This window comes from Megascapheus bottae, chromosome 2, assembly GCF_031878675.1.
Source record: "Megascapheus bottae isolate mThoBot1 chromosome 2, mThoBot2.hap1, whole genome shotgun sequence".
NCBI classification, from domain to species: Eukaryota; Metazoa; Chordata; class Mammalia; order Rodentia; family Geomyidae; genus Megascapheus; species Megascapheus bottae.
This window is the reverse complement of record NC_143510.1, coordinates 49,089,152-49,233,330: the sequence shown is the minus strand read 5'-3', so window position 1 is coordinate 49,233,330 and position 144,179 is coordinate 49,089,152. Positions and strand designations below refer to the sequence as shown.

General features: G+C 45.7%; 1 protein-coding gene, 4 long non-coding RNA genes and 1 pseudogene across 7 annotated transcripts; 2 read left to right on the top strand and 4 right to left on the bottom strand.

The window, feature by feature from the left end:
• The first annotated feature begins 11,938 nt into the window (after positions 1-11,938).
• On the top strand, positions 11,939-36,548 carry Krt80 (keratin 80). The gene is made up of 9 exons (XM_090355947.1): positions 11,939-12,304; positions 19,586-19,794; positions 24,230-24,290; positions 24,576-24,671; positions 32,495-32,659; positions 33,033-33,158; positions 33,680-33,900; positions 34,556-34,611; positions 34,726-36,548. Exons 1-9 carry the CDS (start codon positions 12,005-12,007, stop codon positions 34,848-34,850), a joined length of 1,359 nt encoding a protein of 452 aa, XP_090212073.1. The 5' UTR covers positions 11,939-12,004; the 3' UTR covers positions 34,851-36,548.
• A 22,945-nt stretch (positions 36,549-59,493) lies between these two features.
• Positions 59,494-60,134, top strand: LOC150066862 (transcription factor E2F6 pseudogene; annotated as a pseudogene).
• A 2,557-nt stretch (positions 60,135-62,691) lies between these two features.
• On the bottom strand, positions 62,692-71,397 carry LOC150066861 (uncharacterized). 2 transcript variants are annotated; one of them, XR_016539310.1, is made up of 6 exons: positions 71,170-71,397; positions 70,184-70,473; positions 69,940-70,046; positions 69,727-69,857; positions 63,145-63,332; positions 62,692-63,037 (listed from the first exon to the last, which is right to left on the bottom strand). It is a non-coding gene; the product is annotated as an uncharacterized LOC150066861 (long non-coding RNA). The 2 variants fall into 2 exon arrangements; XR_016539309.1 differs by lacking the exon at positions 71,170-71,397 and having other exon boundaries at positions 70,184-71,009.
• A 2,119-nt stretch (positions 71,398-73,516) lies between these two features.
• Positions 73,517-81,411, bottom strand: LOC150066860 (uncharacterized). 2 transcript variants are annotated; one of them, XR_016533764.1, is made up of 4 exons: positions 81,091-81,411; positions 80,640-81,000; positions 77,304-79,469; positions 73,517-77,108 (listed from the first exon to the last, which is right to left on the bottom strand). It is a non-coding gene; the product is annotated as an uncharacterized LOC150066860 (long non-coding RNA). The 2 variants fall into 2 exon arrangements; XR_016533763.1 differs by having other exon boundaries at positions 80,640-81,411.
• A 12,928-nt stretch (positions 81,412-94,339) lies between these two features.
• LOC150066859 (uncharacterized) lies at positions 94,340-102,135 on the bottom strand. Its single transcript, XR_016533759.1, has 5 exons — positions 100,067-102,135; positions 97,439-99,973; positions 97,220-97,350; positions 94,766-94,940; positions 94,340-94,663 (listed from the first exon to the last, which is right to left on the bottom strand). It is a non-coding gene; the product is annotated as an uncharacterized LOC150066859 (long non-coding RNA).
• A 9-nt stretch (positions 102,136-102,144) lies between these two features.
• Positions 102,145-110,317, bottom strand: LOC150066858 (uncharacterized). The gene is made up of 4 exons (XR_016533761.1): positions 107,061-110,317; positions 105,710-106,964; positions 105,452-105,619; positions 102,145-102,671 (listed from the first exon to the last, which is right to left on the bottom strand). It is a non-coding gene; the product is annotated as an uncharacterized LOC150066858 (long non-coding RNA).
• Positions 110,318-144,179: the final 33,862 nt, after the last annotated feature.

Below are 144,179 nucleotides of genomic sequence, written 5' to 3'. Positions count from 1 at the left end.
CAAAATCCAGGTCACCACCAGCCTTCTCATGTCACAGACACACAGTAAAGGACCAAGAAGACTTTGAAAAGATGGATGGCAGGCTTGCTCTGAGCCCAGACACATTCTGAGTGTTTCCTTGGTGTCCAGAACAACCCTAGCAGCAAACGTCCTCACTCTGCAGCGAACACTGCAGGCCACTTGCTCAAGGACTTACAGCTAGCTCCAAGTGGTTCCTCCACCCATCCAGCTACACCACCATAGAAGGAGGCCTAGAGACTGGGGACAGGTAGGGGATGGGGCAGGACAAAGCTGTAAGAGAGTAAGAATGAAGGTCTGTGAGCTCACAGCGAGGCAATGACCCCTCCCCAACTAGTCCTTCACAGTCCAGCAGCCTTTGTAACCAAACTTTAGCACTGGGGTACAAGTGAGGCTTTCCCAGAGGCCTGTACGTAGGGGCCATGAATTCTGGCAGTTCTAGACCCCCTTAGCGTTTCCAGAGCATCTCAGACACAGAGAGTCTTTTCAAAAAGCAACTCTCAGCTCACAGTGGTCAGAGGACCTGAGGGTGTGGTGAGGGAAAGGCAGAGCCCTGTCTGAGGTGCCCATATCTGTCTGTATTGCCTGCCAGGGCCCAGGGACCTTGCAAGCAAGGGCAGCTGGGAGACTCCTCAGCTGCCATCTAGCCCTGCTGAGACAGGGCAGGGCCCAGAGCTGGGGCTTCCCACCCAGGAATGCCTCCTGCCAGCTGAAATTCCTGCCCACGCGGGCACCCCAAGGGGAGTGGGGGAGGGGTCAGATGGTGCTTCCCCCACCCCCACTGACAGCCAGCAGGAAATGTGTTGAGCTCGTCAACATCTCTCTGGCCAAGGGGGCTCCCAAATGACGGGGCAGAAGCCAGGTCATTAGGCAAGGAGACTGTCATTAGAACAGGTGAGGCCACCACGCAGAGACAATGGCAAACAGTCATTAGCGGCTGTGTCACAGGGTGAGGCAGTGCCAGCTGGGGGCAGGGATGGCACTGGGGCAGAGAGCCTGAGGATCCTCACACCCACCCTCCAGTCTCACACACATGGGAGGATGTAGATGCATTCCAACACTCACATTCACACACTCACGAAATGCATGAGCAGACACACATCGCTCTACAGCTGGAGATGTGAGTGGGTGTGTTTGGCCATGATATGTGCACACATTCACACACCAGGGTAGGAGTAGACACACATGTTCACACTCTCACCCTCACATATTAATTCACACAGAGTATGAGTGGACACACACGCACGTGCCACTTATGAACACAGGTGAGGATAGATGCACACACAGGGACATGAAAGTCACTTTTGTCCACACTTAGCTACCCGCATGGAGTAAGAGTTGGGCACATACCAAAGCAATGATCAAACACGAATGCATGTTCTTCCTCTGACTGTTTCTCTTTCTGCCTGTCTCTGTCTCTCTGTCTCTGTCTGCCTCTCTCTTCTCTCTCTCTCCCCCCCCCCTCTCTCTCTCACACACACACACACACACACACACACACACACACGGGCTGAACAGATACCATGTCCAAGAAGTACATGGAATCTGAGACCCAATGTGCCCGCCATAATGACCCTTGAATCCTTCTACAACCAGGCAATTCAACATACATCTCTTCCCTTACCATGAGCTAGACACTGAGAACCTTCACGCACTCCATCCCTTCACTCCTGCTTCAAGCCAGCAACCAAGCCAGAAAAACACAGCAAAGCACAGAAGTAACCAAGGCTATTAGGACCTTGGGGGCAGAGCCCCTGTCAGGTTTAACACCGCAGCCCCTTCACATTGGCAGCTCAAACAATAGCTCCAACCTTGCCTCTCTTGAAACCGCACAAAATGGGCTGTCATAGTGTGGAGGCTTCTTGACCTCTACAGTGGGGAGGCTGGGATTAGGGGAAGCTGGGGATTGAAGGTTGAGAGGCAACTGACCCTCATACTCTGCCCAAGTTTGGGGTCTTTTCTCCTCCCCTCCTCCCCCATAGGCCGGGGGAGCTGCAGCTGGCAAGCTGCAGGCTGAGGGTGGGAAGTCAGGCAAACAAGGAGAGGGCAGAGCTTATCACCAGGTTGGGAAGGTGGCTGGCAGCCACTGGAGGCCGAGTCCCCTAGGTCAATCGCTTGCTTTTGTTCATCGACTGGGTCTATTTGTCTCCTGATGATGCAGTAACAAATCATCATGAAATCAGAGGCTTTCAAACCGCATTGTTTTGCTGCACACTGGTGAATCACATCTGTAATCCTTGCTACTCAGAAGGCTGAGATCTGAGGATCACCGTTCAGAGCCAGCTTGGGCAGAAAGATAAAAGTGGAAATATGGCTCAAGCAATAGAACACCAGCTTGTGTAAAGTAATTAGGCAAAAATACCAGGCTCTGAATTCAAGCCCAAACACCCCCCCCACACACACACAGAGTACCATTTTATTTACTTGCTTTTTATTTACATAAATTCTGTTTTTCACAACAGCTATAAAGGACAGAAGCTGGAAGCCAGGATCTCACTTGGATAAAATCAAAGGGTCTTCGGGCTGTGCTACCTGCTCCTTCCTGAGGCTCTAAGAGACAGTCTGTCTCCTTGCATTTTCTGGCTTCTCAAAGCTACCAGCTCTCCTTCCCTCTTCAAGGCCAGCATGGACCGCCAAATCTTTTTCCTGTCACATCAGTAAATGTAATAACATTGGGTCCACCCAGATAATCCAGGGTAATCCCCCCATCTCTAAATTCTCCCTCAATCAAATCTGCAAAGTGTCTTTTGCCATGGCTAGGCCTCTGACTTCTTTGGGAGCTATTATTCTGCCTAGCAACGAGTGCCATGGACAAGTTACAAGATACAGAGTTTTGCAGAGCACGCCTATAATCCAAGCACTCAGAAGGCAAAGGTAGGCAGATCACAAGTTTGCAATCTGCCACGGTTACACAGTGGAACCTCGTCACAAAAAAAAAAAAAAAAAAAAAAAAACCGCAAGCTGAACACCAGTGGCTCACACTCATAATCCTAGCTACTCAGGGAGGGCTGAGACCTGAGGATCGAAGTTTGAAGCCATCCCATGCAGGGAAGTTTGTGAGACTCTTATCTCCAGGCAATCAGCAAAAAGCCAGAAGTAGAAGTGTGCCTCAATGGTTAGGGCACAAAAAAAGAAAAAAGGTTAAGGGACAGCGCTTAGCCCTGAGTTCAAGACCTAATACCATCAAAAAAAAAAAAAGGAGGAAAAACAAACCCAACATACAGAACCTCAGCACCAATGGCTAACTGGAAATGACCGCAATGACACAAATGTTCCTGAGAGTTTCAAATGCCACATGAGTATGCAGCATGCTGGGCTTCACACACACCTGCCTCCATCCTCATCACCTCTGTTCCTTAGGCTTCCTGAGAATGGATGAGGAGCGGTGTGCAAAAGGAGATAGGAGCAAGGACCTCAGAGACTACTGAGAGGACCCACTGAGCTTAGGCAGGAAGTAAGGACTGTGACAAGGGGTTGCGGTTCCTTGGGTCTGGGCAGTGGCGAGGCCTGGCTGTAACAAAAGCTGTCTTGACAAGGACGTACATACCTGCAGTGACAGGAGACAGAGCGGTGGTGGTGTGCTCCTGTTTATTCTTGCCTTCCTCTCCTTCATCTACTACCATCAGTTTGGAGGGCCTGGGGAACCTAGGTGGGGAAGGAGGCCCAGATCAGCCTGCTATTACTTGGATAAGTGCAGAGTATGGAGCGATGACCTAGGAAGATATTCCCCACATAGAGGAATCACTTGCTAGAAAACAGTCATTAGTCCCAAGTCCTGCCCAGCTCTGTTTTCCCACTCAAGTGGCAGCCAGAGGCAACTTGGGGAGAAGCTGAGGTCATCAGATCCCCATCATTCAGTCCTGCTCCATGCAGCATAGCCATCTGGGATTGCCTGGCCTGAGTCCATCTGCACCCCTTGGCCAGGCCCCCCAGCCTACATCTGCTAGCTACTTGTTTTCCTGTGCCACTACTGGGCTTGATCTCAGGGCTCTTCTTTAGCTTTTTCACCCAAGGTTGGCATTCTATCACTTGAGTCACAACTCCACCTCCAGTTTTGGGATGGTTTATTGGAGACTTTTTAAAATCTCATAGACTTTTTTGCTCAGGCTGTCTTTGATCTTAGCTTCCTGCATAGCTCAGATTTCAGGTGTAAGCCTCAGCACCTAGCTCTACCCCCACTTTTCATTCCATCTTCTCTTACCACCTCTCCTGGCTCATACCAACTGCAGCTCCTCCCCTAAACTCCCTGCTTCCTCCAGAACTCAGAGCTCAACCCAGGGACAAAGCTCCTACACAGCACAGAGTGGGAATGCGATGTAGGGGTCTGGGGACCAAATGACGGGATGGATTGTGGTAGCATACAACAACAGAGCCTTGGCCTGCTTGGTGATGCCACTGAAACTACATCGACAGCACTGGGTACTTAGGTGAGTTATGGGGGCATAGCAAAAGTCTTCCCCCTCTTTCTCCATGAGATATGGTGGGCAGGGCTGGTCTCAAGCTGCCTTATGGTCTCCTCTATCTTGCTGCATTGGGGGAGACTCCCAGTAGTTTCTGAAGGAAGTCAAAAGACCCAGGGGCCCAGAGTTTGGCCTAGTGGTAGAGCGCTTGCCTAGCATGCATGAAGACCCCAGTTCTTCAGTACCACATACATAGAAAAAGCCAGAAGTGGTGCTGTGGCTAGCCTTGAGAAAACCCAAGGACAGTGCTCACGCACTGAGCTCAAGCCCAAGACTGGCAGGAAAAAAAAAAAAAAGACCCCATAGGTTTCCTGATAAGCAGGTACTGAATGCACAGAGTTCAACCATTGAGCTCCTACTGTATACCAGGCACTGTACTCAGTGCTGGGAATACGGAGCTGGGTGAAGCACGGGGCAGATGAACCTCTAACTCTCCAAATGTGTCCCAGGAGCTTTCCTTACCAGCACTGACAGCCCCTGGACAAGTGAAAGGTCCCTGCAAGAAGGCCCACTTGAAGGCTCCTAGCTCCTTGACTTCCCAGGACTGACGTGTCACCTAGAGCCTTGCAGTCTGCTGCCACCCTGGCAGGTGCATAGCTCTTTCAGCAACAAGTCAAATGTGGTTTCGGTCTATTATCAAGCCAGATAAAGGCAGTAGATGGATCTGAAGCAAGTGATTTGGACTCCCAAATAAACATCTGTATATGTCCTACCACTCCCCCAGCCTCCTTTGTCAGCTGCCTGGCTTCCAGTGGCTCTTGGTTCCTCTTTGAAAACAGCCTCAGGTTGGGGCGGGAGGACTGGGGGGAAGGACTCCTAAGTAGCTGTGTGCTGAGCCAGGAAGGAAGGGGTGAGGGGGCTGGAACCAGCTGGGCAGGGGTGGCTGGAGGCCAGGGCTGGATGAAGATTCCAGAGCTCAGAATTCTCTGGTGGCAGGAGCAGGGAGAAGCAGGCTCAGCCCTGAGACTGGTGGGTGAAACCTCTGTCACATCCCCACCTTCCTCATTCTTCGTATTTCTCCATTGCTTTGCACAAGGCTGGTGCTCAGGAGAGACCCTGACAGGTTTTCCTGCATGGATAATCAGAAGATAGGGTGGGTGAGGTTTATAGATTTTGCAGGGACCCCAGTTCCAGGCATGGAGGCTTGGGTGAGATGGGGGTGGGAAAGACAAGTTCTTCAGACTGTCTAATGGGAGAAGGCCGAGAGAGGTTAAGTAATAGAGTAATACTGTGTTAATTCAACAACTGTTTATTGCATCCTCACTCTGCCAGTGACAGTCGAACTATGACAAATCAAAGTACTTGTCATCATAGAGGTTGTTAGTGACAGCTTTCTCACTCAGATGGCGAGGGGAAGGGCTCCTGGGGACACTTCCTGTAGGGAGGAGCAGGGAGCCAGTATGGGCCATTGCTGTGGGTCAATGTGGAGGCTCAGAGATACTGAGCATTTGAAGTCTGAGCAATGAAGACTGTAGGAACCATCCTTACCATCTGATGGTGGACCTGAGTGGGCACAATGGGGTGGCAGAGCATGGGCACAGAGGGACCCTCTGGGGCCTGCATTGCCTCCTGGGAGAAGCAGCAGTAGGCTAGAGCATATGGTCTTTCCCCCAGGAAGCCAGTCTGCTTCAGGCCCTCCCTGGAGGAGCATCGACAGCCTGCCCCTTCCACTTCCCTTTGTGCAATCCTTCTTCCTGCCCTTCTCCACCCAGAGATAGGCCTGGCTAGTCACTGGCATGGGCCCAGCACCCACACAGCTAGCCATGGGCTGGGTTCCCTGGAGAGGCAGGGCTGGAGACAGCCTGGTCCAGGCTGAAGCAGGTGGGTCTTGCCTGGAAAGGACAGGGCCCTGGGGCCTCTGGCTTGGTCCCTTCCTTGATGCTTACCTCTCCACACCCTGGACCTGAGAGCCTTTGCCATTGTGAGGAGACTATGTCACTTTCTTTATCTCTTGCGGGAGGTAGGACTATGAAGGGACTTGCCAAACAGTGGAGGGAAACAAAGGTGTGCGATTCAGGAGTATACAGCTCTGAGAGTTGATTGATGATGCTCTACATGACACACCAAGTAGAAAAACCTCATACTTCCCCACCGCAAGATAGACACCCCACACCCTAACCCTCCACAGTATCGGAAAACCCTTGATAGGACACCCTTCTTACCTTCTGGTAAGAGTTTCAGAAGGAGCTAGTCACCACCACCACCCCTGTATACAAAGTACTAATCACCCCAGATCCCCAACGCCAACCCCAGCTCTGTCCTAGTGCTCACAGAGCTCAGCCAGAGAGGCAGACACAAACAATCAACAACCAACAATAAATAATTACAAATTGGGCTAAGTGCTCTGAAGATGGGAAAGTGTAATTAGCCTGTACACGCCTCCCCCGGCCCTCAAGGCCTGCCCTCATTACAGAACACCTTCACACTCGAGCGCCTCAGCTGCTTAGCTGAGTGCCGAAGGCGAGGGTTCAGACCAGGGCCAAGTACCTGACATAGTAAGGTGGGAGACAAACACTGAGGTTGCGATACCTCTGCTGACTCAAACTAGAAAAAAGGAAATGAACAAAAACAATGATTATCCAATATTACTTGAATGTGTGTGTGTGTGTGTGTGTGTGTGTGTGTGTGTGTGTGTGTGTGTGTGTGTTGGTACTGGGTCTTGAACTCAGGGCCTGGGTGCTCCCAGCTCAGGACTTGTCTTTTAGCTTTTATTTTTGCTCAAGGTTTGCACTCTATCACTTGAGCCATACCCCCAGTTCCAGTTTCTTGTTAATTAATTGGGAATAAGAGATTTGGGCATTTTTGCCTGAGCTGATTTCAAACTGGAATCCTCAGATCTCAGCCTCCGAAGTAGCTAAGATTATAGGCATAAGATACCAGCAACTGGCCAATGTCCTCTAATTTTAAATAACAAATATCACCCAGTGTAACCTCATTTTATTAGCTGTTGAGTCCTAGGGGCCAAGCACTTGGCCCCAAACCACACAGCTGGTGAGTGGCAAAGTCCTAGACCAGAAACCAAGTCTCACAACGTAAGGTCTAAAGCCCACTACTGTCCTATGATGCCTTCCAAGCCTGTTCTGAACCAAGTTCTAGCCTCCAGAGATCCACTGCCTCCTGATCTATCTCAGATGCCTCCCTCCTTTGCAGACAGAGCTATCCACAAAAGCCAGCCACACGTGATGATGACCACATTCCACATTTGTACTGTACAACACAGACGTGTCCCACACCACTGTCCAGGAAGTATGGCCATAAATACAGGGAGAGGAAAGCTAATGGGGCTTCAGAGCAGCAGTGAGGGCAGGGTAGAACTGGGACTGGACAGGAAAAAGCACAACAGGGGCACAGGAAAGAGTTTGACATTTTCAGAGATCTTCTGTCTCAAAAACCAAGGAACAATGAATGGCCTTTTGTGTTTTTTTTTAAATGCTGGTACTGGGACTTGAACTCAGGACCTGGAGGCTATCCCTTTGATCTTTTGCTCAAGGCGGTGATTGAGCTCTACTTCTGACTTTTCAGTGGTTATTGGGGAGAAGAGTTTCGTGGATTTTCCTGTCCAGTCTGGCTTCAAACTGTGATCCTCAGATCTTAGCCTCCTGGGTAAGTAGGATTATAGGTGTGAGCCACAAGTGCCCAACTCAAAAGGTTTCAGTGAAGCCTCTGTGGGCCACAAAGGAAGCCATGGTTCCCTGGGTGTTACAGCACCTCTGACACTTTAGCAATGCCATCTTTCCTCATTGTCACCATCCCACACAAACACGAGGCTACTCCGGGCTTGGAGCATGGCTCCCCCTCTCCTGGCCTGCCAGCTCTTCCTCCTCCCCAAGCCTCTGCCCTTTGTCCCCTCTGGCAAGGTGTCTCAGACACCTCCACCTGGGTTGGTGCCTCCTTCATGTGTTCAGAGCCTGTCTGGCCTGTTGTAAGGAGGATGCATCCTCTCCCTGTGATCACTGTGGCTGACAGTTTCCTCATTCTAAGCCTCAGCTTCCCCAGTCTATACTTAGCTCCCAGTTCCCAGCTCTGGATCCTCAGAAAGTCCTATCACCTAGCCACAGGAAAGGTGATAGGAAAGCTCTGCTCAAGGGAAGACCCAAGAGAAAGAGGCCAGACACAGACCAGCTAGTGATCAAAGATATGGACAACACAGACATGTTTAGGAAAAAGGAGTGAGAGGTGGACAGAACTTGAGCACATCTTCTGGGAGGAATTCCTGGAGAAGCAGCTCTTCTTCCCATAGTGCCCTAAAGTGAGGCTAAGATTCTCCCCTGCCAACTTCAAACCCAGCCCTGGCTCTCCATAACTCTATCCTGTCCAGAGCCAGATCAGGCTAGCAGGTTCTCACTGGAACATTCATCCAGCAGGCATGTCTTGCTGTCCTGCCTTATGAAGCCAGCCGCTCCACAGACCAGGCCTCAGGCCAGATGGGAGCAGGGCAGAGGAGGCAGTGAAACTATGACACAAGGATGCCATTGCCATCAGCCATCCAGGTGGGGGGTCCACCCAGATGCTTCTCTTCCCTCTGGGCTGAGGAACAGGACAGCCCCACCAGGCCTCTGAATAGCAAGAAGCTGAACAGCAGGGATCAGCAGACAGCATTGAGAACACAATCCCTAGGAACAAAGATGAATGAAAGCAAGGAGAGACAGATCCAGGGGCCCAGGAGTTGGGGGGTGGGGGAGAAGGACTATAGAGGAAGAAATGGGTGGACAAGGGAGAAAAGGAAAGGAGAAAGCCCCTTTGCTTGACCACTAAATCTAAGAGGCTCTAGGCATCTACCCAGGTCTCCTCTTCACTTCTGGCCTCACCTCTGACCAGTCTACCACTCTCCTCTGCCCTCTCTGTCTCCTGGGTGAACAGGATTGTATCTTGTACACACACACACACACACACACACACACACACACACACACACTCCATCTCCCATCCCCCATCTTTCTCTCCCACCAACTTCCTGCTTTAGGGGCAGTATCCTAGGGGTGTGACTCCTCGCTAAGGCCACCAGAGGGTTATACTTGGGGTGTCATCTGAGGGTGGAGGTCCCCACTAGTGGGCAAGAGGAGTTTCTTGTCAGAGACAGTAGCCTGGATCATAAGACACCCCAACCCCAAGGGGTAGAGGCAGGGATGGGAGGCTCTGGGGAAGGGAAGAGGATGTGGACAAATAAGGAGAAGGGAGATGGAGGCTGGGCTGGGCAGTCCACAGAGTTTTGTTTATTTTGGGCTTTTTTGCTGCTCTTCCTGTTTGGCAGCCAGAGCTTTGAAGGTCAAAGAAGTCTTTACAGCTGCACTGCTGGGCAGGAGAAGAGGCAGCAGGAAGGCCCCATGTCTCTGCGGGCCCAGGTTGACCCACCCACCCTCCATTCTTCCATGGAAACCATGACACCCCTCCTAAGGAGTCATTACATGTTCAAACCCCAGAAATAAGCCTCAAAATGCCAGCCTAGGATTTTGGTAGGTCACTAGCTAGAAGAAACCAGAAAGAAATGGCAAATGGTACAGAGCCTGGCAGAGGTACGAGTTAGGTGACTCAGCTAAGAGACAGAGGACCCCACACGTGAACTGCAACAATGAGAAGCTGGCAGCTTCTTATTCTGCCCCCTGTCTTTCCTGGGATCTCAGAACTCAGAGACAGAATAAGAATTCCTACTCTAGCGGTGGGTATCCAGGTCCATCTCTGATCAATGGTACCCTGAGATCACCCTCCTTCAGAGTCTCCCTTAAATAAGTGGTTGTAGTGGGGACAGGGGAACATTCAGGGCATTCCAGACATAGGTAGCTGTTTTGACACTGGCAGAGCCCAGATGCCATCGCCTGTCCCTCCTCTCCCCTCCTCATGAAACATTCAAGAGTGACCAGGGCAGAGGAGGGCTTGGTTGCTATATCTGACCACATGCCATTGAGGATACCAGGCCAGGGGAGAGGTGGTGGGCTGGCCATTGGGTGGCAGAGGCAGTTCATGGCAGAAGTGGAGGAAGCCGGTCACCCCAAAGGACCTGTCTACCCACCCCAGCAGCAGATCTTGGAATTCAGTATCAGGATAGACCATAGGACCCCAGAGTGCTGTGTCCTAGTGAACTAGAGGCATTCAAATATGGGAAACAAGGGTAGACTAAGGACTCAGGCCTAAGATGGGGGGAGTGAATGGAAAAGTGGACCCCTCTCAGGACTTTTGTCTCTCCAGGATAAGCTCCTCTCTCTGCTCAAGAGTGGCATGCGAGATACGGCAGGACATACTGAGTCAGCCACCCAGCCCATTAGGACTGGAAGAAGCCAAGCAGGGACTGTGGATAAGTGAGGTATACTCTCCAGACTAGGGGCCTTCTTCAGGCGATGAGGCTGTCTTCTACTTCCTCTGTGCATTTCATATATATATACATATATATTCAAATGAAAACTAGAGAAAGCAGGGGAGGAAGGTTGGGATAAGGGTGAGCCAGGTAGCAGAAGTATTCTTATACCTGAAGAGCAAAACTACATTTCATCAGCAAAATGCCATCTCCGTTCAGGCCCATGCCTTAGACCAAGTCAGGCTCCTTCCAGTGGGTTCCCAGCTCTGTGTAGTAACCTGCTCCAGATCACAGTGGTGGTGAGCCAAGCTGGATCTCAAACCCAATCTTGCTTTTCCAAAGTATGGCAAGGAGCAGGGAGGGCACTGTGCAAGAGCAGGACTCTTGGTTTTGACCATCTATTTCTATTCCTGAGACAGTGGGGTACCTATAGCCAGTCCCTAATAATGAGATAAGGCAGGCAGGCAGGCAGGCAGGCAAGCACGGAGGGAAGGAAGGAAGGAAGGAAGGAAGGAAGGAAGGAAGGAAGGAAGGAAGGAAGGAAGGAAGGAGGAAGGAAGGAAGAAGGAAGGAAGGAAGGAAGGAAGGAAGGAAGGAAGGAAGGAAGGAAGGAAGGAAGGAAGGAAGGAAGATAAGCCAAAGAGACTCCTTGGCTACAAGAAAATAAGTAATAAAAGTGTTGTTTTCCTGTGCCCAGCTGGCACTGTGCCCAGGACAGCTACCCTGCACTCAGGAGCTCAGAGCTACGCTTGCCTCATCTTTTCCAGAAGTATGTGAGCCTGATACGTCACCGGTCAGGTATGTGGTAAGGTCTGAAGACACAAGCTCTCTCTTTCCTTGCTTTGAAATCTGTTTTCTTGTTGCCTCCCATCCCAGATCCACTCAGCCAGCCAGCTTTGGTCCCCTTCTCTGAAATTCAGACATGGCTTGGCGGGGGGGGGGGGGTAGGGGGGGCTATAAACAGGCCTCTCTCAACAAGACAATTTACCCCCTCACCTGCCAGGGAGGCAGAAGGTGTGTGGTGCTGGGGGAGGGGCAGGAGCCTCTCGTCATCTAACAGGTTGGTCGGGCTGGGAGGCGTCCCCGCCCTCCTGCAGCTAATGAGCACTGTACAACAGGTGTTTGTGCCTCAGTCCCCAGCTTGTCCTGGCTGTGACAGGAGGTACTGCCTGCCATCTCTCCAAGGCTTGCTCGTTGAACCCCAGGGCCCTCCCGCTCCCAGGCCGGGGGGCCCACCATGGCCTGCCACTCCTGCGTCGTGGGCTTCAGCAGCTTCAGTGGCTGTGAGGTGACTCCTGCGGGCAGCCCCCGGCCTGGGACCTCAGGATGGGGCAGTTTCGGGACCCATGGACCCAGCTTCAGTTCCCGCAGTCTCACAGGCTGCCGGCCAGCTGGCACTATACCCAAGGTGACAGTCAACCCCAGCCTACTGGTACCCCTGGATCTCAAGGTGGACCCAGCCATCCAACATCAGAAGAACCAGGAGAAGGAAGAGATGAAGGTCCTCAATGATAAATTTGCCTCCCTAATTGGCAAGGTAAGCAAGGGGACAGAGAGGTGCCAAAACAGAAGGGATGCCAGTGCAGGACAGGTGGCTGAACTCTGTATTTCTCTGAGCATCCCTCAACAAGCCCCACCCCTGATGCCAGCCAATGGAGAGGCAGCATGACAAAGCCAGCAGGCTGACTCTGAATAGAGAGATGGAGAGGGATGTTCTGATACATCCCCTGGTATCTGGGGAGAAAGAGACCCCCAAATGGACTCCCAAGAGTGGTTAGCTACAAACCTGCTGCATGGCCCAGGGACACCCTACCCCCAAAGTGGACCCATGGAAGAAGCCAAGGGAATGCTTCCCACAGGAAGGGCTCAGGGGGCCTGGTCTGCTTTCCTATCTCCAGGGCAGTTGGATGGAGGAGATGACATGGAACCTTCTTCTCTGACTATTCCTCAGCTCCCCTGCCCCAGCTATATCTCAAGGAAGCCCTGGGAAGCTTCCCAGGCAGCAACCAGAGCAGGCAGGACCATGGAGAATGAGTTCAGGGCTGCCAGAAGGAGACTTGCTGAGTCTGTGGTGGGGAACGATGCAGTTTGGGCATCAGGAGATAGGAATGCAAGGGATGGAGGCTTCAAGGAAGAACCAAGCAGCCAACGGCCGCCTTGTATCCTGCCTGAGTAGATGAAGTCCTGGTCCCCTGGTCCTCATACTTCCTAGACTCTGCTACCCATAGATGGCAATTTGTCTGGGGCTCTTCTATCTTTAGCCTCAGGCAAGAGAGCTTCCAAGGAAGTCCTGATTTCCTCCCAAGCCTACTCTCCACTCACCTCCTCCAAGAAATTCCTTGGGTACAGTCCTCTCAAGGTCCCAGGTGGTATGCTCTGTCCTGCCCTGCCCAGCAATGATAATCAGGAGACTGTCCGCTGCAGATTCTTTGCTATTACCTCTACTTCTCTCAAGAACCTTATAAAAGAAGGCACTTGGGTGGCCGGGAGTTTGGCCTAGTGGTTAAAGTGCTTGCCTAGCATGCACAAAGACCCGGGTTCGATTCCTTGGTACCACATACATAGAAAAAACCCGGAAGTGGTGCTGAGGCTCAAGTGGTAGAGCTCTAGCCTTGAGAAAGGACAGTGCTCAAGCCCTGAGCTCAAGCCCAGGACTGGCAAAAAAAAAAGAAGGCACTTGGGTTAAGGAAGTATGGCTCAAGTGGTAGAGTGTCTGCATAACAAATGAGAAGCCCTGAGTTCAAACCCCAGTACCAGGAGGAAAAGGAAAACACAATTAGCACCCATTTTACAGATAAGGGAAACTTTACCTTTCTCACTCATCCCCTAAGCAGAAGTCCAGATTTACATCCTAACTCAGTCCTTGTATCTCCATCTCAGAGTCTACGTTCCTCTGGTTGTTGCTGGCCTATCCATGAGACAGGAGCTCAGAGGATGAGGGAAAAGCAGCATGCAGGCCACAGGTGGGAAGTGCCTTCCCAAGGCAGTCCCTAATTCCAAGCCAGGAGTTCTAGCTAAGGCTGCTCAGTTTGCCCTGCAACCCTGATTGGGCCGGGCCCCATGCCATGGCGCTCTGTGCCTCTGGGTCTCAGAAAGTTGGACGTGGGTAGCCCAGACAGCATTACTGTGGAGCTATTGTTTTCCAGAGTATGCAGATAGGAAAATGAAGGCCCAGAGAGTCTATGGGCCTTGCTCAAGGTCTCCCCCCCCCCCCCGTCTCTCTGTCTCTCTGTCTCTCTCTCTGTCTCTCTCTGTCTCTGTCTCTGTCTCTGTCTCTGTCTCTGTCTCTCTCTCTCTCTCTCTCTCTGTCTGTCTCTGTCTCTCTCTCTCTCCGTGTCTCTGTCTCTCTCTGTGTCTCTGTCTCTGTCTCTCTCTGTGTCTCTGTCTCTGTCTCTGTCTCTCTCTCTCTCTCTCTCACACACACACACACACACACACACACACACAGAAGCAGGATTCTTTGGTCTTGGGTCAGTTGTGGGCTTGAACTTGGGACCTGGCACTTTCCCTGAGCTCTTTTACTCAAGGCTAGCCTCTATCACTTGGACCCACTGCTCCGCTTCCAGTATTTGAGTGGTTAATTAGAGATTAGAGTCTCACTGGGACCTTTCTGCCCAGGCTGGCTTCAAACCTTGATCCTCAGATCTCAGCACCCTGCTAGCTAGGATTCCAGGTGTGAGCTACCAGTGTCCTGCCTGAAGCAGGAATCTTGTCTTTCCTCTACTATTTATGTGCTGAGACCTAAGCTTCCTGGCCCATAGCTGGGGTGCCCAGCTAGAGACTTTTAGAGAGCAGGGACAATGGTGACCCAAGCAGAGCATCTTTTCCCACAGTGGGTGGCACAGAGCCCCACTGCTAGGACACTTTTCCTACCCTGGGGGGGGGCAGGGCTCTGAAGAGGCACCTCCTCACCAGCCAAACCTGGTTAATCCCTTAAAAGGAGTGCTTCACTGAGCTATGCAATTTGGCTCAGATGGGTGGCTTTTCTCCCTCGAATGCCAGTGCTGATGTCACCCTGTGCCTCTGCCGTGGGCAAGGGGTGGCAGCCAGTGGGTGTGGGCAGGGAATGCTCAAAGATGGGGTCCTGTGCATGGGACCAGGTGATGCCCTAGAAGAACCTTAACAGAACTGGAGCCTCCGAACCCTCAGTTTTGGCCGTGAGATAGGGTGCCCTTTGCATTAAGTAGGAATGTCAAGGGGGTGTGTCTCTAATGGATGAGGGTCTGTCCCCAAGGAGCCCTGTCTCCTAGGGGGGGCTGGGAAGGCCAAGTAGACACAGACAGTTTTACAAGAATAAGTTCTGCAGCACCATTACTGAGCTTCAGTGCTGGCTCTGCCGCTGGTCGGCCATGGGATCTCAGGCAAATGACTTCACCGCTCTGTGCCTTAGTACACAGAGGTGTAATGGGCCCCTCAATCAAGTGGGGTGAATCTTAGAATGTAGCTAGAACACATCTAGCATGTAGTAAGGGCTTTATAACTGCACACACACACACACACACACACACACACACACACATACACACACACGAGCTTGGCCCAGGAAGCTACCAGAAACCAACTAGCCCTTTCCAGGCACAAATCTGGGAAGGAGAGAATGGGGGGACCTGACAGGGGAAGGGCAAAGGGAGAAGGGGAAAGGTACTTGGTAAGCAGGGGTGCCACCTGGAGGAAGGCTCAAGGACAAGATGCCATGACTTGTACAAGGGTGAGGTGCTGAGTAAAGGCGAGGGCAGAGTATGCTGTTCCCCATCCCTGTGGGTCCTCCATGGCTTAATTAGAGAGAAATCAGCTTGGGGGAAGAAGGGAAGAAAGATACAGGGGAAGCTGAGTGCCAGTGGCTCACCCCTGTAATTCTAGCTACTCAGGAGGCTGAGATCTGAGGATCACAGTTCAAAGCTAGCCTGGGCAGGAAAGTCCATGAGTCTTCTCTCCAATTAACCACTAGAAAACTGGATGTGGTGCTGTGGTTCTAAGTGCTAGAGTACCAGGCTTGAGTGAAAAAAAAAGTGCAAGGACAGGACCAAGGCCCTGAGTTCAAGCCCCACGACCAACAACAATAAGAAACTATTCCACATAATGCCTTCCTTAAGTTAGTAGATAGGCTCTAAAGTGTTGTTTCTCCTACATGTTTGCTATGTTTGCTTAGACACTAACCCCCTCTGTGCTGACTCCACGGCTGGGCTCTGTTCTGCAAGTGGCCTTGAACTCCTGACAATGGCCGGACTGTCAAAGCCATAGTCCTGAGAGAAGAGACTGAGGAGAAATGGCAACAGGAAAGGCAAGGGAGTCTGGAGTCACCTCATCCAGCTGGGGTGCTCATGGGTCCTCTCATCTACTCTCAGCAGAGACAAAGGAGCTGGACAGGAAGTGTCCAAGGCTGTGGAGTGGAGAGAAGAGAACAGTGGGAATGCCTGGGAACAGAGAGGTAGAGGCAACACCTTTCCCTGGGCCTGGATCACTTTTGGCCATCCCTCTAGTAGTCCCCTCTGGAACCCTTCAAGGGACTCAGAACCTTGGTTGAAGTCCTGCCCAAAGACTAGAACCTGCCTGTTTGGGGGCCAAAGCCTCCAGGTGGGAACCCACAAGAGGATACAGGGAAAGCCACATGCATGGAACAGCATCCAGGCCCTGGGTGGAGCATGCTTTCCCAAGGCAATTCCCCATTCCAGCCAGGAGTTTCAGCTCTGGCTGCTTAGTTTGCCCTACAACCTTCTGGAAACCTTCGGTTTCCTCAGCTGTGAAATGGGAAGCCCAATAGATCAGGTGTTTGATCTCCAAGTCCCTCCTAGAGCTGAAAGGCAGGGGTCAGCCAGACCAGAGAGGAGAGGTGGCAGGGGAGAGCTCAGCCACCCCCATGGGCCAAAGGCCACTGCCCGGCCCTCTTAGTGCAGGGATTAGGGGTCCTCCCTAGGTCTTTGTTCCGAGAAGGAGGAGCCTCTCTGCAGTAAGGGTACTGGGTAAGGAACAAGTTTCCATCGCCACCCACTGAGACAAGAGTCTTTCCCCAACTGCAGTGGGAGACAGGGGGCTACTTTTAGCCCTCCAGCACTCCAAGACCCCAAGTGCCCTCAGATTGAAGGAGCAAACCAAATGCACATCTCTTCCCAGCAGGCCAAGGCCAAATCACAGAAGGCTAAGGTTAGACTAAAGGAAGAACTTGTTGATGTGAAGGTTTTCCTGTTGTTCATGGGTGGAGAAAAGAGCCTTCCGTTTCTCCTCTCACCCCACCCTCAGTATAAACACAGAAGAGAACTCCTGCTTGTCAGAACAGAGGGAAGGTGGAGTGAGCAGATACCTGCCCCCCCTCTCATACACATACACACAAAAGCAGAGCAGAAACCCTCCTGAGCTCTGCCCCAGCTGAACCTGTTTGACAGTGACAACAGCAGACCCAGAGGTTTAAGGCAGCTTCAAGCAGAATGTGTAGAGATGAGAGCAACAAGGCACCAGTTGCACTGCCATCCACCACTCCTGTGGGTCTGGGTGTCCCTGGATGCCAAAGGGAAGCATGCCAAGGTCACCAGACTGTCTCAGAACAATAAGGAAACTGAGCCTGGTGCTGAGATCTGAAGACCATGGTTCAAGGCCAGCCCAGGCAGGAAAGTCCATGAAACTCATCTCCAATTAAATAGCAAAAGGCCAAGAATGGAGCTGTGACTCAAGTAATAGAGCTCCATCCTTGAGCTTAATAGCTAAGGGACAGCGACCAGGACCTATAACACTGAGTTCAAGCTCTAGTACTGACACAAAAATAAATAAATAAACACATAAAAATAAATGGTAAAAGGAGGAGGTGCCATGAGGGCACAGGGTACATGGTAGCCATAAGAGGGGCCTGCCTGGGAAGTGTGGGAGTTGCTGCATGAACTGGATGTCACCTGACCCCAAATTTTCATCCCACTCTCCATCACCCATTATAAAGGGAGCCAAAAGGCTGCAAGAAGCTGGCTGGGGATGGCCTGTCTATTTGTCTGGGACCATATGGAACATTACTGGCAGAAAATCACAGCATCCTCAGGAGAAGAACATCCTTGGCCATCCAGAAGCAGGAGCAGACCCAGCTACTCCTCTCAAGGGTCCCTCCATGTTCTGGGGAGAGGGGTAGATGGGCCCCTGTCTGATGAGGAGGGTGAAGGTCAGAACAAAACACATGAGAAGCAGGCCAGCCTCGAACTTCGGTATCAGAAGGAAGGGGGTGGCCCTCAGGCTGATTTGTGGGTGATGGTGGGGGGCGGTTCCTGCAGGAAGGAAGAAAACAGGACTAGATGGAAGGAAAGAGGGTGCCAAGGTAGGCTGGGCACAAAAGAAGAAGGGGGATAACCAGAGCTGGACTGGGATAGTTTGGGGAAGAATGGAACTAAAAGGGACCCTGGCTGTGCATTGGTGATTAGCATTCTAGCTACTCTGGAGACAGATCTGAGGCTCAGAGTTCAAAGCCAACCCAGGCAGGAGAATCTGTAAGACTTGTTTTTTGATGTTGGTTTTTGTTTTTTTTTTTACAGTCCTAGGGCTTGAACTCAGGGCTTGGACACTGAGCCTCTTATGCTCAAGGCTAGCTAAATGAGCCACAGCATCACTTCCTGCTCTTTCTGTGTATGTGGTACTGAGGAATGGAACCCAGGGCTTCATGCATGCTAGGCACGCATTCTACCACTAAGCCACATTCCCAGCCCTATAAGACTTTCATCTCCAATTAACCACCCAAAAGCCACAGTTCACGTGGTGGAGCAATAGTCTTTAGCACAAAAGCTTAGGGATAGTATACAAGCCATGAGTTCAAGCCCCAGGAATGTCACCAATACCAAAAACAACAACAAAAAGAGACCTTGACTGCCTGCTGGTGGCCAGTCTTTGGTTCAACAGGAGGCATGTAGGAAGCAACGTTTGAGAATGGAAGAATTGGGGCCCTCCCAATCCCAGCCCTGCCTGGAGGCAGAACCCCACTCAGAAAGGCCAGCTGGGTCCCAGGATCCCAGGAGCCTAGCAAAGGACCAGGAACACAGTGTTGTGTTAGTCCAAATAACCCAATGCAAACCGTGTAGATTCAGATCTGGACTGGGGACTTGCTAATTTTGTGTCCTTGGGCAGTTCTTTCACCTCTGTTCCCTGATCTGTAAAATGTGCTCAGGAGAACACTTAACCCTTGGGGCGCAGCCGGCATCTAATGAGTTAAAGACAAGCACTCAGAACCTGGCACGCAGTAGACACCACACAAGCTGTGGGCACTTAGCTATTTCAAGGCCAACTTAGCTTCTGCCCCCAACAGCCTTTGCAGTCAGGCAAGCAGGTGTTGTCACCCCCATTTTCTAGCTAGGGAAACTGAGGCGTTGAGAGGCTGCAAGTCTGGGATTGTCCAGAAGATTAACATTAAAATCCCAAGCAGGCTCCACCTGGCTAAGTTGCCAAGTGTTTGCTGAAACCAACATTGCTGTGGCGGGCGGGGCCGGCAGGCAGGCCTCCGACACCTTATGTTCAGAGTGGTCTCCCAGCCCAGCACCAGGCAGCTGGCTGTGCCTGGCTGCCACGTGTTTCACATCTGGCTCCCCCTCCCTCATAGGGTAGCCCCGCCCTCTCTTGGAAGCCTTTGCCCCTCCTCCATTCTCTCCTTATCTCAGCATCTCCAGCTTGATCAGTAACTGGAGGCAGGGCGCTGTGCACACTCAGCCCAGGTGGATGTACCTAGATGAGCCGCCCCATCCTGGAGACAGCCCCCTGGGGGTGCAGTAATCAGCCTGGGCCCCCTGATGATGTTGATGCTGGTGTTGCTGAGAACGGGGTCACCCCTGACCCACTCAGCACCCTCCTGCTTTCCCAGGTACAAGCCCTGGAGCAGCGCAACCAGCTACTGGAGACCCGCTGGAACTTCCTCCAGAGCCAGGACTCGGCCACCTTTGACCTGGGCCACCACTATGAGGCATTCCAGGGACAGCTACAGGACGAGCTGCGCAAAGTAAGCCAGGAGCGGGGACAGCTGGAGGCCAACCTGCTTCAGGTGCTGGAGAAGGTGGAGGAGTTTCGAATCCGGTAGGTTGTACCCTCTGGGTGCCGTGGGCAGAGACTCGCTCAGTCGAGACAGAGAAAAGGGGAATAAATCAGTCATGGGACATTTGTCATCCCGAAACGTATTTATTGAGGTGTCCCATAAATCAGATGCCATCCTAAATACCGAGGTATAGCTGCTCCCTTCCTGGGAGTAACCCCTACAGCAATGCCAGCCTCAGGCTGGCTGCCAGTGAAACCCTGTGATTGCTGGTCCTCAGGCACCATCAAGCCCACAGCCCTGAGATGAGTAGCCCCTTCTAAAGCCTAGAAGCAGCCTGCTTGTGGCCATGCTGGCTGGGATAGAACTTGGTGTCACTAGAAGAGCTACCGATAGGCTTCTGCTTTGCCTATGACTTTGAGTTTTGATCTCAGGTAACTGGGGAGAGAAGCACCCAGGTACAGGCTAGGAATGGACAGGGTGGGGTTTGTATGAATAAAGACGTCTAGAGTTCCTTATGAGGACTATGTACTAGGCGATGGAGACACCTGGAAACCCAGGAGATAAGGAAAGCACAGCCCCTGCTTGGAAGATGCTAAGCAGACAGCAGGTGGGCAGTGCTTCTCAGTGGTTATGGATCCTGTCCTGGGCATTGAGACCAGTAGTTCGTCTTCTATTCCACCCTCACTAGCTCTGCACACTGGGACAAGGGAGTTAGTTGCTTCCAAGCTGTACCTCAGTTTTTCCCTTTGTGAAATGGAATGATACACACCCCAGCTAGCAGGAGGAAACCGAGAGTCTGGCAACTGAGGCCTAGCAGCAGTAAATGGCAGTTTCTTGTCCCCTAGAAGGCTCATGTTGACAAAGGTTTGTTGAGCTGAACTGGTCAGTCTTGAGGGACAGAAAAGGCACTTGGGTAGCTCAGAGAAGAGGGTGAGCCTCTGTAGACAGGCAGCTGGCAGGACTTCTGGGACAAGGAGCCTGAGGCAGAGCAGAGAAGCTGTGCCCCTGTTTCCTCTTTGTGGATCTGGTTTTCTGAGGAGCCCCCAGCTAGGGTGAGGAAAGGATAACAGAGGTAGCCTGCCTGTCCTCTTCTGTGGTAGAGCCTCACCCCAAGCTCTAGCAATTGGAGGTGAGGCCTATATTCTGTAGTGCAGCCAGGCAGACCGGAGAATGGGGACAGCTTGTCTGGGAATCTGAAGACCTATCCCTAAGCCCTGCCCTGCCCTGCTGGGTTCAAGGACGCACACAGGGTGTCTGACTGCTTATTTGGGGGTGTCCAGCTGCCTACCAAAATCCCTAGCCCATTCACTAACTCTTAGTAGGATTGTGGCCATCTGAGGATTCAATAATGGCAGAACTGGGTGTGGGTGTGTGCTGAGGGCAGGGGAATGAGGGGTCTTGGGTCCTTTTATGGCAATAGACAGAAGGTGGGGCTTGTCTGCAGGCACACAGCCACGCATGCTAAACCCATCCCCACCAGGTAAGGCTGCTCACCAGCCCAGCTAGACGGCGTCCATGCAGGTGTTCAGCAAGAGCTCTGTGCAATCACAGTTGGTTGTTTTCACCTGGCCTGCTGCCTGGTTTCTGTCCACTCGCTGCCTGACTGGCTGGGCTAGGCTCTGGACTTCTCTTCCTTCCACACAGCAGAGGACTGAAATGAATAGCAGGATTTCTAAGTCTGCAGGCCAGAACCAGAGAGCTGCAGCCTGGTTGTGCTAAGCCTGAGGGAGCTGTAGACATGGGAGAAGTTCTGGTGGAGAGGAGCTCCGCCCCGTCCCTGCGTGGCGATGAAATCAGCCTTGCTCCCTGGAATAAACAAGTTGCCATGGAAGGGGTGCAGGAGCCACACTCTGAAAAGGGCCTGAGGACGGGTTTGGGAGCTGCAGAGGACCAGGCACTGAGGCTTCCAAAGGCATGGAGATAGAAAAGGCATGCATGGCCTGGCTGTTCCAATGCAGAGGCCCAGCAAGGGAAGCAGCTGGCCCAAGCCCACGCTTCGGAGGCTGCATGCATGTGGGAAGCTAGGTTGAGAGCACAGGGTGGAAGGGGGCTGAAATCCAATCCAGTGCTAAGCAACCAGGCTGTGCAGGCAGAGGAAGGGACTTTTCTAAGTCACACAAAAGGCTGTGGTGGATGAGCAGCAGTAAACAACCTTAGACCAGCCCAGACTGTAACCCAACATCAGGCCTCCGGCCTGCTGTGTGAGCTCAGGTAGAGACACCAGACCGAGCCAGGGTAGATCCCATCGTGGGAACAATGACATGAGGAGGCTCCCTTCAGTCCCCACACTCCTGGGTGGGCCTCCTGATTCCCTTTTCCACCCCAGCATTCTTCCTCAGGTCTCAGCCCAGGCCTGGTGCCTCTCCTAAAGCTTTTCAGAGGACCAAGCTAAACATACACCAGGGGACAGGCACCATGCAATTAGAAATAACTTAGTGGGCCAAATAACAGAGATATCTGAGGGAGAGGAAGGCATGGAAGGCCAGTGAGAAGATGTAGAAGGGCTGAGTACCTGGGGGTCTCCACATGGCCAACTCCCCTACTTCCTCCCCCGGGCTGGCCAGGACGATGCTATCCATGTGGGGAGGAGGGAGCAGGTGTACGCACCATCTATGCATGAAGGGCAGCCAGCATGGGGTCCCTAGCCCTGCTCCTCAGCCCCCAGAGTCCCATGGGAAGCCAATTCAGCTCTGCCCACCACTAAGGACTGGGGAGGGGTGTGGAAAGAGTTGCCCCCACTCTGTCCATAAGACTTCCTGAGGATCTGACTGCTATGGGCAGCAGCTCCCCAGGTATCACCATTGTCTGAGACACATCCATCAGTAACTTAACCCAAAGTCACAGGACTAGTTTCACAGGATGCCAAGACTCAAGCCCCCTCCTTCACCAGCATACCACAGGCACCCCAAGACTTTCTCTGAGCCCCCCATTTCCTCATTTGTGGAAAGGAACCCATAAAAACTGCCAAGCAGAGGACTATGGGGATCCCAGGAGAGAGTACAAGCAAGTACCCAGCACACTCCCTGTCACACTCCCCTCTGGTTGGGATGTTAGAGACATTTTGTTCACCCTGGCCCACCCCCTCTGTCCAGCCCATAGGATATGCACCTCATAGCACGTCTCACAAGCAAGAGTTAATCTGAGCAGCTGGCACCATGTGATTCAGGACCCTAGTGCCTCTAAGCCCTCACTGCCCCTAAGTCCCCTGCCTGTAGCCTCTTGGTGGGCTGAAGGACAAGAAGGCCTGAGGAGGTGTGTCCAGTCAGCTGACTAGACCACAGATGACAGGCTCTGCCTGGTCAGGGACTGGGCCAGGCAGGCAGGGGCTGTAATTAAATGTACCAGTGACTCAGACATTCCCTAGTAAGGAGGGAAGAGGCAAACCCCACGCTGGGAGAGCCACAGAGGGCTAGAGTAGGAAGCCTGAAGTTGGTAGATGCTCTCCTATCCAAGGATCCAAAATGCGTGTGAGTGTGTGTGTGTGTGTGTGTGTGTGTGTGTGTGTGTGTGTGTGTATTAGGGTCTAAACTCAGAGCCCCATACTCTCACTTGGCTTTTTTACTCAATACTGTCACTCTACCACTTGATCCACACCTCCACCATCAGCTTTTTGCTGATTAAATTGGAAATAAGAATCTCTTGTATTTTTCTGCCCAGGCTGGCCTGGAGCCTTGGTCCTCAGATCTCAGCCTCTTGAACAGCTAGGAATATAGGTGTGAGTCACCAGCACCTGCCCTGGCAGAACAAATATCTTGAGTGCAGGCAGGGACTCAAGGATCCTGTTCCCCTTCCATCGGGGGGCCTTGCGGGACTCTTAAGCCTAAATCCAGGAGGCCTTGATTAAGGAGGAGAGCAAGCTGAGAAGGAAGTGGTTCTTGAAGTGTTGACTACACATGGTGTGTCATATCTGCCGGCCACGAAGGTAGATACCCCTCCCTTATTCCAGGACACCCTTTAGAGACAAGGAAGCCAAAGGAAGAGGGGTGATCTTACTTGCTCTTCCTTTGTAGGGTGCATGATTGGATGGCTTCCCCCTATGTAGACAAGCAGAGGAAGTGGGTGGGTCTGTGAGGAAGGGGGCTGGGAAAAGGGAAGGTGTGAGCAGGATGCTCTGAGAGGATATGACCCATCCACACCTTGCCTGAACCTCAGATTCTCCAGGGAACAGGTAGGGAGAAGAGAACAGGGAGCCAGGATGAAAGGAAGGGTTGCCATCAGAGAGGCTTTGAAGAGGAGCTTGGAGCCTATAGGCTTGGAGCCAGGAAGTGGGTGGAGACTGCTGGGAGGAACTGTCAGTCATGGGAGAAAGGGAGAAAACATGAGCCAGTGTCATGGAGAGAGGGGATTTGTCATGGGAGATCAGTGTCTACCTGGCACAGACCCAAATGGGTAAGCGGTGGCCTGAGCCACACAGAGAACTAAACAAACCCCAGGCTCCTGCCGCCCCCACTAAACAATGCTTGCCCTCACCCCCAGGTATGAGGATGAGATCTCCAAGCGCACAGACCTGGAGTTTACCTTCGTCCAGCTGAAGAAGGTAGCGTGCCCCATGGCCCTTCTCCAAGGGCCTTCAGCCTCTTTCCCTTAGCAGTGCCCACTTCCCCGCTTGCACACAGTAAGCCCTCACAAGGCTTAAGGCTCAGGAACAAGAGAGGGGTACAGAGCTCTGCCTATCTCCAGCCTGCCCCTCTTCCCAGGCCCTGAGCCAGAACACCTCCAAGATCCACTCACCCGCCCCTCACTCTCATTCAGGAAGCTAAACCCGTCTACCCTGGGACTCTGCCATTCCCTGCCCCTCTCTCACCTCTGCTCTCAACCTCAGGATCTGGATGCTGAGTGTCTTCGACGGACTGAACTGGAAACCAAGCTAAAAGGGCTGCAAAGTTTTGTGGATCTGATGAAAACTATCTATGAGCAGGTGAGTTGGACAGGGTCCCAGGCTACTCTCTTTGGAAGAACTGTAGCTTTCTTAGGAGTCCTAAGTGGACACAGGAACAAAGGGCATCAGGCAAAAGTCAGGAGCTGGCACCCATCCAGGCTCCTGGAACCACCATTCCTCCTCCTCTTCTTCTTCTTCTTCTTCTTCTTCTTCTTCTTCTTCTTCTTCTTCTTCTTCTTCTTCTTCTTCTTCTTCTCCTCCTCCTCCTCCTCCTCCTCCTCCTCCTCTTCCTTTTTTTTGGGGGGGGGGTCAGTAATAGGGCTTAAACTCTGGGGCCTGGGCACTGTCACTGAGGCTTTTCATTCAAGGCTAGTGCTTACCATTTTGAGCCACAGTGTCACTTACAGTTTTCTGATGGTTAACTGAAGGAAAAAGTCTCATGAACTTCCCTGCTGTGCTGGCTTTGAACCTCAAATCCTCAAATCTCAGTTTCCTGAGTAGCTAGGATTTTAGGCATAGGCAACCAGCACCTGGCTTAAACCAACAAGCTTATTGAACTAATCTCCCTCTCTGTCCCAGCTCTGACAGGCATGCATTTTGCCCTACCCCATTGCAAGCTTAGGCAGAGAAGACTTCCAGCCCTTCTTCTGCCCCTGAAAGTGATCCAGTAAATGCAGACAGCAAAGCCCCAAAACATGTGTTCATTTAGTGCAGAATCCTCTGCAAGGCTGTGTGCACAATGGCCTGATCAGGTCTATGGTACAGCCATCAAGCCAGTTGTCAAGCTGGGCCCTGCTCTTGACTCCCCAACCCACTGCAGTAGCAGGGGCAGAAATGCTTAATTTCAATTAATCAGAGAAGAAGTCAGAAGTTGAGATGTGGCTCCAGGGATAGAACACTATCCTTGAGGAAAAAAAAAAAAAGCTAAGTGAGAATGAGAAGCCCTGATTTCAAGTCACACACACACACACACACACACACACACACACACACACACACCAAAGGACCCTTCCACAAATCCCAACCAAGGAGCAACATGACCACCACCATCAACATGTTCTGCAGTGACATTGCGGGCTGTTTTTCAGAGCTTTGTCCTGTGGAAACAGAGCCAAGGTTTTGTGGTTGTGTATGGGCCACGCATCTTTTGTCAGCCTGTATACTCCTGGCTTCCCTGTGTGGCAGACCTGCTTGTAGCCATGTGATATGGCACAGCAGAAAGAACAGTCCCACACCGGGCAGCGTCTTGCCATCTACACAAGCAGTCCTGCCAAGTTTCCTGTCCTGATGCAGCCAGACCAGGCTGGGTACTGCACAGGGCTTGGGAAGAAGCTAGGTGCTACTCTGCCTGAGTTCTCAGGGCACTGGTAGAAGCCAGGCAGGCAGGTATGAGGCCAGTGCTTCAGAGACTGTGCTTATGGAAACCTGAAGCTAGCAGAGCTGGCAGGGCCAGGACAGTGATGTGATCCTGTTGGAGGAAAAGGAAACTTTAAAGTGGTGGTCTAGGGACTTCTCCAAGAAGGTACAAGTGAGCAGAGGCCTAGCCAAAAGAGCTGCACAGAGCCTCCAAGGCAGGAGAGAGCTTGGTAGCAGAAGGGAAATGAGGACACCACTGTGGTGAGAGCAGACAGAACAGAGTAGGAGCTGTGTGTCAGGGAGACTCAGAGGGGCCTTGGGCTCTGACATAAGTTCAGCCCCAGCTAAAGGTGATAAGCAATACACAGGGGACTGAGACTACAATTTGTGCTGTTATGACACCTGGACAGAGATGACAATAAAGGAAGGCAGGGCCAGTGCTTCTGTCCCTGGGGATGGGTTCTGGGAGCCCTGTGGACACTCAGTCCACAGATGTGGAGCCCTGATGTGGAGCGAAATGGCATGGTTCTCACATGTGACCTATACACTGCCTCCAAATACGTGACGTCATCTCTAGATTGCAAGCAATACCTAGTGCATTGCAAATGCTGTAGAAGTAGTAGTGGTGACCCTGCATTGTCTAGGGTGATAATGACAAGGAAAAACATTCAGATGAGCAAGTGTCTGAACAGTGATTGATTTTGCAAGCAGCCATGTGAAAGTCCGTGGGATACTTGTTTTGTTTCTCTCCATTTCCCTCTTATGGCCAAGAAGGCAACTCTAGACTCTTTGCTATAAAGATTTACCACAAGCTACATACCAGTGTCTCATGCCTTGTAATCCTAGCTACTCAAGAGGCTGAGATCTGAAGGTCATGGTTCAAAGCCAATCCAGGCAGAACAGTCTATAATACTCTTAGCTTCAGTTAACTACCAGAAGCAGAAATGTGGCTCAAGTGTAAGAGTCCAGTCTTGAGAGAAAAAAAAAAAGAAAGAAAGCAAGCCCAGGAACATGAGTGCCCAGACCACAAGTTCAATCCCCAGTACCAACATATACGTACACACAAATCCACTTCAAATATCAGTCACCTATGTAACTTGTAGGTTTTCTAATAACCATATTTTACATCAGAAGCCGGGCGGGGTTTGTGGCTAAGTGATAGAGTACTTGCCTAGCATGCATGAGGCTCTGGGTTCTAACACTGAAACAAATATAATTAATTATATACATTTACAATGTGTAGATTTGTTATATATATATCTATATATATATATAATTTAACAACCTATTTAAAACCAATATACCCAAAATATGATTATCTCATTGTATAATCATTTAAATTTAATAGGCTGTTTTTTGGGGATCAGTCATGGGGCCTGGGTACTGTCCCTGAGCTTCTTTTTGCTCAAGGCTAGTGTGCTACCACTTTGAGCCACAGTGCCACTTCCAGTGGTTAACTGGAGATACAAGTCTCAGGGGGACTTTTCTGTCCAAGCTGGCTTCAAACTGCCCTTCTCAGATCTCAACCTTGTGAGTAGTTAGGATTACAGACGTGAGCCCCTGGCCTATGGCTTGCTATTTTACTTTTTCTTCATATTAAATCTTACAATCCACCACCCAAATTATAGCTCCCACTTCTGGCTTTTTGTGGGTGATTGATTGGAGATAGGAGCCTCAAGGAGGGACCGGGAGTTTGGCCTAGTGGTAGAGTGCTTGCCTAGCATGCACGAAGACCCGGGTTCAATTCCTCAGTACCACATACTTAGAGAAAGCCAGAAGTGGTGCTGAGGCTCAAGTGGTAGAGCTCTAGCCTTGAGAAAAATCCAAGGACAGTGCTCAGGCCCTGAGCTCAAGCCCAGGACTGGCAAAAAAAAAAAAAAAGAGTCTCAAGGACTTGCCTGCTTAGCAGACTTAGTTGAGACTAGTCACTTTCTCAGTGCTCAGTAGCCCCTTGTGCTGGCAGCCAGTCACTGGAGAGAGCAGCTCAGAGCCACCAACCACAGCTGCCTCAGGTAGAAGAAAAACATGGAGGAGCCTGGGGAGCTCCACAAAGAATGGACATAGGTTCAAATGTCAAAAGTGTAATTGTGTAAACCCACCCCATTTCCCAGAAAGCAGCCCCCTCTTCTCTCCCTAACACACACAGAGAGAGAGAGAGAGAGAGAGAGAGAGAGAGAGAGAGAGAGAGAGAGAGAGAGAGAGAGAGAGAGAGAGAGAGAGAGAGAGAGAGAACACGGGGCCTTCCTAGCACATAGCCCTTCCTAGCCAGCTGGGCAGAACCCCATGGCCATAAGCCAGGCCCCTGGGGGAATACGTGGTGCATCCATCCAGAACTCGGCCTGCCCCACCCATAAGCCCTGGTTGCAGGGATTAGCTGTGGAACTGGCTGATGACCTCCTGCAGCTGAGCCCACCCGCTGGGAGGCTGGTCCCACAAGAAGGGAAGCCCTGGCTGCCTAACAGCTTTGGCATGGAGATCATTCCAGAAATCAGCTGCTCTGACCTTACGTCCTGGTGTCATGTCATTACCATTTATGACAAGCATCTTTCATTACTATTTATTAAGTGTTTACTATAGTCCAGGCACTGTGTTAAAGGCTTTCTAAAACTAATCTCAATTAATCCCTACAACAACCCTGTGCATTAGGGGTAAGGATTAAGTTTAGGAGCACTGACTCGAGCAGGTTGGATCTGAGTCCTGGTTCAGTGTTATGTGACCTGGACAGATTATTTTCCTCTCTCCATGCCATGATTTCCCCAGCCTGTAAAAAGGGAAGAATAGTAACTCCACTTCATCCACCACTGCGAGGATTTATCTAGTAGGTCCTCCACTTAGAAGGGTCTCAGTGTTAAGCATTTAACAAGCATTAACTACTTTCAGTCCTGTAATTACTTCCCTCTTACAGATGAGAAAACTGAGGTTTTAAAAACTTGACCACAGTTGCCTAATGTGAGCAAGCTATATCAGAAACGTAGATGGACATGCTTGTGTCTTTGCGAATTGTCACAATTTATTGAATAGCAATAAATTCAGAGCCACACCAACTTTTTTGGACACTAAATACTAAGTACCACTTATTTCTAGTGATAATCATGACCTACTAGGATATTTTATTCCAATCTTAATTACTAATATTAGCTTCCAGATCACACATTTCACTCCCCAGTGATAGATTACAGAATGGCTAGTCTTTCTCATATGGGTTTGATATACCATGCATCCATGTTTTCTTGATGTCATTTGACAAGTTCATAAATGGTAATTTTATTTGCAGAATTAAGTTACTGAGCAGTGTGTCATGCTTTGTGCTGGACAGATAGTGGTTGTATACAAATAAGACAAAAGAGTCACTCTACTTCAGCATTTTTACTATTTATTGAAAAAAAAAAAGTAAAGCCAGACAGGGTGGCTCACGCCTATAATCCTAGCTACTCAGGAGTCTGAGATCTGAGAATCGTGGTTCAAAGCCAGCCAGGGCACTAAAGTCTGTGAGACTCTTATCTCCAGCTAACCACCAGAAAAATGGAAGTGGTGCTGTGGCTCAAGGGCTAGGGTGGTAGCCTTGAGCTGAATTGCTCAGGGACAGTACCCAGGCCCAGGGGTAGGATGGTAGCCTTGAGCTGAAGAGCTCAGGGACAGCGCCCAGGCTGAGTTTCAAGCCCCACAACAAGGGGTGGGGAGGAGGGGATGTGGGGGGAGTAGCAAATTGCTGATTTATAAAATGGAGTCAACCAGTGCAAGGCATCCAGCCCGAACACAGCTGTTCTAACGCTATGGAGATGCTCTGGAGCAGGGCTTTGCCTGATCTCACTTAACCAAACACAGTGGTGGTATTTGGAGTCCAGAAGTGCTGTTAACTAAGTTGCACTGAGATATTCCTGAGCAGGTGATGTCTGCCCAGCCAGCCGCACACACAGCAACCTCCTAGAGCCCTGGCTCCAAAAGAAGCTGGATTTGCAGTATAATTCTTGTCAGCTTTGGGGTGCCGAGGGCCCACCCCAACCAAGCTCCCCTACACCACACAGGCAAGCATTGTTATGTCCTCTGCTCCCAGCAGGGAAGGCGTGTCTGGACAGATATACAGATGTTCTGAATACCTCATTTCCTGCTTCTGTTCATTACACTCCTAGCTAGCCTGGGTCTTGAGCTCAGGACTGTTGCTGAGCTTTTTTCATTCAAGGCTAGTGCTCTACTACTTGAGCTACATCTCCATTTCTGGGTAATTGAAAGTAAGAGTCTTAGGGACTTTCCTGCTTCAATTGGCTTTGAACCATAATGCTCAGATCTCAGCCTCCTGAGTAGCTAGGATTACAGATGAGAGCCAAGAGTGTTCAGTTTATTGGAAAGCCACTGAGCTTGGGGTCCTGCCAGTTTCACAGCAGATGTAACTGCCCAAGAGGGGTTTTCAGAATGGCTGCCACTCCTCTCCTAGGAGGTACTGGTGGGCAAAGAGGGCCTGGCAGACCAGTGGTCAGGAAGGATGTCCTTCTCTGTCCATGCAGCCTATCTAATCCCACCTGAGTCTCATATTCTACAGCTCCAGAGCATAAGCCATGATCAAAGCTATAACAACACCCACTAGTGGAACTTTAGCAGGTTCCAAACTATGACTCCTCTAAGCCAGACAACCCTGTGCTTTCAATAAGGAAAAACAAATCTGTAAGGGAAAACACACTTCAAGACAGAAATAGAAGGTATAGACAAATGAAAAGAGCCATATGGAGTCGAGGACTGATGGTTCGCACCTGTAATCCTAGATACTCTGGAGGCTGAAATCTAAGGATAATTGTTCAGAGTCAACCCCCAGCAAGAAAGCCCTTGAGACACTTACCTTCCAATTAACAACCAAAAAGCCCAAAGTGGAGATGTAGCTCAAGTGGTAGAGCACTAGCTTTGGGTTAAAAACCCAAGGGACAGAGCCAGGCCCTGAGGTCAAGCCCCAGTACCAGCATGCATACACACACACACGCGCGCGCGCGCACGCACACACACACACACACACACACACACACACACACACACACACACATGTCATATGAGCCATTGCAATGCACAGACTCCATTTTGGATCCTGGCTCAGAGTTTGTTTTTCTTCCCCAAAATGGCTTTAATTTTTAAATATATTTTTAACTGACATAAAAATCTAAAAGCAATACACTCAATTGGGTTCTTTTATGTTTCAATACCTTATACAAACATGTCAACCATTCTAAACATATCTAGCCCCTTAAACATTTCTTTGCATTTTCTTATTTCTATGTTTTATTTTTAATTGTTATTATAAAGGTGATCTAGTTTCCAGTTACATAGGTCAGGTAAAGAGTGCATTTCTTTTGGGGCAGTGTCCCCTTTTCTTTTACTCTCTCCCAATTTTTCCCTCCTGTCCCCACCCACGAGTTGTATAGTTTATTTCCAAGGGAGTAGCCAGTGAGGACCAATGTTGTATTTACTCACGCTTTGTCCCGCCATTTCTGTGCCCACTTGTCCCCCCAAAGCCAGATGAAACAACAAACAAGACAAGAAAACAAAACAACCACAGGAAGAAAGGAAAGTGGAGTTTATTTCCATAAATATTATTTTATATGATCGGAACTAGTTCAGAGTTTTAAACAGTGGCAAGGCCATCTGCACCTGGGAATGGTGACTGACATGCACTGATTGAAACAGAAGCAAAGGTAGATTGTGAATGCCAGCAAGCACTATGCAGTTTACACCCGCAGAACAAGCCACAGCATCACCCCACCTCCTGCCTGCCTAGCACAGGGGCCCTGGCCAGCTCAATCACAATGCACACTGCTGGCAACACACACACACACACACACACACACACACACACACACACACACACACACACACACACGCACACACACGGGAAGCAGCCTAGGCTCAGAGCCACACAGTTTCCATGTCCCTCCCTTCACACCCCTTGGCCTTCCACCACTTTGAGAAGGTAGACAGGCCAGGAGGAGGCTCCCACAGAGAGCTGCCAGGATTTCAAGCAAGCTGACCCAGCCACAGAGCAGCAGGCCAGGAGCTTCTGCTTCGCACAGGCTGTACCCCATATTCAGTGAGGCCAGGCAGTGTCAGGGAGGGAGAGGGGCTAGCCAGCCTCTATTCACATCCTGCCATTCTTGGTGCTCCATTCCAACATTTACTGGTTACACTGAGCTAGCAAAGAGAGGGGCTGTCCACCAGGCCCTAGCTCTGGGCGCTCTCGTAGGTCTTTCCACCATGAACCAGGAAAGGAGGTGCCAGGCCTGGGAGGGACAGAGAACATGGTGGGTAAGTTGATGCCTACAGTACATCAGAGCCTCCCCGACCTTCTCCCCTCTCTCAGAGAGAGAGGTCATGGATAGGGAGGAGTTGGGGTTAAAGCAGAGACCACAACCCCTCTGCCAGGAGAGAGAGGGGAGCAACCTCATGTCTCACAGCCTGTGGGAAACGGTGAGGCTGTGCCCCTCCTCCCCACCACCCTGACCCTGTGTGTGCGTCTGTGTTTGGCCCAGGAGCTGAAGGACCTGGCAGCCCAAGTGAAGGACGTGTCGGTGACTCTTGACATGGACACCCGCTGCCACATCGACCTGAGCGGCATCGTGGAGGAGGTGAAGGCCCAGTACGATGCCATCGTGGCTCGCAGCCTGGAGGAGGCAGAGGCATACTCCCGGAGCCAGGTGTGCAGGTGTGGGGCTGGCTGAGAGCCTGGAAAGGAGAGCTGGAGCGATCGCAGCTCCCTGAGATTCATCAGAGCAGTGACCAGGGAGGTGCAGGGCCAGGGACAACAGCAATGGCTCTTTGGGTGACCTTGAGGAAAGTGAGCACCTGGTAGCCTCTGTGCCTTCCTGGAGATTTCCAGAGTGCTGTCACCCAGGCCAGATGTGGGCACATTTGTGGGGTTTCTTGAAGCTGCTAGCCGGAGGGACAGGGAGGGCAGTTGGGAGAAGGAAGAGGACCCCAGTGGGAAGAGGGGCCAGGAAGAAGGTCAGGAGCTGCTGGAAGGGCTGCCACGAGCCACCCCTCGCCGTAACCTCCTCCACAATCCTCCAGCTGGAGGAGCGGGCCGCCCGCTCTGCGGAGTGCGGGAGCAACCTCCAGAGCAGCCGCGGAGAGATCGCCGATCTCAACGTGCACATCCAGAAGCTGCGGTCCCAGATTCTCTCCATGAAGAGCCACGTGAGTGACCACGGCAGCCACGGGGGCAGGCAGAGCACTCACGCCTTCGCATACAGGACACACAACCCCTGGCCGCGGGGACTCAGCATACCAGGGCTGGTGGGCCTCAGCGTCCTAAAACCCGGCGTGGTAGGAAAGCACACACACCAGGCACACTCAGCGCCTTGGCCTCCAGTCTAATCTTCCCACACACCCCCATCCCTCTGCCCAGCCACAAGAGGCAAGAGAGTGGAGAACTCAGTCCCAACTCACAGCCAAGACTCCAGAGCGAGTGCTGCTTTACGAGCACAAGATGTCCCTCTCACCTTGGGAAAGTGTCTCTTCAGGTCTAACTCTTGCTGTGTGGCAATCCATTCCTACATCTAGGAATTCCATCGCTTTCCTCTCCACACCCAGCTCTTCTCCCCCCTCCCCTGCCACATGCACACACACACACACACACACACACACACACGCTCCTGACCGGGCCTCCTCCCTCCCACCCATCCATTACCTCCTTCCTTCTGACTTCCTGGCTACAGTGTCTGAAACTGGAAGAGAATATCAAGGCAGCAGAGGAGCAGGGGGAGCTGGCTTTCCAGGACGCCAAGGGCAAGCTGGCCGAGCTGGAAGACGCCCTGCAGCGGACCAAGCAGGACATGGCTCGGCTGCTTCGTGAGTACCAGGAGCTGATGAACGTCAAGCTGGCGCTGGACATCGAGATCGCCACCTACCGCAAGCTGGTGGAGGGCGAGGAGAGCCGGTGAGAGGGGTAGGAGGCAGGGAAGGGCTGGAAAAAGAGGGTTGGAGGGCCAAACTCACCCAGAGTCTGCCACCTGCCATCCATGTTGGGGGCACAGTACAATGAACCTAGCACAGTACAATGAATACCTCTCTGCCAGACGCAGCTCAGGCACTCGCTGATTATAGTCTCAGTTTCTCCATCTGAAAGATAGGCTGATCATAAATGCAGCTCCCTGGTGGTAGGTGAGCTGCCAGAAACAAGTCCTTAGTCATGTTAATTAATTTTTTTTTGCCAGTCCTGGGCTTAAGCTCAGGGCCTGAGCACTGTCCTTGGATTTTTCTCAAGATTAGAGCTCCACCACTTGAGCCTTAGCACCACTTCTGGCTTTTCTAAGTATGTGGTACCAAGGAATCAAACCCGGGTCTTCGTGCATGCTAGGCAAGCACTCTATCACTAGGCCAAACTCCCGGCCCCATGTTAATTAATTTGTGCAGAGAAAAGAAGGGACAGAGCCAAGGAGGGTTGGCTATAACCTTGGCCATACTGTACAACCACAGCAGGGCTAGAAATGACAACGAAGAATCACCTGTCACTTGCTAGACTCCCCAACCCCCCATCCCAAAGTTGCTAAAACCACCAGCTCCCTTTATATCAGCCACACCCCCCTCCCCAGGATGGACCTGCCCTCAGCCACCGTGGTCAGCGCCGTGCAGTCCAGATCCAGATCTGGTGAGTTACCTGCCCAGGAACTGTGCTAGGGAGGGGCATAGGGTTAATGGGGGTTCATGACCCCACAGCATCATTGAAGTCCCTTCCCTTCCCTGCCCCTTGTGTCCCCTGTAGCTGCCTCCAAGTCCAGCTTCACCAGGGCTCCTTCCAGGAAGAAGAAGACCCACAGAGGCCCAGTGATTCAAATTACAGAAATGTCAGAGAAGTACCTCTCACAGGAGTCGGAGGCTTCAGAATAATAAGGCAGCTGGACCTCCAGAAGCCCCAGTCACTCCTGCGGCATCAGAAGGGACTTAAGCTAGACTCTAGACAACAGCTTGGAGCTTTCATGTTGGGAGGGAAGATGGATACTGAACTAAAAGAAGGGTTCTAGCTGGAGACCCCTATTTACTGGTAGCCAGAAGCAAGGAGCACTGCTAACTCTACTCCCAATCAGTGTCTCTTTGTCTCTTGTCCATCTTCTGGCTTGGTAAATAGGGACTTGGGGTCAGTCTCTGTCCCCCTCCCCCTCCCACATTGACCCAGGTGCTTTGACTCTTTTGCCCAGTGCTTGCCCTGAACTCAAGCCTTACCTTGCCTCTGCCCAAGGGTCTGGGTCTCATGCCTTCACTTCTGGCCCAGGGCCTGGGCTGAGCCTATCCCATATCTGGAATTCTTGGGACCCTGGGGGCTTAGAACTCCCTAGTTTTCCTGAACATGGGCTCCCCCAGGCACCTGACAGTATTAGGGGGTCAGGTGAAAAGAGACCTGGGTATCTGAGACCTGAGCATAGATTTCAGCTCAACCCAGACACCCACCTGCACCCTGCTCTCTTTCTGTGGGCCCTCCCCAGGAGATCCCAGTCAGAACTGGAAAGACTGCCCCCCCCCCAAACCAGCTCCTCAGACCCCTCCAGATGTGACTCTGGCTTCCATCTGCTCATGAGCACCTGGAAGACAGGTGGCAGTCTGAGAACAAGCAGGCACATTGGGCTCTCCCCTCATGATCTTGCCATTCTGGGCTCTGGTCCCGGCTGGGGTTCTGGGAGCCATGTCTCCAGCCCAGGTCGCTCCCATCCTTGGCCTGGTATGGCAGGCCCTGGACAGCCCTTAACCCACCCTGCCAAGAAACCCCAGGCTCATTGCCCTTGAACCCCATTTTCCAGGGCCCTTCTTTGCATAGAGACCCAGGATATCTCCTGCTGTGGGCTCCCCTCTCTGGCCCTTTCTGCCCTCCCTGCCTCCAGGAAGCCATGAAGAAGGCACAGTCCAGTCAGATCTGGAGCTTCTGAGCCCTGCAGCTTGGCTAGGGAGCCCCAGGGACAGTCTTAAAGGACTCAACCCCACCAAGGAGAACTGTATTTAGCAAGAAAATCTGGCAGCAAGTTCCTGTTGTCTTTTTCCTCTTGACCCTTACCTCTGAACTTCTGAGTGCCCTCACAGTACCAGTTTCCCATTCCACTAGCCATCTTCTCTCCGTTCTCCTCCACTACTTGCCCCGGCCACTCCTCCTTTAATAGCCATTTATTCATTTTTTAGGACAGAGTGTCCTAACACCTTAGCCCTCCAGGCCTGCAGGGGGAACTAATGGGATGCTGACATTCTGAGTCATATAACTAACTCCATATGAATTATCCTTGAAGTCCCTGGCAGCGGATACTTACTGTTGCTTTCTCTCTCACTCGCCCCCCCTCTCTCTCCCACCTCTCCTATTTATTGGTTTCCATGGGAGCAAATCCTCAGTGGGAATATGAGATATAGAAAGTATATATTATTTTTTCATAACTTATGTGGCTTTTAACTTATTGCTTCCCTTCCTGTTTCTGCATGATCAATGCTGTATGTAGTATGTGGATTCTAGAGAACGCATACCCCAGCCATGTCATGCATGACAGGCTGACTCTCTCGGGGAAGTGCCGCTTCTCCCTGCCAGGGGGTGAATAAAGTATTGTGATTTGTCTCTGGATAAAGTTGAGTGTCTGTTTTCATCTCTCTTGGGGTGGATCCAGTCCAGTTGGTCACTGGGTATTATGTATTCTCCAGTTTGAGGGGAAAGAACAGGGACCTGGCTGTACCTTAAGATATCCCAGCTTACTGGGTTGTCTTACCATGCTACAGGCAGCTTCAAACAACTTTGATCCAGGTTGCCCGGGCCTCATGACAGGTCCAGGTTGCACAGGGGCCGCCCCAGCAGGCACACACACACGGGGGGGGAGGGGGGAAGGATTTCCCAGTTGGTGACAGGGCTTTTTTCCCCAGCCTTCTGCCAGACCTTGGGGTTGTTGAAGCTCAGGATATATTTGGATAGGTACAGGCCTAATCCTGTCAAATCAAACTCTGTATCAACAAATAAGGATCAAAGGCTTTCTGCAAGCTCCACCTGTGCCTACTACCCACACTTCAGGAGCCTAAAGTCAGGTTCTGAGACAAGAGCGCTCTCACTGGTGGATGGATGAAGGGAAACAACCTGATAGGGTTGGGTTTGGCATAGCTACGAGCACTATGTGACCTGGAGTCCAGGGAGCCTCCATTTCACCCTGGGGGCCATGGAGGGAGTATGAAGCCCCTCAAAGGTGTCTGAGGATCTGATGAGCGAGCTGTGGTCACCCTTATCAGGAATGCCTCATCCTGGCTACTGGCACCCTGCCCAGCTCAACCAATGTACAGGTGATGTCGTTATGGTTAGATGTTTAGGATTACAGACAACTGACTAGTCATGAGGTTCAAGTACAGGAGATAGCCCCGGGCTGGACTACTTGGGACACAGCACAGCCAAGCCCCACTCAAGTTCACAGCCTACCGTTTATCCCTTCTCCTGGGGACCCTGATAGACACGCTCTGTCCTCACCGTGCAGGACAGAAGGCCTGATAGCCCATAGACCTACCCGAGAGAGCCACACACACAGACGGAGGGTTACTGTTCTTTTCTATTTTATTAACTTCTGAGTATTTGAATTTCTGAAGCATATGAAGTTCACAGTGAAAACATTTTGTACTATGAATTCCTTCCTTCTGCTTTCCTTCAGTCTTTGAGTTGAAGAGGTTTCCAACTTCAGCATTTTTTTTCTTTTGCTGCACAGGAACTGACTCCAGGGCTTCGCCTATGTTAAGCAAGTGCTCTACCACTTGTACCACACGCCCAGTCCTTTCGTTTTTGTATTTTGTTCCTGAAAAGTGTCTTGTTGCCTGGGTTGGCCTTCTCACTCTCTTGTCTCCTCCTCTGGAGAACCTGGTTTGCAGGGCCGACACACTGGGCTCAGTGTTTCAGTTCTTGAGTCGAATCCTTCGATCTTGCTCTTCTTTTCCAATGTGAGTTTCTTTGGAGATCATAAATTCCTCTATAAGTATCATTTTGGCTGCTTTCTATCATTCTCATTTGTAGAATTTTTATTATGTGGTTAAAATGATGCTATTATTTGACTCATAGGTCTTTTCTTTTTTATTAGCATAAATTAAGTGTACAAAGGGGTTTTGCTATGACATTTCCATACATACATATAATCTACTTTGATCAAATTCATCCCCTCTATTACTCTTTTTTTATCCCTCTCCTCCCACTTTTGACTCATAAGCTCTTGAGAAATTTGTGACCCACATGTGGGTCATTCCTTTGACAAGCACTTATTGAACACATGCTTGCTCTTTCCTGACTCTGCTCCAGATGCTTAGAAGTACACCATACTCAGCTAGCCTCTCACTTTAGAGCTTGGCTCCCTGCTGAAGCGGGCCTTCCACTGGTTGGCTGTATGCCAAGACCCAGAGACTGGGCCCAGCAGGGCCCAGTGTGTGCCCAGCAGATGTTAGGTGCTGGATGGATACGCAAAAAGACGAAACCACCATAGAGCATGTGCTGAGCCTCTGCTCTATGCTGTTTCCTGGGATGGGTACAGCTGGGGGTGGGGGTGGGATGGGGGGAAATCAGGGCAAAATGAAACCTTCAAGGGGTGCTGGCCTAGTGCAATGTGGCCAGGGTCTCCTGGTCCTTGGTGTGCCTAAATCCCCTCATTATGGTGGGCCAGTGTACCTCTGAGGCTTCAGAGAGTTTGACTCACCTGTTAGGGACTTCCAGACCACACAAAGGAGGGCAAAGAGGCCAAGAACTCTCTGTATCCTTGAACAGAGTCTTCAGTTGAGTTCTGGAACCCCACTGGCCCAGGAAAATTATACAGGGAAATCACAGAGGTCTGGCTAGCTTCATACCTACAGCAGAATCCTCACAAGCAAGCAGGAACCAGCGCCGGTAGCTTACGCTTACAATCCTAGCTGTTCAGAAGACTGAGATTTAAGGATCGTAATTCAAATCCAGGGCAGAAAAGTCCCTGAGATTCTTATCTCCAATTAACCAGCAAAAATAATAAATAAAGGGCTGGGAGTTTGGCCTAGTGGTTAAAGTGCTTGCCTAGCATGCACGAAGACCCTGGTTCGATTCCTTGGTACCACATACATAGAAAAAAGCCGGAAGTGGTGCTGAGGTTCAAGTGGTAGAGCTCTAGCCTTGAGAAAGTCCAAGGACATTGCTCAGGCCCTGAGCTCAAGGCCAGGACTGGCAAAAAAAAAATTTTAAAAAAATAATAAATAAAGCCAGAAGTGGAGCTGAGGTACAAGTTGAAGAGCACTAGCCTTAAGTGAAAAAGCCAAGTGAGAACACAAGGCCCTGAGTTCAAGCCCTACTATCACCAAAGAGAGAGAGTGAGAGAGAGAGAGAGAGAGAGAGAGAGAGAGAGAGAGAGAGAGAGAGAGAGAGAGAGAGGCAGAGAGACAGAGACAGAAAGACAGAGAGACAGAGACAGAGACAGAGAGAGATGACAGAGACAGAGAGAGACAAAGAGGCAAGGAAGGGAAATGACAAAAGCAGAAAAACTTCTATACTTTTTAGACAAACAAGAAGACATGTTATGAAGACCTACTGAGACACAGGGTCTGGGCAGGACCAGAAAATATACAGAGGGCTACAAGCTAGTAGGAGGTGAGGGTGTGTTTGTCCGGACCCCTGTCCTGGCTCCAAGGAAGATGATACTTTGGAGTTTGCTAGAAACCAGGCAAGGGTAAGGTGGTTCCCAGAGCCCTTCCCAAGCTTGAATCTTCTCTTGCTTGAAATCCTTGGTGCTTCCTGTTGGGACAATGGGGAAAGAGGATGTCCTGAACTCTAGTCACCAGCGTGGTGTTCTGTCCCCACCCCTTGAATGCATTGGAGGCAGCAGAAATAGTGACTGAGACTCAAGGCAAATCCTGACTCTGACTGAGTGGCCTCAGGTGATCAAAATAAATAATATTAATCATATAAAATAATTTAACACCATGCCAGGCACAAAGCGAGTACTGAATGGAGATAACAGCAAACACACTGCCCATTAGCAGGAGGGCTGACAGCTTCCCACCTGGCTCAGGTAGCCTGACTTAGGGAGTGGTTATGCCTCACCTCTCAGTCCCACCTTCCCCTCCTCCCCTGCTAAAGCCCAAGCCTGAAAATCTGTGATAGATGGCTGAGGATTGGAGAAGGCGAGGATGTGGCCCAGCTTTTCCTCTTCTCTTCCAGGGCTGACTGACTGCCCAGACCCCACTGGGGAAAGGTCGGTGCGGCCCTACCAGCCTATACCACAGCCACCACTGCCCTCTGCTGGCCACAGGAGGACCAGCAATTCCCAGGAGCCCTAACCAAGTGGGGTGGGAGGGTGGGGACGGGGCATGTGGGAAGAGGAAAGGCAGGTGGAAGCTGTTCTTAGTTCTGAACTCAGGTCTTAAATATCCCCACAAACTTGGCTGAAATCTCAGGCCTCAGCTTTCAGAGACCCTCCCCCTCCCCGCCAGAGCTGAGCCTCAGTGCTGGGCCACAGGCTATGTGCTCCCTCTCCTCCCTTTGCCCCTTTGCCCCTTCCCTAGCAACCTTCCACTGAGTGGCCTCCAGCCTATGGGCCTCACCCCATCCTCACTCCCACTGCTCCTCCACCACGACCATTTTCTTCCTATCGTTCCAGTCTAGATCCACACCAGGACCCACAGAAGCCTTTCTGGATGTTCATTTAATGGGCATCACACTTCCATTAGTATATCCCTACCAGGGTACAGGCTGTGTAACCCCAGTTCTCCCTTCTCTGGTGTATGAGTGGACATGTAAGCAGGGAAAGAGAAACCAGGCTAGGGCTTTATTGCACAGGCAATCAGGCCAGTCTTCAGGCCAAAGGAGGCTGCCTCACCAGACCCGGGAGCCAGCCAGGACCCAGGGGCCTGGTCTTTGGACTTGAAGATAGAGGACAGGATGGAGGAGTGGGGGGGGTCTTTTCTTCCACTGGGAACAGTTGGGTGATTGTTCTAGCAGGTGGCCACACCCTCGTGGCCTCCAGAAGGTTGGCACAGGTGCCCAGACAGACATGTCACACTGCCAGTCCCCTGCCCAAGTCTCTGCTCAGAAAAAAATAGGAGGTGGAGAACCTGCCTAAAGGGCTCCAGGCTCAAACGAAACAAAAACAATAGATACCTTCCACTCATTTGGTAGCCTTCGTGTGTGTGTGTGTGTGTGTGTGTGTGTGTGTGTGTGTGCATGCCAGTCTTAGGGCTTGAACTCAGAACCTGGGTGCTGTCCATTTTTTCTCAAGGCTAGTGCTCTACCACTTGAGCCACAGCTCCACTTCTGACTTTTGGTGGTTAATTGGAGACAAGGATGTCATGGACTTTCCTGCCTGGGCTAGCCTCGAACTGCAATGGTCAGAGCTTAGCTTCCTAAGTAAGTAGGAGTACAGTGACATCTCACATTTTTATTTTTTCAAGGAGAAGCTGATCCTTCCCCATCCCTACTAGGGCACATTGATTTAGTGGATATTACCATAGCCACTCAGCTTCTGTCCTATTAGCAAAAATGGCGCTTGAACACTTCTCCCTCCCAGCAGGACATCCCAGCACCACACAGCTACACTGAAGTCGACACCCCATTTGGAGCTCCTACCGTGAAAGGAGGGGTGTCCCTCGTGCACACACCCCAGGCTCAGATGGTACACACTCAGTGGTGACTGCGATGTACTGGGGTCCCCAGGAGCAGTGAGCAAGTGAAGGAGGAAACACGAAGAACAATATTGGTGTAAAAGATGGAGCTGATGGAAGAAGTGCTGGGAAGAAGCCAGCTCTGCGATCACTGTTTGAAACCAGCCCTGGTAGGAAAATCTCCAGTTAATCACCAAGAAGCCTGAAGTGAAGCTGCCGTAGAGTGCCAACCTTGAGTGAAAAAGCACTCAGGCCCAGAGTTCAAGTCCCAGTTGTGGCAGGAACAAATAAACACAAGTGCTAGGAAAAAATGTATAGGGTGGAGGAGTCATGTCACTGGACGGGCAGGGGACAGGTCAGCAAAAAAAAAAAAAAAAAATAGCAGCAGGGAAAGAGCAAGCCCCACAGAGGAGAAGCAAAGGCCCAGAGGTAGGCAGGCCACCGCACAGGGTTGAGGGCTCTAAGGAGTGAAGAGGAAGAGGGAGGGGGTAGCGGTCAGGGCAGCTCCAGGCTGCTCCCCAGAGGCTGCACAGCTGGCTGTACCAGGCCTCCTAGAGACTTCATGGGCTTCATCTCTGACTGGATGGGGGTGGCGCGGGATCTTCCGCTATGCCAGCATAGCAGTATGCTTCTACAGCATCCAGAACTGTGCGGGAGCTAGAGCAGCAGTATCTAAGCCTTAGGACTCCCCGCTGCCCCCCTACACGCATATACATTAGAATGGTATATCCTTGACACCAGACAGGTGCCCTGACAAGAAAGTTGCTTCTACTTACACCCTCGCTCCCTCCCCACCCCCACCCCCGTACATTACACACCTGTGGAGGACACATATGCATCAGTGAAAGGCTCAGCTGTTATCAACCCCCACCTTTCTCTGCAGGTAGATAAAGTTTCATCCCTGCCCACGGCACAACAGCTCGTCATCTACAGGCCAAGAGCACCCCCTGCTGTCCCCTTCTCCATCTACACCTGCATGCATAACAGCCTGTGGCCTGGCCTCTGTCTGTGTTGCCAGGCAGAATCATCATAGTCTTTAAGACTTCAGCACTATAACCTGCCAAGTCCTGGGAAGTTCCTAGATCTGGACTCAGGAAGATGCATGCCTTACTGTCTAATTCTTTTGAACTACACAAGAGGCTTAGTATGTCCACCTTGGTCACCCTTCTGTTCCTTTGGGGGTCAGAAGATGACTGACTGGCATACAGAGAAGCAGGCATCACAGAGATATATCTTCTCAGCCCTGAGACACCCCTCCCTCACCTATACGAGCTATCTTGGGAACTAGAGACTGAGCCTTGAAAGAGGCAGGCGGCAGGGGTCAGGATTTGGGGCTCCCTGGTCCAGTCCAGAGTGGGCCCTTCACCCTCGTGTGGAAGCTGAAGAAATCCACATCTTTGTCCCCAGTCTTGATCTCTTTCCTCCCATAACTCCCCTTTTTGTGTGCCAGTATCAGAGCTTGAACTTGGGGTCTGGACATTGTCCCTGAGCTTTTTTGATCAAGGCTAGCCCTCTTCCATTTGAGCTCCACTTTTGTCTCTCTCTCTCCCCGCCCTCTCCCTTCCTCCCTCCCTCCCCCCCCCTCTCTCTCTCGTCATAGAGCCCGAACTCTTAGCCTGGTGCTGTCCCTGAGCTCTTCAGCTCAAGGCTAACACTCTACCATTTGACCACAGCACCACTTCCAATTTTCTGGTGGTTAAGTGAAGATAAGAGTCTCATGAACTTTCATACCCGGGCTAGCTTTGAACCGCTATCCTCAGACCTCAGCCTCCTAAGGAGCTAGGATTATAGGCATGAGCCACCAATGTCCAGCTGCTTCTGGCTTTTTCTTGGAAAATCACACAGACTTTTCTGCCTGGGCTGGCTTTAAACCTGAACCAAGATCCTCAGACCTCAGCCTCCTGAGTAGCTAGGATTACAGGCATGAGCCACCATCATCCAGCTCCATCGCCCCTTTTTTCCCCAACTCCTATTCCTACCAATCTCCCCCTCCCCAGTGTTCTTCTTCAGGCTCTCAGAAATCTCTGTGCAGTGCCCACAGCTGTTATATGTCCCTCGTGACACTAACCTGGTGGCCCTGACATGCAGATTTCACACACATGCTGGGAAAAGGAGAAGGGTGGGTGAGCCAGAAGGTAGCTATGGAGAGAAAGAACCATGTGGCATGTGGCATGGCTGTGTACGGCTCTGACTCTTGCATGCTCACACCCCGTGTACACATCTGCCCTGATGTGTTCTGTGTGCAGGTGCTTCTGTGTACACACACATGCACTGTGGTGGCGTAAGTGCCTGGACATCTATATGTACATCTGTGCAGTTGTCATGCAGACATGTGAAGATATAGGTCCCCTGCCACACACAACCCTTGGTCAGTGTTCACGTGCACACATGTCCATAGACACCGGGGTCAAGCAAGATGGAAATCAGGCAGACCTGTTTTGAGCCCTGGTTTGGCCCAGTTCCTTGCTCAGGGACTTGGTGCAATTTTCAGAGTCTGAAAATGGGAACGGGGATGCTTGCCTGCAGGAGTGAGTACATGTGTCAGGCCTCCAGCTGTGTGAGTTGGCGACACTCCATAGGTCTGTGTGTGACTGAATGAACGAGGACATCCCCATCTGTCTAGAGAACCTTGGCACAGGTGAACACTCGCACACACACACACACAGCTGCCTATGTGTCTCCACTGTTTGTTTGCCAAGACTGTTTAGCTGCAAGCTGAGCTCAAAACACACAGCCCACTCAGAGCTCAGCCCTCCCCGAGGCCTGTTGGGACAGGACTTGCATTCTTGCTGCCTTCTCAATGCCTCCATTTGAGGTGTACCTTCAGGCCCCTTCAGGCCACCATCGCCAGGCTTTGCCTGGCTGCAATGAATTGAAGGTATTTTAGTGGGAGCTGATCTTGAAACTGGAGAGCCTAAGGTCCTCCTGGGGTCTCCCCAGCCTGACGAGCAGCCCCCTCCTCAACTCCATCTTCCCACAAGCCATAGCTGCTGAAAATGTCTCCCCCAGGGCAGGAGGCCTGTGCATCCCCCTTCACACACTTGCTCTTCCCAGGGATTCCTGGAAGAGCTGTTCTCTTCTCCTGGGCCCCCAAGTTTCCCTCTAAAACTACCCTGTCCAGCCATCCCAGAAGCCACTGCAGTGACTGGGTCCAGAGGAGAAGTGCTGTCTGCACCATGTCCGTGGAGAGAGCAGGTTGGGCTAAGGAGCTCACTCTAAACGCCTCTTGGATCTTGGGCCCGACATCAGGCCTATGTGGTTTCAAGGTCACCCCTTGAAGTAGTGCTTTCAGCCACCACACTCCCAACCTACCCACTGATCTGGAGCCCTTCCTCTCTCTACTCCTGACCCGGGGGAGGAACTAGTGCCCAGCTTAGCAGACAAGGAGCCTTTCATTGGTCCCCTAACTAAACCAGTAAAAAAAAAAAAAAAAAAAAAATTGTGTCACCTCGTTAGGCCGTTTTCCTTTCCTCTCCTTCCCAATATGGGCAGGACCACCTCACTTCATGTTTGGGGGTACAATTGGTAGCACAGGCACCCTCTAGAGGATGGGGGCTACAGATTGTGAATATAAGCTGCCCTCTTATTTTAGAGAGGAAGACTCTGAGACTCAGGCAGAAGGGCCTTGCTCTAAGCCACACAGGTCTCATAATCAGCAGATGGGACCCCTGGTCACCTCTTTTGTGGAGGTAGCAGGGATTCCAGGTGAATCTCTCACACTCAGCTTTTCTCCCTATTGCCTGGGACTACCCAACTGGCTGGGGGAAAGTGAGGGAGGGAGAGGCCACACTGGTCCAAGCGGGGGAGGAATTCTGGGTTCTTTCTGAAATTTCCAGGGCAGGCTACAGTCAGATGAGAGTGTCACTGGTGTAGCCACAGCCAGGCCTGGATCAGAGAACAGGGACCCTGAACATATTCTGAGACCCACATCTCTCCCCACCACTGGCAAGATAAGGAAGTGACAAGAGCACTGGACTGGGAGTCAGGGGACCTAGTTCAGGTCTTGTTTCTGCCACTAACGTCACTGGAGGAACTTGAGCCTCAGTCTACCCATCTGGCAAATGGAGACAGGGCTTGCACTCCCCGCCCTGGACCACCACTTTGTGCTATCAGAGCCCACCCTCAGGCTGCAGGCTACTGGTCACACCACGGCACAGATAACCAGGATCCACGGCTTTTGTTTAGGGAGAAGGCAGGGCAGGGGTGGCATCACCATTGGATCTCAGGCAAAGCTTGCACGTGTCCCTCTGATCATATGAAAGAATATTTATCGAAATGAACTCCAGGAAATGCAAAGAAGGTTGGTTTATTTTTTTTTGGGGGGGGGATGGCTTTTCTTTGTCTTGTTTGCCCGTTTTCTGTGTCTTTGGTAGGGGAAGGAGGCACACCCTGGAGGCTACACCACCTGTGGGGGGAGGGAAAACCGGGAGAGAGTGAGGGAAGGGGACATTGTCCAAAAGGGAATGGACGCTTCAGCGGAGGCGGTAACCGTAACCGCCCTGCGCATTTTGACACATTTTCTTTAAAATACGTTTTTTTAATAGCGTGGATGAGTCTCTGCCAGGGGACCCCTCTCACGGCGCCCCCTCCCAGGCCCGGCCTCACGCCAGGTCCCCAGGGCGGGGTGCTGAAGCCTCGGTTCCCGCAGCACCAACACCTGGCGTGGATCCGGGCCCGCGGGCCGACGTGCCCGGGCAGGGAGGCCGCTCGGGGCCGCCCCGACGGGCCAGGACGGGCCGGGACTGGACAGGACGCGGGCGGCGCCGCCACATCTGAGCCTGGCCGCATTCCCGGGCGCCCCGCCCTGGGCCGGGACCCCAGCTTCTCAAAGCCGGTCGGGCGACGCCCCCTGCCGGCCGCCGGCGGCTACTGCAGGCCTGGGAGAAGGCGGGCTGGGGCAGATGCGGGGAATGGGGAGGTAGGGGGAGGCCCTCGGGATCTCCTGCTTCCCAGAGCAGTCCACCACCCCTACCACCGCGTCAGACACGCACCGAACACGTCCAGCCCGTCCTGAAGCGGGACAAGGCGGAGGCTTGGAGTCTCCTCGACCCTCTCACCTGCCCAGGCTCTAGAGCCACCTCACCTTGCAGGCAGTAGTTTCTAGTTTCTGGAAGGTCTTTGTCCAGAACAAGGGTGCACACACACACACACACACACACACACACACACACACACACACACACACACACACCAGCCCCTCCTGCCCCACTCCAAGCCTACTTGCCCTTGGCCCTGGACCTCCATGCCCTCTCCTGCCCACAGCCCATCTATAAGGTCCTTTGATCCTCATGGTACCCCTCAGAGATCCCTACGATTCAAGTCAAACATTTGCTCTGGGCAAACACTAGGCTTTCTGCTCTATCAAGCTTGATTCATGTGCTTGAACCATCTGTCTAGCCTCCCCACAAATACGTGCCCCCCCCACACACACACACGTTGGGGCCTGTCATTTCCTCCTGGTACAGTGGAAATTCATGACTATAAACTTCCCTGCTCGGCCCCTGACTGCTGGCAGCTGCACTTCAGAACATTATGGATAAGGTCTGCCAGAGCCTTCCCTTCCCAACAGCAGGTAGCAGGGGCAGCACTGACTCCAGTCTTGGCTACCACACAGTGCTGTGTGACCCAGGGTATCGGTGTCTATCTCTGGACTTAGTTTTCAAGCTTAGAATGGTTTAATTTAGTCTTTGCAGCAGCCCCTGTTGGGGCTCAACCACCTTTGACGGATGGTTTAGTAGGAAGGGCTCCCTGGTGAGGCAGGGCTGGTCCTGGAGGTGACTCTGCTCTGCTCACACAACAAGAGTCAGGCGAACATGGCTTCCTGGAGCTCCTGGAAGCATGGGAGCTGGGAATCTAAGGGTACTGCCTCATCCAGAGCCTTATGGTAGATGGAGCCCAGAGCCAGCCCTAGAGCCCAGAACTCCTGCCTGTCAGTCCCTCTGCCCCATGGAGCCCTGGCCAGGCCTCTCCTCCCTCTCCCAGCCTCTGTCTCCACAGCCTCCTGGCCTTCCCACTCCCAGTGCTTTCCAGGGAGCTTGTGCTCTGAGAAGAAAACACAGCCAAAAAACGTGAGAAGAGCCAATGTGCAGAGCTACCTGACCCTGTCCAGGGTCCCCTGCCTGGAGCAGTCTGAGGGTCTATCCTCATCTGCCACAGGCAGAGGGACCAAGTCCTCTCTGTAATCCTGAATGCCATGAAGCTTGCATTTCCTAATTTCTTGGGAGTTTGGAATTTGACTAACTAGAAGCCAGCTCTAGTCGCCCATGCTATTTCAAGCCTCCCATCCCGTGGAAGGTGTTCATTGCTTAGTGCTTAGCCTCCTAAAGTTGTTGATTATGGTTGCAAGTGGTCAGTTCCTCTCCTCTATCACCATCTGTGCTGTCTCGGGGAGTCCTGAAGCATTCCCTCAGGGGCTAAGGCTGCCCCCTGCCTTTCTGGCAATGCTGGGGTTTGACTCAAGGCTTTGCATTTGTTAGGCAAGTGCTCTACCACTTGAGCAATGCCTCTATCCCTCTCCCAGCTTCTGGTCTATCTAATCATCCTCCAGGGAGCATTGCCTACCCCATACTTGAACTTTAGCTCCACTGGCAGCTGACGTTCTTACTGTTTCCTGCTCCAATGGCTCCTGGCACTAGCTGGTGCTTGGTAAATATTTAGTAAGTCCTCTCTCTACCCCAGGGAGTGCACTACCTCACCATGTGGAAAATGTAGTAGTGGGAAGCCTGGCTGGCCCAGGACTGGCCCTATTGGTCTCCATTCCCAGGATGCACAGAGCAGTCTCCAGACCCCTGCTCCAAAGTCCTTCAAGCTTGACTCCTCCTCACATTCTAAATGGAAACCTTCAGAACAGATCTGTAGGCCTAGCCTACTGGGACTTCTGGGTCACAGCCCTCAATTCTTATTGCTGTTTTAAAGGTGATGTATGAGGTGGGGAAGGGAAACTACAGTTTCACGAATCAGGTAAAGATTGCATTTGGTCACAGTCCTCTAAAGGGAAGCCTCTGACCACATGGGTCCTCGCTTTTCTTTCTTTCTTTTCTTTTTTTTCCTTTTGGCCAGTCCTGGGGCTTGAACTCAGGGCCTGAGCACTGTCCTTGGCCTTTCTCAAGACTAGAGCTCTACCACTTGAGCCACAGCCTCAAAGGATCAAACCTGGGTCTTTGTGCATGCTAGGCAAGCACTCTACCACTAGGCCAAACTCCCAGTTGGTCCTTGCTTTTCTTACCTGCTGGTCTTTAAGGTTATATCCTTGAAAGATTTAAGTGAGGAGACCACTGCGTCTATCCACAAGTCACCATTTTTTCTGATGTGGTTTGGGGGTGGGGGATCTGTATCAGGATTCAGCAGAAGATACTAGAAGCCATGAGGGCCAGGCCATGAGAGGTAGATAGAGTTTCTGTTGGCCTAGGTTCAGAAGGAGACAGAGAGTAGGGTCATGATCTGTGGCGAATTGTTTGTTCATGCAGTTAGTGAATACTTTTTGCATCAAAACACAGTGACACTGGAAGGGGAGAGCACACTGTGAAATGAAATTCCCGGGTGTACTCTGAATCCTAGGTTGTTTGGACTAGGTCTCATAAAAAACCAGGAAATTCCTGGAGCTTCATGCCTTTCAGGGTTTCAGAAGCTGCAAGTATCCAGGGGGCTTGGTCCCTCTACCTTTGGTGGCAGATGAGGACAGACCCTCAGACCGCTCCAGGCAGGGGACCCTGGACAGGGTCAGGTAGCTCTTCTCATGTTTTTTGGCTTTGTTTTCTTCTCAGAGCACAAGCTCTCTGGGAGGCACTGGGAATGGGCAAGCCAGGAGGCTATGAAGACAGAGGCTGGGAGAGGGAGGAGAGGCCTGGCCAGGGCTCCATGGGGCAGAGGGACTGATAGGCAGGAGTTCTGGGCTCTAGGGCTGGCTCTGGGCTCCATCTACCATAAGGCTCTGGATGAGGCAGTGCCCTTAGATTCCCAGCTCCCATGCTTCCAGGAGCTCCAGGAAGCCATGTTCGCCTGACTCTTGTTGTGTGAGCAGAGCAGAGTCACCTCCAGGACCAGCCCTGCCTCACCAGGGAGCCCTTCCTACTAAACCATCCGTCAAAGGGGCTGCTGCAAAGACTAAATTAAACAATGCTTGAAAAGGGATCTGGGAATGTGAAGTCCTCATTTTTATCTCCAAGGCCAAATTCTGGAAAAATCCACTTGGCATCCAGAAGACAAGACAATACAAACCACATTACATCCAGGGCTATAGGGAACCATGGTGGTTGGGTTGAGAGCTAGAGGAGGCAGATTTCTAAGGAAAGGAGTAGGGAGTACTATAGGAAAGAAAGGAGTTGACAGCTCCAGCTCAGAATCCAGGGAGTCCCATAGTTGCCATATAGCCAAGCTGTGCAGGCTGCCATACTGGAGCTCTGAGCCTTAGAAAGGCCACTTTCTTGGCAGCCCAGCAAGGCTGTGTGGCCTGAGCCTCTGAGTGTCAGTAAGGGCTGAGCTATGGAGCTAAGGACTGTGTCCCCAGCCCATCCCTCACCCTCCAAAAGAGGAAACAATCTCAGAAAGAGAAGCTACCTAGCCAGTGTGGCACAGCCATCAAAACCACTCTTTCCAGTCCCTGCTGTTCCTGAGTATTTTTAGGATTTCCCTAGGGTTTGAGACATTGCAGTAGTGTTCCCACAAAGCAAGGGGTTTGAGGTAGCTGGGCCCCATGCCATGTCTGAGACAGCATTGAAGCTGGATTCTGCCTGGGCCTGGCTGTGGGCCTGCAGGCAGGAAGGCAGGAAGGCGGGCCCATCCTCTCCCCACCTGGCACAGGCATTTGTTACCTAATAAGGTGCTTTCTCCTTCCCTGGAACAGCTTCTGACAGAGACTCGACAGGGTGTGGGTGGAAGGGGGTAGGGCCAGCGCCACAGTCTTTCTGGGCTGCACCCCACTGCTCCTCAGGAACTCCTGTCTGTAAGAGGAAATCAGCCAGCGTGGGCAGCCTTCAAGACCCCAGGCTGGGCCTGGCAAGCCAATCCCCCTGGGCTTCCCACGCTTGCCCCTGAGGACTGGGCTTTTCCTAGGCTGTTTAGAGTCCCCTACCCTATACCCATTCATTCCTTCCATGTCTCCTTTACAAGCACAATTGGCTCTGCTGACCCCCACCCCACCCCAGGACATATACAATCACCCACAGAGAAGGTCTACTAGGTGCTCACAGGTGCTGTCCTGCCCTTGGGGACAAACCTATTTTCCCAAGGGAAGAAGCTGCTGCACAGCAGGGCCAGGACCTCCTTTTTCCCCCTCAGAGAAGGCTGACAGCAGCTGGTCATGTCTGTCTAACCTCAGAGCCAGTCCCGCTGCTCCTCCACCATTTTCCCAGGGAAAAGCAGACCCCCAAGTCTGGGAGCCCCTGCCTAAGGGAATGTGTCTGTGGTGGTGGTGGGGAGGGCGCTGTATACTAGTACTGAGGTGGACAACCTCGGGGACAGGGTCTATACCAGCAGCACATCTGGCTTAGGCCAAACCACAGCAGTCGAGTGTCTGATGTCTGAGGCCAGTGATAAGCACCAGCGAGTCAAGTGTCACTTCAGACAGCTGCCATCCCCCACTACCAGGTCCCCGTCTGGAAAGCAGGAAACACAGGATCTTTCTTCCAGAGTAGCTAAAGGCCTAGGAGGCTGACAAGGGGGACAGCCAGTTCCCAATGACCCACAAGTGCCCTCAAGAGATCTCTAGGGAGGACGATGTGCCCCTTGAGGCCTCTGCTATGCCCCAGCTGCCAGATCTGCTTCCAGCCCCCTGCTTCCTGCCTGGATCCCATCTATCTCTCCAGATGGTAGCCAAGGAAGAGGAGGAGGAGACCACCACTTGGTGGTTCCATGAGCATAGGGCCTTTACTCACCAGGGATGTGTTGGGAACATGAGAACAATAATACCCATGCTGGGCCAGGCCCCTTGGTACCTAGGCCACCATACCCTGGCCCAGTGTTTGGCAGTGTGTATCTGCTATGCAGCCAGGCAGCTAGACCACACCCAGGTGATTCAGAGCTGTAGCATGTGTGTACCCAGCCAGTGGAAGAACAAAGCCGACAGCTCAAGGCCTGGGCATCTAGCCTGAGTCATCCACAGACACACCCAGGCAGAGCCTCTACCCCTCCTGGCTGGTCCCATCCTGCCTCAGGGGATCAAATGCCTCCCTCCAAACCCCTGTGGCAGTGATCCATGGGTAGCCCTTCACCTAGCTGAGGAGCAGAAGCTAAGCCACTGAATTATGGGGGGGAGGGGCAGGGAGAGGGCTCAGATACAGAGTAAGAACCCAGTCAATCAGGCTGGGGTCCTACCCACCCACAGGCTAAGTTGGGCTAGGAACACACAACGGACCCAGCTTTGATCCTGATTCCCAAGTCTGAGCCTCAAATGTATGGCAGTCATGACAAAGTGAATCAGCCAAGCCTTCATTCTGGTAAGGACCAAATAAGGCACAGGCTTAGCTTCTCCACTGATACCTAGGAATGAGGCCTGTCAGGAGAAGCAGGCCTCACCCGGCTGAGCCCACCACCAGCTGCAACGCAAAGTAGAAGCCCAGATTCCCAAACCAGGTCTGGAGCAAGGGAGGAGCCAAAAAAGATAGGCTGGAGGACAGGTGGGGTAAAAGCCCCAACAAGGCATTCCCTGGCAGGAAAAGGCCACAGGCCTAGGCCTATCACTGGCACTACTCAGCTAATAACAGCTGCTTGAACTCAAAAGGGTCCCGGCTGCCACCAGGCTCTACAACCAAGGCCACAGATGAGAGCAATCAGCTGAAGCAGCAGGGACTTCACAGGGCAGCCATGACCAAATCCTCCTAAGCTTTCCATGACTCCATTGTGTCTAACCCACACACTGTTTAACCTGACCAAATTCAGCCTGGCCTAGACTGGCCAGACTGGCCCACTGGAGCCACTCACAATCACCCCATCTGACACTATACCAGTCCCAGCTCTGCATTGCACCCCCCCAACTCTACCTTAAACCAACTTCACTCCAGGTCTGAGTATTTCTCTAAGCCCAAGCCTTCCTCCATTCTCTGTCTCTGTCTGTCTCTATCTTCTGTCTCTCTCTCTCTCCCTCTGTCTGTCTCTCTGTGTCTCTCTACCCCCCCCTCCCTATCCCTCTGTCTCTGACTCTCTCTCCCTCTTTCCCTCCCTCTCACCAGTCCTGGGGCTTGAACTCTGGGCCTGGGTGCTGTCCCTGGGCTCCTTTTGGCTCAAGGTTAGCACTCTACCATTTGAGGCACTGCACCAGTTCTTTTATTGGAGATGAATCTCACAAACTTTCCTGTCCAGGCTGGCTTTGAATTGAGATCCTCAGATCTCAGCCTCCTGAGTAACTAGGATTACAGGCATCAGCTACAAGTGCCTAGCCTTTCCTCCATTCTTAAAGCTCAACCCTAAACAGCTGTATCCCAAACCCCAACTCCTAATTCTAATGTCAGTCCACCCCTGCCCCAACTCCATCACATTTCTCTAAGCCCTGCTTTCCCCTAGGGCCTTCCCTGGTCTGTGCCCAAGTAGCCCCCTAGACCCTGCTTCTTTTCTCCCTGTTAACCCTACCCTATATTTCCTAAGGCCCAAGCTGCCCACTATCTTCCCTCCACCCCATGTCCAGCAATGGGGAGTCGCTGGATTAGACTGTGCCTGGGAGCTTGGGACAGACATGGACCCAGAGCAGTGGGACCAGAGGGCAGGGGCTATGGAGAAAACGTTCTGCCAGGCAGGGCAGCAAACAGCCCGCCCCAGTGCCATATTCCTCTGTGCCAAGATTCCCAAAAGACTTCCTGACTCACAGCCCTCTTAAGAGGCGCTCAGCACAAGGCAGTTCCATTCTACTGTAGCCTCCAGCCCACTCTTCTACCCAGACCATGGGGTACCCATATCTTATTGGAGGGGTACTAGGGCTCCTGGAATGAGGATCAATAAGCCCAAGGCTAGCACCTCTGCACCCCTTCAACCTCAGTTCACCCTTCTCCCCATGCAGAGTGCCCTGTCCTGTCCTAATGGCCTCACAGGATGGCTGGAGACCTATCCCAGGTCAGTTGCCATCTGGGAGGGAGATGGGACTGGCTGGCTGGTCTTGGTCTCTGAACCTCCTCCCCTTCCAAGATGGCTGCTGGTGCAGGTCCTATCACAAGCTCCCTGGAGCCCTCTTCAGATAGGCACACCATCCTTATCTGCCATTCATGAGGCTTGCATAGCCCTCCTTCACCCCTCAGCACTTGGAAGGCTGTGCCATTCTGAGTTGGACCTGACTTTGACTTACCATCATCCTATCAGACCCCCCAGCACCCAGGGTATGACAGCCAAGAGCTGTGCCCCACCGCCACGTGGTCCTGGAGTCCGGGTGTTATTGTCCCTACCTTATTTACAAGGATTCTTGGGCTAGGAATGTGGGTTAGGAAGACCCAAGAGGGCTCAACTTGTCACATACCATTTAGTGGAGTGTGTGCACATATTCCTTTGGCCCACTTTAGGCCTCACCAAAGCCAGGGCTCAACCCTAGAAGGCTGGTCAGGGGCCAAGGGTGTTCACTGGGGCTAGGAGGAAGCTGGGGACTCGAATATTTGTAGACCAGGCCAGGTGTCATTCCCAGACTCAGAGTTCTTCTACTCTGATTTCTCACAGTGAAGTCCAAAGAGATTTTCCTCCAAGGCGGCCATTCCCCACTCCAAATGCCAACCAAGGCTAGGCCCCTGACACTTTGGGGGATCTGAGGGTTCAGGCCCTGGCTCAGGCCCTGTCCACCACTCCAGCCCCTGCTGAACAAAAAACTCCATTCTAGCCCCTGCTCAGCAGAGGGGTCCACTCTCCCTGATGCAGAAGCCATACAGGCTCTAGGTCCACTGTGGCCAATGCCCCTCAAATACCCCAGCCTGTGCATTTCAGTTTCCTCACCAGTCTCCAAGGTCTCCCATAACCTGCCAGGCCAACACGCTTTGATTCTACAAACCCACTGTACCAGCCACATAGGACCTATGATACCCACCAAACAGGCCACATGCCTCCACACTGGAGAGCCTTCCCTCCCCTCCTGGTGAGCTCCTATGATCCCCAGCCCCAGCCTGCTGTGAGTCCAGACCATTCCTCAGCTCTGATGCCATCCTGTTCCCTGTCCTGCAGCTGTGTACCTCCTAACCACACACTAACTCCCACTTCCCTGGGAAGGTACCTGGGGGTCTGTCACCTCCATTCCTCCTACCACTGTGTGGGGCTCAAGTGGCTGAGAAGGGATTCAATCCCAAGCTTCTTTCTGAAGGAATCTGAAGCTCTCATGGGCAAACAAATGAGACTCAGCCTTTCACATGCTTGAAATTTCAAGTATTTCAAGTGTTTGTAATACTACCAGAGGCCTCCTAAACCAGATATCTCCTGGGGAGATATCTCTCTACCACCCATACCAGCTCATGACTCCCATGTGTGCACACACAGCCACACACTTCATCACATGTGATTGTCCTGCTCAGCTAGTCCCACAACCCCACTGCCTACAACCATGTTTCCCTAATACCTTCCCCCTCTGGCCTTCCCGCCACACCCAGACCTGCCAAACAGGCTGAGCTGGCTGCCCCAGGAGTAATTCCAGTGGCCCCACCCCCACCAAGAGCCAGTGGGCTAGGGTTCCACGGGATAGGAGCGCCCCCAGCTGACAAACATGGGACAGACATCCAATCCAGGACCCAAGCCCCAAAGAGGAAGCCCCTTGTCCCCAGCACCCCTGCCCAGCTCCTGCTTGGCTTGTGACTTCCCTGAGCCAAACTCAAGGAGGGGAGAAAAGGCAAGCCTGGACACCACATGGGCAAGAACACACAGAGAGGAACAGCAGACACAGAGACAGCTATGGTGGAGATTTGGGCCATAGACTTGGGTTGGGCTGGGGGGCTGGAGGCCAAGGAAGAGCCCAGTGTGATTCTCATGCTAGGTTTGTGATTCCCAATCCCCGGGGGGGGGGGGGGGGGGGGGGGAGGGGAGCAATCAGGAAGTACAGATATTCTGTCTGCAGCTTTGCAGTCAGGACCTGTGGGAGTTAGGGAGATCCTTCATGTCCCATTGTCCCCTTCTTGGCTTCTGACCCCATTCTTGCATGAGTCTTCTCTCAAAATGGATTTGATTTGAGTTAGGCATCAGTGGCACACACCTAGAATCTTAGCTACTGGGCATAGTAGCATGTCCCTGGCATCCAAAAGCTTCTTACAGGGCTTCACAAAAAAGGATAGTTTGGTCTAGCTACAAGGGAAGCAGATATAAGAGAAACAAGAGCTCAAGACCCACCTGAAAAGCAAACTAAAGCAAAAACTTCTGGTGATATGACTCAAGAAGCACCAGCCTTGAACAAATAAGTGAGGGCATGAGGCCTTGAGTTCAAGTCCCAGGCCTGGGGCTTGACAGAAATGTAAAACAGAGACGTTTGGGGAAGTAAGGGCCAGAAAGGTGAATATGGCTTATGTGCTTTATATACATATATGAAAATAGAATAAAACCTGTTGAAAGTAATTAGAGGTGTGAGTTTAAGTACATTATATGCATGCATGGAGACAGCACAATGAAACACTAATGTATGATTAATATATGTTAAAATGTTCAAAGGTCCTGAGGCAGGAATCTGCCTGGCATGAGGAAACCAAAATAAAGCCCCATGTGCCAGTGGCCAGTGGGGAATGATGACAAAGGACAGGCAGCAGGCCCCAGGAGTCCTGGGGGGGGGGGCCTGGAGACATCAGGACCTGGCTTCATGCTGAATGAGACAGGAAGATGCTAGATGTCCCGTCCAGCGGGACGTTGACTAGGGCCAAGAACCTAGAGGGAGGAATGAAAGGGACAGGAGACACGAAGAAGGCAGCAAGACAAGCGTCCTGATCAAGCTGCGAATTTTATTTTTTACACAGGGGTTTATATGCCTCTTCAGGAGAGGCAGGAGGGGGTTGGGGTATAGGAACCGCTCAGGGTAGGGGGTCCGGTCGTAGGATGTTTGCTCCTGCTCCCGGTAGAGGCCAGGTGGTAGGATGTTTGCATATCAACGCAAGCAGGCATGTGTTGCTTAGTGAACGAATTACAAGATGCAGGCACATTCTTACACTAAGAATTCAGGGAGGGAGAGAATGTCTCCGACAGCTAGAGGTACATTGGAGCCTGGAGTGTGTGCTCTTAGGCATGGCTTACGTCGCCCCCTGCAGTGGTGAGAAGAACCGCAAGTTAGGGCAGAGCAAGGAGGAACACTGGAAATTACTCTTTGACGCCCAGCAGACCTATTGGATAGGGTGAGTTAAGGAGTGGAGGGTTGGGGATGATGCCCACATGTCTGGTTTGGGTACTGAGTGGGTGGAGAAGCCACTCAGCAAACTGGCAGGAAACAGTGGGGGCGGAGTCAGCTTTCCCCAGAAGCTGACTGCAGGCCGGTTAGGGTAAAGGGTTCACTCACATCTACCACAGGGCATGCCCTACTCCAGCCTGCCCAATTCCAGACACTGACAGGGAGGAAAGGGACCTGGGCTGCCATCATTCACCTTCTCCCTTCCTCCCTCTTCTCTCTTCTTTCGGCAGGAAGCTTCCCCAATCCTAAACTCCCGAGAATTTCCTAACCCTTTCAGACCTTCCTCTCTCTCTCGTCTCACTTAGAAATGGAACCTCTGGCCAGGGGGCTGGTGGCTCCTGCTTATAGTCCTAGCAACTCAGAGCTGAGAAGTGAGGATCATGGTTTGAAGCCAATGTGGGAAGGAAAGTCCGTGAGACTCTTACCGCTAATTAACCAGCAGGAAGCTGGGAGTGGAGCTGCGTTTCAAGTGGTGGGCATTAACCTTAAGCAATAAAGCTCAGGGACAGTGCCCAGGCCCTGAGTTCAAGCCCCAAGATCAGCACAATTAAAAAAAAATTGGAAATGATACCACTAGACAGTGCTAGCACCAGGGTCCTCTTTGCTTCTCCCTGTGTGGCAGATGTATTCTATTTACACACCTCAGAGCCCAGACACTCAGTCACCAGGAAGTGCTTTCCATTCATGGACAGCACAGATTATCAAACAACCCATCTGTCCTATTTACCACCACCTCCCAGAAATCTCTCCCAGGTCACCTGGTCTCCTCTGAAGCCTCATGACACAGTAACTCCCTCCTCTGAGTGATGGGGACAGAGAAAAGCATGGCTTGCCAAGCACGTGCTCTGGCCAGACAACTGAGATGCAAAGATGGTCCCAGCTACAGTCCCTGCCCCCAACTGAGACAGATCACTGGATATTACTGAGCAACTTTCCACGCGTTGGACTCTTAAGCATTTCATATACTCAATCAGCCCCCAAACCCTCTAAGCAGTTTGCCCAAAGTCATGGAAATATTAGCAATAGATCAAGATTGGAACTCTGGAGCTATGCTCCACAAAACTGGCCATTAGTGCTGCTAGTTTGGCTAGAGTCTCACTCTCATTAGAAATCATTTCCCCCATCTCCAAGACAAAAAACACCTCAAAACTCCCTAAATGGTGCCTGGCTCAGGATCATGATGCAGACGCGCCACCTAGGGACAGAAGTATGCACTGCAAGGTTTCAGTGCAGGGGCATAGACCACCTCTCTTCAGGGAACTGAGATATGAAAGTGAGCAGAATCCCTAGTACCAACCACCTGGAACATGCAGGTTCCCCTCAGCACTGAAGGCCATCAGCCCCACTCACCACACTGCTTCTTGTGGCTTCCAACCAGAAGACAGTGACTGTGGAACTGTGCTGGTTAAAAGCACAATGAGACCTGGGGTCCCTGTGTCTTTCCAAGATGCAGAATTATAGCAGCAGAGCCTGGGTGGCACTGAAGACAGTCATTATACGACTTTGACCTCTACCAGGTGCTCCTAGAGTTTGGGCCTGGAGTTTAAAAACAAGGTTTCGACTTAATGAAGGTTGGGGACCCCACTAATGGGGTGCTTACCTGACAGGCCAGTCCTGGTTGCCCCATGCCAGAGGAGTGACCATCACTCTTGGACCATTAAGCCTGGGGACACTGGCACCTCTGACTTCAACTCATTTCCATACCAGGCTGTAATGCACAGACCTTCAGTGCTTTCCTAACTGCCAGCATATAGGTGTACTAGGGCAAGTGAGTAAGAAGCAAGAAGTATCTACCCTCCAGTCTCAAACACATCTTGACCTGAGTGCCAGGGCTGTAAACTATGCCAAGACCCAACTTGGAGCCACCAATGCAAATCCATACACACATATCCCCAACACAACGCACACATCCCCCTAACATACAAATACACACACACGTAATATACACAACTCACACATATCCCTAACATGCACATGCACACAGACTTCCCTCTACATGCGCTTCACAATGCAAACCACACAAATGCACACACATGTACATATGCACACACACACGTCTCATAGTACCCACAATCACGAACACACACAAATTCTCTCACATAAATGCAACCACAGAAACACATGATGAGGGCTCCGGGTTTTCCCTTCGGTCCTCTCCGTGATCCGTGCTCCGGGTTTCCCGGGCCCGCGGGCCCGCGCCGCGCATGCGCGGAGAGCGCCGTACGCAGGCGGGAACGTGGCGGGCCCGGAGTCCTGAGCGCCGCGGGTCGCCCTCGTCCCCTCGCGGCCCCTGGCGCTGACGGCTGGAGCGATCGCGATCGGGCTCACGGGCCGCCGCGGCGCGTCGTTCTGCAAAGTGGGGCGGTGTCTCAGGTCGGCGTCGTGCAGCGGGTCCCGGCGGGAGCGGCGCCTGAGCCGGCCCGGGGCCGGCGGGCGCGAGGCCGGCAGCATGAGACAGCGCGGAGGCTGCCCAGCCTGCTGGTGGACCCGACGCCGCTGCCGGGATCCCATCAATGTGGAGAGCCTGCTGCCATCCAAACTAAGGATTAATTTCGAAGACAGTGTACAATATGTGTCCATGAGAAAAGCGTTAAAAGTGATGTTTCACTGGTTTATTTAACTCGAAAATGTATGGATCTTGTCAGATCTGCTCCTGGGGGCATTCTTGACCTAAACAAGGTTGCAACAAAACTGGGTGTGTGGAAACGAAGAGTGTACGACATCACCAATGTCTTAGATGGAATTGAACTGGTTGAAAAAAAAAACCCAAAGAACCATATTCGGTGGATAGGGGCTGACCTTCACAACTTTGGAGCAGTGCCCCAACAGAAGAAGCTGCAGGAAGAACTCTCTGATCTGTCTGCAATGGAAGATGCTCTGGACGAGTTAATCAAGGACTGCGCTCAGCAGCTGTTCCAGGAGAATGAGAGGCTGGCCTATGTCACCTATCAAGACATTCGCAGCATCCAGGCCTTCCACGAACAGATTGTCATTGCAGTGAAGGTGCCCGAGGAAACCAGGCTGGACATGCCAGCTCCCAGGGAAGACTCCATCACTGTGCACATCCGCAGCACCAAGGGGCCCATTGATGTGTACCTGTGTGAAGTGGAGCAGGCCCACCTGAAGGGCAAGGCCTCTGACAGAGCTGGGACCTCTTCCTCTAAGAGCAAACATTCACAAGGTTCTGGAAAAGAAGAAAGTCCTCAGTAAAGGAAGAGTCGCCTGAAGTGAGCAGTGGATGGCATTTGCAAAATGGATCATGGTTCTCTGGAGCATCCCACACAGAGGAATTATGCATCGGTGTGATTCTCAGAGCAATAAATCACCCACGAAGTGCACCCCTCCGCAGGCAGCAGGCAGCCCTGGGGGCAGTAGTGGCCTTGAGTGGCTCCCTTCTTAGATAACTGAAGAATTACACTTTCAGCATTGGAAAGCAGCTCTTGAATTATTCACTGCTTATTGTCAAGTGAAGTAGATGACTTGATCATGAACACATGAGCCAGCTGGGCACGGACAGTTCCCCGTGGACTCTGCCCTTCCCCAAAGGATGCTGTGATCCTTCACAAGGAAATTGCCTTACACTGGTTCACGCGCACAGTGAAGTGCTACCCACGCGTCTCGATGTGATGCCTTTGTAGATACTTACTTGTATAATGTATAGGTCACTGATGAAATGTGTCTGAGTGGCGCTTTTTACCCCTGTACAGCTCAAATCATATGTGTATGGAAAGTGGCAGACAAATGCTCTAGTTTCCTTGCTATCTAACTTATTAGAATCCTCAGGACGAGGGTTACAGGAGAGCATTTCCAGACTTCTACCTGGAGAAGTGTGCTGGTACCTTTAAGTCCATGGATTTCATCCAGATATTTCAATGTGGCTCCCGTGCTGAAATTGAGGTCCGATCCTTCTTGATTTCCAGCTGCCTGCCGGTTACTGTGTCTCAGTAATGCTGTAGCCTGTCCTGACACTTTTAGGGCCAATAGAGAAATGTCCCAAGGGAACAGATTAATTCAGTGAATTTTAATCATGGTGCAGTTGGGCGCAAGGTGAAGCTTTTTGCCCACAGATTTTGGAATGTGTGTGTGCAGCCTCGCTCCTCCAGCAGAAGGGTCCTCTTCTTGTGAATTGTCTCCTACCCTCTATCCAGTTCTTGTCCCAAATTTGCAAGCACCTAGCTCTTTCTACCTCAATGGGTCAGTCATTTACCACTCTTTGCCTCAGTTTACTCAGTTTACCATTAGACTGTGAGCTCCTTGAGAGACTTGATTGCAATGGTTGTTATATCAACGCCTGGTTCCGTACCTAGCCCAGAAACAGTGCTCAATAAATGTTTGACAAATCAAACACACACACACACACACACACACACACACACACACACACACATTATGATATTGCCAAAACACTGCTATACTCCCTGGTTATCTTATAATACATTTACCATAAAGAGAGAAGCTCAAGTTGGAGCTGTGCCTTGTGGAACAATACTGAGAGACAAGGACGCATGGGGGGGCAGGATCTATATGTTCATTAACAAATGGCTTTAAGGATAAGCAATGGTTTATAGGCTATCTATAATGGGACAGCCAGGGCCTAGTATCCAGTAATCCTTTAAAAAAAAAAAAAAAAGCATTTGTGCCACTATGAGTGCAGTCTGTAAACAAGAGGCATTTCTACCAAAAAAAAAGGACCCTATATACAAAACACTGGCTCCCAAAGTCCAAGGCCATGTTATAACTGGTCTCACTGTAAGAGGAACTTGCACTTTATTGGCACTTTCCACTAAACAGAAAGCCACCACAGATCTATAGAACCAAGCGGGCCATAAATGAACCCATAGTTCCAAAACTGTGTAAAAGACCTGTATAGAGGAAAAGACAAAAGCTAACTTAGCTTAGGGATGAGAGAGGGCTACATGGAGCAGGCAGTTTCCTATTGAGCCTGGACAGGCAAACTGACATTTTGCTACAGGGATCAGAAGGAAAGATTCTCTAGGAGTAAGTTAGACAATGAGCAAAGGCAGGAACAATATATACATTGGAGGAATGGTAAGTAATCAGGGTGGCTGGAGCACAGATGTAATTCCAGGGAATTGAGAGGAAGGCACTAGCACAGTACAGGAAACACATATATTGCAAGTCATGGAAGAGCATAGAAGTTCCTCAAAAAATAAAAACAATCCAGCTGGGCGCTGGTGGCTACTAGCTATTCAGGAGGCTGAGATCTGAGGATCATGACTCAAAGCCAGCCTGTTTATCAAAGTACATGGGGCTCTCATCTCCAATTAACAATCTGAAAACTGGAAGTTGTTCTATGGCTCAAGTGGTAGAGTGCTAGCCTTGAACTGAAGAGCTCAGGGACAGTGCCCACGCCCAGAGTTTAAGCCCCATGATGGATTTAAAAAAAAAAAAAAAGAAAGGGAAAAAAAGTCAGGTGCTCTAAAATCTCAGCTACTCAGGAGGCTGAGATCTGAAGATAAATATTTGAAGCCAGACCATGCAGACTGATATATGCTGGCATTAAGGATTGAATGCAGAGCCTCACAATTATCTCCAATAAACCAACAAGAGTCAGGATAGGTGTGGTTCAAAAGGTAGAGCTCCAGCTTTGGGTGAAAAAGCTGAGTAAAAACATGAGACCCTGAGTTGATGCCCTAGTACGTGCGTGTGTGCACATGTGTGCATGCACACACACACACACACACATACACACACACACACACACACACACCACATGAGAAGGTAACAACCAAGGCACCAATGTTGAAGAGAAAAGGCTGAAACATTTTTGAAACATAGTTTCTTTATGGTTGTTATGCGATAACATAAGGATAATTATGCAATAACATTTTACCTTAATTTAAAATATTATTGAAAGAAAATTTCAGGTAATATGCAGATATGGATTAGAAATTAAAAGGGATACATGCTTAGGAAGAATTAGAGTGAGTCAGTCCCTGTGCACTGTACAGCTGATTTGACTAAACAACAGTTAACTCCACAAGAAGGCAGGTGCGAGGAATGAAGACAATTGTGGAAACTGATGACTCATATTCATGGTGGTGATGTCTGAGCTTCTTGGAAGCCAACTTAAAATGACAGAAGTGGTTCTTACGTTGAGGAAGACAAAGCCAAAGATGTGCGTGATGTGGAGTTCCATCTGAAAGAAGGACATGAAAGGAGAAAGTGCATCAAGTAAACTGCTGGAGGAGGAGGAATTCCCCATTGGGTCTTCTCCACATGGGGTGGAATCAGGGCTCACTTTACCTGGACACTGGACTGCTTGTATTGTCATTCATTCCATAACAAGCTCTGCTGAGGATGACTGCAGGACAGAAGGATCATGCTCATGTGACGAGGCCCACGATGACATTCCATCCAGGAGACCATGGCCAACCTCAGACCACTCCATGAGAAAGGCAGGGCTAAATGGCCTATGATCCCTTTGCCAATACCTGTGATTAGAGGGAAAGTACTCATTGTGACCAAGACTGACTTGGTATATGTTTGTTCAGAAATTGTTCCCCCATAATGGTGTTGCAGTCAAGAATGGATCACATAGGCCACAGAGATCCCACATGCTACCTCCCCACACAGCAGCCTTCTTGGTGTAGGTGGGGACAGGCTAAGGTGTTCCCAAGATGATGACACACATAACAGCCAATTTCTTCACAATAGGATGAAGCTTGACTATTTATAAATACCTGTTCTGAGCCAGGTCTATATGAGGTTAGGCTCTAGGGATACAGAAATTGCCTTTGAGGTATAGTACCCTCACACAATTGAAAAGAAAGCTAGTGGAAGACAGGAAGGTGTCAGTGAGGGCACTGAGGGTCTTCCAGGCAATAAGGGGCTCACAGAGGGAGAGTGGCTGCTTATGGAGAAAAGGAGTCAAAGTCCATGGAAAACACACGGCACAGAGAGGCCCAAGCATGTGAGTGCAAAGGTTCCACAGTAGAGCCTGAAGATAATGAAAATAAAAACAACAGAAGAATGCAAGTATTAAGAAAGGGCAGGGAGAGCAGAGGATTACAATAGCTCAAAACCTAGATACATAGGCCATGTAATAGAATGAGGTTAAATGAAGGACCTCCAGGATATGGAAACAAGAGCTATATAATGTGTGATTGTTGTTCTTAATGTACTATACTATTTCTCATCTCTTTTGTTGTCCCTTGGTTATTCTCATATTTGTGGGGCATGTCACATTTCCTGGTCTTGAAATCCAACCTGCCTGTCACCTTGTTGGGAGGCTTGGCTGTGGTTTGTGATGTAAAGTAGGCCACCTCCAAGTCTGGGATTGGCCCCGCCACCCTCTCGGACAGCACCTACCTCCCCCCTACCATGCCCACCTCTATGCTGATAGGCTCCTGCATCCTAGTTTAGCCCAATGTACTTCTGGAATAAACGAGTCTTGCTGTGACAGTCTTCCCACTGGAGAGGGAGGGCTGGGTGAAGGCGGCCAGTCAGCCCTAATCTTTCTCAGCCTCGTCTTAGTCGGGGCATAAAAACCCCGACATTCTGGCGCCCGAACGTGGGACACGAAACAAAGAGAACGCTCATCAGAGGCTGGATTGTCAGCAAGCCGAGCCAAGTGGCGAGCCGAGCCAAGTGAGTTATGAGGTAACCCACAAACTTACACCCAGCGCTCACAGCGTCTAGATTTAAAAGCAGAGGTTTGGAGATTTCAGATCCCCAGGCTGAGAAGTTCTGGGAGGCCTTAACGTGTCATGTTAATGGCTGCCAAGCTTTTCAATTGGGCCGCATGGGACCGCGTAGAGCGCCTGGTGAGAAGGAGGAAGATTAACTTGGGAGAGGACCCTTCCCTCGGGGTCTCTCCGACTTTGTCCTTAAGGCCTGCTTCTATCCTGGCTCAGTTACATCTAGGGCCAAGGAAACTTTAATTGAGGAGCGCTCAGAGTTGTGGAGAGTTAGCCCTCCCGCTTCTCAGGAAAAAAGGGGTTTTTGGTCCCCTTTGATCCTGGGACCGGGCCCCAGAGTCCTACACCAAGTGCTCCTGCCCCGGAATTTGCGGCAAACAATTGGGGTGTAGAGGGACCTCCGCCATTTTACTATCCCTCTTCCCCACGCCTCACCACCTCGTGTTAAACCAGAAGAGGAGGTTAACCAGCCATACAGTGGTGGCTCCTCCCCCAAACCAAAAGGGCGGGTTAAGCCGCCATTTGACTCCTCCCCTCCATGCTTGGCTTGCCTGGTAAATGCTAACCCTAGGGGCAATAGACCTGCCCTAAAAGAGCTTAAGAAAGCAGTCTCCCAGGATGGGCCTAATTCGCCCTGGGCCGAAACCATCCTCCAAGGCCTGGCTCACCAGCAGTGCACCACCCAAGACTGGAAAAATTTAACTAAGGCTGAGCTTCCTGGCCCCCTGTACCTCAAATGGTGTGCCTTTTTAAATGAGGAGTGCCATGCCCAGGCTCAGAGCAATCAGGCTGCTAATCTCCCAGTCCCTGTGACTTATCAAGATCCAGTGATCACTTCTCCACAGGCCTCCAGCAGGCTGCTATTCCTGCCCCCTACCAAGAACAGGTGCCGGCTTTGGGACTGGCTGCATGGAAAAAAAAAACTGGACGAAGGCCCCTCAGAGCCTCCAATGTCAATAATTAGTCAGAAGGCTACTGAGGACCTTGCCACCTTTATAGAAAGAGTAGAAGGGAGCCTCCAAAGAAAGTTCCCCTCGGGGCCCCTCTGAAAACTGTTTATGCTGGTCTGGGAGGGGATGACCACAGACCACAAACTGGCCCATGCAGGAATGGAGGAAAGATCTATGGGGAGGTGGATAGTTGCCACTAAGGATGTGGGCACTCAGGCCCACCAGTCACAGAATCTGGTTGTGGCCCTATAAGCCCAAAAGGCCTAGGTGCTTTCTACCACCTTTACCTCTTTCAATGGGGCTGGAAGAGGAGTTATGGGTATGGCCAGCAAGGCCATTTTCAAGAGATTGCCCTAGGGGATGGATAAGACCTGATCCCCCACCACAGGGACGTCTTTCAGGCCAGACAAAAGGCCTAACTCCACCTAAAATACCCTGTCCCTGAGGAGCTACAACCATCTGCCTCTCAGGCCTTAAGTTCCCAGCTCCTGCAGCAGGCCCCAGCTTCTGGGGGTAGCTGGCCTAGCAGCATCTTAGCAATTGGCATGCCCCTTGTCCTGGCTAGAGCCATTCAGCCGCTGCTCTTAAAGAGGACCTGTCCTATAATCTCTAGAGAGAGATAAGATATGGATGTTGTGGCATTCTATGATGACTGCATTAGTTATGAAAAAAACTGGCATAGAACTGCTCCCCCAATTCTAGGGGCCACAGTCTAATCGCATGCCCGCCTGTGGATGGAGCAGTGGCCTGTTGGTGGGAAAAACAATTGGAGTTACTAAAATTATTAAGGATGAGGCAAATACAAGTTTCAAATACAGGTTTCTTCATGATCTCCCTGCAGTATGCCCATGGGGGCCACCCAACCAGGACTCCCAAGTCTTTCATCAATTCCTAATAATTTACATATTTATGCTATTGAGATAAAGGATTGCTTTTTTCTAGAAACAGTGGTTTTCCTTTACTGCCCATCCTATAACAACCTTTTTTGGAAAAGATGCCCAGGTTTAAATCAAAGGCCTCTGGAGGTAAGCAAAAGTCGACTGGCCACCCTGTATGTCTGTCTAAAAAGTGCACTGTGGGCCAAAAAGCTGGACGCAGCAAGCTCTCTAAGGCCTGGGTGGTTAAAGGACTCCTTGACCCCTTTCTGGAATTCTTGTCAGTAACAGGGCATGGCTGAGAGTCTCACTGGCAAGCCAAGTCTAAATAAGTTGTTTGGTGACAACGTTCATCTGAGTTCATGTTCTTGTGTTAAATGCATCCGATTGAGTCCCATTTTCTGTTGTATGTCAATATCTGGTTCTGTTTGAGAGTAGGTTAAGATGGCCTCCACTGGCCAGCTACCAGGGAATGGAAATTTCCGTAGGGGAGGCGCCCCCTGAGCTCAGGGCCCCACGGTCTTTCCGTCACTCTGGTAGTTTAAGGCCAGGCATGCCATCAGAAGTTTAGGAGTTTCTTAGAAGTCTCTGCTTCTCTGTCTTGTTCTTGTTTTTCCTTAGGTGTCTATTTAATTATTTCTGGAAAACAAAAGTTTCAACCCCACCTGGGGTAGGTCTAGGGCCTGGTATGGCCCCTCCCACTGGGCTGCAATTGAGGTGAGCCTAGGCCAGACAAAGCAGCTGCCCGCTTAGTAGTGACAGTCTAGAAACAGTTGGTGGCAGGACGCAGACTTCAGTCTTAGTTCTCCTAGGTTTAAGACTCCCACCCAACTTTCATCTGCAAAAAGTATTATGGTAAAATTGATACCCATCCTAAATATGGATCCTTGTGGTTTGTGTGAGTGTGTGTATGCAAATCCTTTTTAAAATGTATGGCCGATATTAATTTTGCACACTTTAAGATCTTTATGAATGTGTGTGTGAATGGGTGTGAGTAAACATGTTCAAGGTTAAATTGTCAGCATCCAAAACAATGGATAAATTCATAATTGAAACACAAAGGCAATTGGGTAAATCTAAGTCTAAACTTCAAGAAAATTATTAGGTTTAAATGTTTTCCAATGATTCAAAGGATTATTGCATCATTTTAAAGAGAAACTGGTTAATAGGAGTTTTCTAAAGATTCTAAAATCTGCATTTAAAAAGAAAATCTGGTATTGTAATGCATAAAGCTGTTTACCTTGTAAACATTGTATCCTGTTTAGTCCAGAGGAATTAGGGAATTTGGAATTTATTTCCTTGAGTTAAAGTTTAAAAGTCAAAATTTAAATGTAAATTTGTTTATCAGTGTCAGCTTTGCCTGCCTGTCTCTTAAAACTGTTTAGGTAATAAGATAAGCTGGCATAAATGCTGGTCAGATGGACTGAGTGGACCATCTTTGTCCTTCTTCCTTGCAGACTGACACTGTAAATCTGATGGTAAAGTGGGTGATATGATTAGTATTTCTTAAACTTGTCCCCTAATGATTCAAGTCAGATCCCTGCCACATGAACTGACTCATTTAAATTGAAGAGGGATGCATCAAAGATTCCCCCTGGTCCCTATAAACACTTAATATTAATAAAACAAAAAGGGGAAGGCAACCCCCATGATCAATTGAGGACAGCTATGCTTATATTTTAAATTTCTCCAAGGATCAGCCTCTGACTGCCAGTCAGAGACATTGGTCTAATCAGACACCTTATTTAAAGGTTGAAGTCCGTTGAAGAGATCTTCTTATTGGAGAGGTCCTGATCCCCTCATTAGTGTGGGGAGAGGATTTGCATGTGTCTTCCCAGTGGGAGAACCAAACCCAATTTGGGTACTGGCTAGCGATTTAAAATATTGTCAGCAAACAAAAATAATCACCCAAGAGCACTCCCTCTTGAGGTATGCCTTCTCCCTCTCGCTCACAGGAATGAGGAGACTATACTGGATGCTCTGCTTAGCTGTGCTTGGATTCTTCAAGTCACCTTCCTTCTCCTCATTCTGAGCATCATTATCCACGCCACCCACAAAGACACTACCTACAATCTCAACTTGATTCCCTGGCTGCAGTAGTCCTCCAAAATTGTTGAGGCTGCGGGAGGTTCTCAAATGCCTCCAAAATGAACTTGATGCAAACTCTCTATGGACTGGACTAAATGGTTGGCCTCCCTTACCTTCTCCCCTTTGTGGGCGGGCCCCTTGGTTACAGTGCTTTTTGTATTCACATTCAGACCTTGTGTAATCAATAAGCTCCTTCCGTTTCTTAGACATAAGGATCAGGTAAAGCTGTTCAGCTAATGGTGGTCTGGCAACAATATACTGTGCTGTGAGATGGCGGACTGGGAACTCTGTGAGGTTAACCCCGGCCCTTACCAGGATGTGCAGGTGTACAAAAGGGTTTCCTTTGCTGACGTTGGCCATCTCCCCTATTTCAGATCTCCATTTGGGTCTGCCAACCCTACAGGTAAATTGCCTGAACTGCTAGAATGGTAGCCAATGACAGGTAAGATCCCTAGAGGGGGACAACCTAAGACAGGCACACTTCTCCAGTAAGGCAAATACCTGCTTAATAAAACAAAAGGGAGGAGATGTGGGGCACGTCACATTTCCTGGTCTTGAAATCCAACCTGCCTGTCACCTCGTTGGGAGGCTTGGCTGTGGTTTGTGATGTAAAGTAGGCCACCTCTAAGTCTGGGATTGGCCCTGCCACCCTCTTGGACAGCACCTACCTCCCTCTACCATGCCCACCTCTATGCTGATAGGCTCCTGCATCCTAATTTAGTACTTCTGGAATAAACGAGTCTTTCTGTGACAGTCTCCCTGGCGCGTCTATGTCTTCCCGCTGGAGAGGGAGGGCTGGGTGAAGGTGGCCAGTCGGCCCTAACCTTTCTCAGCCTCGTCTTAGTTGGGGCATTAAAAACCCCGACACATATTGTTACAGTATCTTACCTTGTATATTGTATATACGATTACTTGTTTATTTGATATAAAAAAGGGAAGGGGGAAAAGATGAAGGGAGGAGGTGGGGGAGGCAAATGGGGACAAAAACATGAGAAGGGGTATCAACGTGTGTGAAGTAATGCACCTTCTATCTGGTGAATATAACTGTAACCCTTCTATTAATTACAACAAAAATACAACTAAGCTATATTAATACAAAAAAAAGAAAGGGCAGGGAGGTTACTTGAGTCAGCTAAGACTGCTCATTCAGGCCTAGTACAAGAGCAGTAGATAAATCAATCTTTTGCTGAGGAGCACTGCAATAGATGTAGTCCAGGCCAATAAGCACTGTACTAGCTAGACTACATGTTAAAATATGTTGGCATTGATACTTGCCTTGCTGATAAAAGCTTCTCTAAACACATGCCAGGCAGAGACCTTGAGTAGAAGGATTCATGCTGAGGAGAGCTGAAATAGGTGCCTTCCTTGATGAAGAGAACTGGAACTGACACATTCCTTGCTGACACCTGGTAAAAGAGAAGCTTCCCATAACAAAAAGGCAAATAACAAAATTATTTCATATTATAGATGACTGCAGTGGACATTTACCTTGCTTAAGAGCTGGAATAAATGGAGGCCATGCTGAGGAGAACTGGAGTTGACATTGTCCATGCTGAGTAGAGATGGTATCCACATATCCCATGCAGAAATAATTACTGGAGACCAATTTAAACATAAAAAGGGATTCAAGACACTGATTCCACTCTGATCAGAGATGTAAGTAATGTATTGGGAGATAAGGTCTGAGAAAGGACATGATTCCATGCTAAAGAGACCCTGAGTTGACACTTACCTTAGCAAGCAGAGCTCAGATAGATGGATTCCAGGACAAAGAGAATAGTAGTGTATCCCATGCTGATCAGAATTGGTGATGATTTCATGACAGAGAAATCTTGAGGGGCTGGGAGTGTGGCTTAGTGGTAGAATGCTTGCTTAGCATACTTGAAGCTCCAGCTTCAATTCCTCAGTACCACATAAATAGAAAGAAGTCAGAATTGATGCTGTGGCTCAAGTGGTAGAGCACCAGTCTTGAGCAAAAGAAGCTCAGGGACCGTCCCCAGTCCCTGAGTTCAAGCTCCACGACTAGGAAACAAACAAACAAAAAGCCAAGAATAGAAACCTGGGAGTGCACATTTACCTTCCTCATGGTTTGAATGATGAACAGAAGAACATATGCATTCCATTCCTTGGAGAGCAGGACTAGATGCATTATACTTAGAGTAGATGCATTTCATGCGGAGGTGTGTGAACAATAGGAGATTGACTCAAGGCTGTATAGGTCTGGCGTTGATATTGACTTTCCTAAGGGGACCTAGAGTAAGACCTGGAGCTCCATTTCATCCATCCCAAGGAGAGCTAGAAGAGATGCATTTCAGCTTGACAAGAAACACACTAGACATATTCCATTCAGTGCAGAGTAAGAGGAAATACCATGCACACTGAGGCAAGCTCATGTTGAAGTGTCCTGCAGTAAAAGTTCAGGTCTTGAGGAAAGCTGCAGCAAAAACATTCCATGTTTTGCCCTCAAATTCATCCACTCACTATGTAACCAACTGGAGAAGAACTACCATATGAAAGGGTGCTGTTGAAGAAATCTATGCATTGTAGAGACGCTGAGACTCATGTATCCTACAAGAATTAGGGTGGATAGGAATCCACCTAGGAGAGCTGTAATCAAAAACTTCCATGGTGACAGAAACAGGAACAAGGCCAGAGCAGATACATTCCATACTGAGAAGAACAGATTGTTGACCATACATTGTCAAAGTAGATACTTACCTTGGTGACAAGAGCTGATTCAACACCTGCTATCCAGAGATATTCAGCTTCATCAAGAGCCTCTTGATGAAAACAGCTGGAGGCAATGAATTCCAAGCTGTGTAGACATGCAGCAGAAAGATTCCAAGATGCAGAATGGTGGACTAAAAACTGACCATGAAGAAGATGGCTGCTTTAGACACATTCCCTGCTTGGAGCCTGAGTAGGCACACTTCAGGCTGAGAGGAGATGGAGTAGTGTGCTCCTCATGAAAAAGAGTAAGGGGACACATATTCCACGCTGAGGAGAGATGGAGCATGAACATTCATTGCTCAAGACAGCTGGGATGGATGCATTGTTCAGTGAAGGGAGCTGAGTAATATGAATTCCACAAGCAGAGGAAACATGAAGAGATATCATTCCATGCTGAAAATTACTTGAATAGATGCACTTCATCACAGAGAAAACAGACAGATAGATTCTATGTTGGAAAGTACAAGAGTAGACACACTCTAAGGTGTAAGGACATATGTTGGAAATGGATTGCATGCTGAGGAGAATTGAGTTCGAAATTACCTACCTGAGGAAGACTGTATTAGACACATTCTATGCTCAGCACAGCTGGAACAGACAGTTTTCACAAAGGACAGCTGCAGATGATACTTAACTTCTGAAAAGGGCTGCACTTGATGCATTCCATGTTGCCAAGAGCAACCATAGCTTCATTCTATCCTGTGGAGACCATGAGGAATGAACCTAAGTACTTGCATTCCATGCAGCAGATTGAGGAGATAATTTTTCATGATCTGAGCAAAGAGGGTAAAATAGTCCTATATGAGGATACAAGAAGATAATTTCATGCTAAGAAATTGTTATCCCATATAAATGCTTACCTTCCTGAGGAGAGCTGAAACGGATTCATTCTATGCCAAGAAGAACAGGAATACATGCATCCCATACAGAGGAAAGTGGGAGAAGATGCTTCCATAATAAAAAAAAATTCTCAGAGAGCTGAAATCCATGCTGAGAAATTTGGAACACATCTACTTCAGGCTCTAATATTCCATGCTAAAAAAAAATTAGGGTGGACCTATTCTTTGCTGGAGAGGGCAAAAATACAGACTTCGGGTAGTACAGACCTGACTTTTACGTTTTTCCTTCCTTAGGGAAATTAGGATAAAATGGATTAGAGAGTGCTGGGAGAGATGCACTTTAGGCTATTAACTGGAGTTGATACATTCCATGCTGAGAGGGGCTGAAACACATAAAATCCACACAAAGAAGGCTAGAGGAGCCCCATCCATGCCGAGCTGACCTGCAGTGCACGTTTCATGCCCATGACAATGGAGGAGATACATTCCTTGCTGAGAAGACATACTCCTCATGCCCCAAACTGGAGGAGGCATATTCCAGGCTGAGAAAAGATGAGGAGAGGCATTCTACAAAGAGGAATGGTGGAGGAACATATACCATGAAGGAAAGCTGGAGAAACATTGCATGATGAGCTGAACTACAGTACAATAATCCAGGTTGATGAGTGCAAGAACATGAGCCATTCTTTGCTGAGAACTCAATTATATAATTTCCAAAATGCGGATATCTGGATAAATCTCACTGGATTCTCAAGTGCGATTGGAGGAGAGGTGTTTCAGGCACTATCTAGCTGGAACATAGACCTTTCCTAAAATAGCACCTGTGGCTGCAGTTCACACATAGTACAGCTGAACCACACTGCATACGGAGGAGCAGAACACACATTGGGAACCTGTTACAGGATGACAAGGTAAGAAATAGATACCATGCCAAGACTGGTTAGAGAAGTTGCATCTCATGCTCAGGAAAGCTGTAGTAAAGGTACTCTAAGCCAACTAGCATGGCATTAGCCAATTGAATATTCCACACTTGAAACTTATTTGGCTGACAAGGGCTGCTTTAATGATATGCCATACTGGGGCTGGGAGTTTGGCCTAGCGGTAAAGTGCTTACCTAGCATGCATGAAGGCCTGGGTTCGATTCCTCGGTACCACATATGTAGAAAAAGTTGAAAATGGTGCTGTGGCTCAAGTGGTAGAGCTCTAGCATTGAGAAAGTCCAAGGACAGCGCTCACGCCCTGAGCTCAAGGCCCAGAACTGGCAAAAAAGAAAAAAAAAAGATATACCATACTGAGAGCCAGAGCAAAGAAATTCCAAGCAAAAGACACCCTGATTGGGTGCTGAGGAGAAATGTGGTAGACATCACTCCATGCTAAAGGTTGCTCGAGTAAACACCAATCTTATAGAGGAAAACTGGAGCAGATACATTTCATATGAGAAATACAGAAGCCCATACTCCATCCAGGACAGCCCTCGTGTTGAGACCTATCTTGCTTGGCAGAGCTGGATTGGATGGGTTCTGTGCTAATAACAACTTCTGGGACAGTATTTAACACTGAGCACAGGAGGAGACAAATTTCCCAGGGAAGAGAACTGAAGATGTATTCCCTGGTGAACACAGCTGGATCATATGCATACTATGCCGAAGATAGTCACAGAAAATGCGTTAAATGCACAGAAAAATTAGAGGCATCTCATTCCATTTGGAGAGCATATGTATACACATTCCCAGACAAGGAGAGCTGATTCATTCTCACCACATTATAAAAAATGTGCAAAATGTTTTCCAGGCTTGGTACAGGTGGGTAGATGACCTTCCATTCTGAGTGACACCTGTGGATGCATTTCATGCTGAGAAAGGAATGGTAACACACATCACAAGCTGGAGAGACCTGCGCTGTAAATGTGTGATGAACTGGATGATGATAATACTTGGAGAAGACACATTTCATTCTGCGCTGGGTTTTATCAGCGGTGCAATAGACATATTCCATGACAAGGAACACTGAACAACCAGACTCCCTTGTGACCAAAGGTGGAGTTGATGTATATCTTGCTAAGGAGAAAAGCCTTTACTATATGCCACGCTGGCATTCTGAGGACATGGATCCCAAAAGGCATACATAGAGTAGGTGCATTCTTTCATGAAGACAACTGGATTTAACACTTTTCTTCCTGAGAAATCTGCCTGCAGCAAATGCATTCTAAGCCAAGTCAAAATGTTCAGGAAACATACCGTGCTTAAGGGCATTAAAACAGACACTTACCTTTCTGCGGATGAAAGCTAAAGACATACCCCATGGTGAGGGGAACTGAGTAGATCACATTCTGTGAGGAGGAGGGTAGCTTCAAGGCTCCTGAAGGGCCTAGGGATCACTTGAGTAAGCAAAAAGCTGCTCAAACACACTGAGTAGAGCAGCAGTAGACAGATCTCATGCTGAAAAGTGCTGCAGTAGATAGATATAGTTCAGGCCACAAGAGCTGCTTAAAACACATGTCACGCTGAGATCATGTCTAGAAGAATTCATGCTGAGAAGAGCTGGAATAGGTATCTTCCTTGATGATTAGAAGTGGAGCTGACACATTCCTTGCTGACACCTGCTAAAAGAAATGCATTTCATGACAGATTTCACATGTATTAAACACAATTCTGGAATGGACATATACCTTGCTTAAGAGAGCTGTAATAAATGGATCCATGCCAAGGAGAAACCGAATTCACATAATCCATGCTGAGTAGAGATGGTGTTGTCATTGGTGTTGTCATATCTCATACTCAAATAATACACGGAGACCAATTCCACCAGGCAGAGAGCTTCAAGACACTGATTCTATTCTTTTTTCGTTCCCAGTCCTGGGGCTTGAAATCAGAGCCTGGGTACTATCCTTGGACTTTCCCAAGGCTAGTACTCTACAAAAAAAATGTGAGCCACAGCACCATTTCCAGCTTTTTCTGTGTATGTGATACCAAGGATTCGAACCCAGGGCTTCATGCATGCTAGGCAAGCACTTTATTCTGAGGAGAGATGGAAGAGATTCATTGGAAATAAGGAATATGGAATGAGGAAGGATACTAATCCATGCTTAAGAGACCCTGAGTTGACACTTACCTTAGTAAGCAGAGCTCACATAGATGGATTCCAGGACAAACTGAGTTGCTGCAGTGTATTCTATGCTGAGGAGAGGGCATGATGGTTCCATGATAAAGAAACCTGGTGTGCACATTTACCTCTCTGAGGAGAGCTGGAGGATGATCTCAATGAAGAGAAGCACTGGAATACATGCATTCCATTCTCTAAAGAGCAGGCATAGATACATCCCATGCTGAGCTGAGTGAGCAACATATTTATTTCAGGCTGTGTAGCCTAGGAGTTGACATTGAATTTCCTCTGGATATTCAGGTCTGTAAGACCTGAAGTCCATTACATCTACCCATAAGAGAATTGGTAGAGATGCATTTAAGCCGAAGAGAATCAGAGGGGACATATTCCATCCAGAGGAGAGTATGAGGAGATACAGTGAACACTGAAGCAAACTAGAGGAGACATATCCCATAGAAAACTAACATGCCTCATGTTCATGTTTGGACTTCAAAACCATATATTCATTATATAACACAACTGGAGGTGACCTACTTCATGGTAAAGAGCTATTGAAGAATCCTGTGCATTATAGACCTTAAGGAGAACTAGGAGAGGTGTATCTCCTTCCTAGCTATACACCTAGGAGAGCTCGAATGAAAGACTTGCATGGTGACAGAAGCAGGAACAGAGCAGATATAATCCATCCTGAGAAGAGCAGAAGATAGTTGATTCCACAGAGTGTTTGACTAGTCAATCTTGCTTAGCAGAGTTGGAGTAAATAGATTTCACGCTAAACAGAAGAAAGACATCCATAATGAGTAGCTTTGGTAAACACACATTTCATGTGGAAAAGAGCTGGAAGGAAATATATTCCATGTAGAAGACAACTGGAGAAACACATTCTCTCCTAAGAAAAAGCAGCAACAGAAACATTCCCTGATGTGGAGAGCTAGAATAAATGCATTCCATGCTGAAGAGAGCTTCTGGAGACTCACTCCATTCTGAAGTGGACTTTACAAGATGTGCCAGAAATGATACCTTCCATCCTCAATGAGCTCTGCTGAGATGAGCAGGAGCAGGCATATCTCATGATTGAGAAGAGCTCTCATGGGAAGATTGATATCATCAGGACAAGACATAGTATGTACACATTCCATGTAATTCACACTCCTCCTGAGTAGATATGGTGTTGACATATCCCATGCTAAGTAGAGATGAGGTAGATGCACCCCATCCATGGAAAAGAGGGCCCTACTTGTTTGAGTCCATAGTGGAGAATGCTAGAGCTGTCTCTTATCTTGCTGCCAAGAGCTACTTTAAATACATGCCACACAGAGAGTCTCAGCTTTATCAAGAACCTCTTGAAGAAAGCTGAAGGCAAAGCATTCCAAAAGCTGAGAGGACATGCAAAAGACAGATTCCAAGCTGTGAAGTGATAGACTAGAAACCAATGGTGGAGACTAGAGTTTATTTAGAAGTTCCATGCTTAGGAGAATCTGTGGAGATACACTCCATGTTCACTCCATGCTGAGAAGAGATAGAGTAGTATGCTCATAGAAAATAGCAAGTGGACAAAATATCCATGCTTGGAGAGATGCAGGAGGAGCTTTCTTCGCTCAAGGCAGCTGAGTAGACACATTGCTCAGTGAAGACAGTTGGTTGATATGCATTTCAAGAGGAGAGGAGACAGGAACTGGTCTCAAGCCATGTTGCAAATACCAGTCCATCATTCCATTATGAGGAGAATTCAAAGAGACACATTCATGTCTCTCTAGAAAGATAACAGTAAACACATTCTATACTCTATAAACACATGGTAGAAATGGATTCCATGCTGAATTAGAATTTACTTACCTTAGGAGAGCTACATTAGACACATTCCATTCTGATTACAACTGGAGTGGACAGATTCCACAAAGAAGATAGCTGGAGACATTTACTTTTGAGTAGAGCTGTACTTACAGTTTTCTGTGCTACCAAGAGTGACAATAGCTTCATTCTATCCTGCAGAGAGGCAAGTAAATATAGACAGTGAAGAATTAACTAGAATATATTGATTGAATTTAGCAGACAGACTGAAGGCATAGATCTTATGCTCTGAGGAAAGAAGGAAGGAAAGAAGAAAAAATTCAATCCTGCATGAAGATATGGAATCGATAGCTCCCTGCTAAGAAATGCTTGGTCCAAATAAATGCTTACCTTCCTGAGGAGAGCTGGAATAGATGAATTCCATGCCTAGGAGAGCAGGAGCACATGTATCCCATGCTGAGGAAGTTGGAGCAAATTTTCCATGATGAAGAATCCTTAAGACAATATTACCTTCCTACAGAGAACTAGAATCCTTGATTGCCATGCTTAAGAGACTGGAAACACATCCATTTCATTCTCTAGAGAGCAGTGGAAGATGCAGTCAAAGCTGAGAAAAATTAGAGTGGATATATTCCTTTCTGGAGTGAGTAAATGGTCATGGCCTTCAGTCTGTACAGTTCTGGCCTTGACATCCTCCAGCCTCAGGAGAACTGGGAAACATGGATGCCATCTTGAGGAGTAGATTCATTATAGACCATGCACAGGAGTAGACACATTTCAAGCTCAGAGGGGCTAGACCAGCCAGATTCCACATGAGGAAGCCTCACAGAGCATCATTCCTGCAGAACTTCAGCAGTCACTTTGCATCTTCATGAAAATGGAGGAGGCATCCTCTATGCTAGGAAATCCTGGACCTAACCTTGAATAGATTCCATGGTCCCCAAATTGGGAGAACATAGTCACCATGCCCAAGACTCAAGAGACATATTCCACATGTACAAAACATAAGGACACATATTCCAGGCTGATTAAACATGAGAGATATTTCACGTTGAGGAGAGGAGGGTGAACACATATGAAGGGGAGGAAAGCTGGAGAAACACAATGCATGTTTACTTGGAGTATATACACTCCAAGCTAATGAGTGCTTAAACAAGATCCATTCTCTGCTGTGGAGCACTCAATTACACAATTTCCCAAGTGACAGGAAGTTAGGAGTCTTAAGTGGATTGGAGGGGATTCAGTGCAGGCATTGTACAGCTGGAAAGCAGACTTTTCCTAAAACAGCACCTGTGGCTGTAATTTATACAGAATAGAGATGGAGTAATCACATTTCATGCTGAGAGGTACTGCAGATGTTGAGAACATGGACAACAAGATTAGAAATAAATTCCAGGCTTGAGATGGGTTAGAAAAGTTGCATTCCATGCTCAGGAGAGCAATAGTCAATGTATTTCAGGCCAAGTAGCATGGTATTTGCAACTGAATATTCAACAATGCCACACTTGAAACTTGGCTGGCTGATAAGAGATGCCTGAAAGATATGCCGTACTAGGAGAATTAGTGGAGAAATTCCAAGCAAAAGGCAGCCCAACTGGGTGTAGTCCAAGCTGAGAAGAAATGTGGTAGATACACTTCCATGTTAGAGCTTGCTAAAGTAGTCACTTACCTTACTGAGAACTGGAGCCGATCCATTCCAGCTAAGAAAAACCGAAGTCCATACTCCATCCAGGACAATCTTAGTGTTGAGACCTATTTTGCTTGGCAGAGCTGGATTGGGTGGGTTGTGTGCTAATAATAACTTTGGGGATAGTATTTAACACTGAGCACAGAAGGAGAGAAGTTTCTCAGGGAAGAGAACTGAAGAAGATGTATTCCCTGGTGCACACAGCTGGATTACATGAATACTGTGCTGAAGATAGTCATGGGAACTGCATTAAATGATGAGAACTGAAGGGTCCCATCCATGTGGAAAACATATTTATACTCATCCCCAGCTGATTCATTCTCACTACATTATAAAAACTGAGTGAGCACCTGTGGATGCATTTCATGCCGAAAAAAGGAAATGGTAACACACATTACAGGCTGGGGATACCTGTAGTAAATAAGTAATGAACTTAATGATGACAAAAGTTGAAGAAGACCCATTCCATTCTGAGCTAGACTTGATCAGAGGTGCAGTAGACATATTCCATGACAAGGAGCATTGATCTAGCCAGAGCCCATACTGAGAATATCTGTAGTTGAAGCACACCTCGCGCTTTAACACATGCAAGGCTGACATCCTGAGGACAGGGATCAGATATGTGTTCCTGGGGTTGCTGTATTCCTTAATCAAGACAATGGGGCTTGATACATTTCTTCCCAATAAAACAGTCTGGAGCAAATGTATTCCATGCCAAGGAGAAATGCGAAACATACAAGCCATGTTGAAGGATGCTAAAGCAGACACTTACCTTTCTGATGTAGAAAACTACAGACACATCCCATGCTCAGAGAATCTGTGTAGATCACATCCCATGTGGAAGAAAGCCGTATTAGATGGATTCCAAGCTGAGGAGAGATGGGAAACTTTCATTTCATGCTTCATAAAGAAGAAACTAATGAGTGTGTGATAGTCTCAAAGTGAAAATTCAAGAATTTCATATGCATGGCACTATAATACCTTCATTTAATAATGAGGAGAGCCCTAATCGATGCCTTCAACATGGAACAGAATTGCCGATGACAAATTCCATGTTCAGGTGAGCAGTAGGACACTGACCCCACGGCTTTACAGTACTGGAATGCACATGACCTTGTTTCAAAGAGTTGGAAGAAAGGACTCTTTGGTGAGGAGAAGACAAAGAGAGGTAATGCAAGCTCAAGAACAAATTCCAGGCTGAGAAGAGCTGGAGAAGATATATTCCATGCTGAGATGTACCAGAGGAGATGCATTCCATGCCTAGAAGGTCTACATTTGTTCTAGAGGACTAGTTCATCAATATATTCCATGTAGAGTGCAGCTTAAGTCATAGCCCTGCATGGTGAGGAGAGGACTGAAGAACAGAGATTGAATGTGGAATACAGATTTAGATTCGATGGAGGATCCATGGAGATTCCGTGTCGAGGATACAATACTATATCTCTTCACTGTTAATGACAATACAAACAAAAAAATCCTTCATACTGAACTGAACAGAACAGAAGATGCTAAACACTGAAGTGTCTAGAAGATGCTAGAAAACTGAAGTAGACACTGATTTGCACAGCTGGTTCTGAAGACACATTGCTGAAAAGATCTTCAATAGATGTATTCTTTGCCAAGGCATGAGATGTTGAAGTGGATAGTTTGCCAATGCTTTCCATGCCCAAATGCTCTCACTAGATGGATTCCATAAAAAATAGCTTAAAATATATTATAAATATAGACAAGAAACCACACATTGCATGATAAAAGAGTAGTTAAAGCAATTTCATATTGAGGAATTCACAGGGAACGTCATTTCTACATTGAAGAAGACTGGAGTACCCCATGTTATATAGTGTGTGGTAAATAGATTAGGTATAACAAAAATATGGAGCAGAATATATCGTGTAAATAAAGCTCCCATAGATACACTAAATGTTGAAAAGAGACTAAAGAAATCAGTTCCATACATAGAGAGAGTAAAGACAAATGTCAGATAAGGACAAGAAAAAAAATACAAGTCCATGTTAAACAGAGAACAAAATGATACTCACCTTCTTGAGAAGAGCTAGAATAAATGAGTGCCATGCCAAGGAGGGCAGTTGTCCACACAGTCCATGCCTCCATGTACTACAGAAGTTCTTCATGCTGAGCAGACTGGGACATGTTGATTCCATGACATTCAACTGGACATTAACATTCCTGACCCGAGCTGAATTTAGATGGCTTCTATGCTGAGGATAATTAGAATATATGAACTCCATTCCCTGGAAAGCAGGTATACATGCATTCTGGGATAATGAAAATTACACTAGATATACTCTTTTCTGACGCAAGAAGAAGGAAACATATTCCAGGAATTCCAGGTCTAGATTTGACATTTACCTTCTTCTTATCTAGAGAAATAGATCCACCCTGAAGAAAACACAAAGACATGCACTTCAGGCTGAGGACAATTGGAGTGGACTCTTTCTGTGAGGAAGACAACAGAAAAAAAAAACCAACCTGTTCTGTACTGAGAGACAGATCAGATACTTTCCACTTGAGTAAGTCTCGGAGAACTCAATTCCATGGTGAGATTCCCAGCAGCACACACCATCCATGCTCAGGAGCACAGAGGAGGCACTTTGCTTTCTGATGAGAGCTGCAGGAGACACATTATATCTTGCCACAGAATAGAAGGGAAATATTCCATGTTTAGAGAGGTTGGAGCAAACATTCCATGGAGAGGTGCCCTGAGTACCCACAGGCCAGGGTGACAAGCAAGATAAAGAATTAAATGCCTATAGGTTCTGAAGCAGTACTACAAGCTGATTCTCACTCCATCCAAGGTGAAAAATTTGAATTCCATGACTTGTAGGGCTACAAAGCCTCCCAGGGTTAGAACATTCCTTGCTGAGAAGTGCAGATGCTGAAGGTTTTCGTGCTGTGGGATCCTTCACAGAAAACCTACCTTTCATTAGCAGAGCTGAAAGTGATGGGTTACATGCAGAGAAGACCTGCATGCAATGCATCTTCTGCAATAGGGAAATGCAAGAGACTCATCTCTGCTGAGAAGGATTTGATAAATTTCCTTCTGAGGCAAGCTAAATTGGACACTTTCACTGAAGAGGAGAGCCCAAATACAGGCATTGCAATCTGAGAAGAGATGGTTAAGTCTCACACCATTCTCTGTTTTGGTTTTCTGGGCTTTGTGCTAGCCCTGAGATTGGAACTCAGGGCCTGGTTGCTGTTCCTGAGTTTTTCTTGCTCAAGGCTCATACTCTACCACTTGAGTCACAGATCCACTTCCAGCTTTTTTGGTGGGTAATTGCAGAGAAAACCCCACAGACTTTCCTGCAGAAACTGCTTTTGAACTTGAATTTTCATGTCTTAGCCTTCTGAGTAGCTAGGATTATAGGTAGGAACCATTGGTGCCTGACAGCCTCAAGTAAAGATGCATTCCATGCTTTGTAAAACTGGGAAGCACATCTTCCAATCTGACGGAGCACCTTTGCATGCTTTCATGCTGAGAAGAGGAATACTAACACATCTCCCTTGTGAAAGAGATTGTGATAACAGAGCTGGAGTGGACATATCCATTCTGTGCCCACCTGGAGGAGACCCACAACATCCAAGCTGATCAGAGCTGCGGTAGGCCTATTCCAGGACAAGAAGCACTTTTCCAGACAGACTCCATGATGACCAAGGCTGGAGGGGACACACACCTTGCCAACTGTAACTGTCTTCAACACATAGATCCTGTGTTGAGATCCTGACAACAGGTAAAGCTATATTAGGTACACTATTTGATGAAGACACATGTGAATCCGCACAATTTCCTGTGAACTGCTAAGGCAAATGCACTAAAAGACAAGGACAAATGAAGAGAGATTCCATAATACACAGTGCTCAAGCACACACTTACCCTTCAGAGAAGGAAGGCTTGCAACACATTCCATGCTGAGAGAACCTGAGAGGATCACAATCCATGGATTTTCCAGGATGGAAAAGAAGGAAAGTGGCAAGTCCCCAAATTAACACTTACCTCTTAGTAGATCACAACTAATCTGAAAAAATACTCCTTGCTAAGAGTGCTTAGTTAGATGCTCTTCCTCGGGAAGAGTGTTTAGATGCATTTCATACTGAGGTGCCCTCGGGACATTTCTTCTCGGTTGTAGAGGAGACTTGCGCTAAGTAGGTATACTGCATGTGGATTTCCTCCTGAGTCAAGTTGGATATCAGGAACCCTGCCAAGAAGCTTAAGAATATGAATCCCACGATGAAATGAGACTACAGAGGTCAATTCCATGTTCCAAACAGGAAAGAGCTAATGTCAGTTAGAGGACACAGAAAGAAATATGATTTCATATTAAAGAGACACTGAAATGGCACTCACCTTCCTGAGAAATGCTGGAATAGATGAATTTCATGCCAAGGAAGGCATGCATTCAATGATGAGGAGAAGACACACAATGATTCCACAAGCATGACATCTGAACTGAAGATTACTTTCCTGAGGAGAGCTGGACTAAATAGGTCCAACACTAATAAAAATTGGGATATATGTATTCTATTCTCTGGAGGCAGGAATGCAAGTATTCTTTTGCTAAGAATATTAGATGTACCATTCAGTAAGGTGAGCAGGAGGAGTTTGATTCTAGACAGTACTAACCTAGACTTGACTTTTACCCTTCCTCAGCTCTGCAAGAAATAGGTCCACACTGAAGAGAGCTGGAAGACATGCATTTCTGATTGAGAACAGGGGTATACACTTTACAGGCCGAGGACAACCAAAAAACATTCTATGCTGAGGAAAGATGGAACAGGAACTATCCACTTGAGCATGGCTGGAATAGCTCCATTCTGTGATGAGTTTTCCAGCAGCACAGACCTTCCATGATTAAGACGCAAGAGGCATTTTGCATTCGGAGGAGAGATTCGGGTGTTATACTGCATTTTCCCCAAACTGGAGGAGATATCTTCTATGTTCTTAGAGGCTAGAGCAGAGATGATTCATATTTACAGAGGCTGAAAAACGTATTTCGTGGGGAGGTGTCCTGAGAACCCACATGCCAGCCTAATGATTGGTGGGAAAATAAACTTCCTCCCTATACTTGCTTGAATAGAAGTAATCCATGCTGGTACTCATTTGATCCACAGGGGAAATGTAAGGTCTGAATTCTATGCCTACGAAGGCTGGAGTCAACCCCCTCCAAAGTTAGGACAAATGAAGGAGACATTTCTTGCTGAGAAGGGCAAGAGCTGTTTGTCTTCATGTTGTGGGATCTATGTAAACCTACCTTGGTGAGAAGAGCTGAAAAAGAACTACATGTTAAAATACCTGTATACAGTGCATCTCATACAATGAAGAAACAGAAGAGACCCATCTTTCCTGAGTAGAAATATTAGAAACTTTTGTTGCCCAGGCAAGCTAAACTAAACCTCTTCCTACAAGAGGGATAACTAGAACACACACATTGTTGACTGAGAAGTACTGTCTAAGTCTCACTCCATTCTGTGTTTTGTTTTTGCATTTTTGTTTTTATGCTAATCCTAGGGCTTGAACTTAGGGCCTGGGAGCTGTTCCTGATTTTTTTTTTGGTTATTGTTTCTACTTTTGTTTTCTTAAGGCTACCACTTGAGCCACAGCTCTCCTCCAGCTTTTGTTGGTAATTGCAGATAAGTCTCACAGATTTTTCAGCATGGACTGACTTAGAACCAGGATCCTCTGGTATCAACTTCAGATGGATTATAACCTGAAGAGTGATGGGAAAGATAACTTTGACTCTGGGAAGGAAAAATGTAAAGTGTATTATATAGAGACCCTAAGTTAACACTTACCTTTCTGAGAAGAACACAAATAAGCTGAGTGAATAGTCTGCGCTCACTCAACTGATCCCTGGCTTAGAAGGTTAAATGATTTTCATACTGTAGAGTTCACAGGAACAGTGCTTCTGTGTTGAAGTAGAATCTACTTCATGAATGACATGCTAAGTATATTTCTACACATGGATTATTTTGGAGCAGGTCTGGAGAAGACATATCTTATAAAGGAGCTGGAGTGGATGAATCCAATGTGGAAGAGAGTCTGAAGAAATCAATTCCATGCTCTGACAAGAGAAGGAAAGGGCAAACATCAAAAGAAGAATAGAGAGAACAAATATGACTTCATGCTAAGACACCAAAATGACACTTACCTTCCTGAGGAGAGTGACTAGATGGCTTCAATACTAAGGAGAATTGGAATATATTCACTCCCAGAGATAAGATGTACATGGATGATATGTTAAAAAGAATTACACTAGGTATACTACTTTTGCACTGAGTTGAGCAGAAGAAGATACATTCTGGGAAGTATGGGCCTAGATTTGACATTTACCTTCCTCACATCAGGGAAAAATAGATCCACTATAAGAACTTGAAAATATGCATTTCTGGATAAGAAGATATTTTTTAGTAGAGGATGGCTTGAACTTGGTCTTCCAGGCTGAGGAAATCCAAAGAAACCCCATTCCATGCTGAGGAGAGACAGAACAGGCACTTTCCATATTAGAAAGGCTGGAAGATGAAAGAAATCCATTCTGTGGTAAGACCGGCAGTGCATATCTTCCATTCTCAGGAGGATAGAAGAGGCACTTTCTATTTTGAGGAAAGCTGCAGGACACACATTACATCTTATCCCAAAATGGAGGAGACATTTCCCATATTGTGAGAAGCTCAGGGAGGATGTGAAACACATTCCATGGAGAACTGCCCTGAGTACCAACATGCCAGAGTGATGACTGACAAACACAAATAATTCAATGCATACAGCTGCTCGAGAAAAAGTATTCCCTTTTGATACTCATTCCATCCATGAGTGGGTGGGTGGGTGGGTGAGACAGGAAGACTTGGATTCCAGGCCTAGTGGGGCTGAAGTCAAAGCCTTCCATGGTGAGGGAAAATGGAAGAGATATTCTTTGGTGAGAAGAGAAGAAGCTATTAGCTTCCAAGCTGTAGCATCCTTCACAGGAAACTTACCTTGATTAGCAGAGCTGAAAGAGATGGATTATACATAGAGAAGTCCTGCATGCAATGCATATCATGCAACAGGGAAATAGAAGAGACATAGAAGTATTAAATAAGTTTCTTGCTGAGGCAAGCTACACTGGATACTATTTACAAGAAGAACTTGAATATGGACATTACACCCTGAGAAAGAGATGGTTAAGCCTCTCTCCATTCTGCATTTTGGTTTTGATTTTGTTTCTTTTTCTTTTTTTAAAATTTATTGTATAGCTGACGCACAAAGGAGTTATAGGTACGTAAGGCAGGTAAAGAGTACATTTCCTTTTTAACAATATCACCCCTCCCTCATTCTCTTACAATTTCCCCCCCTCTCCATTTCCCTCCCCTTCTGAGTTGTATAGTTCATTTCCAACATAATGTCTAGTGGGTTTCACTGCTGAACTGGTTCCCCTTTTGTCCCCCCATTTCTGTGCTGCCCCTTCCCCTCCCCATCTCAGGAAACTTATATATAAAACAAACGGTACAGAAATCAAAAACAGCAACAGGAGGTAATAAACCCAAAGAAGAAAGAAGAAAAAAGAACCATAAACCATACATGCTTCCATTTCTTTGGGTCTGGCTTACTTCACTTTTTCTTTAAAAAATATTGTCAAGGTGATATACAGAGGGGTTACAATTACATACATAAATGAATACATTTCTTGTCAAACATTGTTACCTCTTCCTTTATTTTTCTCCCACTCCCCTCAGTACTCCACCTCAGTACTTCCATTTCCTTACAAATAGGGCCCCGTTTGGGAGAAAATGGTTTCATTCCTTTTATGCCAGTCCTGGGGCTTGAACTTAGGGCCAGAGCACTGTCCCTGAGTGTTTTTTTTTTTTTTTTGCTCAAAAGTTAGCATTCCAGCACTTGAGTCACAGCAGTAATTACAGCTTTATGGAGAGTAATGCAGATTAGAAGAACCAAAGAGACCCATGCTGCATACAAACTAAGACATGTATCCTGTGAAAGAGCTTGAATACATGGATTTCATGTTGAAGTGAAGTGGAAGTCTCCAATCCCATACTCTGAGGAGAGAAGGAATTGAAACACATCAAAAGAATAATACAGGAGGGGCCGGGAGTTTGGCCTAGTGGTAGAGTGCTTGCCTAGCATGCACGAAGACCCAGGTTCAATTCCTCGGTACCCCACATACATAGCAAAAAGCCGGAAGTGGTGCTGAGGCTCAAGTGGTAGAGCTCTAGCCTTGAGAAAGCCCAAAGACAGTGCTCAAGCCCTGAGCCCAAGCCCAGGACTGGCAAAACAAAACAAAAAAAATAATACAGGAAAAAATATGACTTCATGCTAAAGAGATAATAAAATAACACTTACTGTCCTGAGGAGAGCTGGACTAGATGGGTCCAACACCAAAGAGAATTGGGATCTGTGTACTCCAGTCCCTAGAGAGAAGGTGTACATGGATTCCATGCTAAAGAGAATTACACTAGATGTAGTCCTTGCAAGAATTGAGCAGAAGATGGACTTGGGTTAGTACTGGCCTAGACTTGACATTTACCATCCTCAAATCAAGAAGAAACATATCCACAGTGAAGAGAGGTAGAAGACATGACTTTTAGGATGAAGACAACTTACTTTCCAGGCCAATGACAAATTGCATCCATCCCAGTTCCATGGTGGTGACTCAAGGAAACTTGGACTCCTGATCCTGATGACCACTGTGTGCATCAAAATCCCAAATTCTCAGAAGAAATACCTTTACTTTCCTTAATATCTTGAGCCCCCCCTTTTTTTGTCAGTCCTGGAACTTGAACTCAGCCTGGGCACTGTCCTTGGGCTTTCTTGAGTCTGGCACTCTACCACTTGAGCCACAGTACCAGCTTTTTCTGTGTATGTGGTACCAATGAATTGAACCCAGGACTTCACACATGCAAGGCAAGCACTCTACCTGTTCTCAGCCCCTTGAGTCCCTTTATGCTCCCAATTAATCTCAGAACACTGCTGTTTCATGAGGCTGTAGCTTTCTTCTTTGGAGCCCTATATTATTATTCTTCCTTCAACAGACAAATAGCACAATGATCAAAAAGAGGAGTATTTTGGGAAGTGGCAGCGCTGTGGCTCAAGGGGTAGGGCAGTAGCCTGAGCTGAAGATGTCAGAGACAGCACTCACGACCGACAAAAAAAAATGGGCCTAGTGGTACAGTGCTTGCCTAGCATACATGAAGAGCCGGGTTCGAATCCTTAGTACCACATTCCTAGTAAAAGCCAGAAGTGGTGCTGTGGCTCAAGTGGTAGAGCTCTAGCCTTGAGAAAGCCCAAGGATAGCACTCAGTACCTGAGTTCAAGCCCCAGGACTGGCAAAGAAAAATACTGAGGATCAAATGGTCCAGAAATTCCTGTGTACAGGAAGATAACACCATCTTTGAGAGAACAGAAAGTCAAAGCAGACATCAGGTCAACAAAATGGAAGAATTCTTTGGGTCAAATTTAAAACTGAACTATAGTCTCATGGAAACATGGTTAAAAGCCAATGCTATTATTTTTTCTCAATATGAACTGACATATATTTTCTTTCTCTAAGATTTATAAAAATAAATGAAATTTTTAAAAAGATTTGTCCCTAGATATATTCTATTTGATAACTTATATATCAGATAAACTTGATTAGTAATAATATGTCTGTAACCTAGGCATTCAGAAACTCAGAAAGCACAGGGAAAACATAGGGAATAAAGTTATCCACAAGATTTCTGTTAGCTACCCTTAGCCTGAGTTCATACAAATGCTGGCTTAAATCCTTTGGAAAGGCTTCTACATATGATTCTAGATAATTATCAAAGAGACCACACATTATGATGCACTGAAACTCCACATTGAGAAATGACTTCATTTTGCAAGGCATTCTGACAGACTTCCTGAGCTGCTCTGTGCCACAATCATAGTTCTGTAATTGACTATTGGCCCTCATTATCACATGGATGTTAGGCTCCATGTGACCAAGAACCTCCTGCACAGGTAGCTTTCTTTAATCCTCACATCAAGTTTCAAGTTTCACCCACCAAGGCCACCACAGACTTTCTGCATCTTCTGTGGAGGCTGAATACTTCTGAATTCTTGAAATTGATGGCAGGTGGAAAAGAGACCCATCTTCTAGCATTATATCCTATGACAAGTACATGTCCATTCGTTATCCTCTGAACTATATATATTATTTATGAGACCAAATGTCCTTTAGACCATGGTAACAATATCATGGATCTTTGCTTCTCTGAGTGGCCTAGGATATGCCACATACATTATGCACTATCCCTTCTGCAAAGGCTGGTAGAACAAACACCTCTGCTGAAATTGGCCTGTGCAGATATATCCAGATATAGCTTGTGGTTTATGTAATAGGTGTGATGACTCTGATTCCTCCAATTTCTGCCATTTTGTCTCCTACACACTAATTCTCCTCACTGTGCTCCATATGGCTTCAAATAAGGGAGAGGAAGAAGGTCCTTGTCACCTCTTCTGGCTGTAGTTGGGATGTATTATGGGTCTTCCATAGTCACGTATACCCTTCCCATTTCCTTCCTAATCCCAAACAGGACAAGCTCAACTTTTCTACACAATGGTCACCTCAGCCTTGAACTGCCTCATCTGCAGCCTGAGAAATAAGGCGGCCATGGGGGCCTTGAAGAGAATCCTTGGAAAATAGATCTTGCCTTCACATCCCAATGTTTAGGATTTGTTTCTTCTACCTAGGAGATGGCTTCTGCAGTGGTAGACTTAACTGGAGAATTTACATATACTTTAAAAATTGTCTTTCATGCAGTATGGCAGTTCCTCAAAAGACTAAACATAGAACTCCCCTATGACCCAGCAATTCCACTACTTGGCATTTACCCAACCGACCAGAAAAAAGGGCATACTAAATCCACTAGCACAACGATGTTCATTGCAGCACTATTTACCATAGCAGATATGAAACCAACCCAGATGCCCATCACTTGATGAGTGGATCAACAAGATGTGGTATTTATACACAATGGAATTCTATGCTGCTGTCAGAAAGAATGACATCGCCCCATTTGTAAGGAAATGAAAAGACTTAGAAAAAATCATATTAAGTGAAGTAAGCCAGACTCAAAGGAAGATAGGCTCAATGGTTTCCCTCATTTGTCATAATCAGTAGAAACCTTGGGCTCTCCTAGCAGAGATTTACAATAGAACAAAATCTAGACACATTAGGCCAAATAGTACAACACTAAATGTAAGGACCTCCAGGATAAAGAAACAGAAGCCATATAATGAGTGACTGTTGTCCTTAATGTACTATGTTATCGCTCATCTCTTTTGCCATCCCTTGGTTATCTCATATTGTTACAATTTTTCACCTTGTTATCTGATATATTTTATATGTGCTTAATTGGTTATTTGAAATTGGATAGGGAAGGGGGGAAATCAAGATAAGCGGGGGGAGGGTGGGAGGGAAATGGGGACCATGTCATGAGAAAGGGTATCAATGTTTGTGAAGTTATGCACCTTCTATCTGGTGAATATAATGTAACCCTTCTATTAATCACAATAAAAAATTTAAAAAATTGTTGCCATAGATAATATGTACAAAGACTTTACATTTAAGTCATTTGCATACAATCTTGGTTTTGGAATCCTTACTTGGAAAAGCTATTAGAAAAAGAAAAGCTTTGAATAATTACATAAGCATCACCCTGGTGGAGGATTCTGTCTACATTACTTAGTAGACAGGTAGAGTTGTAACTTTCATTTCAATAGCACAAAACAAGGAGAAATAATAGTTGGTCCAAGCAAACACCAGTAGCATCTAGCTTTAGAAAACTGCTTCTCAAAAATAGTATTCCTATGTAATTAAAAAAGAGGTGAGACCCACAAAAGTTATATTGGGCTTCTCCCTATTACAGCAACTGATTTTGATTGTGACAAATAGTAGTTTATTATATCTGAATTCTGCTCTGAAGAAAATTTCACAGTGATACTACAATGACAAATATTTACATTGACATATTAGAAAGGGCAAATGAAAGACAGCATGGCAATGTCTGTTAGAAACCATCAAGAGTCCTTTAAAACGATTTATGTTTAAAATATAAAATGGAATTAAATCTAAAATAGAATTTAAGCAGATGATACTAATAAGTTTATTGCCTCTGTGGTTTGGGGTTTTTTCAGGCAGAAAAAGTTTATTGGAGAGTGGGGAAGCAAACTGAGGGCCTGTACAAAATGGAGGTGTGTGGAGACAGAGGAGAAGGAAAAGAGAATGAGAGCTTTTTTTGGTTTTGTTTTGGGTTTGGAGTTTTTAAAAGACATCAATGTGAAAATAAGTGGAGTAGTTCATGTTCTTAATAAGGAAGTAGGTTTATATAGGTATGCAGAAGAAAGTATAAACTACATAACTGAGCCTAAATATGGTTTATTTTACATTACTAATTGACATGAGAAGACTTAAAAGCAAGCAGTAAAAACTTTATAAATGTAGAAGCTTCACATTACTACACATTGTAAGAAATATCGACAGCAATAATCAGTAGAAACCTTGGGCTCTCCTAGCAGAGATTTACAATAGAACAAAACCTAGATACATACATAAGGCCATATAGTATGATGCTAAATGAAAGGACCTCCATTATATACAAACAAAAGCCATATGAGTGATTGTTGTTCTTAATGTACTATATTATCTCTCATCTCTTTTGCTATCCCTTAGTTATTTCATGTTGTTATAGTATTTCACCTTGTTATCTGATATACTGTATATATGCGTATTTGGTTATTTGAAATAGGATAGGGAAAGGGGGAAAACAGATGAGGGGCGGAGGTCGGGGGAGGGAAATGGGGACCAAGACATGAGAAAGGGTATCAATGTTTGTGAAGTAATGCACCTTCTATCTGGTGAATATAATGTGACCCTTCTATTAATTACAATAAAAATATATGAAAAAAGGAAACAACGACAGCAATGCTTGGTGAAATCTCAATAATTGTTCTTTACTTAAGTCATTTTAAATTACTCAATCTATAAAAATAAGTTTTAACAGCTAAAGCTCATTAAACTAAGTCAATTTTATAACTGAGACAATTCAGGTAGCTATAAAAAAGCAGAAGTCGGGGGGGCCGGGAGTTTGGCCTAGTGGTTAAAGTGCTTGCCTAGCAGGCATGAAGACCCGGGTTCGATTCCTCGGTACCCCACATACATAGCAAAAAGCCAGAAGTGGTGCTGAGGCTCAAGTGGTAGAGCTCTAGCCTTGAGAAAGTCCAAGGACAGTGCTCAGGCCCTGAGCTCAAGCCCAGGACTGGCAAAAAAAAAATGAATAAAAAAAAGCAGAAGTCATTTATGATGTTCCCTTTTGTGCTAGACTGCTAAATTTTTATTAGAGTGATAATATTAATATGCACAAATCAGCAGTGGTGCTTACTAGAGACTATATTGAAAATCAGCTATTTAATACTTGGGTGAGGACTAAGGTGTGACATTGCCCCCAAAATGTACTATTTACCTACTTGATTTAACTGCAGCTCCTCTGTCCATCACCTTAATAATAAAATATTCTAAAATAATAATTAGTGATTATTCTTGCTTAACATTGCTATGTTTTAAAGTATTCATAAAGAGGGAAAAGACCAGAGTCACAGAATTTGTGATGTGTGCATCCCTGCCACCATGTCCCTTTTTTTTAATCTTGGTTTATTAAGCTGCTAAAAATTGTGATGAATGGAAACTTGATCTCATGATGTTGCTTCATAAGACTATAAATATCAGGCATTTAGACCAAGTCTAAATGATGTTTAACATATTATGGCTTTTATATGTATAAAGTGTTCAAAATGAAAAAGGAACTCATTAAGTGCTGAAGAAAAACAGAATAGACACTTCTCTCATGAGCAAGGATGGAAGATCTGCATTATGTGGTGAGACACTTGGCAGCACTCACCTTCCATGCTCAGGAGGAGCCAGGAGGCATTTTTTATTCTGAGGAGAGCTGCAGAAGTCATATTACATCTTGCCCCAAATTAGAGGAAAAAGGTTCCATGTTCACAAAGGCTGGATCAGAGACATTCCATATTCAGGAAGGGTGGTGCCTTGAGTACCCACAGGCCAGGGTGATAATTGCTGGAGAACTCCTGCCTACAATTTCTGGATTAGAAGTTCTCCATGCTGACACTCCATCCACAGGGGAACTGGAAGACAGGGATTCTGTGTTTAACAACTGGAGTCAATGCCTTTCAAGGTTAGGACAGAGGTAGGAAACATTCCTTGCTGAGAAGGCAGAAGCCATTTGCCTCGACACTAGTGGGTCCTTCACAAGAGATCTACCTTGATTACTACAGCTGAAGGAAATAAATTCATGCAGAGAAGAACTATAGGCAATGTATCTCATGCCAACAGTGAAATGGAAGACAACCATCTGTCCTGAGCAGAAAGGCAGAAAGATTAAACATGTTTCTGGCCTAGGCAAGAAAAATTAGGAGAGATGGAAGCAATATCTTCTCCTTCTTCTTCTTCCTCCTTCTTCTTCTTCTTCTTCTTCTTCTTCTTCTTCTTCTTCTTCTTCTTCTTCTTCTTCTTCTTCTCTCCCCCTCCTCCTCATTCTCCTTCTCCTCCTCCTCTTCTTCATTCTCCTCCTTCCTCTTCCAATTCCTCTTTCTCCTCTTCCTCCTCCTCCCCCTTTCCTTCTTCTCCTCCCCCTCCCCCCTCTTCCCCCTTCCCTTCCTCCTCCTCTTCCTCCTTCTCCTTTTTCTTCTTGTACCTGTCCTGGGGCTGGAAATCAGGGCCTATCCCCTTTCCACAAGTCTAATGCTTTACCATCTCCACTTTCAGCTTTTTGGAAGGTAATTTCATAAAATTTTCTGCAGTGACTGATTTTGAATTGGGATCCTCTTATCTCAAACTCAGCAAATGGATCTCAACCTGAAGAGAGATGGAAATATTAGTGTCATCCTGGGAAATGAAAAAAAGTCATGAGTTTATGATCTAGATACCCTACGTTAACACTTACCTCTTTGTGGAGAGCACAGATCATCTGAGAGTGTATCCCATGTTCACTAAACACCCACTCCGAGAAAAATGGTTAGGTTCATATCTCATACTGAGTCCACAGGAGCATCATTTCTACATTGAAGACAACTTCATGACACCCAAGCTATACTAAGTAGATTTCTGCATATGAAGTCCTTTGGGGATAGATTTGGAGAAGACATATACCTATGAAGGAGCTTGAGTATATGGATCCCATGTTGAAGAGAGACAAGAAATCAATTCCATGCACTGAAGAAAGAAAAGACAAATGTCAAGAGAATAATATAGGAAACAAATATGACTTCATCTTAAAGAGACACCAAAATGACACTTACCTTCCTGAGGTGAACTAGATTTGATTCAGCCAACACAAAGGATAAGTGAAATTCAGACACTCCATTCCATGTGCATGGATTCCATGCTGAAAGGAATTATACTAGGTATACTACTTCCACTGAGGTGAGCTGATGATCAAATCAGAGCAGTGCCAGCCAAGGCTTGACATGCACTTTCCTCAGATCTGGAAGAAATAGATCCACCCTGATGATAGCTGAAAGACATGTATTTCAGGAATAGGAAAACTGGACTAGATACTATCCAGGCTCTTTTCAGCGCGCGCGCACACACACACACACACACACACACACACACATACATGACCAGATAAAAATGCTGAAGAAACAGAAAAGGCAGAAACATCTTTGAAACGAAAGTTTATTATAGTAGTTATAGGATAACTCAGGAAAGATTTGATAGTAAATTATTAGGTAACAGTACATAAAATTTGTGGAAATGAAATAGAAATCAGAATGGACACATGGCTAGGAAGAATTGGAGTAAGTCAATTCCTGATCCTTGTACAATGATTTGACTAAAAAATGGTTAACCCCACAAGACGAGTGGGATGAGGAAAGAAAGCCATTGTGGAAACTGAGGACCCATGCTTTCTGTGGTGATACTCCAAGCTTCTTGGGGCACCAACTTGAAATAATCAAAGTGGTGATTTTCTTGAGGAAGGCATAGCCAAAGACATGTATGATACAGAGTTCCATCTGGAAAAAGGATATAAAGGGAGGAAATGCATCAGTAGTTGGGAGTATGAAGGGTCCCCAACAGGATCTCTCCAAGCAGGGTGGTGTCAGGGCTTACTGTACCTGGACACCTGGACTCTGTCCCGCAATGAGCTCTGTTGAGGCTGACTACAGGACTGAAGGATCATGTTCATGTGGTGAGGCCAACAATGATATTCCAACCAGGAGACCATGGCCAACCTCAGACCACTCCATGAGAAAAGCAGGGCTAGATGGCCTATGATCCCTTTGTCGATACCTGTGATTGGAGGGAAAGTAATCATTGTGACCAAGACGGACTCAGCATATATTTGTACAGAATCTGGTGCCCCATAATAGGGTTGCAGTCAAGGATGGATCACAGAGGCAAAAGAGATCCCACATGCCACCTCCCCACACTGCTGCTGTCTTGGTGTAGGTGGGGAGAAGTTATGGTATTTCCAGGAGGCTTGACTGCCTAACAATGCCTGTTTTCTACCAGGTCTGTGTAAAGTGAGGCTCCGTTCAGGAACTGCCATTGTGGTGATTTTATTCATTCACACACAAGATTAAAAAGAAAGCTAGTGGAAAGATAGGAGGTTGTCACTAGTGTGGCTCTGTGAGTCTTCTAGGCAATATGGGGCTATCAGAGGAGCCTGAAGGGAACTTCTGGAGTATCTACTATCCATTAAAAGGATTTCTGAGTCCACCCATGATCCAATGGATTCCTAGTATTGATGAGGGATAAACACATGTAGCCAACAGGGACAAGAAAGCCCTTCATGCACTAACCCCCTCCCAACGCTGCTCCAATGGGAGCAGGCCCTGCTCCCAGGAAACAATGCAGATCCTCACCATTATAGCTAGTAATCCTAGAATCTGGACTCACTGCTCCTGTCTTATTAGTATCTGGTGCTTTTACCTTAATCAACTCTTCTCACTTAGTGATGACAAACAAAAGATCCAATGAACTACAGACAATGGAATCTATGCAGATGGAATCCCAGAATGTTCTTGGGGGACTATATCCACTTCAAATATACCTATTTGGACCTCACAAGCAGCACTTCTACTTAAGGGTCTCCATTACATAGACAGCAGGGGAAATGGATCTCTGTCTTATGTTCAGAGAGGAAAAAAAAGGGGGGGCCTTCACTCTGATTGCACTGAGAGGCAGTCACATAGCCTTCAAAGCCTGCACAACCAAAAAAGCCTGCAATACTGAATCAACAGAAAGGAAAACCAGCACTGGCTGCATCCATGGCTGCCTATGCAGTTTGGTATTTCATGGAAAACATGTAAAATAACAATTAACAGGCCAGAGCCAGAGCAGGTAGTTCATGCCTGTAATTCCATCTTCTCAGGAACCACAGTTCAAATGCCATCCAAGCAACAAAGTCTGGGAGACCCTTATTTCCAATTAACTACCAAAAACCCAGAGAGGAGCTGTGAATCACTGGGTAAACTCTAGCCTTGAGCAAAAAAGCTAAGGGACAGTGCTTTGGTCTTGAGATTTGAGCCCCAATATTGGATTAAAAACAGGAAAATAGATGGGCACCAGTGGCTCATGCCTGTAATCCTACCTAACTCAGGAGGCTGAGACCTGAAGATGATGGTTCAAAGTCAGCCAGGACATAAGAGACTCTTATCTCCAATTAACCACCAGAAAACCAGAAGTGGCGCTGTAACTCAAAGTAGTAAAAGCACTAGCGTTGAGCTGAAGAGTTGAGGGACAGTACCCAGGCACAGAATTCAAATCCCAGGGCTGACCAAAAAAAGAAAAGAAAAAGAAAAAGAATTAACAGGCCCAGGGTATCATCCTGTGATCCTCAGCACTCCAAGGCTTTTTTTTTTGTATGTGTGGGTGTGTGATCATTCTCTATCTTAAACTCAAGACCAATGTGCTCTTCCTTAGCTATTTCACTCAAGGTCACCAATCCACTACTTGGATCATAGCTCTATGTAGACAGAAATCTGAAGCCAAGGGACGGGAGTGTGACCTAGAGCATGCTTGCCTAGCATGCACACAGCCCTGGGTTCCATTCCTTGGTACCACATATACAGAAAAATCCCAAAGTGGTGCTGTGGCTCAAGTGGTAGAATGCAATTCTTGAGAAAGGTCAAGAACAGTGCCCAGGGCCTGAGTTCAACCAAGAACTGGCAAAAAAAAAGAGAGAGAAAAAAAACTCTGAAGTCTCAAGATCAAACTCTAAAAGACAGCCAGGACAATTCAGTAATTCCCAATTAACCATTAATGTGTCAGAAGGAGCACATGGTTCAATGCTGCAGCACATGATGTAAGTTAAATAGCCAATAGAAAGCAGGAAGCTCTGAGATCACAACTGAAAAATAAAATTAAAAACAACAAGAAAAATGATTGCAGGCCCTGAGAATAGGAACAAGAAATCACTCTAATGAACAGCAGATTGATCAGACAAACTTAGTACAATAGCTCTAGACAGATCTCAGGCTGAGGAAAGTTGCAGTGAATGCAGTCCAGGCCAACAAGTACTATGCTAGCAAGACTGAATGCTAAAGAATGCTACAGCTGACAATTACCTTGCTGATAACAGCTGCTTTAAACATATGCTATGCTGAGAACCTGAGTAGAAGGATTCATGTTGAGGAGAGCTGGAATAGTTTCATTCTTTGATGAAGAGAACCAGAGCTGACACATTTCTTGCTATCACCTGCTCAAAGAAATACATTTCATAACAGAAAGACATGCAGTAAACAGAGTTCATACATAGTAAATAGATTCGAGGAGTGGACATCTACCTTGTTTTAAGAAAACTGGAATAAAAGGAGTCCATGCTGATGGGTACAGGAGTTGACATATTCCAAGCTAAATAGAGTTGGCACCCACATATTCCAGACTAAAAGAATTGATGAAGACCAATTCTACCATTCTGAGAGAGTCAAGCCATTGATTGCATCCTGAGCAGAGATGGACGACATGTATTTAGAAATAAGGAATGAGGAAAGACATGAATCCATGCTAGAGAAATTCCAAGTTGACACTTACCTCAGTATCCAGAGCTGAGATAAATGGATTCCAGGATAAAGACAGCAGTAGTATATTCCATGTTGATCAAAGTATGTGATGAATCCATGATAAAGAGACCCCAAGTTGACACTTACCTCAGTAAGCAGAGCTCAAAAAGATGGATTCCAGGACAAAGACAGCTGCATTATATGCCATGTTCAGGAAAGTGTGAGATAATTCAATGATAAAGAAACTTGAAGTACACATTTAATCTTCTAATTTAAGCATCAGTGTCTCATGCCTATAATCCTAGATACTCAGGAGGATGAGACTGAGGAGCGTAGTTCAAAGCCAGCCAGGGCACAAAAGTCTGTGAGATTCTTACCACCAATTAACCACCAGAAAACTGGAAGTGGTGCTGTGGCTCAAGTGGTAGAGTGCTAGCCTTGAGCTGAAGAGCTCAAAGACAGAACCTAGACCCAGAGCCTCACAACCAAAAAAAAAAAAAAAAAAAAAAAAAGCTGGAGTACATGGTTTTAATGCTAAGCAGAAGTGGAACATCTGCAATCTGTATCCATTTCCTTGGAGAGCAGTAGATATGTTCCATAATGAGAATACTTAGCAGAGATGCATTTCTTGTTGAGCTGAGAGAACAACAGGAGATTGATTCCAGGCCTGGAATTGACACTGACTTTCTCCAGGAGACCTGGAGTAAACCAGGAGCTCCGTTTCATCCACCCCAAGGACATCTGGAATAGATGAATCTTAGCCAGATGAGAATCAGACTAGATATATTCAATCCAGAGGAGCATAAAGTGTACAAGGCACACTGAGGCAAATCGGTTGATGTGCCTGCAGTAAAAGATCAGTCTTCAGGAAAGCTGCAGCAGAAATATTCTATGTTGCTGTGCACTCAAATGCAAATGCTCATTCCATATGGCAAACAGGTAAGATTCACTCCAAAACAGGGTGTTGAAGAATTTCATGTAGAGATCCTAAATCTCACTACATCCAAAGGAGAACTAGGGGAGGTGTATCACATGTCTAGGAATACACTTAACAGAGCTAGAATCAAATGTTTCCATAGTGACAGAAGCAGAAACTTAGATTAACAAGGTCAGAGAAGATATATTCCATACTGAGAAACACAGAAGGCAGCCAGTTCCACAGTGTTGAAGTAGACATTTAGCTTACTTAGTAAAGCCGAAATTGATAAATTGCATGCTAAACAGACCTATAGGAAAGGCATTCTGTGATGAGAAGATTTGGAGAAAATACATTTCATGTGGAAGAGAGCTAGATGAGACATATTCCGTGTTGAGAATTGAAGATGACACATACTTTGCGCTAAGGAAAGCCACTGTAGAAAGATTTCCTGATGCGAAGAGATAGAATATATGTATTCCATTCTGAGGAGTCCTGTAGCAGTAACAATCCTATCTTGAGTAAAACAGGTGTTGACAGATGCCATGCTGAGGAGAGCTGAGGTAGATACATTCCATGTCAAAGAGATGCTGGAGAGTGCTAGAATTTACACTTACCTTGCTGACAAGAGCAGTTTTCAACATATATCATGATGATGGCCTCAGCTTCATAAAGAGCTTCTCTTGATGAAGAGAGATGTTGTAATGCATTCAATGCTGAGTTAACTGCAGCACCTTACATAAGGCTGTAGATTGCTGGATTCAAAGCTGACAATGAAGAAAGCTGCTCTAGACATGATCCATGATGATGAAAACATGAGAAGTTGCACTTCATGCTGAAAAGAAACAGTAATGTGTTCCTCATGAAAAATAGAAAGGTACACATATTCCGTGCTGATGAAGGATGAAGCAGAAGCATTTCTTGCTCAAGAGAGCTGAAGTGGGCATACTGTTCAGTGGAGAGAGATGGATGATATGTATTCCAAGTGGAAGAGACAAGGTGGAATCTCCTGCCAAGTTGTAAATTACTGAAGTAGATACATTCCAACATAAGACATGCAAGAGATAGGCTATATTTTGAAAAGGATCAGGTTAGACACATTCTATGCTCTAAGTGCACATATCAACATGCTGAGGAGAACTGAGTTGTAAGTACCTACCTGAGGAAGGAGGCTTCATTTAGACACATTCCATGCTCACTAGAGTAGACAGTTTCCAACAAAGGGAAAGCTGGAGATGATACTTACCTTCTAAATAGAACTGCATGTGCTACATTCCATGCTATTGAGAGCAACAATACTTCCTTCCCTCGCACAGAAACATGAGGTAGATATTGATCATCAGGAGTGAACTCAAGTCCATGGATTCCATACAGCAGAAATACTGAAGAGGCCATTATCTGCTCTGAACAGTGAAGGGAAATATTCAACTCTGAGTGAGGATATAGGAAGGAGATAGTTTCGTGCTAGCAAATGCTCACCCCAAATAAATTCTTACCTTGTTATAATAGATGCATTCCAAAGAGAAGAGAAGCACATGTATCCCATGCTGAGGATAGTGGGAGATAAGGAATCCTCAATGGAACATTCAACTTCTGTAGAGCTGGAATCCATGTTAGCAAAGCTGGCAAAACTTGGGACACATCCACTTTATGCTCTAGAGAGCAGTGACAGATACATTCCTTGCTGAGAAAAATTAGAGTGGATCTATTCCTTGTTGGAATGAGCAAAAGGAGATGGCCTTCAGTTTGTAAAGACCTGGCCTTGACATTTTCCATCCCCAAAGCAACTGGTATAAATGGATTCCATATTAAGGAGTACTGGAGGAGATTCATTTTAGACTGTGAATTGGAGTAGACACGTTCTATGCTGGAAGGTACTGAAGCAAACAGATTCCACCCAAGGAAGGCTCCAGGAAGCCCATTCATGCTGAGTGACCTGCAGAACACACCTTCCATGCTCAGACAATGAATGAAGCAGATTCTATGCTGAGGAGACCTACCCCCAAACATTGAGGAGACAGTCACATGCCTAACACTGGACAAAACTTCTTCCACATGCCAGAAGTTGAAGATGTATTCAACATACTCAAAACTGGGAAAGACATAGTCCATATGCCCCCAAATGAAGAAGATATATTCCACATGTTGAAACCTGCAGGAGATATATTCCATATGCCTAAACAAGAGATATATTCCATATGCTTAAAACAGGAGGATACACATTCCTCTTCAAAACTAGAGGAGATATTCTGTGTTGAAAAACGATGAGAGACATTCCATATTGAGGAGAGGTAGATGAACACATTCCATGGTGTTTACCTGAAGTACACATACTCCACACTGCCAAATACTAAAACAAGAGGCATTCAACGTTGAGGAAAACTAAATTATACAACTTACCTGATGATGAGAGATGGGCGAATCTCACTCCATTCTCAAGTGGATTGGAGGAGATATATGGCAGGCATTGTACAGCTTGAAAATAGAACTTTCCTAATATAGTAGCTGTGGCTACAATTCATGAAGAATACAGATGGGTTAATACATTTCATGTTGAGCATGCAATGCTCCTTTGTCAGCAGGGATTCCAATATGACAAAACTATGAATAGACAAATTCCATGTGAGATGGGCTAAAGAAACTGTATTCCATACTCAGGAGAGTTACAGTCAATGAATTCCAGGCCAAGTGGCATCATACTAGCCAATTGCCTACTCAAGAATGCCACACTTGAAACAATTTGCTGCTTTAAAGACACGCCATACTGAACACCTGTGTATACAAAGTCCAAGCAAAAGAGCCCAATTTTCTGTAGTCCATGGTGAGAAGAAATTGGTAGAGTATTCCATGCTATAGGTGACTAGAATAAACAGTGAAGCCTTACTTAGGAAAATGAAGCTAGTCCTAGCCATGTAATAAATGTCGAAGTCCATACTCCATGAAGGAGGATCCTTGAGTTAGTCTCTTTCTTGCTTATCACACCTGAAATCCATGGTTACTGTGCCAAGATCAACCTCAGGGCAACTATTTAATGATGAGAAGGACTGAAGAAGAAATTTTCCATGGAAGAGACTTGAACAAATATATCTCCCGATGAATTATATAGATTATATGCACTCTATGCTGAAGATTGCCACGGGAAATGCATTCAATACTGAGAACTGTAGAAGCATTCCATGAGGAGAACACATTTACACATGTTGCCAGAAAAAGAGAGCTAGTCCATTCTCACCACATTATTTAAAAACGAGAGGAAATGCATTCCATGATTTGTACAGCTAGAAATGAGACATTCCATACTGAGTGAGAACTTGTATATGGATTTCATGCTAAGAGGAGAAATTGTAAGGTACATCCCAGGTGGTCAAGAGCTATAGTAAATGGGTGATATATTCCATGATGTCACAAGTTTGAGAAGAAACATTCCACTCTGTGTTACACTTGATCAAAGCTGCAGTAGTGGTATTCCATAACAAGGAGCATTGAACTAGCCAGACTCCATGCTGACAAAAACTGTAGATGAAAAGGTGGTATTCCATAACAAGGAGCACTGAACTAGCCAGATCCCATGAAAAACAGCTTGCCAAGGAGAACTGAATTTAACACATATCAGGCTGACATGCTGAGGATAGGGACACCAGCTAGGCATACCTACAGTAGGTGCATTTCATGAGGAAGATAGCTAAACTCAGTTCTGGCTGGAGCAAATGAATTCCAAGTTGAAATGTGAAAGAAGCATGCCATGATGAAGAATGCTGAAGCAGACACTTACCTTTCTGAGAATGAACACATTCTACAAAGAGAAGCGTGGGCAAGATCTAGACCCATGAAGATTCTAGAGGTCACTTGAGTGAGCAAAAACTGCTCAATTACACTGTGTAGAATGGAGGTAGACAGGTCTTGTGCTAAGGAGACCTGTAGTAGCAGAAGTTCAGGACAAGCACTGTACAAACAAGACTGCATGCTAAAGGATGCTTGCATTGACACTTACCTTGCTGATGAAAGTTGCTTTAAATACATGCCGTGCTGAGACCCTGAGTAGAAGGATTCCTGGTGAGGAGAGCTGGAATAAAGTGTCTTCCTTGATGAAGAAAACTGGAGCTGTATCCAAATAGGAAAAGAGGAAGTGAAACTTCCCCTCTTTGCAGATGATGTGATTCTTCTATTTGTTGCCCTTTGGTTAATCTCATATTGTTACAGTATCTGACTTTTGTTACCTGGCATATTGATATACCTTTATTTGTTTATTTGAACTAGGAAAGGGAAGGGGGGAAAACAAGATGATTGGGAGGGCGTGGAGGGAGATTTGGAAATGGGGACAAAAACATGAGAAGGGGTATCAATGTGTGAGAAGTAATGCACCTACTATCTGGTGAATATAACTGTAACCCCTTTACACATTACAATTAAAAAAAGAACCCTATAGACTCCACTTCCAAGTTGCTTCAGCTGATTCAAAATTTTGGCAGAGTAGCAAGGTATTAACCCTCAAAAATCAGTGGTTTTCCTGTATGCCAACAACAAGAAGAGTGAGGCAGAAATCAGGAAAGCAACTCCTTTTGGAATAGCCTCAAAGAAAATAAAATACTTAGAAATTAACTAAGAATGTAAAGTACTTTTATGATGAAAACTTTAAAAACCTGGAAAAGGAAATTAAAGCAGAACTGAGGAAGTAGAAAAACCTCCCATGCTCCTCAATTGGAAGAATTAGCATCATGAAAATGGCAATCCTGCCAAGGGTGATCTACACATTCAATGCAACACTCATCAATATCCCAATGTCATTCTTTAATGAAATAGAGGAAGCAATCCAAAATAATAAAAGATCTTGTATAGCAAAAACAATCCTTAGCAGAAAGAACAGCGCTAAAGGAATATCAATACCAAACTTTAGACTCTATTACAGAGCTATAGTAATCAAAACAGCTTGGTACTGACACAAGAACAGGCCTGCGGACCAATGCAATAGAACTCAAGACCCAGAAATCAACCTGCAGACCTAAGTCCACCTAATCTGTGATAAGGGAGCCAAAAAATAGGATGGAATAAAGACAGCCTCTTCAACAAATGCTGCTGGCAGAATTGGTTAAGCACCTGTAGAAAACCAAAATTAGATCCTTATATGTCACCCTGCACCAGAATTAATTCCATATGGATCAAGGACCTTGAGGTAAAAGCAGATACCCTGTCCCTAAAAACCTTACAAGAAGGAAAAAAGATATACTAAGATTTCCTTGGCATAGGTGGAAACTTTCTTAATAAAGACCCAGAAACACAACAAATTAAAGAAAGTTTGGACAAATGGGACTGCACTAAACTGCAGAGCTTCTGTATGGCAAAGGACATAGGTAGCAAGTTAAATAGCCCACAGCGTGGGAGATCATCTTCACTAGCCTTACATCAGACAAGGCCCTCGTATCTAACTATACCTACAGCTCAAAAAATTGAATCTCTCAAAAACAAAATCTCAAAGAAACAACCGTCTCATTAAAAGGTGGGCTAAAGACTTAGAGATTTCTCTGAAGAGGAAATAAGAATGGCCTACAGACACATGAAGAAATGCTTGACATCTCAGGCCATAAAAGAAATGCCTCACTCCAGTTAGAATAGCCATTATCAAGAAATCTAACAACAGATGCTGGTGGGGATGTGGCCAGGAGGGATCCTCACATGCTGTTGGTGGGAGTGTAAACTCATTCAGCCACTCTTGAAAGAAGGGCAACGATTCCTCCAAAGACTAAACATAGAGCTCCCCTATGACCCACCAATCCCACTCCTTGGCATTTTCCCAAATGCCCAGAAACAAAGACATACTAAAGCCACTAGCAAAACGATAATCATTGAAGCATTATTTACCGTAGCTAAGATATGGAACCAACCCAGATGCCCCTCAGTAGATGAATGGATCAAGAAGATGTGGTATTTATACACAATGGAATTCTATACTGCCATCAGAAAGAATGACATTTCCCCATTTGTAAGGAAATAGAAAGACTGGAAAATCATATTAAGTAAAGTAAGCCAGCCTCAAAGGAACATAGGTTCAATGGTTTCCCTCATTTGTTATAATTAGTACACATCTAGGACTCTCCTAGCAGAGGATTACAATAGCTCAAACGCTATGCACATAAGGTCACATAGGACGAGACTAAATGAAATGAATTCTAGGATATGGAGGTTTATCTTTGCGTGTTTATTTATTTTTTTTTTTTTTGCCAGTCATGGAGACAGAACTCGGGGCCTGAGCACTGGCCTTGGGCTTTCTCAAGACTACAACTCTACCACTTGAGCCACAGTACCACTTCTGGCTTTTTGTTATGTATGTAGTACCAAGGAATCAAACCTGGGTCTTCATGCATGCTAGGCAAGCACTCTTACCACTAGGCCAAACTCCTGGCCTCGTGATTGTTGTTCTTAATGTTATTTCTCTTCTCTTTTTTTTCCCTCATGTTGTTACTGTATCTGACTTTGTTACCTGGTATATTGTATATACATTTATTTGTTTATTTGAAATAGGGAAGGGAAGGGGGATATCAAGATGATTGGGAGAGAATGGGGAGAGGGAAACTGGAACAATAACACGACAAGGGGTATCAAGGTATGAGAAGTAAGGCACCTACTATCTGACAAATGTAACTGTAACCCCTCTGTACATTACTCCGACTATAAAATAAAACTGGAGCTGACACATTCCTTGCTGACACCTGCTTAAAGAGATGCATCTCAACGAACTTACTATCTGGTGAATGCAACTGTAACCCCTCTATACATTACCTTGATAATAAAAAATAAAACGAAAAAAGAGTTGCATTTCATAATGGAAAGATATGTAGTAAACAGATTTCACATATAATAAACACATGACTGGAGTAGATTTTTACCTTGCTTAAGAGAGCTGGAATAATGGATGCCATGCTAAGGACAACCATAATTCATATACTCTCCAAGCTGCTTAGAGATAGCATCAACATGTCCCATGCTGAAAGAATTTATAGAGGCCAATTTCATCATTCAAGATGATGGAAGAGATTCAAGGTATTGATTCCATTCTGAGGAGAGATTGAAAAGTTAGATTTATAAATAAGGAAAGCAGACAGCGAGAAAATTTCATGCTAAATAGAATCCAAGTAGATACTTACCTTAGTAACTAGAGCTCAGATAGTTGGATTCCAGGACAAAGAGATCAGTAGTATAGTCCATGCTGAGCACAGTGGGATATGATTCCATGACAGAGAAGTCTGGAGTGTACATTTAACTTCCTGAAAAGAGCTGTTAGAAGATGAGCAGAACTGGAACATATGCATCCCATTCCTTGAAGAAGAGTGGATGATTTCCATGATAAGGACACTAAGAGTAGATGAATTTCTTACTGAGTTTATATGAGCAAAAAAGACTGTACAGGCCTGGACTTGACATTGGATTTTCATCTAGATATGTGCAGTAAGACCTGAAGCTCCATTTCATCCATTCTGAGAACTAGAAGAGATTTCATTTCAGCCTGATGAGAACCAGACTAGTCATATTCCATTCTGAGGATAGTAAAAAGAGTTATAATGCACATTAAAGCAAATTAGAGTAGACACATCCCGTGTTGAAGTGTCTTGCAGTACACAATCAGGTCTTCAGGAAAGCTGCAGCAGAAAGATTCCATTCTGTTGTTACCACACAAGCAAGCATTGGTGTATAACACAACTGGAGGATACCTATTCCATGGTAGAAAACTGTCGAAGAATTCTATTCATTAGAGTGTTGCTCACATTCCAAGCTTCAGAGTGACGGACTAGAAATTGACCATGAAGAAGCAAGCACAAATTCCATACTGAGGAGAACTTGAAGAGGTACACTTCATGCTGAGAGGAGGTGGAGTACTGTGACCCTTGTATAAAACAGCAAGTGGATCAACTAACTATGCCAAGGAGTGATGGAGTAGGAGCTTTCCTTGTTCAAGACAGCTGGAGTACACACATTGTTCAGTGAAAAGAGCTGGATGATATGCATTCCAGGAGGAGGAGACACAGACCATTCTCATGCCATGTTGCAAATACCATTCCATCAAAAGGAGATTTAGAGACATGTTCTACGTCTTTCTATAAAGACCATATTAGACACATTCTATGCTATAAATACATACATTGGAAATCGATCCCATGCTGAGGAGAGTTGAGTTAGAAATTACTTACCTGAGGAAGGCTTCATTAGATACATTCTAATCTAAATACAGATGGAGTAGACAAGACTCCACAAAGAGGACAGCTAGAGGCATTTACCTTTCAAGTAGATATGTAGTTGATGTTTTCCACATAGCAAAGAGCGATAAACTATATTGCAGAGATGGGTCGACATAAACAGTGAAGAATGAACTGGAATATATTGATTCCACTTAGATTTCATGCTCTGAGAAAAGAGTGAAAAGATTCAATCCTGCATGAGGATGCAAAATGGAGATGGTTCCAGGCTAAAAAAAAAATGCTTGGCGAAATAAATGCTTACCTTTCCAAAGAGAGTTGGAGTAGATGCATTCCATGCCAACGAGAACAGGAGCATGCATATCTATATATCACATGCTGAGGAATGCAGAGCAGATGTTTCTATGATAAAGAATTCTCAAGGCAAATTTTTTTCCTACAGAGAGCAGGAATCCATGATTGACATGCTGAGGAAACTGGAACCATATCCACGTCAGTCTCTAGAGAGCAGTGGCAGATACATTCAAAGCTAAAAAAAATTAAGAGTGGATCTATCTATTCCTTGCTGGAGTGAGCAGGTGGTGATGGCCTTACAGTCTGTATAGACCCGGCCTTGACATTTTCCAGTCTCAGGAGAACTGGGAAATATGGATGCCACCTTGAAGAGGACTGGAGGAGATATGTTATAGTCAGTGCACAAGAGTAGACACATTCCATGCTGAGCGGTGCTAGAGACAACAGATACCACAAGACTGAGTAAGTGCCATTTGTGCTGAGAGAACCTGCCCCACTTTTCATGTTGATGACAATGCAGGAGGCATACTCCATACTTGGAAGTCTTGAGCCTAACCTTGAATAGATAGGTTCCAAATGGGATGAACATAGTCTCCATGTCCAAAACTGGAGGAGGCATATTCCATGTTCAAAACTGGAGGAGACATTCCTAGGCTGGGTAAAGACATTCCATACTGAAGAGAGATGGATGAATATATTCCATGTGGAGGAAAGCTGGAGAAACACATTGCATGGTGTGCTATCTGTAGTACACTTATTCCAAGGCGACAAGTTTTGAAACAAGAGCCATTCTCTGCTGAGAACTCAATTATACACTTTCCCAAATGACAAGAGCTGGGTCAGTCTCTCTCAATTCTAAAGAGTATTGGAGAAGATGCATTGAGGGCATTGTACAGCTGGAAAGCAGACCTTTTCTAAAAGAGCATCTGTGGCTGAATTTCATTCAGAGTAGAAAGACAGAGAAATATTTTATGCTGAGCAGCACTGCAAACTTTAGGTACAAAGATGCCAAGGTAAAAAGAGTACAGATAGATCCCATGTAGGGATGAGCTAAGAAAGTTGCATTTCATACTCAGGAGAGCTATAGTATTCCAGGCTGAGTAATGTGGTACTAACCAACTGCAAACTCAAGAATACTACAATTAAGAGCTCACTTGCTGACAAGAGCTGTTTTTTTTATTAAAGAACTTATTAACATTGATTTTTTACATCATATTTCAAATGATGTATTTAACAAGCCAGTATTCAAGAAGGAAATTTCTATATACAATCACTGGCACTTAGATTTTAGAACTTAATTAAAATTAGGCTGAGGGTTTGTATGTCATAGATACATATAAATTTTTGTAATGAAACATTATGTCTATAGAGTCAGATTTTTATGTCTATGTAGTTGTGTTTATATTTCCAGTACCTTGTTCATAGCATTGGGCATGCAAATACTGAGTTCTCGTTCTTGTACTGTTTGGATCTAATAGCCACATAATGAGGATACTGTGTGCCTTTTGTTCTTTTGGTCTTGACTTGTCTCACTCAACATGATTCGCTCTAGATTCATGCACTTCTCTGCAGATGCCATTATTTTATCTTGTCTGTTGACTATGTTGTTTTAATGACACGCCATACTGAGAGTCTGAGTAGAGAAATTCTAAGCAAAAATTTGGTGCTGTCCAAGGTAAGGGGAAATGTACAAGACAAAATGCCATGCTGAAATAGACACTTATCTTACTGAGGAGAACTGGAGATGATTCATTTCATGTAAGAAATACCAAAGATCCTATTCCACACAAGAGAATCCTAGACTACAGACTTACCTTACTTATCGGGGCTGGAATCAATGGTCCTGTGCTAAGAACAGCCTCAGGAAAACTATTTAATGTGGAGATGGCTGAAGGAGGCAAATTTTCCAGGGAAGGGAACTGAAAAAGATGTTTTCCCTGGTGAAGACAGCTGGATTATGTATACTCTGTGCTGAAGACAGTCACAGAAATACAGTAAATGCTGAGAACTGGAAGAAAAACATTCTATGTGGAGAGTGCATTTATACACATTTCCAGAGGAGAGCTAGTCAATTCCCAGGCACATTATCAAAAATAAGCAGGATACAAATTCCATGTTTAGCACATATGGAAATATTGATTTCCTTACTGAGTGAGCAACCTGTGCGTCCATTTCATGCTGTTAACAGGAATCATTAGGTACATCCACAGGATAATGAGAATTGCAGTAAATGAGTGATAAATTCTATGATGACAAGAGTTGGAAACGACATATTCCATTCTGTGTTGGTCTTGATCAGAACTCCATTTCATGACATGGAGCGCTGAATTAACCAGACTTCATGCTGACAAAAACTGGAGGTGACACATACATTCCTAAGGAAAACTGACTTTACTTCGTGCCAGGCCAACATCCCAAGTAGGAATACAAAGAGCAGTTACATTCCTTGATGAAGATAGCTGGAATTGATAAAATTCGTCTTGAAAAATCTGGCTAGAGCAAATGCAATCCAAGCCAAGTTGAAATGAGAAAGAAGCAGGCCATGCTAAAGGGTGCTAAAACAGACACCTCTTTGAAGATGGCATCCACAGACATATTCCACGTTGACAATACCCGAATAGATCACATTCTATGAAAGTAAGTGCAGGATCCTGGCCTCTGGAGGCCATAGAAGTCATTGAGTGAGCAGAAAACTGCTCAGTCAAGCGAAAAGTAGACAGATCTCATGCCAAAGAGGCCTGCAGAAGTAGTCCAGGACAATGAGCACTATACTAGGCAAGACAATATGCTACAGAATGCTGGTTCTCTCACTTACCTTGCTGATGAGAGCTGCTCTAAACACATGCCATGCTAAGACCTTGGGCAGAAGGATTCAGGCAGAGGAAAGCAGGAATAGGTGTCTTCCTCCTGACACCTGCTTAAAAGAGATGCAGTTCATAACAAAAAAAAACATGATTTCACTATATCAAACACATTAGTACAGGACATTTCCCTTACTAAAATGAGTGGAATAAATAGATGTCATACTGAGGAGAACCCGATTGACATATTCCATGCTCAGTAGAGATGGCATCCACATATCCCATACTGAAAGAACTTGTGAAAACCTGTTGCACAACACAATGAGTTGCAAGGCATTGATTCCATTCTGAGGAGACATGGAAAAGATGCCTTGGGAAATAAGGAAAACAGTAAGGAGGGAATTCCATGCTAAAAAGTCCCAAATTGACACTTACCTTTGACCACAGAGCTCAGGTAGATAGATGCCAGGACAATAAAAGCAGGAGTCTATTCTGTGCTGAGTAGAGCGAGTAATGATTCCATGATAGAGAAGCCTCAAGTACACATTTACCTTCTTCCTGAAAAGAGGCTGAAGTAGATGGTCTGAATGCTTAACAGAACTGGGACATATGCATTCCATTTCCTGGAGTGCAGGACTAGATGCATTCCATCGTAAGAATACTGAGAGTATATGCATTTCTTACTGAGGTGCGTGAACAAAAGCAATTGACACAAGGCTGTACATATCTGGACCCAACATAGATTTTTCTCTGGAGACATGAATAAGACCAACTCCACTTCATCCATGAAAGAGATGCATTTCAGCCTGATAATAACTAGACTAGACATATTCCATCTGGAGGAGAATAAGAGGAGGTACAATGCAAATTGAGGCAAATTGAGACACGTTCTATATTAAAGTACCTAGAACAAAAGATCAGGTCTTCAGGAAAGCTGTAGCATTTTGTTTTGTTCCCTCAAATGGCTTGGTACATAACACAACTGGAGGAGACCTATTCCAGGATAGGATGCTGTCGATGAATTCTATTCATTAGAGCTGCTGACATTCACTGAACTCTAAGGACAAACTGGAGAGGTGTATTACATGCCTAACAAAACACCTAGTAGAGCTGGAATCAAAGACTTTCATGGTGACATAATCAGGAGCAGAGGCAGACAAGGCCAGATCAGAAATATTCCATATATTCCATACTGAGAGGAGCAGATGATGATCAAATTCTTCATAGTGCTGGAATAGACCGATTTCATGTTAAAAAGGGGTATAGGATTCCATAATGAAACAAACTGGAGGAATACATGTGGAAAAGAACTGGAGGACACATTCCATGGTGAGGAAACATATTCCCCGTGGAGGAAAGAAACAGTAGACATGTTCCCTAATGCTGAGAATTAGAATACATATTCCATTCCAAGGAGAGCTGGTGAAGGCCCACTCCATTTTGAAGTAAATTGCAAAAGGGCTGGGAGTGTGGTCTAGTGGTAGGTAGAGGGCTTGCCTAGCATGCACAAAGCCCTGGGTTCAATTCCCTGGTACGACATACATAGAAAAGTCAGAAGTAGCTGGGTACAGTAGCTCATGCCTATAATCCTAGCTACTTAGGAGGCTGAGATCTGAGGATCACAGTTCAAAAAGCCAGCCCAGGCACTAAAGTACATGAGACTCATCTCCAATTAATCACTAGAAAATGGGAAGTTGGGCTGTGGCAAAAAGGGGTAGGATGGTAGCCTTGAGCTGAAGAGCTTGGGACAACACCCAGGACCAGGAGTAGAATGGTAGCCTTGAGCCCAGGCCCAGAGTTCAAGCCCCATGACCCACAAAAAAAAGAAAGAAAAAGCAGAAGTGGTGCTATGGCTCAAGTGGTAGAACACTAGCCTTTAGCTAGTTCAAGGACAGTGCTGAGGCCCTGAGTTCAAGCCCCAGTACTGGCAAAAAAAAAAAAAAAGAATGACGTGGACTACAAAAGATGTCTTCTTTCCTTCATATACTGGAAATGATACCTGATTGAACTCTCTGGATGCACTCATACTGGCACATTTCATGTTGAAAAGATATGTCAGATGAGAAGATGGATTCCATTAGGACAAGAACTGGTATATACACATTCCATGCAAGAGGCACACTCATCCTGAGTAGAAAGGGAGTCCATAGATCCCATGCTGAGGAAAGTTGAGGCAAATATACTCCATGCCAAGGAGTGCCATACACTCCAGATTCCATGCTGGAGAATGCGAGAGCTGACATCTACTTTGCTGACAAGAGCTGCTTTCAAAACATGCCATGCTGGGAGTCCTCAGCTCCATCCAGAGCCTCTCTTGATGGAGAGAGCTAGAGGTCATTCATTCCAAGATGAACATGCAGTAGACAGATTCCAAGCTATAGACTGAAGAGTCATTTCCCAAGAAGAGAGTTGATTTACACAAGTTCTATATGAAGGAGAACCTGAGGAGGTATACTCCATGCTGAGAAGAGATGGAGTAGTGTGTTCTTCATGGAAAATAGCAAGTGGAAAAGCCATGCTGATAGAGTAAGAGCATTCCTTGCTCAAGACAGGTGGAGTACACACATAACTCAGGGAAGTGAACTTGATGTCATGCATTCCATTAGGGAGAGACATGGACCAGTCTCATGTCCAAGTAACATTTCATCATTCTATCATAAGGATAATTTAGAGACATATTCTTTGTCTCTCTAAATAGCCATGTGTATACAAATTCTATTTCTAGAAAGACACATATTGGAAATGGATTCCAAGCTGAGGATAGGTGAGTTAGAAATTACTTACCTGAGGAGGTCTGCATTAGAAATATTCCATTCAGAACACAGCTGGAGCAGACATTCCACAGAGAGCTGAAAATGATACTCACCTTTCGAGTAGATTTCCACATGATGTTTTTACTGCTGTCAGAGCAACAATAACTACATTCCAACATGCACAGACAAATAAACACAAACCATATGGAATGAACTTGAATTCATTGATTCCATTTAGCAGACTGAAGAGATCAATTTCATGCTCTGAGAAAAAGAGGGAAAAGAATCCTGCATGATGATACAGAACAGAGATAGTTCCACGTTAATAAATATTTGCTCCAAATAAATGTTTACCTTCTTGAGGAGAGCTGAAATAGATGCATTCTGTTCCCAGGAGAGCAGGAACACATGTATCCCATGCTGAGGAAGTGGAGCAGATGCTTCCATGATAAAGAATCCTGAAGAGAACATTCACCCTCCTACAGAGAACTGGAATCCATGACTGCCATCCTGAGGAGACTGGGACCCCTTCAGTATCTAGAGAGCAGTAGCAGATATATTCAAACCTAAGAAAAAATAGAATTGATCTATTCCTTTTTCAAGTGAGCCAAAGGAGATGGTCCTTTGTCTGTACACACCTAGTTTTGATATTTTCTTTATGCAGGGTAGCTACAAAATCTGACTTCACTGTGGGGATGCTTGAAGAGATATATTTTAGGCTGTCCAATGGTGTAGAAACAGTCCCTGCTCAGTGCTGCTAGAGGTGACAGATTCCACATAGGAAAGCAATGGAATCCTTTTAGTGCTGAGAAGAACTGAGTAAACACCTTCATGACAATGGAGGAGGCATACTCCATTCTAGGAAGTCCTGGATCTTACCTGGAATGCACATATTCCATAGGCCCAAAATTTTAGGGACATGTTCACCATGCCTAAAACTAGAAAACATACATTCCACATGCCCAAAACTGGAAAAAACTTCCAGGCTGACAATAAGGAGGGGGCCAGGTGCAGTGGCTCATGTCTGTAATCCTAGCTACTCAGGAGGCTGAGATCTGAGGATCACAGTTCAAAGCCAGCCCAGGCACCAAAGACCTTGAGACTGTTATCTCCAGTTAACCACTAGAAAACCGTAAGTGATGCTGTGGCTCCAGGGGTAGGGCAGTAGCCTTGAGCTAAAGAGCTCAGGGACAACACTCAGGCCCAGGGGTAAGGCAGTAGCCTGGAGCTGAAGAGCTCAGGGACAGCATCTTGAGCTCAGAGCTCAAGTCCCAGGACAAAAAAAAAGAAGTGGATAAACACATTTTATGTGGAAGAAAACTGAATAAACACCTTGCATAGGTGCTGACCTGAGTACACACAGTCCAGGATGAGGAGTGCTTGAACAAGAACCATTCTCTGCTGAGAAGAAATCAATTATACAACTTCCCAAATGAAGAGAGGTGGGTGCATCTCACTCCATTCTCAAGGGTATTGGAGTAGATGCACTGTAGGCATTGTATAGGTGGAAAGCAAACCTTTCGTGCAGAGTAAAGATGGAGAAATTACATTTTATGCTGAAGAGCATTGCAAATTTTGGGTACAAGGTTGCCAAGATGACAAGAATATGCATAGACAGGACCGGGAGTTTGGCCTAGTGGTAGAGTTCTTGCCTAGCATACATGAAGACCAGGGTTTGATTCCTAAGAACCACATACCTAGAAAAGCCGGAAGTGGTACTTTGGCTCAAGTGGTAGAGCTCTAACCTTAAGAAAGCCCAAGGACAGTGCTCAGGTCCTGAGTTCAAGCTCCAGGACTAGCAAAAATAAAAAGAATATGCATAGACAGATCCCATGCTGAAATGGACTAAAGAAGTTGCATTCCATATTCAGGACAGCTGTGGTAGATCTATTCCGGGCCAAGTAGCATTGTACTAGCAATCTGTATATTAACAAACTTGAAATTTATCTTGCTGACAATATATGCTTTAAAGACATGCCTTACTGAGACTGAGTAGAAATATTCCAAGCAAAAGAGACCTTGATTAGTCAATTCCAAGGTAAGGAGAAATCTAGTAGACAAGGTTCATGCTAAGTCGGGCACTAGTAACTATGCATATAATCCTAGCTACTCAGGAGGTTATGATCTGTGAATCATAGTTCTATGCCAGCATAAGCAAGAAATCCATGATTATCTCCAGTTCACCACCAGAAAACCAGAAGTCATGCTGTGACTCAGAGTGAGAAATGTGCTCAGTAAAGGCTCCCAGGCCCCAAGTTCAAACTTCATGGCCACAAAAACTATATTATTCCATCTCATGTTATATGTTGCTGAAGTATGCACTTACCTTGCAGAGGAGAACTGGAACAAATCCATTCCATATAGGAAATACTCCATTCAGTAGAATCCTGCAGGTGAGAACTACTTTGATTACCAGAACTAGTAGAATGGATGGTTCCTATGATACAAACAGCCTTTGGGAAAGTACTTAATATTGAGAAGGATTTAAGGAGACAAATTTCCCAGGGAACAGAACTGAACAAGACATATTCCCAGTGAAGATAGCTAGATTAGATGCATTCTGTGCTATGATAGACGTGGGAGATGCATTTAATGCTGAGAACTGGAGGAGATCCTTTCTATGCAGACTACACATTTGTACATATCCACAGAAACGGAGAGTTGGTTCATTTTCACAATATTATAAAGAAAAATGCAGGATATGCATTCCATGCTTCATAAAGCTGGAAATAAGTCTTTCCAAACTGAGTGACACCTGTGGATGCAATTGTAGGATATACTGACACTCTGGGAAGACCTACAGTAATGGCTGATGGATTCCACAATGACATGAATTGAAGACATATTCCCTTCAGTGCTGAGCTTGACCAGAGCTTCAGTAGACATATTCCATGATAAGGAACGCTGAACTAGCCAGACTACATGCTGACAAAAGGTGGAGTTGATGCATATCTTGCCAAATGAACTGTCTTTCACACACACCATGCTTACATCTTGAGGGCAGGGATCCCAGCTAAGCATAACTAGAATTGGTGCATTCCTTGATCAAGACCACTGGTCTTCAGACATTTCTGAGAAATAAGGCTGTATCAAATGCATTCCAGGCCAAGAGGGAATGTGAAACAAACAAGTCCTACTGAGGGATACTAAAGCAGACACTTACCTTTCTGAGGAAGAAAGCTTCAGACCCATCCCATGCTAAGAAAATCTGTGTAGATCACATCTCATGTGAAATATAGCCAAATCAGATGGTTCCCAAGCTGAGGAGAAAAGGAAAATGTTTAGTGTATGCTTGGAAAAGAGTGAACAAAATGAAAACTTACCTCTCTGAGGAAGACACTAATTAGTGAATTGTGTGTACAAGACACGTGGAATATTAGCATCAATTTTGGGGAGAGTCATAGATAATGCCTCCAACACAGAACAGAACAGCCAATGATGAATCCATGTTGACACTCCATCAGTGGGGGGGCTAGTAGGGGCTGGAGTCAAAGGCTTCTAAGGTTAGGACAAATGAAGGAGACATACCATACTGAGAAGGGAAGAAGCCTTTTGACTACTTGCTGAGGGATCCTTCACAGAAAACCTACCTTAATTAGCCGAGCTGAGATGGATTATATGCAGACAAGGTCTGTATGCAATACATCTCCTGCAACAGGGAAACAGAAAAGACTCTTTTTTCCCAAGTAGAAAGATTAAACATGTTGCCAAGGCAAGCTAAACTAAACCTCTTCACATAGGAAGAGTGAGAACACAGGCATTGTAGGTTGAGAAATGATAGTTAAGCCTCACTCCATTCTTTTTAGTTTTAGCTTTCGTGCCAGTCCTACGGCATGAAGACAGTATCTGGGTGCTGTGTCTGAATTCTGTTGCTCAAGACTAGTGCTTACCACTTGAGCCAAAGTTCCACTTCACCTGTTTTGGGTAATTCCTGTTAAGCCTCATAAATGTTTCAGCATGGACTATTGACCCAGCATCCTCTTATCAAACTGAGGTGTGATGGAAAACATTAGTTTGATTCTGTGAAAGGAGAAAAGTGAAGTTCATGATATAGACATACTACATTAACACTTACCTCTCTGAGAAGAGCACAATCTGAGTGTTCTGTGCCCACTCAACTAATCCCCTGGCTGAGAAGACTGGTTAAATGCTTTGGAGTCCACAGGAACATTGCTTCTGTCTTGAAGAAGGATCTAGCAGACTATGACATGCTAAATGTTTCCCCACAAGGGCTCCTTTGCAGTAGATCTGGAGACAACATATATCATGTGAAAGAGCTCAGGTGGATGGATCTAATGCTGAAGAGAGACAAATCAATTCCATGCTCTACAGAGAAAAGGACAAACATCAAGAGAAAAATAGAGGAAAGACTAAGACCCCAAAATGACACATACTTTCCTGAGCTGGACTAGATGGCTCCAATACTAAGGATGATTGGAATAGATGCACTCCATTCCCTAGAGATAAGATGTACATAGATTCCATGCTAAAGAGCATTACACCAGGACTGAGTTGAACAGGTGATAGACTGCAGGCAGTATAGGCCTAGACTTGACATTTACCATCCTCACATCAGGAAGAAATAGATCCACTATGAGGAGAGCTGGAAGATACACATTTCAGGATGAGGACACCCTTCTCAGCATAGAGTTGCTTTGAAAAGGGATTCTAGGTATGCTGAGGAGAGACAGAACAGGCACTTTCCACATGGGCAAGGCTAGAGAGCTCCAATCCATGGTGAGACAACTGGCAGCACACATCTGTTATGTTCAGGAGCATGAAGGAGGCAATTTCCATCCCGAGGAGAGCTGTAGGTGACACATTACAATTGGTTCCTGGAGGGGATATCTGTAAAGCAGGAGCTTACAAGTTTCATATTCAGGGAAACTGAAAAACATATTCCACTAGAGGTATCATGAGTATACACATGTCCATATGACTACTGAAGGAGAAAAGGTACTCGGATTCCATGCCCAGTAGGTATGGAGTCAAAGCCTTCAAGGTTATGACAAATAACCTTAGCAAGGAGACATTCCTTGCTAAGAAGGACAAAAGCCATTTGCTGCCATGCTGCAGAATCCTTCACAGAAACCTACCTTCCAACAGAGCTGACAGAGATGGATTACATACAGAGAAGACCTGCAGGCAGTGCATTTCTTATAACATAGAAACAGAAGAGACTCGTCTCTGCTGAGGAGCTGGATTAAACATATTTCCCACTGAAGCAAACTAAGTCAGGCATCTTCACTTAAGAGGAGAATCTGAATGCAGGTATTGCAGGCTAAGAAGACATGGTTAAGCTTCACTCCATTCCGGGCTTTGATTTTGGTTTTGGTTTAAGTTTTGGTTTTCTTCTTCTTATACCTGGTCTGGGGCCTGAACTCAGAGCCTGGATACTGTCTCTGAATATTTTTGCTCAAAACTGTGACTAGAGTCACAGCAGGATTTCCAATGTTTTGGAGAGTAATGAAGTCCCCTGGATTCTTCTGTACAGGTTTGACTAAGATCCTCAGATCTCTGCCTGAGCAGATGGATTCCAAGCTGAGGAGACATGGGAAAGATTATTTTCATCCTAGCAAGGAAAGCAATTGATTTTAATAAAAAAAAAAAAGATAGTGAGATAACACTTACCTCCAAGAAGAGAGCACAAATAATTTGATAGAGTATTCATGCTGAGTAAGCAACCACATTCCTCACTAAGACAGTTAGCTACATTTCTTCTCTTTTAAATTTTGTCAAGGTGATATACAGAGAGGTTACAGTTACAAATATAAGGTAGTGATTACATTTTTTTCAAACATTGTTACCCTTTCCCATGTTTTTCTCCCACTTTCGTAGATGCATTTCATATTGAGGTTCACTGGGATTTCATTTCTATGTTGAAGAACAATAGAAGACCTATGCTATGCTAAGCAGATAGGCTGCACATGACTGCCATACAGTGTAGAACTGGAGAAGGCACCCATCCTAGGAAGGAGCTCATGGATCCCATGTCAAAGAGACTGAAAATTCCATTCCATGCTCTGAGGAGAGAAGGAATTCACACATCAGGAGAATAATACAAGAAAAAAATATGACTTCATGCCATAGACTCACCAAAATGACACTTACCTTCCTGCGAACTGGACTGGTCCCAAAATAAAGAGAATGGGGATATGCGCACTCCATTCCCTAGAAAGGTGTTTGTCATGGATTCTGTACTAAAGAGAATTACACTAGATACACTCCTTGCAAGAGTTGAGCAGAAGAGGGATTCAGTGCAGGTACAAGACTAGACATGACATTTACACTCCTAAGATAGGAAGAAATAGATCCACCCTCAGGAGAGGTAGAACATGCATTTCAGATTAGGACAACCAAAGTGACCACATTTTAAATTGCATCCATCCTTTACAAAGGAGAAGACTTGCCATGGTGGTGACTCAAGGAAACCTTGAGCTCAGATTCTGGTGACTGCAACATGCATTTAAACTTCACATTCTCAGAAGAAATACCTTTTCTTTCCTTAGTATCTTGAGCCCCTTTGTGTTTGCAATTAATCCCAGGACACTCTGTGTTTATCTTTCTTCTTTAACACACAGAATTACTTTTCCTCCAGGAGACAAATAGTGCAACCATCAAAGAGAGGAGTGTATTTGAAGACTATTGGAGTTTGAGTGGTCTAGAGATTCCTGTGTGTAGGAAGCTAACAACTCTGAGACCAGAAAATAAAGGCAGACATCAGGCAAAGAAAATGGCAAAATATTATATGACTAATTCTTTTATTTTGTTTTTTGGGTTTTTTTTATTGTAATTAGTAAAAGGGTTACATGATATTTGCCAGATAGAAGGTGCATTAATTCACATACATTGATACCCTTTCACATGTCTTGGTATATACGACTAATTCTTTAATAATGAACAGTAGTCGCAAGTGTATTTTAAGCATGGAAATGATTAGATTTTAAAACAATGCTGTTGTTTTTTCATTGTGAACTAAGGAATGTTTTTCCTTTCTCAGTGAAAATATGAGCCCATGTATATTCTATTTGGTTTTTTATACATAGGATATACTAAATGGTTAGTAATAATCAAACATGGCTAGAAGCCATTTAACTGAAGTATCATCATCATTCACTGAAAACATTCAGAAAATCATAAAGCAAACACAAAATATAAGGGATAAAGGTATTCCACAAATTTTCTGTTATTCTAGTGGACCTGAATCCATTCAGATACTGGCTTAGCAAGGCACATATCTAATAAGACCATGCACAATAAAGCTCTGCAACTCTAGGAATTGGTTTGATCTTCCTGGGCTTTCTGGGTGACAGCAAGCTTCCCGAACTGCTCTGTGCCTCCACCATAGTCTTCTAATGGACTACTAGTACTCATCACTAGGGTCATGAAGTTCCATATGCCCATGTACCTCCTACACAAGCAGCTCTCTCTAATCCTCATACCAAAGTTCACCCCCAAGGCCATCACAGACGACTTCCTGCGTGGAGATTACACTGTCTCCTTTGGAGGATCTGCATCTCTGAATTCCTGGAACTCATACTGTGTGGGGCAGAGTTCTCCTTCTAGCATAGCTAGAAGTATGTAGCCATTTGTCATCCTCTGAACTATAGATTCACGGGACCAAGTGTCCTTTGGATCATGGTGACCACATCATGGATCCTTGACTCTTGGCCTAGGACATGCCACATACATCACACACTATCCCTTCTGCAAAGGCTAGATGACAAAAGACCTGATTTGTAAGATCCCACTATTGCTGGCTTGGGAAAATACATCTAGATAAGAGCTTTCTGCCATTCTGGTCCCTTACACACAAATTCCTCCCCTCAAATGAAGGGTGAGAAGGACCTTGTCATTTGCTTTTTTCACCTGACTCTAGTTGGGATGTATTATGGATCTGCCATAGTCATGTATATTCTTCCCATTTCCTTCCTAGTCCCAAACAGGACAAGCTCCTCTCCTTTTTCTACACAAATGGTAGCCTCAGCCCTGAACTTACTCATCTACAACCTGAGAAATAAGGAGGCCATGGGGGCCTTGAAGAGAGTCCTTTGGGAAAAAAATCCTACCCTCAAAACCCAGTGTTTAGGACTTGCTTATTATTATTTATTTTTGCCAGTCCTGGGCTTGAGCTCAGGGCCTGAGCACTGTCGTTGGACTTTCTCAAGGCTAGAGCTCTACCACTTGAGCCTCAGTACCACTTCCGGCTTTTTTCTATGTATGTGGTACCAAGGAATTGAACCCGGGTCTTCATGCATGCTAGGCAAGCACTATCACTAGGCCAAACTCCCAGCCCCGACTTGCTTCTTATTTCTTCTCCCTAGGAGATAGCTTCTGTCAGATAATCTTCAGTGGTAGACTTAACTGGAGAATTTACATATACTTTAAAAAGCATCTTTCATTTGTTGCTGTAGCTAATATGTACATAGAGTTTACATTCAAGTCATTTAAACATAACCTTGGTTTTAGAAACCTCACTTTGAAAAGGTATTACAAGAAGAAAAGCTTTTAATAGTTATGTAAGCCTCATTCTGGTGGGGGAGAGTCTAGTCTACATTACTCACTAGACAGGTAGGGGAAGAAGTTTCATTGCAATATCAAAACAAACAACAACAAAAAGGGGAAATATCAGTTGTTTGGTACAAGGAAACACCAGTGTCACTGACTTTAGAAGACTTTTTGCCAAGGATTGGAATCTAATATAATTAAACACAAAGCAAGGCAAAGAAAAGTTATACAGGGCTCCTCTGTGTTAAGGAAGTTGGTATTGATTGGGACAAAACAGAGAACATACTGCACTTGACTTTTGCTCTGAGGAAAATTTCACACAGATGCAGCACAGACAACTATCTTTATTGGCATAATATCCTTTTTTTAAACTAACAATGGTGAAAATAGAAAATGGAATTAAAATATAAAATAGATTGAAGTGTATCTACATTTAAACAGAAAAGTAGATATAATAATGAGAAGTTAATTGCCTGTATGCCTTTGATATTTTTAAAATATGGTCTTATAGATACAACAGTATGTTTTGAAAACAATTGGAAGTAGTTCATATTCTTGATGGTGATAGGTTTATATAAGTATGCAAAAGAAAGTATAGAATACATAATATCCCCATCTACCCTAAATATGATTATTTTACATCACTACTAGATATGAGAAGAGTTAAGTACAAGTAGCATAAACTTTCAAGTGCAGAGGTCTACACTAAAAGCAGCTTATGTTGGAGTCACTGTTGAAAGCAATGTTTGGTGAAACATCAGAGATTCTGTTCTTATTTTAAATTGGTTAATATGTAAAACTAAGCTATAAGTTAAAGCTCATGAAACTAAGTACATTTAAAAATTGAGAAAATTCACACATCTAGAAAGAAGCAAAAGTCACTGATAATGTTTCCTTTTGTGTTAGGCCTTGTAAGTTTTATATTAGAGTTATAATATTTACAAATTCAGCACTGGTACTTTAGACACTACACTGGAATTAACTATTTAACTGCTGGCGGGGACTGGAGAGGAAAACTGGGAGAAAGAAATGTACTCTTTACCTGATATATGTAACTGTAACCCCTCTACACATCACCTTTATACTAATCGTACAGAAGACACACTGGGCAAGCCGCAGCCGCTGCGGCCCAGACAGTGGCGCAGAGACCCAGAAAAAACGCGCCCTAAGCGCCATCAAAGCAAACGTTACACCGAGAACCACTCAAAAGCTGAAGAAAGCACGCAGCACCAGACCCGCGGAAACCAAGGAGGGGAATCAGTGAGGAGCCCAGAGTTGGCGAGCAGACCACCCCCCCCCCCGCCCCCGCCTCCGAATCCACCCACCGATCCGTTACTACGGACTCCGCCGCTCCGGCCGCCAGCGCTGCCGGGACTGACTGCCGCCGGGACTGCCGCTGGGGCCGCCACCGAAGAAGCGCCCCAAAGCCACTGCTCTGGGCACCGTCCTGGCCGCCTGCGCCGCCGCTGCCACTGGGACCCTCACCGTCCCTTACCGTCGACACCGCCGCCGCTGCGCGCGGCTGCCCCCACCACGTGCACGGACCGCCCCCCCCCCCCGCCCCAACTGAGACCCCGACGCAGGACCTGCGGCACAAAGACCCCTCCCTCTACTAGGCTCTGCTGGCCAGCGCGGCGCCGGCAGCAGATCCCGCCACAGTCCCCAAACCAAAACCTCCGCCTGAAAGGAAGGGTTCGGGCCCTTTCTGAAGAGAGCACACACCCAAATTCTGCTCCTAAACCTGGGCGGCTAACCCAGCTCCGCCCCTGCGCCAGCAAACGACAAATCCCCTCTCCGGCCATCGGGCCTGAGCGTGGGACTCTAGATAGCAGCCACACGCCAAGGTCAATCAAGAGTGTCAGAACGCAGCCAGGCCACACGAAGGCTGACCACGGAAAGGCAACCAAGGCTCCATCAAGAGACGGATTAGGGGATATTGTGGAGCCTCGAGCTCCCCCAAATTATTGTCTTTAAACTTTCTATTAAAATTATTTCTCTTTCTGTGTCACCTTTTTTTTCCCTATTTCACCAGTGCTATTGTTTAGTTCCAGATAAACAGTAAGGTAACTACTAGGCTTTTTTTCCCCATTTGTGAACATAATTAACACAGGCTTTATCTTTACTCAATTTCTGTTTATTTTACTATTTCTAATTTTAGCATCTTTTTATGTCTTATTTTATGATGTTATTCCACTTTATATAATCCTTTTGCAAATATTTTTGTTTTCCTTTTTTCAATCTCTTTTCCTCTGAAACTAGGTCTTAGTTCTTTTCCTTCTGCTCCTTTCCTTCTATACATTCCTCTACTCTTATGTTCTTATCCCTTAATTTTTATTCTAATTTCACTTTAACTCATTTCCCTTCATTCCTAGCCTTCTCTCCTCCCTTTTCTCTAGTCCATTGATGGCTAATTGTATCTGAGTTAATCTGCGTTTGGTTCCATTTTGACTGAGCATATGTGGCCCATCTTGTTACCCTTGAGGATGACTATTCAATCACTACTAACTACAGATTGCTTCACTGATTACAACTGTACATAATCCCCACTTCCAAACCACATCCCTCTCCAAAGAAAAATTAGAGAGGTAAATGCAGATTGTAACATTAAGATTCCACCTTACAACAGTTAGAATGGCCATAATCAAGAAATCTAATAATAACAAATACTGGCAGGGATGTGGCCAAGGGGACCCCCTACTACACTGTTGGTGGGAGTGCAAACTTGTTTAGCCATGATGAAGAGCAATATGGAGGTTTCTCAAAAGACTAAACATAAAGCTCCCCTATGATCCAGCAATCCCACCACCAGTGGGCACCAACCCAAATAACCATAAACAAGGCTATACTACAGCTGCCAGCACACAGTTCATTGCAACTAAGATATGGAACCAACCCAGGTGCCCCTCAGTAGATGACTGGATCCAGATCATGTGGTATATATATACACAATAGAGTTCTATGCTTCTATCAGAAAGAAGGAAATGGAAAGGCCTGAAAAAAATATATTAAGCAAAGTAAGCCAGACACAAAGAAAAGTAAGTAGGTTGCATGGTTTCCCTCATTTGTAACTAGATAACCCAATTTGTAACTCAGTAACCCAATTGCTAAGCACATAGGAACATATATAAGAAGCACATTAACATGAATGCCAAGCATTGGAAACAAAAGGTTCCTGTTATGTTCTGTATGTAGTTCTTTTTTTTATTTCTCTTAGTTTTCTCTACCTTGCATATAGTATATAAGTTTGTTTGATCTGTGGAAAGGAAAGAGAATCACAGGAACAGCAGGACAAAAAAGGAACTAATGCAACATTGATAATCACTTGACACTACATTGGAAATGAACTCTACAACTTAGGGGAGAGTGGAGTAGGGAGGGGTAAGCAGGAGAAAATGAGGGATGGGGTAACAATGTTTAAAAACAAATGTACTCAATACCTTAACTCAAGTAAACCCCTGGTCATTACCTTTTCCGTAAAGATAAAAAAGCACACACTATACAAATATAATATGTAGTGATTCTTCCTGCTTAATATTATGCTATGGTTTAGACTATTCATAGAGAAGAAGAGGACCAGAGTCCCTGAATTTTTCATCTGTGCAGCCCTGGATGCTATGTTCCACTTATTTTTGTTTCTTGGTTTGTTCACCTGTTAAAGAGTTGTGATGAGCAGAATCCTGATCTCATGATATTGCTTCATAAGAGGATAAATATCAGACATTTAGACCAAGTCTGGTAAATAGTGTTTAACATATGTTGGCTTTTATATGCATGAATGGTAAATAATTTTCAAAATAAAAAAGAAATCCCATTACAGAATAGGCATTTTCTGCCTGAGCAAGGATGGAAAAGCTCTATGCATAGTGAGATGCCTGGCAGCACACAGTATGCTCAGGAGGACAGAAGAGGTAACTCTCCATTCTGAGAACTATAGGAATTACATTACATCTTGCCCCAAATTGGAGAAGCATCCATGTTCACAAGGGCTGAAACAGAAACATTCCATATTTAGGGAGGGTGATATACACGTCCATGGGGAGGAGTCTTGACTACTCACAGAACACAGAAATGATTGATAGAGAAATAGATACACTTGCTGGAGTAGAAGTACTCCAGGTTGATACTCAAGCCATCCACAGGGAACTGAAAGATATACACCCCATGCCTAACAAGCTGAAGTCCAAGACTTTCAAGGTTAGGACAAAGGTAGGAAATATTCCTTGCCAAGAGAATAAGTCATTTGGTACCCATGCTGGTGAGTTCTTAACAGGAGATTAACCTGAGTTTGCAGAGTTGAAAGAGATGGATTTATGCAGAGAAGACCTGCAGGCATGCATCTCATGCAACAGGGAAATGAAAGAAAACCAACTATCTGTCTTGAGTAGAAAGACTAAACATATTTATGGCAAGGCAAGATAAAATAGGAGAACCCAAAATACAGGCATTATAGGCTGAGAAGACATTGTTAAAGCTCACCCAATTTTTTTATGTCAGTTGTAGGACTTGAACTCTGGGCCTGGGCTCTGTTCCTGAGCTCTTCAGCTCTAGGTTACCACCCCACTCCTTGTAAAGCTCACCCAACTCTGTGTTTGGGTTTTGGTTTTGGTTTTCTTTTTGTGTGTGTCTCGGGTGCTTAGGTGCAGTCCCTGAGTTTTTTTGCTCGAAGCTACCACTTGAGACACAGATCCACATCCAACCTTTTGGATGGTAATTGCAAATAAGTCTCACAAATTTTGCTGTATTGACTGACTTTGAATTGGGATCTTCTGATCTCAAACTCAGCAGAAGGAATCCAACCTGAGGAGAGATGGGAAATATTAGTGTCATCCTGGGAAGTAAAAAAAGTCATGTGTTTATGATCTAGATACCCTATGTGAACACTTACCTCTTTGTGGAGAGCACAAATCATCTGAGTGTATTCCTTGTTCAATGAACATTTTTTCCTCCCAAGAAAAGGGGTTAGATTCATATCATACTAATGAATACACAGGGACATAGTTCCTACATTGAAGAAGAGTGGAGGACATCCATCCCATGCTAAATAGATTTGTTTGTAGAGTCCTTTTGTAAAAAATCTGGAGCAGACATATATCGGTGAAGGAGCAGGAGTGTATGGATTCTATGTTGAAGACTGAAGAAATCAATGTCATGAAGGAAAGAAAGGAGAAAGAAAGAAAGAAAGAAAGAAAGAAAGAAAGAAAGAAAGAAAGAAAGAAAGAAAGAAAGGAAGGAAGGAAGGAAGAGCGAGCAAACATGAGGAGAAAAATAGAGGAATTAAATATGACTTCAACTTAAAGAGACACTAAAATGATACCTTCCTGAGGTGAACTGAACTAGATGAGGCCAATACTAAGTAGAATTCTAATATAGGTACTCCAATCCGTGGAAAGAAGGTTTACATGGATGTTATACTAAAGGAGATTACAATGGATTTACTCCTTGCACAGAAGTGTGCATAAGGAGATGGAAACAGAACAGGTACTATCCACATAAGTGTGGAATAACTTCATTCCATGTTAAGATGCCAGGCAGAACACTCCTTCTACATTCAAAAGGATTAAGAAGAAATTTCCATTCTGCTGAGAGCTTCAATAGACACATTACACATTATAAACTGCATCTTGCCCCAACCTGCAAGATACATCTTCCATATTCACAAAGGCCAGACCTGAGAAATTACATATTTGGGCAGTCTGAAACACAGGTTAGTCAGAACTAACCTGAGTACCCAGAGTCATGACTGATGGAGGCAAAGATGCCCCTGACTACATGTGCTACAGAAGAAGTACTCCGTGCTGACACTCACTCCATCCACAAGGGAAATGGGAGCTTTGAATTCTATGCCTAGTAGGACTGGAGTCAAAGCCTTCCAAGGTTAGGACAAATGTATGAGATATTTCTTGCTGAAAGAGAAAAAGACTTCTGTCTCCATGATTTGGGTCCTTCACAGGAGATGTAACTATAATAGTGTAGCTTAAAGTGAAGGGTTTATTGTTGTTCTCAATGTACCATGTACAATTATTTCTTTTCTCTTTTCTTCCCCCCTTATGATTAATCTAATGAATTTTCTGTATCTGACTTTGTTACCTAATATATTATATATACAATTATTTAAAATAGGGAAGGAGAGGGGGAAAACAAGATGATTGGAAGGGGATGGGAGAAGGAAGAGGGGAACAAAAACATGAGAAGGGGTATCAATGTTTGAGAAATAATGCACACACTACCTGACAAATGTAACTGCAACCCCTCTATACATTACTCTGATAATAAAATAAAGTTAAATTAAAAAGAAAGTGAAGGATTTTTGTTTTGTTTGTTTATGTTTGTGTCTTTATGTGGTTTTCGGTCAGACCTGGGGCTTGAACTTAGGGCCTGGGCTAACGCTCTACTACTTGAGCCACTGTACCACTTCTGGCATTTTCTAAGTATGTGGTACAAACCCAGAGCTTTGTGCATCTAGGCAAGCACTCTGCCACTAGGCCATGTTCCCAGCCCCAAAAGTGAAGTTTCACATGCAAAAAACATTGACAGGCAACTCATTTCAGCCAATAAGAAATGGAAGAGACCAATAGCTTCACAACATAAGAACTAAATACATTTCCTGCTCAGGCAAGCTAAATGAAACAACTTCACACTGGAGGACAACTGAAAGACACTCTGTTCTCTTTTTGGCTTTGTTTTTGTGCCAGAGCTGGGCTTAAACTGAGGTCCAGGCACTATGTCTGAGATTTTTTTTTTTTTGCTTAATATTAATGCTCTAACATTTGAGCCACACTTCCAGTTATAGCTTTTTGTGGATAATTGCATATTTATCTCATAAACTTTTCTGCATGGACTCAAATTGTGCTCAATTTGAGCAGCAATCTGAGAACAAACAGGAAAGATTAGTTTCATCCTGGGAAAGGAAAAAGGTGATTAACACCCCCCCCCCAAAAAAAAACCCAAGTCAGCAGGGCATGCTGGCTCATACCTGTAATCCTAGCTATTCAGGAGGCTGAGATATGAGGAGCATGGTTCAAAGCCAGCCCAGGCACTAAAGTCCATGAAACTCTTTTTCTTTCCATGAGACTCTTATCTCCAATTAACCAACAGAAAACCAGAAGTGGTGCTGCAGCTCAAGGGGTAGGGCAACAGTCTTGAGCTGAAGAGCTCAGGGACAATGCCCAGGCCCAGAGTTCAAGCCCAATCAACTGACAAAAAAAAAGACTCAAGTTAACACTTTCCTTTTGGAAGAGAGAATAAAAACTCTGAGAGGGTCTTCCATGATTATGAAATACATTCTTGAATGAGACACGTTGTTAGATTTATTTCATACTGAAGAGTCCATAGGGACATGACTTCCATGTTGAAGAAGGCCGGAGAAGACCCATGCTATGCTGAATAGATTTCTACACATGGATTTCTTTTTCATGTTGCTAGGAGCTTGAACTCAGAGCCTGAGCACTGTCCTTGGACATTCTCAAGGCTGGAGCTCCACCACTTGAGCTCCAGCTTTTTCTGGGTATGTGGTGCCAAGGAATTGGAAACCCCTCCACTTCAAGGTCTTTTGCATGCTAGGCAAGCACTCTACCACTAGGCCAAACTCGTGGGCCTCCCCGCTTTTTAAAAAATTTTATTGTAGGGGTAATATATAGAGGGGTTAGAGTTACACTATCAGGCAGTGAGTATATTACTTCTTGAACATTGTTACCCCTTCCCATGTTTTTCTCCCACTTTCCATTATCCAATCCCCTCCCACTCATCTTGTTTTTCCCTTACCTTCCCTTTTTCAAATAAATAAATAAATGTATATACAGTATACCAGGTACCAGAGTAAAATACAGTAACAACCTGAGGTAAACGATAAGGGGAAATAACTTCACATAGCTGCACATGGATTTTTTGTGGAGTAGATCTCAAGAACACTATGTACTATGAATCCACTCAAGTGTTTAGATCTCATGTTGAAAAGACATTGAAGAAATCATCTTCATGCTGTAAAGAGAGAAGGAAACAAAGAATGTCAAGAGAAGGATAGAGGAAACAAATATGACTTTGTGTTAACAAAGAACAAAAATGATACTTACCTTCTTAGGATAATGGGAGTATCTCCAGTCTCTTCAGAGAATGTGTACAAGGACTCCATACTAAAGAGAATTACACCAGGTGGACTCCTTGTAATGGGATGAGCAAAATGACATGGAAGCAGGAATTTTCAGACCTAGACTTGATATTTCCCTTCCTCAGATCTGGAAGAAGCAGATCCACTCCGAGGAGACCTGGAACACGTACTTCAAGATGAGAACAACTGCGGTACATACTTTCCAGGCTGTCAACAGCTAATGAGCAAGGCTGGAAGAAATTCATTCCATGGTGAGCCACGTGGCAGCACACAAATTCCATGGAGGAGGCACTTTCCATCTCAGGAGAGAGAGAAAAATTACACTTGTGCCAGTGATTATACAGAGAGATTCTCTTCTTGAATATTTGTTTGTTAAACATGTCATTTGAAATATGATGGCAAAATCAATGTTAATAAATTCTTTAATAAAAAAATAAAAATAAAATTTACAAAAAAAAAGAAGCACTCTATGCTGCTATTCACTCTATCCATGGGATAGAGTCAAATTTATTTTTACAGTCAAGACAAACAGAGTAGATAGTCCCTGATGAGAAGGGCAGAAGCCATTTGCTTCCACGCCTTAGAATCCATTACAGAAAACCTACCTTGGTTAGCAAAACTAAAAGTAAAGGTTTACATGCAGAGAACACTGGCAGGCAATGGATCTTATGCAACAGGGAAATAGAAAAATTAAAAAAAAAACATTTCTCCTGATTAGGAGAACTACACATTTCCTGCTCCAGCAAGCTAAAAGTAACAATTTCGTATAGGTGAAAAACTAGAAGACAGGAGTTGGAGGCTTAAGAGGGATAGTTAAATCTCACTCCATTCTCTGTATTGCTTTTGATTTTGTCATTTTATGTAAGACCAGGGAACTCAAACTTTAAGCCAGGGCTCTGTCCTTGAGGTTTTTCGCCCAAGACTAACACTCTACCACCTGAGCCACACTTACACTTCTTGCTTTTGGTGAATAATTACAGATAAATCTCACAAACTTTTCTGACCTTAACCTGAACAGATGGATTCCAATCTGAAGACAAATGGGAAAGATCATTTTCATATTGGGAAGAGCAAAACGTGGTGAGTTCATGATGGTAAAACAGTAAATTAACACTTGCCTCTCTGAGAAGAACACAAATACTCAGAGAATATTCCATGCTTACTAAACACATCCCTGACCAAGGCAGGTAGTTAGCTGCTTTTCATACTGAGGAGTCCAGAGACTTCCATATTAAAGAAAACTGGAAAAGACACATGTTATACTATGCTAAGTACATTTTTTGTGCACAGATTTCTTATGACTTTGATCTGAGGAACACAATATGCTGTGAAACATCAAACTATATAGATATCGTGTTGAAGAGAGATGAAACATTTAATTCCATGATCTGAGGAGAGAAAGAAAGAAGAAATGTCAAGAGAAGGCTACAGGAAACAAATGATAGCAAACTACCAAAATGGTACTTACCATCCTGAGGACAGATGGACTAGATGGCTGTATTTTTCATTAGCTTCAGAAAAGGTGTATATAGATTCCCAATGCTAAAGAGCCTTCCATGGAAGAAGACATTTCCTCCATGCTATAGGTTCCAAAGTAACAGACCCTGATAAGCAGAGCTGAAAGATATAGATTGTATGCAAAGGAGACCTGTAGGCAATGAATCTCATGCAACAGGGAAATCTAAGATCCATCTCTGCTGAAGAAATGGTTTCCTGCCGAGGGAAGCTATATTAAATGCTTTCCCTTAAGCAGGAAGTTCAAATATAGGCACTGTAGGCTGAGAAGAGAGGATTAAGTGTTGGCCATTATTCATTTTGCTTTTGCTTTTGGTTTCATTTGTTTTCTGTGGGTCCTAAGGGCTTATACTCAGATACTGAGCACTCTTCGTGAGATTTTTTTGCCCAAGGATATTGCTCAAACATTTAGCCACAGCTCCACTTCCAGGCTAGTGTTTAACCAGTATCCTCAGATCTCAGCCTGAGCAGACAGATTCCAAGCAGAGGAAACATGGGAAAGATTAATTTCATCCTGGGAAACCTGATGACGTCCTGATAAAGGCACACTAAGGAAACACTTTTCTGATGACAGCACAAATAATCTCAGAGAGTATTTCATGCTCATAAAACACACTCTTTGCTAGAATATTAGATGCATTTTGTACCTAGATGTGCTCAGAAACATTGTTGAAGAATACATGAGTAGACCAATGCTAGGCTAAGTAGATTCGTTGTAGAAAGATTCCAACTTCAGTAGATCTGGAGAAGACGTAGACCAAGAAAAGGAGTACAAGTATTGATCCCATGTTGAAACTAGACTGAAGAAATCAATTCCATGCTCTAGGATAAAAGTAAAGAACAAATGTCAATAGGAGGAAAATGTCAAGAGAAAAAAATGACTTCATGCTAAAAGGGCACCAAAATGACACTTACCTTCCTGAGAAGAGCTGGAATAAATGGATTCCATGCTCAGGAAGACAGCTATACATATATTCCATGCTGAGGAAGACTGGACATGATGATTCTACAAGGAACACACTTGGGGTCGGGAGCATGACCTAGAGGTAGAATGCTTGCCTAGAATGCACAGAGCCCTGGGCTCAAGTCCTGGGTACCACATAAACAGGAAAATCAGGAAGTGATGCTCTGGCTCAAGTGGTAGAGCACTAGCCTTTAGAAAAGCCCAAGGACAGTGCCCAGGCCCTGACTTCAAATCCTAGGACTTGCAAAAAGGAAAAAAAAAAAGAAACACACCTGAGCTACACATTTACCTTCCTAAAGGGAGATGGACCATATAACTTCAGTACTAAAGGGACATGGAACTTCATTCCTTGAAGAGAAGTGTGCATAGAGTCCATGATAAGAAGAATTATTACATGTACTCCTTGCTCTAAAGTGAGCACTTGTGAAGGTTGATTACAGGCAGTTGGCTTACACTTGACACTTACCTTACTCTTATGTGAAAGAAATCTGCCGTGATGAGAGCTGGAAGACATCACAAGATCTAGTATTTATACATCTCATGCTAATGAGACCCAAAGGAACTCAGAATAATAAAAGCACTTTTTTTAATATTTGTATTGTAATTAATAAAAGGGTTACATGATATTTGCCAGATAGAAGGCGCATTAATTCACATACATTGATACCCTTTCACATGTCTTGGTCCCCATTACCCTCCCCCCAGCCCCCATTTTGGTCTTCCCCCTTCCCTATCCAATTTCAAATAACCAAATACAAATATATCCAGTATATCAGATAACAAAGTGAGATACTATGACAATATGATATAACCAAGGGACAGCAAAAGAGATGAGAGATAACATAGTACCTTAAGAACAACAATCATTCATTATATGGCTAATAAAAGCACTTTCTACATGAAGAAGGCTGGAATACCTCCATCCATCATGAGACATATATTACAGCACATGCTTTTCGTGCTATGGTCAAATAGAAATGATTCCCAACTCTCATTGATCATCTACTCATGAATTTCCCATAAAGAGTGAAGCCCAACATGGAGCTTCACCTTGTGGTACAACACTAGGAGATAGAGACATAGAGAACAAGGTCTATATGCACACCTAAACAAATGACTTAGGGGACAACAATGGATTATTGCTATTATGATTGAACTACATAGGCCTAATAGCCATTCTACATTTTCAACACAGAAAAATACAGCAAAACTCTGCAGTTATGAGGTCAGTCTATAATCATTACATATATTTAACCTGAAGTCACCAAAAATCATCAGTTCCCCAAACCTAAGGCCACAGGAATCCTACTTACCTATACTCACCTTGAGGGAAACTTGCACATTAGTACTCATAAAACCACCACAGATCTGCAGTATCCAGCATGTTACATGGTGACTGCAGCGAGGTACTCAGAAACCTCTTAGCAGATCATAAGTGCAACTAAACTTTGAAAACTGCAGAACTAGAATAAAGAAAAAAGTTGACAACTGAGCTTCATAGTAAGAAGTGACTACCTGGAAAAAGTAGAATCCTATTGACATTTGATAAGCATACAAACCCTTATTTTTCATTGATGAAAAGGGTTTCCAAATAATCAGGAAGAGAATGAGCAAAGGCAGGAACAACATAGGGCTCTGGTATGTTGAGGTACTCAGGATAAATGGAGCACCCCTTATTCCAGGGAACTGGGGAGAAATGTACTGGCAAAGAGACATGTAGCAGGAAACAATATCTCTTATAGGTCATGTAGAAGAATACAAAAGGTACTCAAAACAAAAACTCACCGAGTGCCAATGGCTCAGACCTGTAGTCTTAGTTACTCAAGAGGCAAAGATATGAACATGAATGTTTAAAGCCATCAAGGGACAAATCTGACACATTTTTACCTCCAATTTACTAGCAAAAAAGTCAAAAGGAAGGTACAGACGCCAAGATTTTGACCTAGTCTAACATGCACAAAGACCTGACTTTGACTTTGGTACCATATACATAGAAAAGACCAGAAGTGGTGTTGAGGCTCAAGTGGTAGAACTCTAGCCTTGAGAAAGTCAAAGGACAGTGCTCAGGCAGTGAGTTCAAGCCCCAGGACTGGCAAAAAAAAAGTGTGTGGGGGGGGGAGCTGTTAGGGCCAGGAGTTTGGCCTAGTGGTAGAGTGCTTGCTCTAGCATTCATGAAGACCAGTGTTTGATTCCTAGGTACTACATTCATAGAAAAAGCTGGGAATGGTGCTGTGCCTCAAGTGGTACATCCTACTTGAAAAAGCCCAAAGAGAACACTCAGGCCCTGAATTCAAGCCCCTAGACAGGCAAAAAAAAAAAAAGAAGGTACAGCTCTAGTGATTACTATGACCAATATTAGAAAAACAAATAACAGTTGCTGGAGGGGATTGTGGATAAAACGGAATGCCACTAAACTGTTGATGAGATTGTAAAGTGGTTCAGCCACTCTGGAAAGCAGTATGGAGGAACTACAGAAACACTGAACAGCTGAGTGCAGTGGCCTACACCTGTAATCCTAGCTACTCAGGAGACTGATCTGAGGATCATGGTTCAAAGACAGCCTAGGCACTAAAGTCCGTGAGACTCTTATCTCCAATTAACCACCAATTAACCACCAGACAACTAGAAGCAGCATTGTGACCTGAGAGTTAGGGTGGCAGCCTTGAGCTGAAGTGCTTAAGGACAACGCCCAGGCCCAGAGTTCAAATCCCATAACTGAAAAATCAAAAACAAAAACAAAAATATTGCACACAGTGCTCTCCTATAATCCAGCAATCCCATTGTGGTATTTACCCAAATGATCACAAACAAGGCCACACTAAAACTACCAGGACAATTATACTCATTGAAGCATTATTTACAATAGCTAAGATATGGACCAAGCTAGATGCCCCTCAGTAGATAAATGGACCAAGAAAACTTGTGCATGAAAACACATACACACGTATACAGTGGAATTCAATGCTTCCATCAAAAAGAATGATATCACCCCATTTATAAGGAAACTTAAAAAGTTGGAAAAATCATATTAAGTGATGTAAGTCAGACCCAAAGGTCTGTATGGTTTCCCTCATTTGTAATAATTAATAAATGTCACAGTAGCTCAATAGCTATGTACATATGACCATATAAAATGATGCTAATTGAAATGTGGAAACAAGCAAGTTTGCTGTTGTTATTATACTGTATGAAGTTCTTTTCCCCCCCCTTGGTTTATTCCCTATAGTCACTGTTTGATTCTGGTACACTGTGTATTGTATATACGTTTATGTATCTTATATATACATTTATCTGATTTGGGGAGAAGGGGAATAACGTAATGGTGAAACAAGAAAAACATTGAACCAATCCAACAGCCATACTCACAAGACACTAGATTGCAAATGAATTTTACAACTTAAGGGGATGGAAGAATCAGAGGGAGGGATAGTGGGAGAAAAAATGAGGGAAGAGGTAAAAATATTCAACCCTGGGTTCCATTCCTCAGCAGCATGTAAATAGAAAAGACTAGAAGTGGCGGTGTAATTCAAGTAGTAGAGTGCTAGGCCTTGAGCACAAAGAAGCTCAGGGACAGAGCCTAAGACCTAAGTTCAAGTCTCAGGACTGGAAAAAATAAAGAATATACTCATTACCGTACTTATGTAACTGTAAACCCTCTGTACATTACCTTTACAACAAAATTAAATTAAATTTTAAAAGAAGACAGGGAGAAACCAATACAATAGTGATACTCACAAAACATTGTGTTGGAAATGAACTTTATAACTTGGTGGGGGAGGCAGGGAGAGGGGATTGGGGGAGGGAAAGCTAGAGAAAATGAAGGAGAGATAACAATGTTCCACAAGAACTATACTAACTTGCTTCCTTCCCCCCCCCCAAAAAAATAAACTTTACAATAAAAAGGAAACAAACATCTCTGAAAAGCTGGCTTTGAACTCAGAGATGGGAAAGATTAATTTCATTCTGGGAAAAGAAAAAAGTGGTGAGTTCATGATATAGAAACTCTAAGTTAACATTTCCATCTCTGAAGAGAACATAAACAGTATTCCAGGCTCACTAAACTCTTTTCTTGCTGATAAGAGAGGTTAGATGCACTTCACATAAGAAGTTCAGAGACATTACTTCTATGCTGAAGAACACTCATGTAGAACCATGCAATGCTAAGTAGATTTTCTCCTAGAGAAGACAATGTATTTTATGAAGAAGATGCATTGGACACATCCCACAGAGACATCAGATGGAATAAATCAATTCTGTGTTCTAAAAAGAAAAAGGACAAATGTCAAGAAAAGGTTCACGATAACAAATATGACTTCAACCTAGAGAGACATCAAAATGACACTTACCTTTTAAGGATAGCTGGACTAGATTGGCCAAATGCTAAAGCCAACTGGTATGTATTCACTTCATTCCCAGGGAGAGAAGACATACATGAATTCCGTGCTGAAGAAAATTACACTAGATATAATCCTTGTCCTCCGGAGATGGATTCAGGATGGTACAGACAGATCTGACCTTTACTTTCCTCAGAACCGGAAGAAATAGATCCACCCTAAAGAGAGCTAGGAATCATGCCTTACAGAATGAGTACAACAAGAAATGACACATTTCAGACAGCAAACAGCAGTAGAAAATGTGTTCCTTGCTCAGGGGAGACAAACAGGCACTATCCACTTGAGCAAGTTTAGAAGAGCTCCATTTCATGGTGAGCTGCCCCCAGCACCCACATTCCATCCCCAAGACTATGGAGGAGGCACTTTCCATTCTGAGGAAAACTGCAGGAGACACATTACATCTTGCCTCAAACTACATGAGGCATATTCTATGTTCACAAAAGCAAAACCCAAGACATTCTCTATTCACAGAGGCTCAGACACATTCCAAGAGGAGGTTTCCTCAGCACCTCTATACCAGAGTGATGATTAATGGACACAAAAAACAGGTGCTGGAAAAGAATTAATACTTTATGGTGCCACCCACTCCATCTACAGGGGAACTAGAAGATGGATTCCAAGGCTAATATAGCTGGACTCCAAGCCTCCCATGGTAGAACAAATGTAGAAGGGCAGAACATGCTGTTTGATCCTTCCAGGAGATCTACCTTGATAAGCAGAGCTGAAACAGATGGATTACATGCAGAGAGGACTGACAGGCAACACATATCATTTAAAAGGAAAACAAAAGAGATACATATCTCTTCAATATGAGAAAACACATTCAGTCAAGCTACCCCACGTATCTTTACATAGGAAGAGAGCAGGAATAGAAGATTGCAGGCTAGGAAGAAATGGTTAAGCCTCACTCCATTCTGTGTTTTCCTTGTTCTTTTTGTTCAGGTCCTGGAAGCTTGAACTCAAGGCCTGAGGGCTGTCCCTGAGGTTTTGTTCTCAAAGCTAGCACTCTACCACTTGAGCCACAGCTCCAATTGAAGCTTTTGATAGTTCTTGAAGATAAGTCTCATGGGCTTTTCTGCACGTGCTGCATTTGAACCTGAATCTTTGGACCTCAGCATTACCACGTAGAGTCCAAACTGCTGAGAGAGAGAAGAGATTACTTTCATCCTAGGAAGGAAAATAGAGATGACTTTATCATATAAAAACCATATGGTAACACTTACCTCTTCGAGGAGAACACAAATAATCTCTGAGAGTAGTCCAACCTCACTAAACACATCTCTTAATGAGAAGAGCGGTTAGATGCATTTTGTCCACAAAGACATCGATTCTATGTTGAAGACTCTACTAGACTCATGTTCTTGCTAAGTATGTTTCTATGGATGAAGTCTAGAGAAGACATATAAGCTGTGAAGGAGCTCAAGTGAATGGATAACATGTTGAAGAGACTGAAGAAATCAATCTAATGCTTCTGAGGAGAGAAAGGGGAAACATCAACTGAAAAACAGAAGAGACAAATACGACTTCATGACAGAGACACCAAAATGACACTTACCTTCCAGTGTAGAGAGAAGGTCTAAAGAGATCTAGAACATATGTACTCCATTCCCTGGGGAGAAGATGTACAAAAATTCCATTCTACATAAAAATTACATTACACATATTCCTTGCACTGAGATGAGCAAAAGGAGATGAATTCAAGTTAGTGTGAACCTAGATTCCACATTTACCTCACTCTCTTCTGGAAGAAACAGATCTACTCTAAGGAGAGTAAGGCTTGACTTTTACTTTAGCCTCTTTTTTTCATATATTTTTATTGTAATTAATAGAAGGGTTACATTATATTCATCAGATAGGGGGTGCATTACTATACAAACATTGATACCCTTTCTCATGTCTTAGCCCCCATTTCCCTCCCCTCACCCTCGCCTCTCATCTTGTTTTCCCCCCTTCCCTATCCTATTTCAAATAACCAAATACACATATATCCAATATATCAGATAACAAGGTAAAATACTGTAACAATATGAGATAACCAAGGGACAGAAAAAGAGATGAGAGATAATATAGAACATTAAGGACAACAATCACTCATTATATGGCTTTTGCTTCTATATCCCGGAGGTCCTTTCATTTAGCATCATACTATATGGCCTTATGTATGTATTTAGGTTTTGTTCTATTGTAAATCTCTGTTAGGAAGAGTCCAAGGTTTCTACTGATTATGACAAATAAGGGAAACCATTGAGCCTATTTTCCTTTGAGTCTGGCTCACTTCACTTAATATGATTTTTTCTAAGTCTTTCCATTTCCTTACAAATGGGGCGATGTCATTCTTTCTGACACCAGCACAGAATCCCATTGTGTATAAATACCACATCTTGTTGATCCACTCATCAACTGAGGGGGATCTGGGTTGGTTCCATATTTTTCCTATGGTAAATAGTGCTGCAATAAACATCATTGTGCTAGTGGATTTAGTATGTCCTCGTTTCTGGACGATTGGGTAAATGCCAAGTAGTGGAATTGCTGGGTCATAGGGGAGTTCCATGTTTAGTCTTTTGAGGAACTGCCATACTGCTTTCCATAGTGTTTGAACTAGTTTGCACTCCCACCAACAGTGTAGTAGTGATCCCTCCTCGCCACATCCCCACTAGCACCTGTTGTTATTAGATTTCTTGATCATAGCCATTCTAACTGGAGTGAGGTGGAATCTTTCTTTTATGCTTTTACCTCTTTTATCAGGAAGACACAGATCCACCATGGTGAGAGCTGGAAGACATTTATTTCAGGCTGAGAAAAGCTGCAATAGAAACTTTCCATGCTAATAACAGCCAAAGGAATCCCGTCTGGTGCTGAGGATAGAGAACAAGCACTTTCCACAAGGGGAAAGCTGGAATATCTCCATCCAGTATGAACAACATGCACTTTGAACAACAATGCACTTTATCCCTCATCATTCATCTAATGTATTGCCTCAAGAGAGAAGCTCAAGTTGGAACTTTATCTGGTAGAGCAATATTGGGAGACAGGACATATAGAAAAGGTATAAATGTTCTTTATAGCCTAATATCTAGTGTACCCTTGCAACACAGTCCAGAAAAACTCTGTAGCCAGGAGGTCCGTCTGTCATCATCAGGTATTTCTATGCTGTAATCAAATCCTAGACACAAAGCATCAGCTCCCAAAGCCCAAGACCATATGCATATTACCAATCCATTCTGATCTTGAGAGAAACTTATATGTTAGTAGTCACAAAACCACCACAGATGTGCAGAATAAAGCATGCTTTGTAGCAACTGCAGTGAGATATGCACTGCTCATTCTTGGAAGGCTGTAAGTGTACCCACATTCCTAAAAATCACATAATTGACCTAAAATAATAGGAAAAATTGAAAGCTTTAACGTCAGGGAAGGATACCTGGAACAGGTAGTATACTGTTGATACTTGACAGGCAAACAGACACTTTTCTTTACTAGTGAGAAGGAAGGACTCCCTAAGAATAGGGAAAAGAATGGGCAAAGGCAACAAAGCACATATTGCTGGGGGTATGGTGAGGTATTCAAGGTTTTTTTTATGTATATGGTACCAAGGAATCGAACTCGGGTCTTCATGTGTGCTAGGGAAGCACTCTACCACTACACAACTCCCAGCCCCGAAATAAAATTTCTAAATTAAATTGCAGGCTCGGAGAATAGGAATATTAAACCATTCAAGTAAGCCAAGTACAGGATCACTACATATATCTTATGGTGAGGAGAACTACAGTAGATAGAGTCCATAGCAATAACCACTGTACTAGCCAGATTGAATGCTAAAGAGTGATGGAATTCATGATTCCTCATTTGTAACAATTACTATACTACTAGCATTTTCCTAGCACAGGATCACAGTAACTCAATAACTCAATACCTATGTGCATATGACCATATAGGATGATGATGCTAAGTGAAATGAATACCAGGATATAGAAATAAGAGGTTTATCTTTATACATTATCCCAACAATAAAATTACAATTTTTATATATGACACATTTAATGATAATAGTATACAGGATTAAAATACATAAAGAGCTGATAAAATATGATTTAAATTTTCCATGTTGTAGAAATCAAAAATTCAGAAATACAATCCTACAGTCCAGGAAAGATACAAGTTTGTGTTCCAGAGCAGATTTCTGCAGTTTTTGATTACACCTCATGTGATCAAATGTGAATATATAATTATATACATCTTTATAAAATACAATTTTTTAAAAAAGATTTATCTTTGTGGTAGTTGTTTTTAATGTACTATGTGAAATTACTTTTCTCTTTTTTTCCCCCTATGGCTTGTCCCCTGTTATTACTGATCTGATTTTGGTACCTGGTGTGTGTGTGTGTGTGTGTGTGTGTGTGTGTGTGTGTGTGTATATATATATATATATACACATACATATACATATATATATACCTGCCTGTATATATATATTTGTTTGTTTATTCAAATTAGGGAAGGGAAGTGGAAATACAAGAAGAGACAAATGACAAAGGGTGAACCAATGTTAACAGCGATAGCCACAAGAAAATATTGGAAATGAATTTTCCAACTTGGGAGGGGATGGGGAGAAGGAAAGTGGGAGAAAAACATGGGAAGGGGTAGCAATGTACAAGAAGTAATGTACTCACTACCTAATAAATTTAACTCTAACCTCTCTATACATCACCCTGACAATAATTTTTTAATGCTCTAGTTAACACTTAACTTGTTGATGAACTTTTCCTTAAACATATGCCAGGCTGAGAACCTGAGTAGAGGGATTCATGAGGAGGAGCTAAGAATAGTTGCATTCCTTGATGAAGAGAACTGGAGCTGGCTCATTCCTTTCTGTGACCTGCTAAAAGAGATACATTTCATAACAGAAAGATATATAGTTAATAGATTTCACATGCAGTAAGCAGATTACTGGAGTGGGCATCTGCCTTGTCAAGAGAGCTAAAATAAAAGACCATGCTGAGGTAAACTGCAGTTGACATATTCTATGGTAAGTAAAGACCGTGTTGAAATATCCCATATCGAAAAAAAAAATTCACGAAGTCCAATTCCACCATGCAAAGATTTTTAAGACATTGATCCCATCCTCACCAGAGATGGAAGACATGCATTTGGAAATAGGAATGAGAAAGGACATGATTCCATGACAAAGAGACCCCAATTTGACACTAGGTTAGTAAACTTCAGATTGGTGAATTCCAGTGCAAAGATAGTAGTAGTAGTATATTCCATACTGAATATAAGGATCCTATGCTAAAGCGACCTCAAGCTGACATTGACCTTAGTGAGCACAGCTCAGATAGATGGATTCCAGGACAAAGATAGTTGCAGTATGCTTCATGCTCAGGACAGTGGGCAATTATTTCATGATAAAGGAACCTGGACTGCACTTTTACCTTCCTCAGAAGGGAGAAGATGGTTTCAATGTTGAACATAACTGGAACATATGTATCCCATTCCCTGGAGCTGATGAATTCCATAATAAGGACACAAGAGTAGATGAATTACTTACTGAGTTGAGTGAGCAATAGCAGATTGATTCAAGGCTGTACAGACCTGGAGCTGACATACATTTTTCTCTGGACTAAAGAATGGAATAAGACTTAAAGTTCTATTTCTTTGACCATGAAGAAAGCAGGAAGAGATGCATTTCAGACTAATGAAAACCAGACTAGAAGTATCCCATTCAGAGGAGAGTAAGAGAAAATGCAATGCACTTTGTTGTAAACTAAAGGATAAACATCTTATATTGAGGTGCCTGTAGTAAAAGAGCAAGTCTTCAGGAAAGATAAAACAGAAACATTCCATGTTGTGCCCTCAAATGCTTATGCTCACTGTATAAAACAAAACTGGAGAAGACCTACTACGTGATGAAAGGGTGCTGTTGAAGAAATTAGTGTTGTAGAGATACATTACATCCTAAAGTTAACTAGGAGAAGTGAATTATATATGCTTAGTAATACACCTAGGAAAGATGGAAGCAAAGACTTCTATAGTGCCCAAAAAGGAACAGAGGCTGAGAGGGCCAGAGTATATATATTCTATACTAACAGAGCAGACGTTGGCAAAGTACACAGTCTTAAACTAGACACACACTTTGCTCTACAGAACATGGATAGATTTCACGCTAAACAGAGCTACAAGAAAGGATTCCATGATGAGAAGGCTTGGAGGAAGAGAGCCGGGGGAGACACTTTCCATGTTACAGAGAAATGGAGAAGATATGTTCTCTGCCAAGGAAAGTTTCAGTATAAACACTCCCTGATGCAGAGAAATAGAATACATGCATTCACTACTGAGGAAAGTAGCAGCAGACATACTCTATCCTGAGTAACACTGGAGTCAACAGATCCCATGGCTGAAGACAGCTCATGTAGATATACTATGTGCCAAGGTTGTTACACTAGCCAAATACAGGCTAGAGAATGCTAGAGTTGACAGTGGCCATGCAAACAAGAACTGCTTTCAACAAATACCATGAGCCTCCCTTGAGGAAGACATCTGAAGGCAATTCATTCCAAGCGAAGCAGACATGTAGAAAACAGATTCCAAACTGCTGTACTGCAAACTGACAATGAAGAGGAAAAATGTTATAGACACAACCCACCTTGAGAAGGACCTGAAGAGATGGACTCTATACAGACAAGAGATGGAGTAATGTGCTCCTAATCGGAAAGAGCAATGGACACACATTAAATGCTAAAGAGAATTGAAGTAGGAGCATTCCTTGCTCAATGCAGGGAAAAGGATGATATGCATTCCAATTGGAGGAGACATAGAGTGAGTTCATGTCATGCTGCAAATTACTGGAGTCACTACATTCCATCCTATGGAGAAGTGACAGAGGGAGATTCTGTATTGAAGTGGACTCTGGTATGCTATGTACACATGCTGAGATGGATTCTATACTGAGGATACTTAATAACTACCTGCCTAAGGAGGTCTATATTAGACTCACTCCACTCTAAGCATTGCTAAAATAGAAAGCTTCCACAAAGAGGAAAGCTGAAGCTGATACCTTCTGAGTAGAGCTGTATAATGCATTCATGCTGCCAGGACTGACAATAGATTCACTCCTTTCTGCAGGGAGATAGGGTAGACATAGTCCTTGAAAACCGAACTTGAGAACACAGTTTCCATGTAGCAAAAAGACAGAAGGGATCAATTTCATGCTCTGAGCGAAAAAGGACATGAATCAATCCTGCAGTAGATAGTTCCTTGAGAAGAAATACTTACTCCAGCCGGGAGCCAGTGGCTCACACTAGTAATCCTAGCTACTCAGGAGGCTGAGATCTGAGGATCATGGGTCAAAGGTAGCCCAGGCACCAAAGTCCAGGAGACTCTTATCTCCAATTAATGAAAACGGGAAGTGGCACTGTGGTTCAAGGCTATAGCCTTGAGCTAAACAGACCAGCGACTGTGTCCAGGCTCAGAGTTTAAGTCCCACAACCAACCAAAAAAATGTGTATTCCAAATAAATGCTTACCTTCATAAGGAGAGCTGGAATAGATGCATTCCATGCCAAGGAGAATAGGAATATATACCTCCCGTGCTAAGAAAAAAATTCTCTAAGAAACCTTTACTTTCCTGTGGAGAGCTAGAGCCAAAGGTAGCCATGTTGGGGAGATCTTCCTGCTCTAAAGACAAAGTGTAGACACATCCCATGATAAGAAAAATTAGAACTGACCGGGAGTTTGGCCTAGTGGTAGAGTGCTTGCTTCGCATGTATGAAGACCCAGGTTCAATTGCTTGTTACCATATACATAGAAAAAGCCAGAATTGGAGAGGTGGCTCAAGTGGTAGAGTGCAAATCTTAAGGAAAACCTAAGGACAGTGGCTCAGCCCCTGAAATCAAGCCCTAGGACTAAAAAACAAAAAAGGAAAAAAAATTAACTGGATGTAATCCTTTCAATAGTGAGAAAAAAGAAATGAACTTCAGTCTTTACATATCTGGCCTTGACACTGGCCACTCTCAGGAGAACTTGGATCAGTGGAAACTCCTTTAATGGTGTGCAGGTAACATATTTTACAGTATGAACTACAGAACATACATT

Coding starts and splice junctions, on each gene's coding strand:
- Krt80 (XM_090355947.1), top strand. CDS start 12,005: ATGGCCTGCCACTCCTGCGTCGTGGGCTTCAGCAGCTTCAGTGGCTGT. Junction 19,795..24,229: donor GTGGAGGAGTTTCGAATCCG/GTAGGTTGTACC, acceptor CCTCACCCCCAG/GTATGAGGATGAGATCTCCA. Junction 33,901..34,555: donor GTGGAGGGCGAGGAGAGCCG/GTGAGAGGGGTA, acceptor CCCCCTCCCCAG/GATGGACCTGCCCTCAGCCA.